The sequence below is a fragment of the Neovison vison genome, chromosome 3 (genome assembly GCF_020171115.1).
Source record: "Neovison vison isolate M4711 chromosome 3, ASM_NN_V1, whole genome shotgun sequence".
In the NCBI taxonomy this organism is placed as follows: domain Eukaryota; kingdom Metazoa; phylum Chordata; class Mammalia; order Carnivora; family Mustelidae; genus Neogale; species Neogale vison.
The window spans coordinates 206,096,427-206,240,605 of NC_058093.1; positions in this window are offsets into that span (position 1 = coordinate 206,096,427).

The window sequence follows — 144,179 nt, forward strand, 5'->3', positions numbered from 1 at the left end:
AATCTGTCGGGTTGTGTCCAAAAAAATGAGCATAATTCCCTTGGAAAGGGCAGACACAGTCCTGAGTTGTGGCTCCAGGGGCCCAGCCTGGAGGGTGTGTGGGCAGGACTGTGGGGACAGAAGTCTGAAAACACAAACTCGGCTTGGGTTTGGGGACGTAGGTAAGGCAGGCCCGATACAGACCTTGAGGAGAATTTTTCGGCTATGATCAATGGGCGAGTGTGAGACGATTTTTCAGGCTTTTGTCTCCGGATTTTGTGACAACCGTGGCCGTGGAATGTCGGGCTGGCCTCGTCGGCCATGGACGAATTTTTCTCTCTGGGGATTTGGCCCGATTCCAAGTGTTTGAGTCATTCTTTAGGTGGTAGGAGTAATTTCTCCATTTTTTTTTTTTTTACCTCATGTGTTTCACCAAAGAGGGATACCAGAGAAGGGCTTGGAATATGGCTGAGTAGACTTCTCAAGCTCTGCTTAAGATTGCGGGAAAAGGGGCATGGCAAGCCCCATATGCAGGCTCTTGGTCCAGCCTGGGAGAGGCTTTTCTTTAGGACAGGGCTCATGCTGAGGGTCCGAAGGTGTGTTTGTGCCTATCGGGGCCCTCAAGCATAGCCGGGGTCTCATGGGCCACGTTTGTTTCTCCTACACTGGTTGTTGGACAACATGCCAACCACAAGGTTTCTGGTCATGGGGAAAGAGGAGTTCTGATTTCTATATCACGTACACTGCTTGGCAGTGGGTGGAGATAATGTCTAAGTTCTGAATCCTGAAAACAGAGGTTGGGAAGAGATGACAACATATGGCCATGGCGTGATCGATGTGCTCAGTGTGCAGCCAGGTGTCTGGGTGTCAGTCGAGAAGTCTGGCCACAGTCTGTGTCAGACAGCGCATGAGTGCCCAGGTTAGATTTTACAATTGGGGTACAGTCAAGTGGCCTGCAGGTTGATCTTCATTTGGCGTTTCTGAGTAGCCATATAGGGCAACATTTTTCTTCTGGAGGGCAGGCAGAGTGCTGCATTGTGTCTCTGGAATGCCAAACTGGAGGGCTTGGGGAACAGGACTATGAGGACAGAAGTCTGAGAACACAAGCTAGGCTTAGGTTTTGAGGCGTGGGCACGGCAGGTACACTCGGCAGAACTGAATCGAAATCACGTGCATCTGAAGTCAGGGCAGGATCAGACGTTGGCTCAGGTTGGAGTTTCTGTCCATAATGACCCATCAATGAAAGTGGGGGGGGGGCATCACGAGGCAATGGAGGTTTTCCCACGATGGGATTGTCTGATGCTGGAAACTGCAAGTATTCCTTCTGTGGGACAGTCGAGACATGTTGGATGGATCTAGGACATCCCATAAGGAACTTCTCATGAGCAGGGTTCTAACCATGGATGCATGGGCAGCCTAACTCGCATTCCAATTGCATCTGAGGGACAAGGCAGGTTCGGTCTGCTGGCTCTGGGGGAGAAACCTAGGGGGATGAGTTGAAATGAACTCTCCTGAGGATTGGTCATAATGTGGTTTTGTGTCCATGGAGACCTTGGAATGGGGCAGTGGCGTCGGTGCCCTGAATGTTTCTCCTTACAGGAGGTATTGACACAGCTGCAAAGAGCAAGTTTCCCATGTGGAGACGAGATTTGTTCTGATTGGTGCCTCAGGAGCCCCATAAGCTGGTATTGGAAACCAGACCTCTGAGGAGAGATGCCTGGAAACCAAAGCAATGGATCCAATTAGGGCCTAGGGGCCTGTCTGCTTCAATTTCTTCTCTGGGAACATCTGTCTATGGTCCTGATTGGTGGGCTTTACTCAGCGTGCGTCAGATCGCCCCTGTTTCTCCCGGCAGGGCTACACTATTTTTATGGTTTCAGGGTCTTTGGAGGTTTCTCCTAATCTGTAGGGTTGTAGCCAATGGAATGGGCAGAATTACCTTGGAGAGGGCAGGCACAGTACTGAGTTGTGGCCCCAGATGTCTGGGTGTTGGTTGGGAAGTCTGGGCTCAGACTGTATCAGACAGTGCATTAGTGCCCAGGGTAGATTATGCAATTGGGGTACAGTCGAGTGGCATGCAGGTTGATCCTCATTTGGGGTTTCTGTGTAGCCCCATAAGGCAACATTTCTCTTCTAGACGGCAGGCAGAGTGCTGTATTGTGGCTCCAGAATTCCAAAACTGGAGGGCTTGTGGCCCTGGAGGGTGAGGAGGGAAGTCTGAGAACACAAGCTAGGCGTAGGTTTTCGAGAAAGGACATGTCAGGCACTCTCTGCTGAACTGAATTGAGATCTCGTGGATGTGAAGTCAGGGCGAGGATCAGAGTGGACCAGGTTGGAGTTTCTGTCCATTTCTCCCCTTCATGAAGGGGCAGGCACATCATGAGGCCATGATGGATTTTCCAAGATGGGAGTAGTGAGATGCTCCAATCCCCAAGGATTCCAAGACAGTCGAGACCTGTCGGATATCACCAGGATGTCCATTACGGAACAACACCAGAACAGGGTTCTAAGGATGGAATCCTAGGCAGCCCGCCTCGCATTCCAATTATTTACTTGCAATAAGCCAGGTTTGATCACTGGTTCTGGAGGAGCAACAGAGGGGGCTGATTTGAAATGGGCTCTCCTGAGGATGGGTCATAATGTGGATTTGTTTCCATGGAGACCTTGGAATGGGTCAGTGGCTCCAGGGACCTGATGGTTTCCAATAACTGGAGGTTTTGACACAGCTCCAAAAAGCACATTTCCCATGTGTAGAAGAGATTTATTCTGAATGGTACCTCCAGAAGAACCCATATGCTGGTATTGGAAAGCAGGCCTCTGAGGAGAGATGCCTGGAAACAAAAGCAATGGATCCGATTAGGGCCTAGGTGCCTGTCCGGTTCAATCTTCTTCTCTGGGGATATCTGTCTACGGGTCTGAGTTGAGATAGTTGCACAGCTTGTGACAGATCACCCCTGTTTGTCCTGGGTGGCCGACACTATTGGGATGGCCTTGGGGAATTTGGAGGTTTTTCCTGATCTGTCAGGTGGTGTCCAAAGGAAGGAGCAAAATTTCCTTGGAGAGTGCAGGCACAGTCCTGAGATGTGGTTCCAGGGGCCCCAGCCTGGAAGGTGTGTGGGCCAGGATGTTGGGGACAGAAGTCTGAAAACACAAACTCTGCTTAGTTTTGGGGATGTAGGTATGGCAAGACTTATCTACAGACCTCGATGAGAATTTATCAGGCTATGATCAAGGGGTGAGTGTGAGGAGATTTTTCAAGCTTTTGTCTCCGGATTTTGCATCAACAGTGGCCGGGGAATGTCGGGCTGGCATTATCGGCCATGGGCGAGTTTTTCTATCAGGGGATTTGGCCTGATTCCAAGTGTTTGGGATCATTCTTTGGATGGTAGGAGTCCTTTTTCTATTTCTTTTTTTACCTCATGTATTGCACAAAAGAGGGATTCCAGAGAAAAGCACTGAGTAGGGGTTACTAGACTTCTCGAGCTCTGGTTAAGATTGGGGGATTAAGGGCATGGCAAGCCCATATGTGGACTTTTGGTCCAGCCCCTGAGAAGATTTACTTGAGGACAGGGCTCATGCTGAGGGTCCCAATGTGTTTTTGTGCCCAATGCGGCCTCAATCATGGGTGGGGACTCATGGCCCACTCTGGTTTCTCCTATACTGAACGTTGGGCAACATGCCACATGTCATGCCAACATGACACAAAGTGTCTGACCATGGGTAAGGGAAAGTTCTGATTTCTGCATCACGTACACTGCTTAGCAGTGAGTAGAGATAAGGGCTAGGTTCTGAAGCCTGAAAACCGGGGTTGGGAAGAGATGACGACCTAAGGCTCTGGCTGGTCCAATGTGCTCAGTGTGCGGTCAGCTGTCTGGGTGTCGGTCAGAAGGTCCTGGCTCAGTCTGTGTCATACAGGGCATTAGTGCCCAGGTTAGACTGTATAATTGGGGTACAGTCAAGTGGCATGCAGGTTGATCCTCATTTGGGGTTTCAGGGTAGCCACATATGGCAATATTACTCTTCTAGAGGCCAGGCAGAGTGCTGCATTGTGGCTTCAGAATTCCTAGCGTGAGGGCTTGTGGTCCAGTAGTTTCAAGACAGAAGTCTGAGAACACAAGTTAGGCTTAGGATTCCCAGTGGTGGCATGGCAAGCACACTCTGCAAAGCTGAATCAAGATCTCCTGCATCTCATGTCAGGCCGAAGATCAGACTTTGTCTTAAATTGGAGTTTCTGTCTATGATTTCCCTGACATGAAGGTGGGGTGGGGCATCAGGAAGCCTTGGATGTTTTCCCACTGTGCGAGTGTGTGATGCTTCAAACCACAAGGATTCCTTCTGCGGGACAGTCCAGACCTGTTGGATGGATCAAGGACGTCAAATAACAAACTTCTCCAGAGCAGGGTTCTAACGATGGATGCCTTGGCAGCCCAATTCGCATTCCAGTTGTCTCCTAGTGACAAGGAAGGTTCCATCTGCTGGCGCTGGGGTAACAACCGAGGAGGCTGAATTGAAATGGACTCTCCTGAGGATCGGTCATAATGTAGGTTTGTGTCCATTGAGTACTTGGAATGAACAGTGGCTCCGGTGCCCTGAAGAATTCTCCTAACCTGAGGTTTTGAGACAGCTCCAAAGAGTGGGTTTCCCATATGGAGAAGAGATTTGTTCTGATCGGTGCCTCAGGAACCCCCATGAGCTGGTATTGGAAACCAAGCATCTGAGGAGAGATGCCTGGAATCCAAAGCAATGGATCCGTTTAGGGCCTAGGGGCCTTTCTGCTTCAATACTCTCCTCTGAGAGCCTCTGTCTACAATTCAGAATGGAGGTCATTGCCCAGCTTGTGTCAGATCGCACCTGTTTGTCCCGGGAGGCCAAAACTATGGGGCTGATCTCGGGGGCTTTGGAGTTTCCTCCTAAGCTGTAGGGTTGTGGCAAATGAAATGGGCAGAATTCCCTTGGAGAGGGCTGGCACAGTAATGAGTTGTGGCCCCAGCTGTCTGGGTGTCAGTCGGGAGGTCCGGGCTCAGGCTGTGTCAGAAAGGGCATTAGTGCCCATGGTAGACTGTATAATTGGAGTACAGTTGAGTGGCGTGCAGATTAATCATCATTTGGCGTTTCTGGGTAGCCCCAGGGGCAACGTTTTTCTTCTGGAGGGCTGGAAGAGTGCTTCACTGTGGCTCTGTTATTCCCAAACTGTTGGGCTTGAGGGCCAGAAGTGTGAGGAAGGAAGTCTGAGAACACAAGCTAGGCTTTGGTTTCACGGCGAGGGCACGGCAGGCACACTCTGCAAAGCTAAACTGAGATCTCGTGCATCTGAAGTCAGGGTGAGGATAAGACGTAGGCTCAGGTTGACGTTTCTGTTCAGGATGGCCCCTTCATGAAGGTGGGGGCATCATGGGGCCATGGTGGCTTTCCCACGATGGGAGTTGTAAGATGCTCCAATCAGCAAGGATTCCTTTTACAGGACAGTCGAGTACGGTCAGATGGCCCCAGGACGTCCCATACGGAAGGACGCCAGAGCAGGGTTCTAAGGATGGATGCCTGAAGAGCCCGTCTCGCATTCCTATTGTCTCCTAGTGACAAGGCAGGTTTGAACTGCTTCATCTGGGGGAGCAGCCGATGGGGCTGTGTTGAAATAGACTATCCTGAGAATGGGTCATAATGTGGGTTTGTGTCCATGGAGACCTTGCAATGGGGCGGTGGCTCCAGGGACCTGAAGTTTTCCCCTAACTGGAGGTTTTGACACAGCTCCAAAAAGCACATTTCCCATGTGAAGATGAGATTTGTTCTGATTGTTACCTCCAGAAGAACCCATAAGCTGGTATTGGAATCCAGGCCTCTGAGGTGAGCTGCCTGAAAACAAAAGCAATGGATCCGATTTGGGCCTAGAAGCCTGTCCGGTTTAAACTTCTCTGGGGATATCTGTCTACGGGTCTGAGTTGAGGTAATTGCTCACCTTGGGATAGATCGCCCCTGTCTGTGTTGGGCGGCCTACACTACTGGGATGACTTCGGGGACTTTGGAGGTTTCTCCTAATCTGTAGAGTTGTGGCCAATGGAGTGGGCAGAATTCCCCTGGAGAGGGCAGGCACAGTCCTGAGGTGTGGCTCAAGGGGCCCCAGCCTGAAGGGTGTGTGGGCTAGTACTGTGTTGACAGAAGTCTGAAAACCCAAACTGGGCTTAGGTTTGTGGACGTAGGTATGACAGGCCAAATCTATAGACCATGAGGAGAATTTTTCAGGCTATGAACAAAGGGCAAGTGTGAGGCGCTTGTCCAGGTTTTTGTCTCTGGATTTTGTGTCAACAGTGGCTATGGAATGTCAGGATGGCCTCATGGGCCATTGACGAGTCTTTCTCTCTGTGGATCTGGCCCAATCCCAAGTGTTTGGGGTAATTCAGTGGATGGGAGGAGTCCTTTCGGTATTTTTTTTTTTTTTTACATCAGATGTCCCACCATATAAGGATTCCAGAGCAGAGCCCTGAGTAGTGGAGACTAGACATCTCAAACTCTGGTTAAGATTGGGGGACTAGGGGCATGGAAAGCCCCATATGCATGCTCTTGTTCTTGCCCCTGAGATGCTTTCCTTGTGGACAGCGCTCACGCTGAGGGTCACAATGTGTGTTTGTACCCATTGCGGCCCTCAAGCATGGGTGGGGCCTCATGGGCCACGCTGGATTCTCCTATACTGAATTTTGGACAACATGCCAACCAAAAGGTTTCTTGCCTTGGGGAAGGAGGAGTTCTGATTTCTGCATCACGTTCACCCCTGGGTAGTGAGTGGAGATAAGTTCTAGGTTCTGAAACCTGAAAACCGAGTTTGGGAAGAGATGACAACCTAAGGCCATGGCGGGTCTGATTTGCTCAGTGTATGGCCAGCTGTCTGGGTGTCGGTCGGGAGTTCTGGGCTCAGGCTGTGTCAGACAGGGCTTTAGTGCCCAGGCTACACTGTATAATTGGGATACAGTCAAGTGGCATGCAGGTTGATCCTCATTTGGCATTTCTCGGTAGCCTCACAGGGCAACGTTTTTCTTCTGGAGGGTATTGTGTCTCCAGAATTCCCAATGGAGGGCTTGTGGGCCAGAGGTGTGAGGACGGATTTCTGAGAACACAAGCTAGGCTTAGGTTTCTGGGCGAGGGCATGGCAGGCATACTCTGCAGAGCTGAATCGAGATCTTGTGCATCTGAAGTCAGGGCGAGGATCAGACGTTGGCTCAGGATGGAGTTTCTTACAATGATTTCCCTGACATGAAGGTGGGGGTGCATCACGAGGTCATGGAGGTTTTCCCAAGTTGGAATTGTGTGATAGTCCAAACTGCAAGGATTCCTTCTGCAGGACAGTCAAGACCTGTTGGATGGATCCAGGATGCCCCATAAGGAAATTTTCCAGAGCAGGGTTCTAACGATGGATGCCTGGGCAGCCCAACTCGCATTTCAATTGTCTCCTAGTGACAAGGCAGGTTCAATCTGCTGGCTCTGGGGGGGGCAACGGAGGGGGCTGAGTTGAAATGGACTCTCCTGAGGATCGGTCATAATGTGGGTGTGTGTCCATGGAGAACTTGGAATGGGGCCGTGGCACTTGCGCCCTGAAAGAATCTCCTAACCGGAGTTTTTCAGACAGCTCCAAAGGCAAGTTTCCCATGTGGAGTTGAGATTTGTTTTGATTCGTTCCTCAGGAACCACTATAAGATGGTATTGGAAGCAAGGCATCTGAGGAGAGATGCTTGGAAACCAAAGAAATTGATCCGATTAGGTCCTAGGCCTGTCCACTTCAATCTTCTTCTCTGGAAACATCTGTCTATGGTCCCGGGTGGCGGTCGTTGCTCAACTGGTTTCAGATCTCCCCGTTTGTCCCGGATGGCCGACACTATTGGGATGGTCTCGGGGTCTTTGGAGGTTTCTCCTAATCTGTAGGGTTGTGGCCAATGGAATGGACAGAATTTTCTTGGAGAGGGCAGGTACAGTCCTGAGGTGTGGCTGCAGCTGTCTTGGTTTCCGTCGGGAGATTTGGGCTCATGCTGTGTCAAACAGGGCATTAGTGCCCAGGCTAGACTATATAATTGGGGTACAGTCAAGTGGCGTTCAGGTTGATCCTCATTTGGAGTTCCTCGGTAGCCCCATAGGGCAACGTTTTTCTACTGGAGGGCAGGCAGAGTGCTGCATCGTGTCTCCGGAATTCCCAAACTGGTGGGCTTGTGGCCCAGGAGTGTGAGGACAGAAGTCTGAGAACACAAGCTAGTCCAGGTTTTCGGGGCAAGAGCATGGCATTTACACTCTGCAGAGCTAAATCGAGATCTCGTGTATCTGAAGTCAGGGCGAGGATCAGGCTTTGGCATAGGTTGGAGTTTCTGTCCATGATGGCCCCTTCATGAAGGGGGGGTGCATCATGTGACCATGGATATTTTCCTTTGACGGGAGTTGTGAGAATTTCCAAATTACAAGGATTCCTTCTGCGGGACAATTGAGACCTGTTGGATGGCTCAAGGACCTCCTATCTGGAATGACTCCGGAGCAGGGTTCTAAGGATGGATGCCTGTGCAGCCCGCCTCGCATTCCAATTGTATCCTCTCGACAAGACAGGTATGATCTGCTGGTTCTGGGGGAGCAACCAAGGGGCAGAGTTGAAATGGACTTCCTGAGGATCGGTCATAATGTGGGTTTTTGTTCATGGAGACCTTGGAATGGGGTGGTGGCATTGGGGCACTGAAGGATTCTCCTAACCAGAGGTTTTGACACATCTCCATTGAGCAAATTTCCCATGTGGTGATGAGATTTGTTATGATTTGTGCCTCAGGAAACCCCCATAACCTGGTATTGGAAAGCAGGACTCTGAGGAGAGATATCTGGAAACAAAACAATTGATCCGATTAGGGCCTAGGGGCATGTCCGGTTGAATATTCTTCTCTGGGGACGTCTGTCTACGGGTCTGAGTGTAGGTAGTTGCGCAGCTGGTGTCATATCACCTATGTTTGTCCCAGGCGGCCCACAGTATTGAAATAACCTCGGAGTCTTTGGAGGGTTCTCTGAATCTGTAGTGTTGGGGCCAATGAAATGGGCAGAATTCCCATGTAGAGGGCAGGAACAGTCCTGAAGTGTGGCTCTAGGGGCACCATTCTGGAGGGTGTGTGGAATAGGGCTGTGGGGACAGAAGTCTGAAAACACAAACTCAGCTTAGATTTGGGGTGTAGGTACGGCAGGCATGATCGACAGATGGTGAGGAAAACTCTTCATGATATGAACAGAGGGCGAATGTGAGGTGCTTCCTCAAGCTTTTGTCTCTGGATTTTTTTTTTCATTGTATAATTTTTTTTCAATTTATTTATTTTCAGAAAATCATTATTCATTATTTTTTCACCACACCCAGTGCTCCATGCAAGCTGTGCCCTCTATAATACCCACCACCTGGTACCCCAACCTCCCACCCCCCTGCCACTTCAAACCCCTCAGATTGTTTTGAGTCTCTCATGGTTCACCTCCCCTTCCAATTTACCCAAATTCCCTACTCCTCTCTAACGCCACTTGTCCTCCATTCTATTTGTTGTGCTCCACAAATAAGTGAAACCATATGATAATTGACTCTCTCTGCTTGACTTATTTCACTCAGCATAATCTCTTCCAGTCCCGTCCATGTTGCTACAAAAGTTGGGTATTCATCCTTTCTGATGGAGGCATAATACTCCATAGTGTATATGGACCACATCTTCCTTATCCATTCATCCGATGAAGGGCATCTTGGTTCTTTCCATAGTTTGGCGACTGTGGCCATTGCTGCTATAAACATTGCAGTACAGATGGCCCTTCTTTTCACGACATCTGTGTCTTTGGGGTAAATACCCAGGAGTGCAATTGCAGGGTCATAGGGAAGCTCTATTTTTAATTTCTTGAGGAATCTCCACACTGTTCTTCAAAGAGGCTGCACCAACTTGCATTCCCACCAACAGTGGAAGAGGGTTCCCCTTTCTCCACATCCTCTCCAACACATGTTGTTTCCTGTTTTGTTAATTTTGGCCATTCTAACTGGTGTAAGATGATATCTCAATGTGGTTTTAATTTGAATCTCCCTGAGGGCTAATGATGATGAGCATTTTTTCATGTGTCTGATAGCCATTTGTATGTCTTGATTGGAGAAGTGTCTGTTCATATCTTCTGCCGATTTTTTGATGTGTTTGCCTGTTTCGTGTGGGTTGAGTTTGAGGAGTTCATTATAGATCCTGGATATCAACCTTTTGTCTGTACTGTCATTTGCAAATATCTTCTCCCATTCCATGGGTTGCCTCTTTGTTTTATTTTGACTGTTTCCTTGGCTGTGCAGAAGCTTTTGATTTTGATGAAGTCCCAGAAGTATATTTTCGCTTTTGTTTCCTTTGCCTTTGGAGACGTATCTTGAAAGAAGTTGCTGTGGCTGATATCAAAGAGATTACTGCCTATGTTCTCCTCTAAGATTCTGATGGATTCCTGTCTCACGTTGAGGTCTTTTATCCATTTTGAGTTGATCTTGTGTACGGTGTAAGAGAATGGTCAAGTTTCATTCTTCTACATATAGTTGTCCAGTTTTCCCAGCACCATTTATTGAAGAGACTGTCTTTTTTACACTGTATATTTTTTCCTGTTTTGTCAAAGATTAATTGACCATAGAGTTGAGGGTCCATATCTGGGCTCTCTACTCTGTTCCACTGGTCTGTGTTTGTTTTTATGCCAGTACCATGCTGTCTTGGTGATCACAGCTTTGTAATAAAGCTTGAAATCAGGTAAGGTGATGCCGCCAGCTTTATTTTAGTTTTTCAACATTTCCTTAGCGATTCGGGGATCTTCTGATTCCATACAAATTTTAGGATTATTAGCTCCAGCTCTTTGAAGAATGCCGGTGGAATTTTGATCGGAATGGCATTAAGAGTATAGATTGCTCTAGGCAGTATAGACATTTTAACAATGTTTATTCTTCCCATCCAAGAGCATGGAATGGTCTTCCATCTATTTGTGTCTTCTTCAATTTCATTCATGAGTGTTCTGCAGTTCCTCAAGTACAGATCCTTTACTCTTTTGTTAGGTTTATTCCCAGGTATCTTATGGTTCTTGGTGCTATAGTAAATGGAATCGGTTCTCTAATTTCCCTTTCTGTATTTTCATTGTTAGTGTATAAGAAACCCGCTGATTTCTGCACATTGACTTTGTATCCTGCCACGTTGCTGAATTGCTGTATGAGTTCTAGTAGTTCGGGGGTGGAGTCTTTTGGGTTTTCCATATAAAGAATCATGTCATCTGCGAAGAGAGAGAGTTTGACTTCTTCATTACCAATTTGGATACGTTTTATTTCTCTTTGTTTTCTGATTGCTGTCGCTAGGACTTCTAATACTATGTTGAACAAGAGTGGTGAAAGTGGGCATCCTTGTCTTGTTCCTGATCTCAATGGGAAGGCTGCAAGCTTTTTCCCATTGAGGATGATATTTGCTGTGGGTCTTTCATAGATAGATTTGATAAGGTTCAGGAATGTTCCCTCTATCCCTATACTTTGAAGCATTTTAATCAGGAACGGATGCTGGATTTTGTCAAATGCTTTTCCTGCATCAATTGAGAGGACCATGTGTTTCTTCTCTCTTCTCATATTAATTTGTTGTATCACATTGATTGATTTGCGAATGTTGAACCATCCTTGTAGCCCAGGGATGAAACACACCTGATCATGATGGATAATCTTTTTAATGTGCTGTTGGATCGGGTTGTCTAGGATCTTGTTGAGAATCTTACCATCCATATTCATCAGTGGTATTGGTCTGAAATTCTCCTTTCTGCTAGGGTCCTTGCCTGGTTTGGGGATCAGGGTAATGCTGGCTTCATAGAAAGAGTCTGGAAGTTTTCCTTCTGCTTCAATTTTTTGAAACAGCTTCAGGAGAATAGGTGTCATTTCTTCTTTGAAGGTTTGGTAGAATTCCCCAGAGAATCTGTCAGGTCCTGGGCTCTTGTTTTTTGGGAGGTTTTTGATCACTGATTCAATCTCGTTATTAGATATCGGTCTATTCAGGTTGTCGATTTCTTCCTGGTTCATTTTTTGTAGTTTATATTTTTCCAGGAATGCATCCATTTCATCTAGGTTGCTAAGCTTATTGGCATATAAGTGTTCGTAATAACTTCTGATGATTGTTTCTACTTCCTTGGTGTTAGTTGTGTTCTGTCCCTTTTCATTCATAATTTTATGAATTTGGGATTTCTCTCTTTTCTTTTGGATTAGTGTAGCCAGTGGCTTATCGATCTTATTGATTCTTTCAAAAAACCAGCTTCTAGTTTCATTGATACATTCTACTGTATCTGTGGTTTCTCCCTCATTGATCTCAGCTCTAATATTGATGATTTCTCTTCTTATGTGTGGAGTTGGTTTGATTTGTTGTTGATCCTCCAGTTCTTTAAGGTGTAGAGACAACTGGTGTTTTCTGGATTTTTCAATTTTTTTGAGCGAGGCTTGGATGGCTATATATTTTCCCCTTAGGACCGCCTTTACTGTATCCCATAGGTTTTGGACCGAAATGTCTTCATTCTCATTGGTTTCCATGAATTGTTTCAGTTCTTCTTTGATCTCCTGGTTGATCCAAGCATTCTTAAGCAAGGTGGTCTTTAGCTTCCAGGTGTTTGAGTTCCTTCGGAACTTTTCCTTGTGATTGAGCTCCAGTTACAAAGCATTGTGATCTGAGAATATGCAGGGAATAATCTCAGTCTTTTGGTATCGGTTGAGTCCTGATTTGTGACCCAGTATGTGGTCTATTCTGGAGAAGGTTCCGTGTGCACTTCAGAAGAATGAGTATTCTATTGTTTTAGGGTGGAATGTTCTGTATATATCTATGAGGTCCATCTGGTCCAATGTGTCATTCAATGCTCTTGTTTCTTTATTGATTTTCTGCTTCGATGATCTGTCTAATTCTGAAAGAGGCATGTTAAGATCTCCTACGATTAGTGTATTCATATCAATGTGACTCTTTATCTTAATTAACAGTTTTCTTAAGTAATTGGCTGCTCCCATATTGGGAGCATAGATATTTACAATTGTTAGATCATCTTGGTGGATAGTCCCTTTAAGGATTATGGAGTGTCCTTCTGTATCTCTGACTCAGTCTTTAGTTTGAAGTCTAATTTATCTGATATGAGAATCGCTACCCCAGCCTTCTTTTGAGTCCCATTGGCATGAAAGATGCTTCTCCACCCCTTCACTTTCAGTCTGCGTGTATCTTTAGGTTCAAAATGGGTCTCTTGTAGACAGCATATGGATGGGTCCTGTCGTTTTATCCAATCTGCAACCCTGTGCCGTTTTATGGGTGCATTTAGGCCATTCACATTGAGAGTGATTATTGATAGATACGTTTTTATTGACATCGAGTTACCTTTGAAATCTTTCTTTCTGTAGACTGTCTCTATATTTCTGTTCAATGCTATTCTTGGGGTTTCTCCCCTTTTCTAGAACCCCCCTTACTATTTCCTGCAGTGTCGGCTTGGTGGTTGCATAGTCTTTTAAGCCTTGCCGGTCTTGGAAACTCTTTATCTCTCCATCCATTTTGAATGTCAGTCTTGCTGGATAAAGTATTCTTGGCTGCATGTTCTTCTCATTTAGTGCCCTGAATATATCTTGCCAGCCTCTTCTGCCTTGTCAGGTCTCTGTGGACAGATCTGACGTTATTCTGATGGGCTTCCCTCTCTAAGTAAGGAGCCGCTTTGCCCTGGTGTCTTTCAAGAGATAATACCTACAATTATAATTCCTCAATTTGACTATCAGGTATCGTCATGTTTTTTTTTGGAATATATAATCTTGGGTGGAGACCGTTCAGCCTCTAGTACATGAACGCTGGTTTCATTCGCGAGATTTGGAAAATTTTCATGAAGGACTTGTTCCATGATATCTTCTAGACTTCTTTCTGTCTCCTCCCCTTCACGGATTCCAAAAATTCTGACGTTGGAATGCTTCATGGCATCATTTATTTCCCTGATTCTGATTTCGTGGGATCTAAGCTGTTCGTTCCAGGCTTCCTCCTGATCCTTTCTCTCTATCTGTTTGTCTTCCAGATCACTAATTCTATCTTCTGTCTCAGTTACCCTAGCTTTGAGAGAGTTTAGATTAGATTGGAACTCATTGAGAGCATTGTGGACCTCCTCCCTGGTAGCTTTAAGCTCCGCCCTAACATTGTGAACATCCTGTCTGGTCGCTTTCAGTTCGGCCCTAATCAATTCTGTTTGGTCATCCATGGCTTTCTCCAACCTAGCTATTGCCTGGATAATTGTTAGCCTGAATTCTCTTTCTGACATATTGTCTATGTTGATAGCCGTTAGCTCTGTTGCAGAAGGTCCATCCTCTGTATTTTTCTTCTGTTGGGCATTCCTCCTCCTAGTCATTTTGGTGGGAGAAGACTGAACAGATGTAGCTGGATGTATCAACTCTGGTGCAGTCAAGGTGCACCCTGGAACACTTCTGAGCTATCAGGATTCCCCACCCAAACGAGAGACAAAAGAAAAGGAAAAGAAAAAAAAGGAAAAGAAGAAAAAGAAAAAAGAAAAAAAAAGAAATAAAAGAGAGAGAGAGAGACAGGAAAGAAAGGGAAGATGAAAGAGAAGGTTCAGCCCAGATTGGCCCCAAGGTAAGATTTATGAAGTAGACAAACAAAAAGAGATAAAAAGACTGATAAAATTCTATGTCAAGAGAAAGAAAAAAATATATATATATATGCAAATAAAGAAAGAACCTCCTCAAAAAGAACCACAAGTGTAAAATTTATATGCTATCAGGACAAACACAAAAAACACAGAAACACTGGTGGAAGAAGATGGGAGAGTTCTTATAAATTCTCACTGTGTGCAAGGAAGGTTGTTTTGATTCTTCCTGGATTTATCATGATATCTTTGTTAAAGGACTCAACTTTCCTATGATAAAGGGGATTAAAAATTGTTTTACCTATAGGGGTAGTATTGATTGGGGAAAGGGGATTACTTTGAAGTTTACTCTATATGAATATTAGAGGATAAAAATAAAAAGGAATATACTAGACTAAACTAAATTAAAATTTAAAAAAAAGGAATTCAAAAAATAAAAATGCAAAAGAAAAACATAGGTGTATGTATCAAAAAGTTCAGGTTAGAAAGGTATTATGGAATTTGATGTACTGTACAGCTCGCTGTGATGGTAAATAGTTTAAAAAAATTACCTATGTGTAAAAAAATATATATATATGAACCGGAATAGTGGAAACGAGTGAACAATACAAGTTTTCCTATGAAGTAGTGGTGTTTCTCTTGTAGTCCTTTTTTTTTCTTTCTTGGTTTGTTTTCTGGGGAAGGAGCCTGCCATGTGGGTTGTCAGTCAATGATGTTTCCTGAGTTGAGTCCCCCCGCCCCCCTCCAGGTGGTGGGCTCTGGCGAAACTGTTTTTTTTCAGGCTTTTGTTCTCTGACGGTTTTTTTGCTTGTTCACTTTTTTCCCCTCTCACCTTGACCGCCTTTGATGGTTTTTGTAGTATTAGAAGAAATCAAACCACACCCTGATCTCTATCTCAGAGAGAAGCCTCAGTCTGGGTGCAGAAGCTGAATAAATTCCCCCGTGGCCGCTGGCAGCGCAGGTTTCAAGTTGCAGACCCTGGGGGCGCAGGATCTTTTGCTCATACCCGAAGCCAAGGCATTGGCGGCTGTCTGGGAGTTCCCGACCGCCAGAGAGGTTCCAACAGTCATCGCACACTGAGATTTTGCCGCCGGCCTGGGCTGGGAGTGCCCGGCTTGCGCGCACCTCTTTTCAGAGGCGGCTGTGGGTCGGGCGCGCGTCTGGGGCACTGAGAACGGGGCGCTGGTCCATAAGCCCCAGGCTGGGCTTTTGCACGCCTCTGTCAGGGGAAGAGTTTCGCGCGCGTGTGGCTTAGGCTTTGAAACAATGGCGCAGGTCAAGGAGCGCCGGCTGGGCCTCAGTAACTCAGAGGAGCTTGAGGGACGTGCACATGTATCTCGAGCTTTGTGGTAGGGCTAGCGCGCGTTCTGCAGACTGGCGGGGCTCCCATCTCCTCACAGGAGCCTGAACCCACGCCCTCTGGGGCGCGCTGGCGTCTTAGGGACCAGGAGCTGGTTTCTCCGCTGCACTCTCTCTGCCTCAGCGCCAGGGAGGCTGTCTGGGACTGGGGACTTAAGCCCCTGTCCCTAGCCACCCCGATTCCCACAATTTCCCCCCGCGATCCTTTGCTCTTTTGGAGTGCTTTCAACCCGTCTCCAAGTTAATGCTGGTCCCCAGACGCAGGGCACTCTCGCTCATATTGGGGTATTACTTTCCCACAGGTCGCCACTGGTGGCTCCCTCCCCCTTTTGTTTATCTTCCGATATCAGTCCGCTGTTCCCATTCCGCTTTACCTGCTCACTGGTGTCTTCTGCCCCTGTAGAGATCCAGACGTGTATAATTCTGATCTCAGGCTGATTTCATGGGTGATCGGAGTTCTTTGGTAGGTAATCAGCTCACTTTGGGGTACCAGCTGAAAAGGTGCCTCTTCCTACTGCCCCGCCATCTTGTCCCCCCTTGTCTCTGGATTTTGCTTCACTGATAGCCGTTGAATGTTAAGGTGGCTTCATCATGCACGGACGAGTATCCCTCTCTGAGGATTTAGACTGATTCCAAGAGTTTGGGGTCATTCTTTGGGATGGGAGGTGTCCTTTCTGTTATTTTACCTCAAGTGTCCCACCAAAAGACTGATTCCAGAGGAGAGCACTGGGGAGGGGCGACTGGACAACCGACCTCTGGTTCAGAATGGGGGCCTAGGGGCATGGCACGCCCCATATGCTGGCTCCTGGTCCAGTCACTGAGAGGCCTTACTTGAGGACAGGGCTCACACTAAGTATAACAATGATAGTTTGTGCCCAACCTGGCCCTCAATCATGGGTGCGGCCTCATGGGCCAAGCTGTTTTCTCCTACACTGGACGTTCTACAACATGCCAACCACATGGTTTCTGCCATGCAGAAGGAGGAGTTTTGATTTATGCATCATTTTCAACCTAGGGCAGTGATTGGAGATAAGGTCTAGATTCTGAAGCCTGAAAACGGAATGTGGGAAGAGATGATGACCTAAGGCCTTGGCGTGTCAGGTGTGCTCAGTGTGCGGCCAGCTGTCTGGGTGTCGGTTGTGGGGTCTGGACTCAGGTTGTGTCACACAGGGCATTAGTGCTCAGCTAGACTGTATAATTGGGGTATAGTCGATTGGCGTGCAGGTTGATCCTCATTTGGGGTTTCCGGTAGCCCCATAGGGCGAAGTTTTTCTTCTGGATTGCAGGCAGAGTGCTGCATTGTGACTCCTGAATTGCCAATCTGGAGGGTTTGTGGGCCAAGAGTGTGAGGACCATAGTCTGAGAACACAAGCAACCTTAGGTTCGAGGCGACGGCATGGCAGTCACACTCTGCAGAGCTGAATAGAGATCTTGTACATCTGAACTCAGGGTGAGCATCTGACTTTGGCTCAGGTTGGAGTTTCTGTCCATGATGGCCCCTTCATGAAGAGGGAGGGTCTCAAGAGGCCATGCAGGTGTTTCCACGTTGGGAGTCGAGAGATGCTCCAAACCACAAGGATTCCTTTTCTAGGATCCTTGAGAACAGTTGGATGGCTTCCAGAGTTCCCATATGGAATGACTCCAGAGCAGGATTCTAAGGATGGATGTGTGGTGTGCCCGCCTCACATTCCAATTATTTCCTAGCGACAAGGCAGGTTCAAACTGCTGGCTCTAGGGGAGCAGCCGAGGGGGCTGAGTTGAAATGGACTCTCCTGAGGATGGGTTATATTGTGCGTTTGTGTCCATGGAGACCTTGGAATGGGGCGTTGGATCTGGGGCCCTGAAGGATTCTTTTAACCGGAGGTTTTGACAGAGCTCCAAAAACTACGTTTCCAATATGGAGTCGAGATTTGTTCTGATGAGTGCCTCAGGAATCCCCCATATGCTAGTATTGGAAACCAGGCTTCTGAGGAGAGATGTCTGAAAACCAAAAACGTATCCGATTAGGGCCTAGGGGCCTGTCCGGTTCAATCTGATTCTCTGGGTACATCAGTCTATGGGTCTTACTGGAGGTGGTTGCTCAGCTTGTGCACATAGCCCCTGTTTGTCCTGGAGGGCCAAAACTATTGGGAAGTCCTCGGGGTCTTTGAAAGTTTCTTCTAATCTATATGGTTGTGGACAATGGAATGGGCAGAATTCCCTTGGAGAGAGCAGGCACAGTCCTGAGGTGTGGCTCCAGGGGTCCCAGCCTGGAGGGTGTGTGGGCCAGGGCTGTGGGGACAGAAGTCTGAAAACAGAAACTTGGCTTAGATTAAGGGATGTAGGCTTGGCAGGCACAGTCTACAGACCTTGAGGAGAACTCTTTGGGAAATGAACAAAGGGCGAGTGTGAGGTGCTTGCTCAGGCTTTTGTCACTGGATTTTGTGTCAATGATGGCCGTGGAATGACGGGGTGGCCTCATGGGCCATGAACGAGATTCCCTCTCAGGGATTTGGCCAGACTCCAAGCGTTTGGGTTCATTGTGTGGGATGGTGGAGTCCTTTCTGTTTTTTTTTTTTTTTTTTTTTTTTTTTTTTTAACCTAAGGTGTCCCACCAAAAGAGGGATTCCAGAGCAGAGCCCTGGGAAGGGGCAAGTGGACAACCCGATCTGGTTAATACTTGGTCTTAAGGGCATGACAATCCCCATATGCGGGCTCTTGTTCCAGCCACTGAGAGGCCTTACTTGAGGACAGGGCACACGCTGAGGGTCACAATGCGTGTTTGAGCCCAACGCAGCCCTCAAACATGGGCGGGGCCACCTGGGCATGCTGGTTTCTCCCACACTGAACATTGGACAACATGCCAACCAGAAGGATTCTGGGCACGGCGAAGGAAGAGTTTTGATTTCTGCATAACGTTCACCACTGGGCAGTGATTGGAGATAACATCTAGGTTCTGAAGGCTAAAAACTGAGGTTGGGAAGAGATGATGCCTTGGCAGACCACCTCGCATTCCAAATGTCTCCTAGCAAAAAGACAGTTTTGATTGCTGGCTCAGGGGGAGCAACTGAGGGGGCTGAGTTGAAATGGACTCTCCTGCAGATGGGTCCCAATGTGGGTTTGTGTCCATGGTGACCTTGGAATTGGGTGGTGGCACCGGAGCCCTGAAGGATTCTCCTAACCTGAGGTTTTGATACAGCTCCAATGAGCAAGTTTCCCATGTAGAGATGACATTTGTTGTGATCGGTGCCTCAGGAAACCCCATATGCTGGTATTGGAAACCAGGGCTCTGGGGAGAGATGACTGGAACCAAAGCAATGGATCTGATTAGGGTCTAGGGGCCTGTCGGGTTCAAGATTTTTCTCTGGGGATATCTGCCTACATGTCTGAGTGGAGGTAGTTGTTCAGTTGGTGGCAGATCGCCCCTGTTTGTCCCGGATGACCTACACCACTGGGATAGCTTTGGGGATTTTGGAGGTTCCTCTAATTTGTACGGTTGTGGTCAATGGAATGGGCAGAATTCCCTTGGAGAGGGCAGGTACAATCCTGGGGTGTGGCTCCAGGGCCCCCACCCTGGAAGGTGTGTGGGCCAGGGCTATGGTGACAGAAGTCTGAAAACACAAACTTGGATTAGGTTTGGGAACAGAGGTATGGCAGGCCCGATCTACAGACCATGAGAAAAATTTTTTGGGCTATTTACAAAAGGCCAGTGTGAGGCGCTTGCTCAGGCTTTTGTCTCTGGATTTTGTGTTAGCCGTGGCCATGGAATGTCGATGTGGCCTCAAGGGCCATGGAAGAGTTTTTCTCTCTGGGGGCTTGCCCCGATCCCAAGTGTTTGGGTCATTCTATGGATGGGAAAAGTCTTTTCAGTATTTTTTTTACCTCAGGTGTCCCACCATAGAGGGATTCCAGAGCAGAACCCTGAGTCGGGTTGACTAGACATCTCGACATCTGGTTAAGATTGGGGGACAAGGGGCATTGCAAGCCCCATATGCGGGCTCTTGTTCCAGCCACTGAGAGGCCTTACTTGAGGACAGGGCACACACTGAGGGTCACAATGCGTGTTTGTTTCCAACGTGGCCCTCAAGCATGGGCGGGTCACCTAGGCATGGTGGTTTCTCCTACACTGACCATTGGACAACAAGCCAACCTCAAGGATTCTGGGCATGTGGAAGGAGGAGTTCTCATTTTTGCATCACATTCACCCCTGGGGAGTGAGTGGAGATAAGGTCTAGGTTCTGAAGCCTGAAAACCGAGGTTGGGAGGAGATGATGACCTAAGGCCATTGCAGGTCCAATGTGCTCTGTGTACGACGAGCTGTCTGGGTGTCGGTAGGGAGGTCTGGGCTCAGGCTGTGTCACACAGGTCTTCAGTGCCCAGGCTAGACTGTATAATTGGGGTACAGCCAAGTGGCATTCAGGTTGATCCTCATTTGGGGTTTCTTGGTAGCCCCATAGGACAACTTTTTTTCTGGCAGGAAGGCAGAGTGCTGCATTGTGTCTCCAGAATTCCCAACTGGAAGGCTTGTGGGCCAGGAGTGTGAGGACGGATCTGAGAACACAAGCTACGCTTAGGTTTCGGGACGAGGGCACGGCAGGCACACTCTGCAGAGCTGAATCGAGGTTTCATGCATCTGAAGTCACAGCGAGGATCAGACGTTGGCTCAGGATGGAGTTTCTATTCATTATGGCCCCTTCATGAAGTTGGGGGTGCATCACGATGACATGGAGGATTTCCCATACTGGGATTGCCTGATGCTCCAAACCTCAAGGATTCCTTCTGCAGGACAGTGGAGACCTGTTGGATGAATCCAGGACGTCTCATAAGGACCTTCTGCAGAGCAGAGTTCTAACGATGGATGCCTGGGCAGCCCAACTCGCATTTCAATTGTCTCCTAGCGACAAGGCAGGTTCAATCTGCTGGCTCTGGGGGAGCAACCGAGGGGGCTGAGTTGAAATGGACTCTCCTGAGGATCGGTCGTAATGTGGGTTTGTGTCCATGGAGACCTTGGAATGGGGCAGTGGCTCCGGGGCCCTGAAGGATTCTCCTAATCAGAGATTTTGAGACCGCTCCAAAGAGCAAGATTCCAATGTGGATATGCGATTTGTCTGATTGGTGCCTCAGGAACCACAATAAGGTGGTATTGGAAAGCAAACATCTGAGGAGAGATACCTGGAAATCAAAGCAATTGATCTAATTAGGTCCTAGGGGTCTAACCAGTTCAATATTCTTCTCTGGGAACATCTGTCTATGGTTCTGAGTGGAGGTTTTTGCTCAGATTGTGCCAGATCGCCCCTGTTTGTCCCGGGCGGCTGAAACCATTGGGATAGTCTAGGGGTCTTTGGAGGTTACTCCTAGTCTGCAGGGCTGTGACCAATGGAAGAGGCAGAATTGCCACGGAGAGGGCAGGCACAGTCCTGAGGTGTGGCCCCAGCTGTCTGGCTGTTGGTCGGGTGGTCTGCACTCAGGCTGTGTCAGACAGGGCATTATTACCCAGACTAGACTGTATAATTGGGGTACAGTTGAGTGGCATGCATTTTGATCCTTATTTGGGTTTTCTGGGTAGCCCCATAGGGCAACGTTTTTCTTCTGGAGGGCAGGCAGAGTGCTGCATTGTGGCTCCGGAATTCCCAAACTGGAGGGTTTGTGGCCCAGGACAGTGAGGACGGAAGTCTCAGAACACAAGCTAGGTCAGTGTTTTGGGGCTTGGTCATGGCAGGCATGCTCTGCAGAGCTGTATCGAGATCTCGTGCATCTGAAGTCAGGTCGAGGATCAGACCTTGGCTCAGTTTGTTGTAACTTTCCATGATCCCCCTTCATGAAGGGGGGTGACATCATGAGGCTATGGAGATTTTCCCACGATGGGAGTTGTGAGATGCTCTAATTGGCAAGGATTACTTCTGCGGACCAGTCAAGACCTGTCAGAAGGCTCCAGGACGCCCCATATGGAATGACGCCAGAGCAGTGTACTAAGGTGGATGCCTGGAGAGCCTGGCTGGCATTCGAATTGTCTCCTGCAACAAGGCTCGTTTGATCTGCTGGTTCTGGGGAAGCAACTGAGTGGGCTGAGTTTAAATGGACTCTCCTGAGGATGGGTCATTGTGTGGGTTTGTGTCCACGGAGACCTTGGAATGAGGCAGGGGATCCGGGGACCTGAAGGTTTCTCTTAACTGGAGGTTTTGACACAGCTCCAAAGAGCAAGTTTCCCATGTGGAGACAAGATTTGTTCTGATTGGTACCTCTGGAAACCCCCATATGCTGGTAATGGAAATCAGGCCTCTGAAGAGAGATGCCTGGAAACAAGAGCAATGGATCCTACTATGGCCTAGTTGCCTGTCTGTTTTAATCTTCTTCTCTGAGGATATCTGTCTGTGGGTCTGAGTGGAAGTAGTTACTCAGCTTGGGACAGATAGCCCCTGTTTTTCCTGGGTGGTGACACTATTGGGATGGACTCGGGGAAATTTGAGGTTTCTCCTAAACTGTAGGGTTGTGGTCAAGGAAATGGGCAGAATTCCCCTAGAGAGGGTAGGCACAGTCCTGATTTGTGGCTCCAAGGGCCCAAGCATGGAGGGTGTGTGGACCAGAGCTATGGGGACAGAAGTCTGAAAACACAATCTTGGCTTAGGTTTGGGGACATAGGTATGGCAGGACCATTCTACAGACTGTGAGGAGAATTTTTCAGGCTATTAACAAAGTGATAGTGTGAGGTACTTGCTCAGGCTTTTGTCTCTATATTTTGTGCCAACGGTGGGCATGGAAATTTGGGGTGGCCTCATGGGCAATGGACGAGTCTTTCTCTCTGGGGATTTGGCCCAATCCCAAGAGTTTGGCCCAATCCCAAGCCACATTATGTTGGATGGGAGGAGTCCTTTCTGTTTTTATACCTCAGTTGTCCCACAAAAAGAGTGATTCCAGAGCAGAGCATGGGGGAGGGGCGATTGGACAACCCGAACTCCGGTTAAGAATGGGGGCCTATGGCCATGAACGCCCCATATGCGGGCTCTTGTTCCCATCACTGAGAGACCTTACTTGAGGACAGGGCACACACTGAGGGTCACAATGCGTGTTTGTGCCCAAACCGGCCGTCAAGCATGGGCGGGGCCTCATGGGCAACGCTGGTTTCTCCTAAACTGAACCTTGGACAACATGCCAACCACAAGGTTTCTGGCCATGGGGAAGGAGTAGTTCTGATTTTTGCATCACATTCACCACTGAGCAGTGACTGGAGATAAGGTCAAGGGTCTGAAACCTGAAAACCGAAGTTGGGAAGATATGACGACCTAAGGCCATAACAGGTCCATTGTGCTCAGTGTGCGGCCAGCTCTCTGTGTGTCGAAAGGGAGGTCCGGGCCCAAGCTGTGTCAGAAAGGGCATTAGTACTCACTGTAGGCTCTATAACGGGGGTACAGTCAAATGGCCTTCAAGTTGATCCTCAATTTGGGTTTCTGGGTAGCCCCATAAAGCAATGTTTTTCTTCTGGAGGGCAGGCAGAGTTCTGCCTTGTATGTCCTAAATCCCCAAACTAGAGGGCTTGTGGGCCAGAAGTGTGAGGACAGAAGTCTGAGAACACAAGCTATGCTTAGGTTTTGGGGCGAGGACTCAGCAGGCACACTCTGCAGAGCTGAATAGAGATCTCATGCATGTGAAGTCAGCGGGAGGATCAGGTATTGGCTCACGTTGGAGTTTCTGTCCCTGATGGCCCCTTCAAGAAGGGGGGGGGCATCATAGGGCCATGGGGGTTTTCCCATTATGAGAGTTGTGAGATGCTCCAAACAGCAAGGATTCTTTCTGCGGGACAGTCGACACATGTTGGATGGTGCTGGAACATCCCATAAAAAATGACTCCAGAGCAAGGTTCTAAGGATGGATGCCTATCAGCCAGCATCGCATTCCAATTGTCTCCTAGCGACAAGGCAGGCAGCATCTGCTGGATCTGGGGGAGCAACTGAGGGGGCTGAGTTGAAACGGACTCTCCTGAAGACAGGTAATAATGTGGGTTTGTGTCCATGGAGACCTTGGAATGGGGCAGTGGCACCGGGGCCCTGAAGGATTGTCCTAATCAAAAGTTTTGATACAGCTCCAAAGAGCAAGTTTCCCATATAGGGACGAGATTTGTTCTGATTGGTGCCTCAGGAAACCCCCATATGGTGGTATTGGAAACCAGACCTCTGGGGAGAGATGCCTGGAAAACAAAGCAATGGATCCAATTAGGACCTAGGGGAATGTCCAGTTAATGTTCTTCTCTGGGGACATCTGTCTCTGGTCTGAGTGGAGGTATTTGCTCAGCTGGTGGCGGACTGCCCCTCTTTGTCCCGGGGTGCCTACACTATTGGGATGGCCAAGGAGACTTTGGAGGATTCTTCTAACCTGTAGGGTTGTGGGCAACTGAATGGGCAGAATCCGCTTGGAGAGGGCAGGCACAGTCCTGAGGTGTGGCTCCAGGGGCCCAAGCATGGAGGTTTTGTGGGCCACAGCTTTGGGGATAGAAATCTAAAAACAAACCTCGGCTTAGGGTAGGGGATGAAGCTATGGCCAGCCCGAAATGCAGACCATGAGAAGAACTCTTCGGGATATGAAGAAAGAGCGAGTGTGAGGCACTATCTCAGGCTTTTGTCTCTGGATTTAGTGTCAAAGAGAACCGTGGAATATTGGGGTGGCCTCATGGGCCATGGACTAGTCTCTGTCTCTGGGGATTTGTCCTGATCCCAGGTGATTGGGCTCATTGTGGGATGGGAGGGATTCTTTCTTTCTTTCTTTTTTTTTTTAACCTAATGTGTCCCAACAAAAGAAGGATTCAAGAGCAGAGCACTGGGGAGGGACAATAGGAAAACTCGACCTCTGGTTAAGATTGGGGGCCTTGTGGCATGGCATGCCCCATATGCGGGCTCTTATTCCAGCCAGTGAGAGGCCTTACTTGAGGACAGGGCTCACTCTCGGGGTCACAATGCGTGTTTGTGTCCAACGCACCCCTCATGCATGGACGGGTCCTCCTGGTCCACTCTGTTTTCTCCTACACTGAACATTGGATAACATGCCAACCACAAGGTTTCTTGTCATAGGAAAGGAAGAGTTCTGATTTCTGCACGACGTTCACCCCTGGACAGTGATTGGAGGTAAGGTCTAGGTTCTGAAGCCTGAAAACCGAGGTTGGGAAGAGATGACGTCCTATGGCCATGGCAGGTGCCATGTGCTCAGTGTGCAGCCAACTGTCTGGGTGTCGGTCCGGAGGTCTGGGCTCAGCCTGTGTCAGACAGGGCATTAGTGACCAGGGAAGGCTGTATAATTGGGTTACAGTCGAGTGGCATGCAGTTTGATAACCTTTTGGGGTATTGGTAACCCCATAGGGCAACATTTTCTTCTGGAGAGGAGGCAGAAAGCTGCATTGTGGCTCCAAAATTCCCAAGCTGGGGGGATTGTTGGCCAGGACGAAAATATGATAACACAAGCTAGTCTTAGGATTTGGGGAAAGGTCAGGGCAGGCACAATCTCCAGAGCTGAATTGAGATCTCGTGCATCTGAAGTCAGGGCGAGGGTCAGACATTGGCTCAGGTTGTAGTTTCAGTTTAGGATGGCCCCTTTATGAAGGGAGGGGCATCAGGAGGCCATCGGTGTTTTCCCATGATGGTAATTGTGAGATTCTTCGAACCTCAAGGATTCCTTCTATGGTACAGTTGAGACCTGGTGGATGGCTCCAGGACGTTCCATAGGAAATGACTACAGAACAGTGTTCTAAGGATGGATGCCAGGGCAGAAAGCCTCACTTTCCAATTGTCTCCTAGCAAAAAGACAGGTTCGATCTGCTGGCTCAGGGGGAGCCACTGAGGGGGCTGAGTTGAAATGGACTCTCTTATGGATGAGTAATAATGTGGGCTTGTGTCCATGGAGATCTTGGAATGGTGCGGTGGTACCGGGTCCCTGAAGGATTGTCCCAATAGGAAGTTTTGGTACAGCTTCAAAGAGCAAGTTTCCCATGTAGGGACAAGGTTTGTTCTGATTGGTCCCTCAGGATACCCCCATATAGTGGTATTGGAAACCAGGCCGCGGGGGAGAGATGCCTCGAAACAAAAGCAATGGATTAGGGCCTGGAGGCCTGTCCAGTTAATGTTATTCTCTGGGGACATCTGTCTCCCGTGTGAGTGGAGGTAGTTGCTCACCTGGTGTCAGATCGCCCCTGTTTGTCCCAGGCGGCCTACACTATTGGGATGACCCCAGGGATTTTGGAGATTTGTCTAAGTTTGTACAGTTGTGGCCACTGGAATGGGCAAAATTCCCTTGGAGAGGGCAGGCACAGTCCTGAGGTGTGGCTCCAGTTGCTCCAACCTGGAGGGTGTGTGGGCCAGGGCTGTGTAGACAGAAGTCTGAAAACACAACTTGGCTTCGGTTTGGGGAGATAGGTTAGGCAGGTCCAATCTATAGACCGTGAGGAGAATTCTTTGGGATATGAACAAAGGGCGAGTGTGAGGCGCTTGCTCAGGCTTTTGTCTCTGGATTTTGTGTCACCGATGGCCGTGCAATGTCGAGGTGGCCTCATGGGTCATGAACGAGTCTCCCTCTCTGGGGATTTGGTTCAATACCAAGAGTTGGGAGTCATTCTGTGGGATGGGAGGAGTCCTTACTGTTTTGATAACTCAGGTTTCCCACCAAAAGAGGGATTCTAGAGCAGAGCCCTGGGGAGGGGCGATTGGACACCCCGAACTCTGATTAAGAATGGGGCCCTAGGGGTATGAATGTCCCATATGTGGGCTCTTATTCCAGCCACTGATAGACCTTACTTGAAGACAGGCCACATGCTGAGTGTCACAATGCATGTTTGTACCCAACGCGGCCGTCAAGCATGTTCGGGTCCTCAAGGGCAAAGCTGGTTTCTCCTACACTGAATGTTGGAGAACATGCCAATCACAAGGTTTCTCGCATTGGGGAAGGAGTTCTGATTTCTGCATCATGTTCACCGCTTGGCAGTGAATGGACATAAAGTCTAGGTTCTGAAGCCAAAAACCGAGGTTGGGAAGAGATGACGACCTAAGGCCATGGTGAGTCTGATGTGCTCAGTATATGGTCAGCTGTATGGGTGTCGACTGGGAGGTCTGGTCTCAGGCTGTGTCAGAGAGGGCATTAGTCCTCAGGGTAGGCTGTATAATGGGGGTATAGTCAAGTGGCATGCAGGTTGATCCTCATTTGGGGTTTCTGGGTAGCCCTAAAGGGCAACGTTTTTCATCTGAAGGGAAGGCAGAGTGGTACATTGTGAGTCCGAATTTCCCAAACTGGAGGGCTTGAGGGACAGGAGTGTGATAATGAAAGTCCGAGATAACATGCTAGTCTTAGGTTTCAGGGCAAGGGCATGGCAGGCACACTCTTTAGAGCTGAATTGAGATCTCGTGCATCTGAAGTTAGCGGGAGGATCAGATGTTGGCTCACATTGGAGTTTCTGTCCATAAAGGCCCCTTCATGAAGTGGGGGGCATCACGGGTCCATGGGGTTTTTCCCATTATGAGATTTGTGAGATGCTCCAAACAGCAAGGATTCCTTCTGCGGGACAGTCAAGACCTGTTGGATGGCTCCAGGACGTCCCATATAAAACGACTGGGGAGCAGGGTTCTAAGGATGGATGCCTGTGCAGCCCGCTCGCATTCCAATTGTCTCCTAGCGAAAAGGCAGGCACCATCTGCTGGATCTGGGGGAGCAACTAAGGGGGATGAGTTGAAATGGACTCTCCTGCGGATAGGTAACAATGTGAGTTTGTGTCCATGGAGACCTTGGAATGGGGTGGTGGCACTGGGGCCCTGAAGGATTGTTCTAATCCGAAGTTTTGATACAGCTCCAAAAAGCAAGTTTCCCATGTAGGGACAAGATTTGTTCTGATTGGTGCCTCAGGAAACCCCCATATGGTGGTATTGGAAACCAGACCTCTGGGGAGAGATGCCTGGAAAACAAAGCAATGCATCCGATTAGGGCTTAGGGTCCTGTCTGGTTAATGTTCTTCTCTGGGGACATCTGTCTCCGGCTCTGAGTGAAGGTAATTTTTGGTGTAGCAGCTGGTGGCAGACTGCCCCTGTTTGTCCCGGGGTGCCTACATTATTGGGATGGCCACGGGGACTTTAGAGGTTGCTCCTAACCTGTAGGGTTGTAGTCAATTGAATGGGCAGAATTCCCTTGGATAGGGCAGACACAGTCTTGATGTGTGTCTCCAGGGACACAAGCATGGGGGGTGTGTGGGCCAGGGCTGTGGGGACAGAAATCTGAAAAACCAAACTTGGCTTAGGGTTGGGGACGAAGGTATGGACAGCCTGAAATAAAGACCAAGAGGAGAACTCTTCAGGATATGAAGAAAAGGCGAGTGTGAGGCACTTGCTCACGCTCTTGTCTCTGGATTTAGTGTCAAAAATAGCCGTGGAAAGTCGGAGTGGCCTCATGGGCCATGGACGAGTCTCCCACTCTGGGGATTTGGCCCAATACCAAGAATTTGCTCATTTTGTTGGAGGGGAATGCTTTCTTTTTTTTTTTTTTTAACCTAAGGTGTCCCACCAAAAGAGGGATTCCAGAGCAGAGCCTTGGGGAGGGGCGACTGGAAAACTCGACCTTTGGTTAAGATTGGGGCCCTTGGGGCATGGCAAGCCCCATATACAGGCTCTTGTTCCTGTCACTGAGTGGCCTTACTTAAGGACAGGGTTCACTCTTAGGGTCACAATGAGTGTTTGTGCCCAATGTGGCCCTCAAGCATGGGTGGGTCCTCATGGTCCACGCTGTTTTCCCCTACACTGAACGTTGGACAATATGCCAACCACAAGGTTTCTTGCCATGGGGAAGCAGGATTTCAGATTTCTACATCATGTTCACTACTGGGCAGTGATCAGAGATAAGGTCTAGGTTCTGAAGCCTGAAAACCAAGGGTGGGAAGAGATGACGACCTAAGACCATGGCGGGTGCCATGTCCTCAGTGTGTGGCCAGATGTCTGGGTGTCGGTCAGGAGTTCCAGGCTCAGACTGCGTCCAACAGGGCATTAGTGCCCAGGGTCAGCTGAATAATTGGGGTACAGTTGAGTGGCCTGCAGGTTGATCCTCATTTGAGGTTTATGGGTAGCACCATAGGGCAACGTTTTTCTTCTGGAGGGCAGGAAGAGTGCTGCATTGTGTCTCCAGAATTCCCAAAGTGGAGGACTTTTTGGCCAGGCGTGTGAGGACAAAAACCTGAGAGCACAAGCTAGTTTTAGGTTTCGGTGCAAAGGCAGGGCAGGCACACTCTGCAGAGCTAAATTGAGATCTCGTGCATCTGAAGTCAGGGAGAGAATCAGATGTTGGCTCACATTGGAGTTTCTGTCCATGATGGCACCTTCATGGGGGAGGGGCATCAGGAGGCCATTGAGGTTTTCCCATGATGGGTATTGTGAGATGCTCCAAACTTCAAGGATTCCTTCTGTTGGATGGCTCCACTACATCCCATGGGAAACAACTCCAGAAGAGTGTTCTAAGATTGGATGCCTGGGCAGAAAGCCTCACATTCCAATTTTCTCCTAGCAAAAAGATATTTTCGATCTGCTGGGTCTGGGGTAGCAACTGAGGGGGCTGAGTCAAAATGGACCTTCCTGCAGATGGGTCATAATGTGGGTTTGTGTCCATGGAGACCTTGGAATGGGACAGTGGCACCGGGGCCCTGAAAGATTCTCCTAACTGGAGGTTTTGACACAGCTCCAAAAAGCACAATTAACATGTGGAGATGACATTTGTTCTGATCCGCGTCTCAAGAAACCCCACATGATGGTATTGGAAACCAGGCCTCTGGGGAGAGATGACTGGAAACCTAAGCAATGGATCTGATTAGGGCCTAGGGGCCTGTCTTGTTCAATCTTCTTCTCTGTGGACATCTGTCTCTGGGTCTGTGTGGAGCTAGCTGCTCAGCTGGTGTCAGATCGCCCCTGTTTGTCCCGGGTGGCCTACACTATTGGGATGGCCCCGGGAACTTTGGCGGTTTCTCCTAATTTGTTCGGTTGTGGCCAATGGAATGGGAAGAATTCCCTTTGAGAGGGCAGGCAGAGTCCTGAGGTGTGGCTCGAGGGGTCCCAGCCTGAAGGGTGCGTGGGCCAGGGCTGTGGGGACAGAAATCTGAAAACAGCAACTCGGCTTAGGTTTGGTGACATAGGTATGGCAGGCCCAATTTAGAGATCATGAGAACTCTTCGGGATATGAACAAAGTGTGAGTGTGAAGCGTTTGCTCAGGTTTTTGTCTGGATTTTGTGTCAACGATGGCCATGGAATATCGGAGTCCATTTCAGCTCAGGGTCCTCGGTTGCTTCCCCAGACCAGCAGATCGAACCTATATTATCGCAAGGAGAAATTCGGAATTCTAGATGGGCAGTCCAGGGATCCATCCTTAGAACCCTGCTCTGGATTCATCCCTATGGGATGTCCTGGAGCCACCCAAAAGGTCTCAATGGTCCCACAGAAGGAATCCTTGAGGATTGGAGAATCTCACAACTCCCATCGTGGGAAAACCTCCATGGCCTTGTTATGCCCCGCCCCCTTCATGAAGGGGCCATCACGGACAGAATCTCCAACCTGAGCGATTGTCTGTTCCTCGCCCTAACTTCAGATGCATGAGATCTCGATTCAGCTCGGCAGATTGTGCCTGCCATGCCCTCGCCCCAAAACCTATGCCTAGCTTGTGTTCTCAGACTTCCGTCCTCACACCCTTGGCCCAAAAGCCCTCAGGACGGCAATTCCAGAGCCACAATGCAGCACTCTGCCTGTGCTCCAGAAGATAAACGTTGCCATATGGGGCTACCCAGAAACCCCAAATGAAGATCAACCTGCACGCAACACTACTGTACCACAATTATACAGTCTACCCTGAGCACTAATGCCCTGTCGGACACAGCCTGAGCCCAGACCTCCCGACCGACACCCAGCCAGCTGACCCACACTGAGCACATCGGACCTGCCATGGCCTTAGGTCGTCATCTCTTCCCAACCTCGTTTTTCAGGCTTCAGAACCTAGACCTTAACTCCAATCAAGGCCCAGTGGTGAACGTGATGCAGAAATCAGAACTTCTCCTTCCCCGTGGCAAGAATCCTAGTGGTTGGCATGTTTTCCAACGTTCAGTGTAGGAGAAACCAGCATGGCCAATGATGCCCCACCCATGTGTGAGAGATGCATTGGGCACAAACACGCATTGTGACCCTCAGCGTGAGTCCTGTCCTCAAGTAAGGCCTGTCAGTCGCTGGACCAAGAGCCTGCATATGGGGCTTGCCATGCCCCTAGGCCCCCATTCTTAATCAGAGGTCGGTTTTTCCATTCACCCCTCCCCAGGGCTATGCTCTGGAATCCCTCTTTTAGTGGGACAGCTGAGGTAGAAAAACAGAATGGACTCCTCCCATCCCACAGAATCACCCCCAAACTCGTGGGATTGGACCAAATCCCCAGAGATGGAGACTCATCCATGGCCCATGAGGCCTCCTCGACATTCCATGGCCATCGGTGACACAAAATCCAGAGACAAAAGGCTGAGCAAGTGCCTCACTCCCGCCCTTTGTTCATATCCCAATGAGTTCTCCTCATGGTCTGTACATTCGGTCTGCCATGCCTACATCCCCAAAGTTAAGCCAAGATTGTGTTATCAGAATTCTGTCCCCATAGCCCTGGCCCACACACCCTCCAGGCTGAGGTCCCTGGAGGGACACTTCAGGACTTTGCATGCCTTCTCCAATGGTATTCTGCCCATTCCACTGGCCACAACCGTATAAATTATGAGAAACCTCCAAAGTGCCTGAGGCTATCCCAATAGTGTTGGCCCTCCAGGACAAACAGGCTTGATCTCACACCAGCTAAGCAACTACCTCCACTCAGAACCGTAGACAGATGTCCCCCATGAAGAAGACTGAACCGGAGAGGCCACTAGGTCCTAATCAGATCCATTGCTTTGGTTTCTAGGTATCTCCATAGAAGAATGGTTTCCAATACCAGCATACCTGGGATTCCTGAGGCACCGATCAGAACACATCTCGTCTCCACATTAGAAACTTGCTAGTTGGGTCTGGGTCAAAACTTCCGGTTAGGAGAATGCTTCAGGGCCCCAGTGCCACCACCCCATTCCAAGGTCTCCATATTATGATCCATCCGCAGGAGAGTCCATTTCAACACATCCCCCTCGTTTGCTCCCCCAGACTCAGCAGATTGAACTTCTCTTGTCCCAAGGAGACAATTGGAATTTGAAGAGGGCTGCCCAGGCATCAAATTTTAGAGCACTGTTCTGGAGTTGTTACGTATGGGACGTCTTTAAGCCATCCAACATGTCTCAATTGTCTTGCAGAAGGAATTTGAGCGGTTTGGAGCATCTCAAAACTCCCATTGAGGGGAAAACTTCATGGCGTCATGTTGCCCCACCCCACTTTCTGAAGGGGCCACCATGGACAGAAACTCCAAACTGAGCCAACGTCTGATCCTCGCCCTGACATTAGGTGTACAAGATCTCGTTTCAGCTCTGTAGAGTGTACTCTGTAGAGTGCCCCCTCCCCGAACCTATGCCTAGCTTGTGTTCTCAGACTTCAGTCCTCACACTCTGGGCCTAAACGGCCTCCAGTTTGGCAATTCTGGAGCCATTATGCAGCACTCTGCCTGTTCTCCAGAAGAAAAACTTTGCCCTTGGGGCTACCCAGAAACGCCATATGAGGATCAACCTGCACGGCATTCGACTGTACCCCAAATATAAAATCTATCCTGGGCACTAATGCCCTGTATAACACAGCCTGAGCCTGAACCTCCCGACCAACACCCAGACAGCTTGCTCCACACTGAGCACATCGGACCCGACATGGCTTTAGGTCGTCATCTCTTCCAACCTTGGTTTACAGGCTTCATAACCTAGACCTTATCTCCAATCACTGCCCAGGGGTGAATGAGATGCAGAAATCCGAACTACTACTTTCCCATGGCAAGAATACTTGTGTTTGGCATGTTGTCCAATGTTCAGTGTAGGAGAAACCAGCGTGCACAATGAGTCCCCGCTCATGCTGTAGCAAAACAAGGGCATAAACATGCATTGTGACCTTCAGCAAGAGCTATGTCCTCAAGGAAAGCGTCTCAGTGGCTGGACCATTAGAAGGCATATTGGGCTTGCCATGCCCCTAGGCCCCATTTTTAACCAGATTTCTGGTTGTCCAGTCGCCCCTCCCCAGGGCTCTGCTTTGGAATCCCTCTTTTGTTGGGATACCTGAGGTAACAAAACTGAAAGGACTCCTCGCATCCCACAGATTGACCCAAAATAATTGAGATCGGGCCAAATCCACACAGGGGAAGACTCATCAATGGCCCATGATTCCTCCCCGACATTCCACGGCCATCGTTGACACTAAATCCAGAGACAAAAGCCTGAGCAAGCGCCTCACAGTCACCCTTTCTTCTTATCCCGAAGAGTTCTTCTCACGGTCAGTAGATCGGGCCTGCCATACCTAGGTCCCAAAACCTAAGCTCAGTTTATGTTTTCAGACATCTGTCCCCACAGTCCTGGCACACACATCCTCTAGGCTGGGACCCCTGGAGTCACACATCAGGTCTGTGCCTGCCAACTCCACGGGAATTCTGCCAATTCCATTGTCCATAATTGTACAAATTGCGAGAAACCTCCAAAGTCCCCAAGGCCATCCCAATAGTGTAGGCCGCCCGGACAAACTGGGGCAGTCTGACAACATCTGAGCAATTACCTCCACTCACACCATAGACAGATGTCACCAAAAAAGACGATTGAACGGGACAGGCCCCGTGTCCCTAATCGGATCCATTGCTATGGATTCGAGGTATCTCTCCTCAGAGGCCTGCTTTCCAATACCAGCATATGGGGGTTTCCTGAGGCACCAGTTAGAACAAATATTGCCTCCACGTGGGAAACTTGCTCTTTGAAGCTGTCTCAAAATCTCTGGTTAGGAGAATCCTTCAGGGCCCCAGTGCCACCACCCCATTCCAAAGTCTCCATGGACACAAACCCACATTAGAACCCAACCACAGGAGATTCCATTTCAATTCAGCCTCCTAGGTGACTCCCCCAGAGCCAGCAGATCGAAGCTGTCTTCTCTCTAGGAGACAATTGGAATGCAAAGCCTGCTGCTCAGGCACCCATCCTTAGAACCCTGCTCGGGAGTTGTTCCGTATGGGACATCCTGTAGCCAACCAACAGGTCTCAATGGTCCTGAAGAATAATCGTTGAAGTTTGGAACATATCACAACTCCCATCGTGGGAAAACCTCCATGGAATTGTGATTCAACCCGCCTTTCATGAACGGCCATGAGGGACAGAAACTCCAACCTAAGTGATCGTCTGATCCTCGCCCTGACTCCAGATGCACGAGATCTTGATTCAGCTCTGCAGAGTGTGCCTGCCATGCCCTTGCCAAGAAACCTAAGCCTAGCTTGTGTTCTTAGACTTCCGTCCTCACACTCCTGACCCACAAGCCCTCTAGTTTGGCAGTTCCAGAACTACAATGCATCATTTTCATGCCCTCCAGAAGAAAAACATTGCCCTATGGAGCTACCCAGAAACCCCAAATGAGGATCAACCCGCACGCCACTTCACTGTACACCAATTATACAGGATGCTTTAGGCACTAATGCCCTCTCTGACACAGCCTGAGCCTGGACCTCCCTACCAACACCCAGCTAGCTGGCCGCAAACTGAGCACATCGGACCCGACATGGCCTTAGTTTGTCATCTCTTCCCAACCTCGGTTTTCAGGCTTCAGAACCTAGACCTTATCTCCAATCACTGCCAAGGGTTGAACATGATGCAGAAATCAGAACTTCTTCACCATGGCAAGAAACCATGTGGTTGACATGTTGTCCAACGTTCAGTGTAGTTGAAACCAGTGTCACCCATGAGGCCCTGCCCATGCTTGAGGGCCACGTTGGTCACAAACACTCATTGTGACCCTCAGTGTGAGTTCTGTCCTCAAGGAAGGCCTCTCAGTGGCTGGACAATTAGAAGGCATATTGGGCTTTCCATGTCCCTAGGCTCCAATTTTTAACCAGATTTCTGGTTTTCTAGTTGCCCCTCCCCAGGGCTATGCTCTGGAATCCCTCTTTTTGTGGGACACCTGAGGTAACAAAACTGAAAGGACTCTTCCCGTCCCAGAGATTGACACAAAACTATTGGGATTGGGCCATATATGCATAGAGGAAGCCTCATCCATGGCCTATTATGCCTCCCCGACATTCCACGGCCATCGCTGACACAAAATCCAGAGACAAAAGCCTGAGCAAGAGCCTCACACTCTCTCTTAATTAATATCCCTAAGAGTTCTCCTCACTGTCTATAGATTGGGCCTGCCATACCTACATCCCCAAACTTAAGCTGAGCTTGTGTTTTCAAACATCTGTCCCCACATTCGTGGCCACACACCCTCCAGGATGGGGAACCTGGATCTACACATCAGGTCTGTGCCTGCCCACCCCATGGGAATCCTGCCCCTTTCATTTTCCATAATCGTACAAATTAGGAGAAACCTCCATTATCCCCGAGGCCATCACAATAGTGTAGGCCGCCCGGACAAACAGGGGAGGTCTGACACCAGCTGAGAAACTACCTCCCCTCATACCATAGACAGATGTTGCCAGAGAAGAAGATTGAACCGGACAGGCCCCTAGGCCCTAATCGGATCCATTGCTGTGGTTTCCAGGTATCACTCCTCAGAGGCCTGCTTTCCAATAGCAGCATAAGGGGGTTTCATGAGGCACCAATTACAAATCTTTGTCTCCACATGGGAAACTTGCTCTTTGGAGCAAAATCTCTGGTTAGGAGAATCCTTCAGGGCCCCGGTGCCACCACCCGATTCCAAAGTCTCCATGGACACAAACTCACATTAGTACCCATCCGCAGGAGATTCCATTTCAACTCAGCCCCCTTGGTTGCTCCCCCAGAGCCAGCAGATCGAAGCGGTCTTGTCACTAGGAGACAATTGGAATGCGAGGCGGGCTGCCCAGGCATTCATCCTTAGAACCCTTCTCTGGTGTCATTCTGTATGGGACATCCTGGAGCCATCCAACTTGTCTCAAATGTCCTGCAACAGGAATCCTTGCATTTTGGAGCATCTCACAACTCCCAACGTGGGAAAACCTAGATGGCTTTGTGATGCCTCCCCCTTTATGAAGGGCAAATCCTGGACAGGAACTCCAACCTGAGCCAAAGTCTGATCCTCGCCCTGACTTCAGATGCACGAGATCTCTAGTAAGCTCTGCAGAGTGTGCCTGCCTTTCCTTCGCCCGGAAACATATGTCTAGCTTGTGTTCTCAGACTTCCATCCTCACACTCCTGTCCCCCAAGCCCTCAAGTTTGGCAATTCCGGACCACAATCCAGCACTCTGCCTGCCCTCCTGAAGAAAAATGTTGCCATATGGAGCTTCCCAGAAGCCCCAAATGAGTATAGACCTACATAGCACTCTACAGTACCCAAATTATACAGTCTAACCTGGGCAATAGTGCAATGTCTGACACAGCCTGAACCCAGACCTCCTGACCAACACCCAGACAGCTGAACGCACACCGAGCACATCAGACCTGCCATGGCCTTAGCTCCTCATCTCTTCCCAACCTAGATTTTCAGGAACCAACCAACAGGTATCAATGGTCCTGTAGAAGAATCTGCATGGTTGGCATGTTGTCCAACGTTCAGTGTAGTTGAAACCAGTGTGGCCCATGAGGCCCTGCCCATGCTTGAGGGCAGCGATGGTCATAAACACGCATTATGACTCTCAGCGTGAGCTCAGTCCTCAAAAAACGCCTCTCAGTGGCTGGACCAAGAGACGGCATATTGGTCTTGACATGCCGCTAGGCCCCAATTTTTAACCATACTTCGAGTTGTCCACTCGCCCCTCCCCAGGGCTCTGCTTTGAAATCCCTCTTTTGGTGGGTCACCTGAAGTAACAAAACTTAAGGACTCCTCCCATCCCACAGATTGACCCAAAACAATTGGGATCGGGCCAAAACCACAGAGAGGAAGACTTGTACATGGCCCATGAGGCCTCTCCGACATTCCATGGACATAAAATCTGGAGACAAAAGCCTGAATAAGCACCTCACACTCACTCTTTCTTCATATCCCAAAGAGTTCTCCTCACGGTCTGTAGATCGGGCGTGCCATACCTAAGTACCCAAACCTAAGCCGAGTTTGTTTTTTAGACTTCTGGCCCACAAACCCTCCAGCCTGGGGCTCCTGGAGCCACACAGTAGTACTGTGCCTGCCCACTCCACGGGAATTCTGCCCATTCCATTGTCCACAATCGTACAAATTAGAAGAAACCTCCAATTTTCCCGAGGCCATTCCAATAGTGTATGTTGCCCGGGACAAACAAGGGCAGTATAACACCAGCTGAGCATCTACCTCCACTCATACAGTAGATGGATGTCCCCCGGGAGAAGAAGATTGAACCAGACAGGCCCCTAGGCCATAATAGGATCCATTGCTTTGGTTTCCAGATATCTCTTCTCAGAGGCCTGTTTCCAATATCAACATAGGGGCGTTTCCTGAGGCACATCAGAACAAATCTTGTCTCCACGTGGAAACTTGTGTGTTGGAGCTGTGTCAAAATCTTAGGAGAATCCTCAGGGTGCCGGTGCCACCGCCCCATTCCAAGGTCCTCATGGACACAAATACACACTATGACCCATCCTCAGGAGAGTCCATTTCAATTCAGCCTCCCCAGTTGCTCCCACAGAGCCATCAGATAGAACCTGTCTTGTATCTAGAAGACAATTGGAATTGGAGGCAGGCTGCCCAGGCATCCATCCTTAGAACGGTGCTCTGGAGTCATTCTATATGGGACGTCTTGGAGCTGTCCAACAGGTCTCAATTTTCCCGCAGAAGGAATCCTTGCAGTTTGGAGCATCCCACAATTCCCAACGTGGGAAAATCTCCACGGCATCAAGATTCCCCCTCCTTCATGAAGGGGCCATCATGGACAGAAACACCAACCTGAGCCAACTTCTGATCCTCGCCCTGACTTCAGATGCACAAGATCTCGATTCAGATCTGCAAAGGGTGCCTGCCATGCCCTTTCCCTGAAACCTAAGTCTAGCTTGTTTTCTCAGACTTCCATCCTCACATTTCTGAACCCCTAGCCCTCAAGTTTGGCAATGTTGGACCCACAATGCAGCACTCTGCCTGCTCTCCAGAAGATAAATGTTGCCCTAATGAGCTTCCCAGACACCTTAAATGAGGATAAACCTACATGGCACTCGACTGTAACCAATTATATAGTCTAACCTGGGCAATAATGCAATGTCTGACACAGCCTGAGCCCGGACCTCCTGACCAACACCCAGACAGCTGACCGCACACTGAGCACATCGGACCTGCCATGGCCTTAGGTCATCATCTATTCCCAACCTCGGTTTTCAGGCTTCAGAACGTAGACCTTATCTCCAATAACTGCCCAGGAGTGAACGTGATGCATTAATCAGAATTCCTCCTTCCCCATGGCAAGAAACCTTGTGGTTGGCATGTTGTTCAAAGTTCAGTGTAGGAGAAACCAGCATGACCCATGAGTCCCCGCCCTTGCTTGAGGCCTCCATTGGGCACAAGCATGCATTGTGACCCCCAGTGTGAGCTCTGTCCCCAAGTAAGACCTCTCAGTGGCTGGACCAAGGTCCCGCATATGGGGCTTGCCATTCCCCTAGGCAACCAATCTTAACCAGAGTTCAGGATGTCCAGTCGCCCCTCCCTACAGCTCATCTCTGGAATCCCTCTTTTAGAGGCACACTTGAGGTAAAAAATCAGAAAGGATCCCTCCCATTCCACAGAATGACCCCAAAATCTCTTGGGATCAGGCAGAATCCCCAGAGAGGGAGACTCGTCCATGGCCCATGAGACCACCCCAACATTCCATGACCATCAGTGACACAAAATCCATAGACAAAAGCCTGAGCACGCGCCTCACACTCACCCTTTGTTCATATCCTGAAAAGTTCTCCTCAAGGTCTGTAGATCGGGCCTCCCATACCTACATCCCCAAACCTAAGCCAAGTTTCTGTTTTCAGACTCCTGTCCCCACAGCTCTGACCCACACATCCTCCACGCTTGGGCCCCTGAAGCCACACCTCAGGACTTTGCCTTCCCTCCCCAAAGGAATTCTGCCCCTTTCATTGGCACAAACTTGCAAATTAGGAGAAACCTCCAAAGTCACTGAGGCCATCCCAATAGTGTAGACTGCCCGGGATGAACAGGGGCAATCTTACACCAGCTGAGTAACTATCACCACTCAGACCCTTAGACATATGAACCAAGAGAAGAATATTAAACCGGACAGGACCCTAGGCCCTAATCGGATCCATTGCTTTGGCTTCCAGGCATCTCTCCTCGGAGTTCTGGTTTCTAATACCAGAATATGGGTGGTTACTGAAGCACCAATGAGAACAAATCTTGTCTCCCTATGGGAAACTTGCTCATTGGAGCTGTGTCAAAACCTCCGGTTAAGAGAATCCTTCAAGTGCCACCACCCTATTCCAAGGTCTCCATGGACACAAACCCACATTATGACCCATCCTTCGGAAAAACCATTTCAACTCAGCCCCTCGGTTGCTACACCAGAGCCAGCAGATCAAACCTTCCCTCTCACTAGGAGAAAATTGGAATTCCATGTGGGCTGCCCAGGCATCCATCCTTAGAACCCTGCTCTGGAGTCGTTCCATATGGGATGTCCTGGAGACATCCAACAGGTTTCAATTGACCCGCAAAAAATCTTTGTGGTTTGGAGCATCTCACTACTCCCATCATGGGAAAACCCCCAAGGCCTCGTGATAACCCCCCTTCAGAAAGGGCCCATCATGGGCAGAAACTTCAACCTGAGCCAACGTCTGAACCTCGCCCTGATATGATGCACGAGATCTTGATTCAGCTCTGCAGAGTGTGCCCGCTGTGCCCTCGCCCCGAAACCAAAGCCAAGCTTATGTTCTCAAACTTACGTCCTCAGACTCCTGGCCCAAAAGCCCTTCAGTTTGGCAATTCCGGCGCCAGAATGCAGCACTTTGCCTGCCCTCCAGAAGAAAAATTTTGCCCTATGTGGCTACTGAGAAATCCCAAATGATTATCTTCTGCACGCCACTCAACTGTACTCCAATTATACAGCATATCTGGGCACTAATGCCCTGTCTGGCACAGCCTGAGCACAGACCTCCTGAACGACACACAGAAAGCTGGCCCCAAACTGAACACATTGGACCTGCCATGGCCTTAGGTCGTCATCTCTTCCCAACCTCGGTTTTCAAGCTTCAGAACCTAGACCTTATCTCCAATCATTGCCCAGAGGTGAACGTGATGCAGAAATCAGAACTCCTCCTTCCCCATGGCAAGAAACCTTGAGGGTGGCATGTCCAAGGTTCAGTGTAGGAGAAACCTGCATGCTCAATGAGGCCCCGCCCAATATTGAGGACCGCCTTGGGCACAAACACGCATTGTGACCCTCAGCGTGAGACCACTATTCAAGTAACGCCTCTCAGTGGCTGGACCAAGAGCCTGCATTTGGGGCTTGACATGTTCATAGGCCCCCAGGCCTAACCAGAGGGCGGGTATTCCAGTTTTCTCTAGTGTTTTGCTCTAGAATCCCTCTATTGGGGGGTCACATGAGGCAGAAAACAGGACTCCTCCTTTCCCACAGAATGACCCCAAACACTTGGGAGCTGGGCAAATCACCAGAGAGGGAAACTCTTCCACGGCCCATGAGGCTACCCCTACATTAAACGACCATCATGAATACAACATCCAGAGACATAAACCTGAATGACCGCCTCTCACTCGCCCTCTTTTCTAATTGTGAAGAGCTCCCCTCACGGACTGTAGATCACTCCTGCCATATCCTTGGCCCCAAACCTCAGCCGAGTTTGTGTTTTTGGACTTCTGTCCCCACAGCCAAAGGCAACACAGCCTCCAGGCTGGGGAATCTGGAGCCTCACCACAGGACTTTCCTACTCTCTCCTAGGAGACTATGCCCATTCCATTTCCCACAACCCCACAGAATAGGAGAAACTTAAGGCCCCAAGACATCCCACTAATGTAAGCCACCCTGGACAAACAGGGGCATCCTAACACAATCTGGGCAACTACCTCCACACCGACACACAGACAGATGTCTGCAGAGACAAAAGATTGAACCGGACAGGCCCCTAGGCCCGAATCTGAACTCTTGCTTTGGTTTCCAGGTGTCACTCCTCAGAGGCCTGCATTCAAAGACCAGCATATGGTGCTTTCCTGAGGCACCAAACAGAACACCTCTCGTCTCCACATGGGAAGCTTCCTTGTAGGAGCTGTGTCAAGTCCTTTGGGTTGGAGAATCCTGCAGAGTCCCTGAGCCACTGCCACATTCCAAGGTCTCCATGGCCACCAACCCACATTATGACTCATCCTCAGGAGAGTCTATTTCAACTCAGCCCTCTGGATAGCTCACCCAAGAGCCTGCAGATTGAGCCTGCCTTGCCCCGAGTAGCCAGTGGGATTGTGAGGTGGCGATTCCAGACATCCATGCTTAGGACCCTGATCTCGAGTCTTTCCATTTGGGGCATCCTGGAACCATCCAGTAAGACTCGACTGTCCTGCAGAAGGAAACCTTGAGGTTTGGAGCAGCTCACAACTCCCAAATAGGGAAACCTCCCTGGCATCATGAGAGCCCCACCCCGTTCAGGAAGAGGTCATCATGGACACAAACTCCAGCTTGAGGCAGCGTCTGATACTCACCCTGACCTCAGGTGCAGGAGATCTTGATTCAGCCTCTACAGAGTGGGCCTGCTGTGCCACTCAGCCACAAACCTAATGCTAGCTTGTGTTTTCAGACTTCCTTCCTCACACTCCTGGCAGACAAGTCCTCCAGACTGGGAATTCTGGAACCACAACACAGCCCTCTGCCTGCTCACCAGAAGAAAAACCTTTCCCCATGGGGCTCTCCTGAAACCACAAATGAGGATCAACCTGCTCGGGCCTCAACCGCACCCCAATTGGATAGGCTGTCTTGGGTGCTAATGCTCTGTCTGACACAGCCTAAGGCCAGACATCCCAACAGACAAGGAGACAGCTGGCCTCACACACAGCACATTGGACACGCAATGGCCTTAGGCTGTCATCTCTTCCCAGCCTGGGTTTTCAGACATCTGAACCTAGACATTATATCAAATCCCAGCACACGTGGGTACCTGAAGCACAAATCATAACTCCTCCTTCCCACATGGTTGTAAAGCTTGTTGTTGGCATGGAGTAACACCTTCAGGGTAGGAGAAATCTTCATGGCCCCCGAAGCCAAGCCCAAACTTGAGTGCCGCCTTGGGCACAAACTCGCATTGTGACCATCAGCGTAAGCCCCATGTCGAAGTAAGTCCTCTCAGGGCCTGGACCAAGCGCCCGTATATGGGGCTTGCCATGACCCTATGCTCCCAATCCTCACCAGAGTTCGAGTTTTCCAGTCGCTCGTACCCAGGGCTGTGATCTGGAGTCCCTCTCCAGGAGGAACACCTGAGCCAGACAACAGGACTCCACCCTTCCCACAAAATGACCCCAAAATCATGGCAGGTGGCCCAACTCCTCAGAGAGGGAGACTCTTCCATAGCCCCTGAGGCCACAGCTACATTCCATGGCTATGGGGACACAACATCCAGAGGCAAAAGCTTCTGCGATGGCCTCCCATTCGCCCTTCTTTCATAAGCTGAGGAGCTCCCCTCACGGTGTGTGGAACTGGCCTGCCATACCCTTGGCACCTCACCTAAGCCGAGATTGTGTTTTCAGACTTCTGTGCCCACAGCCCGGACCCACACACACTCCAGGCTAGGGCCTATGGAGACACACTGAAGGACTGTGCTTGTCCTCTCCAAGAAAACTGTGCCCAATCCATTGGCCACAACACTACAGATTAGGAGAAACCTCCAAGGCCTCCAAAGCCATGCCAATAGTGTAGGCTGCCCTGGACTAAGAGGGACACTCTGACACCAGTTGAGCAACTATCTCCTCTTAGACACTCAGACATTGTCCCCAGAGACACTGAGGGTTTGGCACAGGTCAAAGGGCACGGTTTCCTTCTGGGGACAGGAGATGTTCTGTTGTGTGGCTCAGGGACCACATGCTGTATCCTAAGTTGGTATTCCAGAATAGGACCCTGAGGACAGATGCCTAAAACCTAATCCAGGGTTCCGAAGAGGTCCTAGGGGCATGTCAGGTTCAATCTTCTGACCCAGGAACATTGACTTGGCTGTCTGCTTGGATGTAGGTGATCAGGGAGTTTCAGACTGGCATTTGCATCCAGCGCTGCTGACAATATTGGGGTGGGCTTAGGGTCCTTGCTTGTTTCTCCTAATCTGGAAGGTTTGGGCAGCTTTGACGGACACAGTTTCCTTGGGGATGGCAGGCACAGTCCTATGGTGTGGATCCAGAGACCCTACACTGAAGGGCATATGAGCTATGGTTTTGGGAGAGAAGTATGCATTGTGTATATCAGAGTTGCCCAAACCTTCCAGATTAGGAGAAACCTATAAGGCCCCTGAGCTCACCTCAATATTGCCAGCTACTCTGGACCTACATCCAGGGAGACAGCCAAGTCAATGACCGTGAGTTAGAAGATTGAACTTGAAATGCCCCTAGGCCCTCAATGGAACCCCATTAGGTTTTCAGGCATCTGTCCTCAGGGGCCCGTTCTGGAATAACAACTTAGGATACAACACGTGGTCCCTGAACCAAACAACAGAACATCTCCTGTCCCCAGAAGGAAACCATACACTTCGACCTGTGCCAAACCCTCAGAGTCGGAGCGTCCTGCACATAACCTTAGACACCAGCACATACGCTAGTTTGTGTGTTGCTCCAAACCACAAGGTTTCCATCTGCAGGACAGTCGAGTCCTGTTGGATGGCTTCAGGACGTCCCATACGGAAGGACTGGAGAGCAGGGTTCGTCGGATGGATGCCTGTACACCATACCTCGCATTCCCATTGGCTATTAGTGACAAGACATGTTTGAGTGGCTTGCTCTGCGGCAAGCTGCCCGGGGACTGAGTTGAAATGGACTCTCCAGAGGATGGGTCGTAAAGTGGGTTTGTGTCCATGGAGACCTTGGAATGTGCTGGTGGCTCAGGGGCCTTGCAGAATTCTTCTAACCGATGGGTTTGATATGGCTGCAATAAACAAGCTCTCCATGTGGAGATGAGAGAGGTTCTGTTTGGTGCCTCAGAAAAGCCCCAGATGTTGGTCTTCAAACCAGTTTCCTGAGGAGAGACACCTGGAAAACAAACCCAGGTTTAAGATTAGTGCCTAGGGGCCTGTCCGTTTCAATCTTCTGTCTCTGGGGACACTGTCTGGGTGTCTACATGGAGATAGTTGTTCAGCTGGTGTCAGAATGTCCCTCTTAGTCCAGGGCAGCATACACTATTGGCGTGTCCTCGGTGGCCTTGGAGGTTTCTCCTAATCTGTAGGGTTGTGGACAATGGATTGGGCACAGTTTTCTTGGAGAGGATGGGCACAGTCCTTCAGTGTGTCTCCATAGGCCCTAGCCTGGAGTGTGTGTGGGTCCGGGCTGTGGGCATAGAAGTCTGAAAACACAAACTTGGCTTAGGTGTGGTGGCGAGGGTATGGCAGGCCGGATCCACATACCGTGAGGGGAGCTCCTCGGCTTATGAAAGAAGGGCGAATGGGAGGCAGTCACACAAGTTTTTGTCTCGGGATATTGTGTCCCCCAAGACGTGGAATGTAGGGTGGCCACAGGGGCTATGGTAGAGTCTCCCTCTCTGAGGAGTTGTTCAGGCTCCCAAGATTTTGAGGTCATTTTGTGGGAAGGGTGGAGTTCTGTTGTCTGGATCAGGACTTTCTCCAGGAGAGGGACTCCAGATCACAGCCCTGGGTACGAGCGACTGGAAAACTCGAACTCTGGTGAGGATTGGGAGCATAGGAGCTTGGCAAGCCCCATATGCAGGTTCTTGGTCCAGGCCCTGAGAGGCCTTACTTCGACATGGGGCTCACGCTGAGGGTCACAATGCAAGTGTGTGCGCAAGGTGGCACTCAAGTTTGGGCTTGGCCTCAGGGGCCATGAAGGTTTCTCCTACCCTGAAAGTGTGAATCCATGCTAACAGCAAGCTTTACAGCCATGAGGAAGGAAGAGTTCTCATTTGTGTTTCAGGTACCCATCTGTGCAGAGATTTTATATAATATCTAGGTTCAGATGTCTGAAAACCCAGGTTGGAAAGAGATGACAGCCTAAGGCCATGGCGTGTCCAATGTGTTGGTTGTGAGGCCAGCTGTCTCCTTGTCTGTCGGGACATCTGGCCTCAGGCTGTGTCAGACAGAGCATTAGTGCCCAGGGCAGCCTATCCAATTGGTTTTCAGTTGAGGCCCGAGCAGATTGATCCTCCTTTGGGGTTTCTGGAGAGCCCCATAGGGCAACGTTTTTCTTCTGGTTTACAGGCAGAGGCCTGCATTGTGGTTCCAGAATTCCCAGTCTGGAGGGCTTGTTTGCCAGGAATGTGAGGAAGGAAGTCTGAAAACACAAGTTAGCATTAGGTTTGGGGCCGAGGGCAAGGGAGGCCCACTCCATAGAGGCTGAATCGAGATCTCCTGGATCTGAGGTGAGGGCGAGTATCAGACTTTGCCTCAGGCTGGAGTATGTGTCCATGATGGACCCTTCCTGAAGGCGGTGGGGGCTTCATGGGGCCAAGGAGTTTTCCCTATGCTGAAAGTAGTGAGCTGCTCCAAACCTCAAGGTTTCCTTCTGCAGGACAGTAGAGTCCTATTGGATGGTTCCAGGAACCCCCATACAGAAAGACTCAAGAGCAGGAGTCTAAGCATGGATGCCTCGAAACACCACCTCACATTACCACTGGCTGCTCGGGGCAAGGCAGGCTCAATCTGCACACTCTTGGGCAAGCTACCCAGAGTGCTGAGTTGAAATGAACTCTCCTGAGGATGAGTCATAATGTGGGTTGGTGGCCATGGAGACCTTAGAATGTGGTGGTGGCTCAGGGATTCTGCAAGATTCTCCAATATGAAGTGTTTGACAGGGCTCCAACAAGGAAGCTTCCCATGTGGAGACGAGAGGTGTTCTGTTTGGTGCCTCAGGAAAGCCCCATATGCTGGTCTTCCAACCCAGGCCTCTGAGGAGTGACACCTGGAAACCAAAGCAAGAGTTCAGATTAGGGCCTAGGGGCCTGTCCGGTTCAGTTTTCTGTCTCTGTGGATATCTGTCTGCATGTCTGTGTGGAGGTAGTTGCTCATCTTGTGTCAGAATGCTCCTGTTTGTCCAGGGCGGCTTACAGTAGTGGGATGTCCTCAGGGGCCTTGAGGTTTCTCCTATTCTGTGGGGTTGTGTTCAATGGAATGGGCACAGTCTCCTAGGAGAGAGCTGGACAGTCCTATGGTGTGGCTCCAGAGGCCCCAGCCTGGAGGCTGTGTGAGCCAAGGCTGTGGGGATAGACTTCCAAAAACACAAACTCGGCTGAGGTATGGGGCTGAAGTTATGGCAGGAGCGGTCTACAGTTCATGAGTGGAGCTCCTCATGATTCGAAAGGAGGGTGAGTAGGAGGCGGTCGTTCAGGTTTATGTCCCTGGATGTTGTATTCACGATGGTCATTTAATGTAAGCGTGGCCTCATAGGCCATGGAAGAGTCTCCCTCTCTGGCGATTTGCCCAGCTCCCAAGAGTTTGTGGTCATTCTGTGGGAAGGGAGGAGTCCTGTTTTCTACCTCATGTATCCCCCCAATAGAGGGATTCTAGAGCAGAACACTGGGTACAGACAACTGGAATACCCGCCCTCTGGTTAGGCCTGGGGGGCTATGGGCATGGCAAGCCCCATATGCCGGCTCTTGGTCCAGCCACTGAGAAGCTTTACTTGAATAGGGGACTCACGCTGAGTGTCACAATGCACGTTCATGCCCAAGGAGGCCCTCGATCATGGGCTGGGCCTCATTGAGCATGCAGGTTTCTCCTACACTGAACCTTGGACATATGAGGATTGAGGCCTTGAACCTCTGGGCTGAGATTGAAGATAAGGTCTAGTTTCTAAAGCCTGAAAACCGAGGTTGGGAATATATGACCACCTAAGGCCATGGCAGGTCTGATATGTTCAGTTTGGGGCTAGCTTTCTAGGTGTCGTTCAGGAGGTCTGCACTCAGGCTGTGCCAGACAGGGCATTACTGCCCAGATAGGCTGTATAATTGGGGTACAGTCACGTGGCATGCAGAAGATAATCATTTGGGGTTCCTTGGTAGCCCCATAGGGCAATGTTTTTCTTGTGGAGGGCAGGCAGAGTGCTGCATTCTGGCTCCGGAATTGCCAAACTGGAGGGCTTTTGGGCCAGGAGTGTGAGGACGTAAGTCTGAGAACACCAGCTTGGCTTTGGTTTCGGGGCGAGGGCAGGGCAGGCACACTCTGCAGAGCTTAATCGATATTTCCTGAATCTGAAGGCAGGGCAAGGTTCAGATGTTGGCTCAGGATGGAGTTTCTGTCCATGATGGCCCCTTCATGAAGGGGGGTCATCCCCGAGGCCATGGGGGTTTTCCCATGATGGGAGTAGTGTGATGCTCCAAGCCACAAGGATTTTCTGAGGGTCAATTGAAACCTGTTGGATGGCTCCAGGACACCATATGGAACGATTCCAGAGCAGGGTTCTAATGATGGGTGCCTGGGCAACCAGCCTCACATTCCAATCGTCTCCTAGCTACAGGGCACATTTGATATGCTTTCTCTGGTGTAACAATCGATGGGGCAGAGTTGAAATGGATTCTCCTGAGGATGGGTCATAATGTGGGTTTGTGTCCATGGAGACCTTGGAATGGGGCAGTGGCACCGAGGCCCTGAAGGATTGTCCTAACCGGAGGTTCTGAGACAGCTCCAAAGAGCAAGTTGCCCATGCGAAGACAAAATTTGTTCTCATTGGTGCTTCAGTAACCCCCCCCCCCATATGCTAGTATTGGAAACCAGAACTCTGAGGAGAGATGCCTGGAAACCAAAGCAATGGATCTGATTAGCGCTTAGGGTCCTGTCCAGTTTAATCTTCTCTCGGGTCATCTGTCTACGGGTCTGAGTGGAGGTAGTTCCTCAGCTGGTGTCAAATCGCCCCTGTTCCTCCTGGGCAGTCTAAACTATCGGGATGGCCTCTGTGACTTTGAAGTTTTCTCCTAATTTGCAAGTTTGTGGCCAATGAAATGGGCAGAATTCCTTTGGGGAGGGAAGGCACAGTCCTGAGCTGTGGCTCCAGGGGCCCAAGCATGGAGGGTGTGTGGGCCAGAGATGTGGGGACAGAAGTCTGAAAACAGAAACTTGGCTTATGTTTGGGGACATAAGTATGGCAGGTCCAATCTACAGACCTTGAGGAGAACTCTTCAGGATATGAAGAAAAGGCGAGTGTGAGGCACTGGCTCAGGCTTTTGTCTCTAGATTTTTGTGTCACTGTTGGCTGTGGAAGATCGGGGTGGCCTCATGGGCCATGGACGAGTCTCCCTCTCTGGGGATTTGGCCCGATCCCAAGAGTTTGGGGTCATTCTGTGAAATGGGAGGACTATGTTCTGATTTTTTACCTCAGGTGTGCCACTAAAAGAGGGGTTCCAGAGCAGAGCCCTGGGGAGGGGCGACTGGACAACCAAAACGCTGGATAAGATTGAGGGCCTAGGGGCATGGCAAACCCCATATGCGGGACCTTGGTCCAGCCACTGAGAGGTCTTACTTGAGGACAGGGCTCACACTGAGGTTCACAAAGTATGTTTGTGCCCAACGGAGCCGTCAAGCATGACGAGCCTCATGGACCACGCTGGTACCTCCTACACTGAACTTTGAACAACATGCCAACCACAAGGTTTCTTGCCATGGGGAAGGAGGAATTCTGATTTCTGCATCACGTTCACCCCTGGGCTTTGATTGGAGATAAGATCTATGTTCTGAAGTCTGAAAACCGAGGTTGGGGAGAGATGATGACCTAAGGCCATGGCAGGTCCGATGTGCTCAGTGTGCAGCCAGCTGGCTGGGTGTTGGTCAGGAGGTCCAGGCTCAGGCTGTGCCAGACAGTGCATTAGTGCCCGGTTAGACTATATAATTTGGGTACAGTTGAGTGCTATGTAGGTTTATCCTTATTTAAGGTGTCTGGGAAGCTCATTAGGGCAACATTTTTCTTCTGGAGGGAAGGCAGAGTGCTGCATTGTGTTTACGGAATTGCCAAACTTGAGGGCTTCATGCCAGGAGTGTGAGGATGGATCTGAGAAAACAAGCTAGACTTAGGTTTCAGAGCGAGGGCACGGCAGGCACCCTCTGCAGATCTGAATTGAGATCTCGTGCATCTGAAGTCAGGGCGAGGTTCACGCTTTGGCTCAGGTTGGAGTTCTTGTCCATGATGGCTCCTTCATTAAAAGGCAGAATCTCGAGGCAATGGAGGTTTTCCCACCTTGGGAGTTCTGGGATGCTCCAAACTGCAAGGATTCCTTCTTTGGGTCAATTGAGACCTGTTGGATGGCTCCAGGACGTCCCATATGAATGACTCCAGAGCAGTGTTCTAAGGATGGATGCCTGGGCAGACTGTCTTGCATTCCAATTGTCTCATAGCAACAAGACAGGTTCGATCTGTGTCTCTGCGGGAGCAACCGGGGGGGGGGGCTGAGTTGAAATGAACTCTCCTGAGAATGGGTCCTAATGTGTGTTTGTGTCCATGAGGACGTTGGAGTGGGTGGTGGCCCCGGGTCCCTGAAGGATCCTCCTAAGCTTTTGACACAGCTCCAATGCACAAGTTTCCATGTGGAGATGAGATTTGCTCTGATCGTGCCTCAGGAAACCACCCTATGCTGGTATTGGAAATCAGGCCTCTGTGGAGACATGCCTGGAAACCAAAGCAATGGAACGGATTATTACCTAGGGGCCTGTCTGGTTCAATCTTCTTCTCTGGGGACATCTGTCTATGGGTCTGATGGAGGTAGTTGCTCAGCTGGTGTCAGATCGCCCCTGTTTGTCCTGGGCGGTACACACTATTGGAATGGCTTCGGGGACTTTGGAGGTTTCTTTTATTTGTACAGTTATGGCCAATGGAATGGACAGAATTCCCTTGGAGAGGGCATGCACAGTCCTGAGATGTGGCTCCAGTGGCCCCAGTTTGTAGGGTGCATAGGCCAGTGCTATGGGGAAAGTTGTCTGAAAACACAAACTCGTCTTAGGTTTTGGGATGAAGCTATGGCAGACCTGATCTACAGACAATGAGGAAAACTCTTCAGGATATAAACAAAGGGCCAGTGTGAGGCGCATGCTTAGGCTTTGTCTCTGGGTTTTGTGTCACCAATGGCCATGAATGTCCGGGTGTCCTCAGGTGCCATGGATGAGTCTCCCTCTCTGGGGATTTGGCCCCATCCCAAGAATTTGGGGTCCTTCTGAGGGATGGGAGAAGACCTTTCTGTTTTTATACCTCGGGTATGCCACGAAAAGAGGGATTCCAGAGCAAAGCAATGGGGAAGGGCAACTAGAAAACCATAACTCTGGTTAAGATTGGGGGCCTAGCGACATGGCAAGCCTCATATTCGGATCTTGGTGCAGCCACTAAGAGGCCTTACTTGTAGACATGGCTCACACTGAGGGTCACAATGCGAGTTTGTGCCCAACACAGCCCTCAAGCATGGGCAGGGCCTCATGGGCCATGCTGGTTCCTCCTACGATGAACATTGGACAACATGCCAACCACAAGATTTCTTGCCATGTGGAAGGGAGTTTCTGATTTCTGCATCATATTCATCCCTGGGCAGTAATTGGAAATAAGGTCTAAGTTCTGAAGCCTGAAAACTAAGGTTGGGAAGAGATGATGACCTAAGGCCATGGTGGGTCCGATGTGCTCAGTGTGCAGTCAGCTGTCCGGGTGTTGGTTAGGAGGTCTGGGCTCAGGCTGTGTCAGACAGTGTATTAGTGCCCAGGTTAGACTATATAATATGGGTACAGTCGAGTGCCATGTAGGTTTATCCTCATTTAAGGTGTCTGGGAAGCTCCATAGGGCAACATTTTTCTTCCGGAGGGTAGGCAGAGTGCTGCATTGTGGCTCAGAATTGCCAAACATGAGAGCTTGGGGAACAGGAGTGTGAGGACGGAAGTCTGAGAACACAAGCTACACTTAGTTTTCAGGGCGAGGGCAAGGCAGGGACATTCTGCAGAGCTGTATCGAGATCTCGAGCGTCTGGAGTCTGAGCGAGGATCAGACGTAGACTCTGCTTGGAGTTTCTATCCATGATGGTCCCTTCATGAAGGTGGGGGGCATCACAAAGCCATCGAGATTTTCCAATGTTGGGAGTTGTGAGACGCTCCAAAACATAGGGATTCCTTCTGCAGGACTCTTGAGACCTGTTGGATGGCTCCAGGACGTCCCATACAGAAGGACGCCAGAGAAGGCTGCCCATTTCACATTCCAATTGACTCCTAATGACAAGACAGTTTCGATGTGCTGGCTCTGGAGGAGCAACCGAGGGGGCTGAGTTGAAATGGAATCTCCTGAAGAAGGATCCTAATGTGGGTTTGTGTCCATGGAGACCTTGGAATGGGGAAGTGGCACCGATCCCTGAAGGATTTTCCTAACCAGAGATTTTGAGACAGTTCCAAAGAGCAAGGTTCCCATGTGGAGACAAGATTTGTTCTAATTGGTGCCTCAGGAAACCCACATATGCTGGTTTTGGAAACCAGGCGTCTGAGGAGAGATACCTGGAATCCACAGCAATGGATCCGATTCGGGCCTAGGGGCCTGTCCGGTTCAATCTTCTTCTCTGGCGAAATCTGTCTATGATATGAGTGGAGGTAGTTGCTCAGCTGGTGTCAGACCGCCCCTGTTTGTCCAGGCAGTCTACACTATTGGGATGGCATCGGGGAATTTGGAGATTTCTCCTAATTTGTACGATTATGGACGATGAAAGTTGCAGAATTCCCGTGGAGTGGGCAGGTCCAGACCTGCTGTGTGGCTCCTGGTGTGTGGCTCCAGGGGCCCCAGCATGGACGGTGTGTGGGCCAGGACTGTGGGGACAGATGTCTGAAAACACAAACTCAACTTAGGTTTGGGGATGTAGATATGGCAGGCCCGGTCTACAGACCATGAGGAGAACTCTTCAGGATATGAAGAAAGAGCGAGTGTGAGGTGCGTGCTCAGGCTTTTGACTCTGGATTTTGTGTCAACGATGGCCGTGGAATGTCGGGGAGGCCTCATGGGCCATGGACGAGTCTTCCTCTCTGTGGATTTTGCCCGATCCCAATGTTTTGGGTCAATCTGTGGGATGGGAGGAGTCCTTTCAGTTTTGATACCTCATGTGTCCCACCAAAAGAGGGATTCCAAAGCAGAGCCCTGGGGAGGGGCGAATGGGCAACCCAAACTATGGTTAAAAATTGGGGCCTAGGGGCATGGCAAGCCCAATATGCCATCTCTTGGTCCAGCCACTGAGAGGCCTTACTTGAGGACTGGGCTCACGCCGAGGGTCACAATGCGTGTTTGTGACCAACGCGGAACTCAAGCATGGGCAGTGCCTCATGGACCACACTGGTTTCAACTACACTGAAAGTTGGACAACATGCCAAACACAAGGTTTCTTGCCATGGTGAAGGACTTCTGATTTCTGCATCGTGTTCAACCGTGAGCAGTGATGGGAGATAAGGTCTAGGTTCTTGAGGTCGGAAGAGATGATGAGCTAAGCCCATGGCGGGTCCGATGTGCTCAGTGTGCAGCCAGCTGGCTGGGTGTGGGTTGGGAGTTCCAGGCTCAGGCTGTGTCAAAAGGGTATTAATGCCCAGGGCAGCCTGTATAATTGGGGTACAGTCAAGTGGCGTGCAGATTGATCCTCATTTGGGGTTTCTGGGGAGCCACAGAGGGCAATGTTTTTCTTCTGGAGGGCAGGCAGAGTGCTGCATTGTAGTTCTGGTATTGCCAAACTGGAGGGCTTGTGGTCCAGGAGTGTGAAGACGGAAGTCTGAGAACAAAAGCTAGGCTTAGGTTTCTGGGCGAGGGCATGGTAGGCACACTCTGCAGAGCTGAATTTAGATCTCGTGTATCTGACGTCAGGGCAAGGATCAGACGATTGCTCCACTTGGAGTTTCTGTCCCTGATGGCCCCTTCATGAAGGGGGGCGGATCATGAGACCATGGAGGTTTTCCCACCATGGGAATTGTGAGATGCTCCAAACCGCAAAGATTCTTCTGCAGGACCATTGAGACCAGTTGATTGCCTCCATGACTTCCCATACAGAATGATTCCAAGCAGGGTTCTAAGGATGGATGGCTGGGCAGCCCACCTCTTATTCCAATTATGTCCAAGCGACAAGACAGGTTAGATCTGCTGGATCTGGGGGATCAACCGAGGGGGATGAGTTGAAATGGACTCTCCTGCGAATGGGTCCTAATGTGGTTTTGTATCCATGGAGACCTTGGAATGAGGTGGTGGCACCGGGGCCCTGAAGAGTTCTCCTAACCAGAGGCTTTGACACAGCTCCAACATGCAAGTTTCCCATCTGGAGAAGAGATTTGTTCTGATGGGTACCTCAAGAAACAATCCAGGCCTCTGAGGATAGATGCCTGGAAACCTAAGCAATGGATCCTATTAGCGCCTATGTTCCTGTTTGTTCCAACTTGCCTCTGGGGACATCTGTCTATGGGTCTGAGTGCAGGTAGGTGCTCAGATGGGCTCAGATTGCCCCTCTTTGTCCTGGGCAGCCAACACTATTGGGATGTCCTCAGGGATTTTGGAGACTTATCCTATTTGTAGGGTTGTGGCCAATGGAATGGGCAGAATTCCCTTGGTTAGGGCAGGTACAGTCCTCAGGTTTGGCTCCAGGGGCCTGAGCCTGTAGGGTGTGTGGGCCAGTGCTGTGGGGACATTTGTCTGAAAACACCAACTCGGCTTAGGTTTCGGGTTGTAGGTATGGCAAGACTGATCTACAGACCGTGAGGGGTATTCTTCAGGATATGAACAAAGGACGAGTGTGAGGCACATGCTCAGGGTTTTGTCTCTGGATATTGTGTCACTGATGGCTGTGGAATGTCCGGGTGACCTCATAGGCAATGGAAGAGTCTTTCTCTCTTTGGATTTGGCCTGATAGCAAGAGTTTGGGGTCATTCTGTGGGAAGGGCGGAGTCCGTTTTGTTTTCTTTCCTCAGGTGTCCCACCAAACGAGGGATTCCAGAGCAGAGCCCTGGGGAGGGGCGACTGGACAACCACAAATCTGGTTAAAAATTGGGGCCTAGGTGCATGGCAAGCCCATTATGACGTCTAATGGTCCAGTAACTGAGAGGACTTACTAGAGGACAGGACTCACGCTGAGGGTCACAATGCGTGTTTATGCCCTCGCAGCACTCAAGCATGGGCGGGGCCTCATGGTGAACACTGGTTTCTCCTACACTGAACATTGGACAATATGCCAACCTAAATAGGTCCTAAATAGCTAGGTTGGGAAGAGATGACGAGCTAAGGCCATGGCAGGTCCAATGTGCTCAGTGTGCGGTCAGTTGTCTGGGTGTTGTACAGGAGGTCTGGGCTCAGGCTTAGTCAGACAGTGTATTAATGCCCAGGTAAGACTATATAATTTGGGTACAGTAGAGTTCTGTGTAGGTCAGTCCTTATTTGGGGTGTGTGGGAATCTCCATAGGCAACATTTTTCTTCTGGAGGGCAGGCAGAGTGCTGCATTGTGGGTCTGGAATTGCCAAAGTTGACGGCTTGGGGGCCAGGAGTGTGAGGACAGAAGTCTGAGAACACAAGCTAGATATAGGTTTCAGAGCGAGTTCAAGGACGGCAATCACTGCAGAGCTGAATCAAGATCTCGTGCATCTGAAGTCAGGGCGAGGATCAGACGATTGCTAGGTTGGAGTTCCTGTCCATGATTTCCCCTTCATAAAGGGAGGGGGGGGCATCATAAAGCTATCGATGTTTCCCCAAGCTGGGAGATGTGAGATGCTCCAAAACGCAAGGAATCTTTCTGCAGGACATTTGAGACCTGTTGGTTGGCTTCTGGAAATCTCATACGGAACAATGCCAGAGCAGGGTTCTAAGGATGGAAGCCTGGGAAGCCCGACTTGCATTTCAGTTGTCTCCTAGCGACAAGACAGGTTCGATCTGCAGGATCTGATGGAGCAACCAAGGGGGCGGAGTTGAAATGGAATCTCCTGCGGATGGGTTCTAACGTGGGTTTGTGTTTATGGAGGCCTTGGAATGGGGCGGTTACACCGGGGCTCTGAAGGATTCTCCTAACCGGAGATTTTGAGACAGCTCCAATGGTAAGTTTCCCATGTGGAGGCAAGATTTGTTCTAATTGCTGCCTCAGGAGACTCCTATATACTGGTATTGGAAACCAGGCCTTTGAGGAGAGATACCTGGAAACCAAAGAAATAGATCCAATTAGGGCCTAGGAGCCTGTCCAGTTCAATCTTCTTCTCTGGAGACATCTGTCTATGGTATGAGTGGAGGTAGTTGCTCAGCTGGTGTCAGACCACCCCTGTTTGTCCGGGCAGGCCTACAATATTGGGATGGCATTGGGGAATTTGGAGATTTCTCCTAATTTGTACGATTATGGACAATGAAAGGTGCAGAATTTCCGTGGAGTGGCAGGCACAGACATGTGCGGCTCCAGGGACCCCAGCATGGAGGGTGTGTGGGCCAGGACTGTGGGGACAGATGTCTGTAAACAGAAACTCAGCTTAGGTTTGGGGACGTAGTTATGGCAGGCCCAATCTACAGACCGTGAGGAGAACTCTTCGGGATTTGAAGAAAGAGTGAGTGTGAGGCACTTATCAGGCTTTTGTCTCTGGATTTTGTGTCCATGATGGCCGTAGAATGTCGGAGAGGCCTCAGGGGCCATGGAGGAGTCTTCCTCTCTGTGGATTTGGACAGATCCCTATTGTTTTGGGTCAATCTGTGGGATGGGATGAGTCCTTTCAGTTTTGTTACCTTAGGTGTCCCACCAAAAGAGGGATTCCAGAGCAGAGCCCTGGGGAGGGGCAACTGGAAATCAGAAATCTGGTTAAAAATTGGGGCCTATGGGCATGGCAAGTCTAATATGATATCTAATGGTCACGCCACTGAGAGGACTTACTACAGGACAGGCCTCATGCTGAGGGTCACAGTGTGTGTTTATGGCCTCGAAGCACTCATGCATGGGCGGGCCCTCATGGTGAATGCTGCTTTCTCCCACATTGAACGTTGGTCAACATGCCAACCACATGTATTCTTGCCATGGGGAAATAGTAGTTCTAATGTCTGCATCTCATTCACTGCTGGGCAGTGATAGGAGTTAAGGTCTAGGGTGTGAAGTCTGAAAACCGAAGTTGGGAAGAGATGATGATCTAAGGCCATGTTGGGTCCGATGTCTCAGATTGGAGCCAGCTGTCTGGGTGTTGGTCAGGAGTTTCAGTCTCAAGCTGTGTCAGACAGGCATTAGTGCCCAGGGTAGATTGTATAATTGGGGTACAGTCCAGTGCCGTGCAGGTTGATCCTCATTTGGCGTTTCTGGGTAACCCCAAGGGCAAAGATTTTCTTCTGGAGGGCAGGAAGACTGCTGCACTGTGGCTCTGGAATTCCCAAACTGGATGCCTTTTGGGCGAGGAGTGTGACGACGGAAATCTGAGAACACATGTTAGGCATAAGTTTCGGGGTGAGGACACGGCAGGCACCCTCTGCAGATCTGAATCGATTTCATGCATCTGAAGTCAGGGCGATGTTCAGACCTAGGCTCAGGTTGGAGATTCTGTCCATTATGGCCCCTTTCATGAAGGGGGCAGCATCTCAAGGCCATGGAGGTTTACCCACGATGGGAGTTGTGAGATGCTCCAACCTGCAAGGATTCCTTCTGATCGACAATTGAGACCTGTTGGATTGCTCCAGGACGTCCCATACAGAACGACGCCAGAGCAGGGATCTAAGATGGATGCCTGGGCAGCCCACCTCACATTCCATTAGTCTCCTAGCGAATAGACAGGTTTAATATGCAGGCTCTGGGGGAGCAACCGAGGGGCTGAGTTGAAATGGAATCTCCTGCGAATGGGTCCTAATGTGGACTTGTGTACATGGAGACCATGGAATGGGGCAGTGGCACACGGGCCCTGTAGAATTCACCTAACTGGAGGTTTTGAGACATCGCCAAAGGACAAGTTTCCCATGTGGAGATGAGATTTATTCTGATTGGTGCCTCAGGAAACCCCCATATGGTGATATTGGAAACCAGACCTCTGTGGAGAGATACCAGGAAACCAAAACAATGGATCCGATTAGGCCCTAGGGGCCTGTCTGGTTCAATCTTCTTCTCTGGGGATATTCATCTATGGTATGAGTGGAGGTAGATGCTCAGCTAATATAAGACAGCCCTTGTTTGTCTCAGGTGACCTACACTATTGTGATGATCTCAGGGAATTTGGAGGTGTCTCCTAAATTGTATGATTATGGACAATGGAATGGGCAGAATTCCCGTGTAGTAGGCTGACACAGTCTTGATGTGTGGCTCCAGGGGCCCCAGCCTGGAGGGTGTGTGGGCCAGGACTGTGGGGACAGAAGTCTGAAAACACAATGTCGGCTTAGTTTGGGGACGTAGGTATGGCAGGCCCGATCTACAGATCGTGAGAACTCTTTAGGATTTGAAGAAAGAACGAGTGTGAGGTGCTTATTCAGGCTCTTGTCTCTGGATTTTGTGTCAACGGTGGCCGCGGAAAATCAGGGAGTCCTCATGGGACATGGACAAGTCTTCCTCTCTGTGGATTTGGCCCGATCCCAATTGTTTTGGGTCAATCTGTGGGAAGGGAGGAGTCCTTTCAGTTTTGATACCTCAGGTTCCCACCAAAAGAGGGATTCCAAAGCATAGCCCTGGGGATGGGCGAATGGAAAACCCAAAATATGGTTAAAAAATTGGGACCTAGTGGCATGGTAAACCCAATATGCCGTCTCTTGGTCCAGCCACTGAGAGGCCTTACTTGAGGACTGGCCTCATGCTGAGGGTCACAATGTGTGTTTGTGAGCAACGCGGAACTCAAGCATGCGCGGGGCCTCATAGGCTACACTTTTCAACTACACTGAAAGTTGGACAACATGCCAAACACAAGGTTTCTTGCCATGGGGAAGGAGTTGTGATTTCTTCATCATGTTCAACCCTGGACAGTGATTGGTGATAAGGTCTAGGTTCTGAAGCCTGAAAACCGAGGTTGGGAAGAGATGACGACCTAAGGCCATGGCGGGTCTGATGTGCTCAGTGTATGGCCAGCTGGCTGGGTGTGGCTTGGGAGGTCCAGGCTCGGGCTGTGTCAAAAAGGGCATTAGTGCCCTGGGCAGCCTGTATAATTGGGGTACAGTCAAGTGGCGTGCAGATTGATCCTCATTTGGAGTGTCTGAGTAGGCCCAGAGGGCAATATTTTTCTTCTGGAGGGCACGCAGAGTGCTGCATTGTAGTTCTGGAATTGCCAAACTGGAAGGCTTGTGGACCAGAAGTGTGAAGAAGGAATTCTGAAAACACAAGCTAGGCTTAGGTTCTGGGCGAGGGCACGGCAGGCACACTCTGCAGAGCTGTATCGAGATCTTGTGCATCTGATGTCAGGAGGAAGATCAGATGATCACTCTGGTTGTAGTTTCTGTCCCTGATGGCCTTTTCACGAAGTGGGGTGGGGGGAATCACGAGGCCATTGAGGTTTTCCCATGATGGGAGTTGTGAGATGCTCCAAACCACAAAGATTCTTCTGCGGGATTATTGAGACGTGTTGGTTGGCTCCAGGACTTCCCATAAAGAACGATTCCGAGCAGGGTTCTAAGGATGGATTGCTGGGCAGCCTGCCTCTCATTCCAATTGTCTTCTATTAACAAGACAGGTTAGATCTGCTGGATCAGGCGGAGCAACTGAGGGGGCTGAGTTGAAATGGACTCTCCTGAGGATGGTTCCTAATGTGGGTTTGTGTCCATGGAGACCTTGGATTGAGGCGGTGGCACCGTGGCCATGAAGGGTTCTCCTAACCAGAGGCTTTGAAACAGCTCCAACATACAAATTCCCCATGTGGAGATGAGATTTGTTCTGATGGGTGCCTTAAGAAACAGCCATATGCTAGTTTTGGAATCTAGGCCTCTGAGGAGAGATGCCTGGAAACCAAAGCAATGGATCCGATTAGGGCCTAGGGGTCTGTTCTTTGAATTAACTTCTGGGGACATCTGTCTATGGGTCTGAGTGCAGGTAGATGCTCAGATGGGCTCAGATTGCTCCGCTTTGTCCTGGGCAGCCAACACTATTGGGATGGTCTCAGGGACTTTAGAGGTTTATCCTATTTGTAGGTTTGTGGCCAATGGAATGGGCAGAATTCCCTTGGTGAGGGCAGGTAGAGTCCTAAGGTTTGGCTCCATGGGCCTGAGCCTGGATGGTGTGTGGGCCAGTGCTGTGGGGACATTTGTCTGAAAACACCAACTCGGCTTAGGTTTCGGGTTGTAGGTATGGCAGGACTGATCTACAACCGTGAGGAGAACTCTTTGGGATTTGAAAAAAGGGCGAGTGTGAGGTGCTGGCTCAGGCTTTTGTCTCTGGTTATTGTGTAACCGATGGCCGTGGAATGTCCGGGTGGCCTCATGGGCAATCGACGAGTCTTCCTTTATGGGAATTTGGCCCGATCCCAAGGGTTTGGGGTCATTCTGTGGGATGGGAAGAGTCCGTTTTGTCTTTTTACCTCAAGTGTCCAACGAAAAGAGGGTTCTCAGAGCAGATCCCTGGAGAGGGTTGACTGGACAACCCGAAATCTGGTTAAAAATTGGGGCCTAGAGGCATGGCAAGCCCAATTTACCTTCTAATGGTCCAGCCACTGAGAGGCCTTCCCTGAGGGCAGAACTCATGCTGAAGGTCACAATGCGTGTTTATGCCCTCGTGGCACTCAAGCATGGACAGGGACTCATGTGCACTCTGGTTTCTTCCACACTGAACGTTGGACAACATGCAAACCACATGTATTCTTGCCATGGGTAAGTAGTAGTTCTGATTTCTGCATCTCATTCATCTCTGGGCAGTGATTGGAGTTAAGGTCTAGTGTGTGAAGTCTGAAAACCTAAGTTGGGGTGAGATGACGACCTAAGGCCATGTCGGGTCCTATGTGCTCAGTGTGCTCAACGATGGCCGTGGATTTTCGAGGAGGCCTTATGGTCCATGGACGAGGCTCCCTCTCTTTGGATTTGGCCCATTCTCAAGTGTTTTGGGACAATCTGTGGGATGGGATGCGTCATTTCTCTTTCATTACCTGAGGTGTCCCACCAAAAGAGGGATTCCAGAGCAGAGACCTGGTGAGGTGCAACTTGAACACCCGACCTCTGGTTAAAGATTGGGGTTTAGGGGGATGGCAAGTCAAATATGCCATCTCTTGGTCATGCAACTGAAAGGCCTTACTTGAGGACAGGCCTCATGCTGAGGGTCCCAATGCATTTTGTGCCCTCGCAGCACTCAAGCATGGGCTGGAATCCATGGGCCACGCTGGTTTCTCCTATACTGAATGGTGGACAACATGCCATTCACAAGGTTTCTTGCCATGGGGAAGAATGAGTTATGATTTCTGTATCACGTTCACCCCTGGGCCTTGACGGGAGTTGAGGTCTAGGTTCTGAAGCCTGAAGGCTTGGTTAGGAAGAGATGACAACCTAAGGCCTTGGTGGGTCCAGTGTGCTCAGTGTGCGGCCATCTGTCTTGGTGTCAGTCGGGAGTGTCGGGCTAAGGCTGTGTCAGACAGGGCACTAGTGCCCAACATAGGCTGTATAAATGGCGTACAGTCGAGTGGCGTGCAGGTTAATAATCATTTGGGGTTTCTGGGTAGCCCTTAGGGCAACGTTTTTCTTCTGGAGGGCAGGCAGAGTGCTGCACTGTGGCTCTGGAATTCCCAAACTGGAGGGCTTGTGGGCCAGGAGTGTGAGGATGGAAGTCTGAGAACACAAGGGAGGCTTAGGTTTCGGGGTGAAGGCACGGTAGGCACACTCCTCAGAGCTGAATCGAGATCTCGTAAATTTGAAGTCAGGGCGAGGATCAGACGTTGGCTCAGTTTGGTGTTTCTGCCCATGATGGCCCTTTTATGAAGGGGACGGGGCAACACGAGGTCATGGAGTTTTTCCCTCAATGGGAGTTTTGAGATGCTCCAAACCGCAAGTTTCCTTTTGCCAGATAATTGAAACTTGTTGGAGGGCTCCAGGACGCCCCATAGGAATGACTCTAGAGCTAGGGTCTAAGGATGTATGCCGGGGCAGCCCGCCTCACATTTCAGTTGTCTCCTAGTGACTAGACAGGTTCGAATGGTTGGGTCTTGTAGAGAAATCAAGGGGGTTGAGTTGAAATGGACTCTCCTGAAAATGGGTCTTAATGTCAGTTTGTGTCCATGCAGACCTTGGAATGGCGTGATGGCACCAAGGCCCTGAAGGATTCTCCTAACCGGAAGTTTTGACACAGCTCCAATGCAGAAGTTTCCCATGTGGAGACGAGATTTGCTCTGATGGTGCCTCAGGAATCCCCCATATGCTGGTATTGGAAAACAGGCCTCTGAGGAAAGATGTCTGGAAAAGAAAGCAATGGATCCGATTAGGGCCTAGGGGCATGTCCGGTTCAATCTTCTTCTCTGTGGACATCTGTCTATGGTTCTGAGTGGAGGATGTTGCTCAGCTGGTGTCAGATCACCCCTGTTTGTCCTGGGCGGCATATACTATTGGGATGGCCTCGGGCATGGAGGGTGTTTGGTCAGGGCTGTGGAAACAGAAGTATGAAAACACAAACTTGGCTTAGGTTTTGAGGATGTAGGTAAGACAGGCTCAATCTACAGATGGTGAGGAGACATCTTCAGGATATGAACAAAGGGCGAGTGTGAGGCGCATGCTCAGGATTTGTCTCTGGATTCTGTGTCACTGATGGCCGTGGAATTATGTGGTGGCCTCATGGGATATGGACGGGTCTCCAAACTGTGGGGATTTGGCCCGATCCCAAGAGTTAGGGGTCATTCTTGGGATGGTAGGAGTCCTTTCTGTTTCCTAACCAGGTCCAACCAAAAGAGGAATTCTTGAGCAGAGCCCTGGGGAGAGGCGACTGGACATCCCAACCTTTGGTTAAGATTGGGGGCCTAGGGGCGTCACAAGCCCCATATGCAGGCTCTCGCTCCAGCCACTGAGAGGCCTTATTTTAGGATGGGGCTCACGCTGAGGGTCACAATTCGTGACGTGCTCAACGCTGCCCTCAAGCATGGGCGAGGCCTCATGGGCCACAAGTTTTCTCCTACCCTAAATGTGGGACAACATGCCAACCACAATATTTCTTGCCAGGGGGAAGGATGGGTTCTGATTCCTGCATCACGCTCAACACTAGGCAGTGATTGGAGATAAGATCTAGGTTCTGAAGCCTGAAAACCGTGGCTGGGAAGAGATGACGACTTAAGGCCATGGCAGATCCGATGTGCTCAGTGTGCGGCCAGCTGTCTGGGTGTCGGTCGGGAGTTCCGGGCTCAGGCTGTGTCAGACAGGGCATAGTACCCAGGGATAGACTGTATAATTGGGCTAGAGTCTAGTGGCATGCAGGTTGATAGTCACTTGGCGTTTCTGGGTAGCCCCAGAGGGTAACGTTTTTTTCTTCTGGAGGGCAGGCAGAGTGCTGCATTGTGGCTCCAGTACTGCCAAACTGTAACGCATGAGGGCCAGGAGTGTGAGAACGGAAGTCTGAGAACACAAGCTAGGCTTAGGTTTCAGGGTGAGGGCATGAAAGCACCCTCTGCAAAGTTGAATCGAGATCTCATGCATCTGAAGTCAGGGCAAAAATCAGACGTTGGCTCAGTTTGGTATTTCTGTCCATGATGGTCCCTTCATGAAGGGGGGTGAGCATCACGAGGACATGGAATTTTTCCCACGATGGGACCTGTGAGATGCTCCAAACTGCAAGGATTCCTTCTGATTGACATTTGAAACCTGTTGGAATGCTCCAGGACATCCCATATGGAAGGACTCCGAGCACAGTTATAAGGATGGATGCCTGGGCAGCCCGCCTTGCATTCCAACTTTCTCCTAGTGAAAAAACACTTTCGATCTGCTGGCTCAGTGGGAGCAACAGAGTGGGCGGAGTTGTAATGGACTCTCCCGCGGATGAGTCCTAATGTAGGTTTGGGTCCATGGAGACATTGGAACGGGGAGAATTTCCTTCTAGGGACAGGAGATGTTCTGTTGTGTGACTCAGGGAACAGATGTTGTATCATAAGTTGGTTTTAGAGAACAGCCATCTGAGGACATATGCCTGAAAACCTCTTCTTGGGTTCCAATGATGTCTTAGGGGCATGTTGGGTTCAATTTTCTGACTCAGGATCATTGACTTTGATGTCAGCCTGGGTGTAGGTGATCAGGCTGTTTCAGACTGTGCATTTGAATCCAGAGCCACTTCTAATATTGCAGTGGGATCAGGGGCCTTGGAGGTTTCTCCTAATCTGCAGGGTTTGGGAAAATGTGATGGGCAAAGTTTCCTTGGCGATGGCAGGCACAGTCCTGTGGTGTGGCTCCAGAGACCCTATCCTGGAGGACATGTGAGGCATGATTTTGGGAGAGAAATCTGCAAACGAAAACTAGGTTTAAGCTTAGGTGCATGGTGATAGCAGCCCAAAGCATCGAACTGGAGGGTGCTCATCAGGAACTGTAACTAGGGTGACTCAATGACGGTAGCACAGCCTTTTCTATCAGCATTGTGTGTCCAGGATAACCTCAGAATGGAGGTGTCTTCTCATGGTTCCATGGCAGATTTTTCCTCTCTAAGGATCCTGGTGGCTCCCAATTGTTTGGTGGCTTTTTCAAGGAAGGGAAGAGTGCTGTTTTCCTTATTGGGGTGCCACAAAGCAGGGATTCCAGAGACGGGCTCTGGGTTTGGGCACCAAGAAATTCCCACCAAGGGATAGGATTTGGGCCTAGGGGCGAACCGGGCATGTAATGTGTGATCCTGGTGGTGCAATAGAGAGGGCTTGTTTGAAAGCATGCTCAGGATGAGTGTCACAATGCCTGTTTGTTTTTAGGGCATCCCTCAGGTGTGGGCATGGTCTCATTGCCCATGCAACTGGCTCCGTCTATGAGGGTTGGACAACTATCCCAACAGCTAGGTTTCCGGCCATAGGGAAGGGGCAGTTCTCTCTTGGGCTTCAGGTTCCCCCATTGGCAGGGATTCCATCAAAGGTCTGGAGACAGATGCCCGAATACCACGGATGCAGAGAGAGGATGGTTCGGGTCATGACCAGTCTCACATGCTGCATATGGGCCCCGCTTTCTGGGTGGCTGACATGAGGTTGGGTGTCAGGCTCTATCAGACACAGCACTAGTGGCCAGTGCTGCCTATAAATCGGGGATCCTTGAGGGACGAGCAGAAGATCCTCATGAGATGTTTTTGGGCAGTCTCACCAGGCACTTCTTTCTATGGGGAAGGCAGAATGCTGCGGTGAGGCTCCAGAATTCCCTATCAAGAGGGCTTGGGGATGAGTAAAGTGAGGATGGAATTGTAAACACCAGTTACGGTTAAATTCAGTGCCAAGCAGAAGGTAGTTTCAATGTGCTGCAGCTTATTGGAGGTATCCAGCACCTGAGTAAGGGCAGATGTCAGATGTTTGCTCACATTGGAGTTTGTGTCTATGATGGCTGACAAATGGAGGGGTGGTTTCAAGAGGCCATGGAGGATTACCCATGCTTAGGATTGTGAAATGCTCCAAACAACAGGATTTCCTTCTACTGGACGGATGGAGTCTGTTTGTTTGCTCCGGGGTCCCCCATGTGGAAAGTTTGGGTAGCAGAGCTCTCCCGCATGGATGCCTGTAAAACACATATCCAATGAACATTGCAGCTGATGAACATGACAGGTTAGTTCTGGTAGCTCTGGGCCAAGTGCCAAGGCCTTGAGTTTACATGGAATCTCTTACAGATGGGTCCCAATGTTGGTTTGTTACCATGGAGATCTTAGAATGTGCTGGTGGCTAAGGTACCATTCAGGATACTCCTATCCTAAGGGTTTGGAACAGGTTGAAGAGCACAGTTTCCTTCTTGGGACAGGAGATGTTCTGTTGTGTGGGTCAGGGTCCACATGTTGTATCCTTACCTGGTATTTTAGAATAGGCCTCTGAGGACAGACGCCTGAAGCCTAATCTAGGGTTCCAAGTATTTACTAGGGGCCTGTCAGGTTCAATTTTCTGACTCAGGACCATTGACTTGGGTGTCTGCCTGGTTGTATGTGATCAGGGTGTTTCCACTTTGTGTTTGGATTCAGAGCGGCTTCCTATATTGGGGTGGGATCAGGGGCTTTTGAGGTTTCTCCTAATCTGGAGTGTTTGGGCAAATGTGATGGACAAAGTTTTCTTGGGGATGGCAGGCACAGTCCTGTGGTGTTGCTCCAGAGACCCCATCCTGGAGGACATGTTTTTGGGAAAGAAGTCTGCAAACAAAAACTAGGTTTAGGCTTAGTGGTGCGGTCATCATAGTCCAATGAGTCAAACTGGAGGGCAGCTCGTCAGGAACTGTAATTAGGGTGACTCAATGGCGGTAGCATAGCCTTTTCTATCGGCATTGTGTATCTAGGATGGCCTTGGAATGCAGGTGTGGTCTCATGGGTCCATGGGAGATTTTTCCTCTCTAAGGATCCTGGTGATTCCCCATAGTTTGGTGGGTATTTCGGGGAAGGGAAGAGTGCTGTTTTCCATGTTAGGGGTGCCCAATAACAGGGATGCCAGAGACGGGCTCTGGGTCTGGGCACCAAGAAATTCCCACCAAGGGATAGGATTTGGGCCTAGGGACCTACAAGGCCTGCAGTGAAGGATCCTGGTGGCGCAACTGAGAGGGCTTGTTTGAAAGCATGATCAGGCTGAGGGTCACAATGCCTGTTTGTTCCCAGGACACCTTTCAGGAGTAGGAATGGTCTCATTTCCCATGCAGCTGGCTCCCTCTCTGGGGGTTGGGTACACTTCCTAACAGCTAGGTTTCCTGCCATGGGGAAGGAGCAGTTCTCTCTTGGGCTTCAGGTTCCCCCATTGGAAGGGATTCCAGCAAAGGTCTGGAGACAGATGCCCTAATAACAAGGATGGGTAGTGAGGATGGACTGGGCCATGGCCAGTCTCACATGCTGGATAGGGGTCCTGCTCTCTGGGTGGATGACATGATGTCGGGTTCAGGCTCTGTCAGACACAGCACTAGTGGCCAAGGCAGCCTACAAATTGGGGATCCACGAGCGCTAAACAGATGATACTCATGTGGGTTTTTTGGGCAGTCTTACCAAGCACAACTTCTTTCTATGGGGAGGGAAGAATGCTGGGTTGTGGCTCCAGAATTTGCTATCCAGAGGGCTTCGGGACCAGTAGAGTGAGGATGGAATTGTAAACACAAGCTAGGGTTAAATTCAGTTCAAAGCAGAAGGCAGTTCCTATGTGCAGCAACTCATTCAAGATGTCCATCACCTGAGTAAGGGCGGATGAAAGGTGTTTGCTCACACTGGAATTTATGTCTATGATGACCGACAAATGGAGAGGTGGCGTCAAGAGGCCATGGTGGATTACCCATGCTGAGGCTTGTGAGATGCTCCAAATAGCAAGATTTTCTTCTACTGGACAGGTGGAGTCTGGTTTGTTTGCTCTGGGGTCCCCCATGTGGAAATTTTTGGTAGCAGAGCCCTTGCACATGGATGCCTGGAAAGCACAAGTCCAATGATCATTGCAGCTGATGAACATGACAGGTTTGTAATGGTGGGTCTGGGGTCAAGTACCAAGGACTTGAGTTGACATGGAATCTCTTGCAGTTGGGTCCCAAAGCTGGTTTGTTACCTGGTAGGTCTTAGAATGTGCTGGGTGTTAAGGGGCCATGAAGGATTCTCCTACCCTGAGGGTTTGGCACAGGTAGAAGAGCACAGTTTCCTTCTTGGGACAGGAGATGTTCTATTGTGTGGCTCAGAGTCCACATGTTGTAACCTATCTTGGTATTCCAGAACAGGCCTCTGAGGACAGATGCCTGAAACCTAATCTAGGGTTCCAAGTATGTCCAAGGGGCATGTCAGTTTCAATTTTCTGTCTATGGATCATTGACTTGGGTGTCTGCCTGGATGTAGGTGATCCAGGGTGTTTCAGACTGTGCATTTTTGTCCAGAGCGGCTTCCAGTATTGGGGTGGGCTCAGGGGCCTTGGAGGTTTCTCCTAATCTGGAGGGTTTGGGCAACTGTGATGGGCAAAGTTTCCTTGGGGATGGCAGGCACAGTTCTGTGATGTGACTCCAGAGACCCCATCCTAGAGGGCATGTGAGTCATAGTTTTGGGAGAGAACTCTGCAAACGAAATCTCGGGTTAGGCTTAGCGGTGGGGTGATCGCAGGCCCAATGCATCGACCTGGAGGGCAGCTCATCAGGAACTGTAATTAGGGTGACTCGATGGCGGTAGCACAGGCTTTTCTATCTGGATTGAGTGTCCAGGATGGCGTCAGAATGCAGCTGTGGTCTCATGGGTCCCTGGGAGTTTTTTCCTCTCTGAGGATCCTGGAGGCTCCCAATAGTTTGGTGGCTTTTTTCCATCTTGTGGTGCCACAAAACAGGGATTTCAGAGATGGGATATTGTATTGATCATCAAGAAATTCCCACCAAGTGTTAGGATTTGGGCCTAGGGGCGTACCGGGCCTGCAATGTGGGATCCTGGTGGTGCAATAGAGCGAGTTTGTTTGAAAGCATGCTCAGGCTGAGGGTCACAATGCCTGTTTGTTCTTAGGGCGCCCCTCAGGAGAGAGCATGGTCTCATTGCCCATGCAGCTTGCTCCCTCTATGAGGGTTGGACAACCATCCCAACAGTTAGGTTTCCTGTCTTGGGGAAGGAGCATTTCTTTATTGGACTTCAGGTTCCCCCATTGGAAGGGATTCCAGCAAAGGTCTAAAGACAGATGCCCGAATACCAAGGATGGATAGAGGTGATGGAGTAGGGCCATGGCCGGTCCCACATGCTAGAGATGGGTCCCGCTCTCTGGGTGGCTGACACTAGGTCGGGACTCAGGCTCTGTCAGACACAGCACTAGTGGGAAGTCTGCAAACAAAAAAATCGGGTTACTGTTAGTTGCAAGGTGGTCGCAGGCCCAATACATAGACGTTTAGGGAAGCTTGTCAGGAACTGTAATTAGGGTCACTGGAAGTCGGTAACACAGGCTTTTCTATCTGGATTGTGTGTCCAGGATGGGTTCGGAATTTAGGTGTGTTCTCATGTGTCCATAGGAGTCCTTTCCTCACTAAGGATCCTGGTGGCTCCCCATAGTTTGGTGACTTTTTCGGGGAACTGAAGAATGCTGTTTTCCATCTTAGGGGTGCTCAAAACTGGGATTCCAGGGATGGGCTGTGAGTCTGAGTGCCTGGAAAATCCCACCAAAGGTTAGGATTTGGGCCTAGGGTCATACCAGGCCTGCAACGTGGGATCCTGGTGGTGCCACTGAGAGGGCTTGTTTGAAAGCATGCTCAACCTGAGGGTCACAAAGCCTGTTTGTACCCAGGGCGGCCCCTAGGCGAGGGCATTGGCTCATTTTCCATGGAACTGGCTCCCACTTTGAGAGTTGGACACCCATCCCAACAGCCAGGTTTCCTGCCACGGGAAGGAGGAGTTCTCTATTGTGCTTCAGGTTTCCCCAATGGCAGGGGTTCCAGCAAAGGTCTGGGGACAGGTACCTGAATACCAAGGATTTGTAGAGATGATGGAGTAGGGCCATGGTTGACCCCACCTGCTAGATATATGTCCTGCTCTCTGGGTGGCTGACACTAGGTCGGAACTCAGCCTCTGTCAGACACCGCACTAGTGGCTAGGACAGCCTATAAATCGGGGTTCCCTCGAGGGCCGAGCAGACTGATCTTCATGTGGGTTTTCTGAAGATTTCTGGGCAGACTCACCAGGCACTTCTTATTTCTATGGGGAAGGCAGAATGCTGCGTTTAGGCTTTAGAATTCCTTATCAAGAGACCTTGGAGACCATTAGGGTGAGGATGGAATTTTAAACACTACCTAGGGTTCAGTTCAGTGCCAAGCAAAAGGAAGTTCCAGTGTGAAGTGGCTGATTCAAATATCCAGCACCTGAGGAAGGGCGGATGTCTGATATTGGCTCACACTGGAGTTTCTGTCTATTATGACCGACAAATGGAGGTGTGGTGTCAAAAGCCCATGGAGAATTTCACTCGCTGGGGCTTGGAAGATGCTCCAAACAGTAAGGTTTCATTCTACTGGATGGGTGAAGTCTGGTTTCTTCACTCCAGTGTCCTCCATGTGGAAAGTCTGGGTAGCAGAGCACTTCCGCAAGGATGTGTGGAAAGCACACTTCCAATGACCATTGCAGCTGAGGAACATGGCAGGTTCGTTCTGGTAGCTATGGCTCGAAGTATCAAGGCCTTGAGTTGACATGGAATCTCTTGCGATCGATCTCAATGCTAATTTGTTACCAGGGAGATCTTAGAATGTGCTGGTCGCTAAGGGGCCATGCAGGATTCTACCACCCTGAGTGTTTGACACAGTTCCAAGAGCATGGTTTCCTTCTGGGGACAGGAGATGTTCTGTTGTTTGGCTCAGAGAACACATGTTGTATTATAAGTTGGTTTTCCAGAACAGGCCTCTGAGGACAGATGCCTGAAAACCTAATCTAGGGTTCCAATGAGGTCCTAGGGGCATTTTAGTTTCAATCTTCTGACTCAGGACCATTGATTTGTGTGTCTGCCTGAATGGAGGTGATCAGAGTGCTTCAGACTGGTCTCTTGAATCCAGAGCTCCCTCCATATTGAGGTGAGCTCAGGGGCCCTTCAGGTTTATTCTAATCTAGAGAATTTGGGCAACTGTGATGGGAACAGCTTCCTTGGGGATGGCAGGCACAGTCCTTTGCTGTGGCTCCAGAGACCCCATTCTTGAGGACATGTGAGCCATGGTTTTGGGAGAGACGTCTGTAAACCCAAATCGGGTTATAGTCAGTGGCGAGGTGATCGCAAGCCCAATGCCTAAACCTGAAGGGCAGCTCATCAGGAAATGTAATTATGGTGACTGGAAGGCCGTAGTACAGACTTTTCTATCAGGATTGTGTGTCTAGGATGGCCTCGGAATGCATGTGTGGTCTCATGGGTCCATGGGAGATTTTTTCCTCTCTAAGGTTCCTGGTGGCTCCCCATAGTTTCGTGGATTTTTCAGGGAAGGGAAGAGTGCTGTTTTCCAACATAGGTGTGCCCCAAAACTTCCATTCAAGAGCCAGACTCCATTCCAGGGTCTGGGCGCCTGGAAAATACCATGAAGTGTTATGATTTGGGCCTAGGGGAATATCAGGCCTGCAATGCGGGATCCTGGTGGTGCAACTGAGAGGGCTTGTTTGAAAGCATGTTCATGCTGAGGGTCACAATGCCTGTTTGTGCCCAGGGCTTCCCTCAGGATTGGGTGTTGTCTCATTGGCCATGCAGCTGGCTCCCACTCTGAGCGTTGGACACCAATCTCAATGGACAGGTTCCTGCCATCTGGAAGAATGAGTTCTTTATGTTGCCTAAGACTCCCCTGTAAGGGTCTGTTTGGCCAGAGGGAGTCATTTTGTGTTTATGTAGTGAACTTAGATTGACCCTATGCAGTAAACTTAGATTGACTCTGCCTTTCCCAGAGGAACTTACTTGCAAAGCCTAGATACAAGGGCGGTTCAGGCCAGGTGAAGACATCCAATCAGAAGGGCATGCATATATCTACAAGGGTAAATGGAAATACAACTGGGCACCCGTGTGTTACCTAGCATTTTTTTTTTGTGTGTGGTGATTTCCCATGACTGTGCAGTGTTCTCTGTGTATTGCAATCTCATTGGCCACGTGTGTATAGCCAGGCTGAATACCTCTATAAAAGTTAGTCTGTGAGGCTGAGAAGGGTCGTCTCTTTGCAATAGACGGCCCTGACCAGTCAATTTGACTCTCAATGCTAGCGCGAAATAAAGCTTTGCTTGACCTTCATTTTGTAACAGTCTCGCTCCTTTGGTTATGGATCCTAACATTGGAGGGGGCACCCGGATTCGAATGACGAGAACTGAACCAGCATCGGAATTTTTGGGAAAAGCCTCCAGAAGTAAGATCACGGGATCCTATCTGTCTGTCTGGTTAGAGCTCCAGGGTATGGCCCACCAGGGGGAACATGGATGCAGCCATGACCACCAGGGCTGGAGTGGATGCGGGGATGCCCCATTCCTCTGCTGGTAGATCGACGGGGGGGGATCGAGAGCCCGGGAGTTCAGGGTTTTCAAGTCCCCCTAAGCTGTCGCCGGGGTTTTCGAGTCCCCCAGTCAGTCAGGGGCCTCCCGGGGAGCTCGAGTTCCCCTAGGCGGTTGGGGGGTTCAAGTCCCCCTAGACATCCAGGGGTATGAGTCCCCCTATATGGCCAGGGGGTTCATGTCTCCCTAGACGGTCAAGGGGTTTGAGTCCCCGTGGGCATTCGGGGATTTTGAGTCTCCCTAGAGAGTCGGGGGTTTGAGTCCCCCTGGGCGGTAGGGGTTTCGAGTCCCCCTGGGTGGTAGGGGTTCGAATCCCCCTGGGCAGTTGAGGGGTTCGAGTCCCCCAGGTGGTCGGGGGATAAAGCCCCCACCAGTGGCAGGTTATGGGGCAAGTTTACTGCATTGGGCCTGCGGTTGTCTTTGCCTGGTCGTTTTGTTTTCTGTTGTGTTGTTTGTTATGATTGAAGGAATGGGGCAAGAAGAGATTAAGGGGACTCTGACTTCATCTCTCCGTTCTTCACACTCACTCATTTTGTGTGTTAAGGGCTAAGGCTGGAGTCAGCTGGGGTTAGTCTCATACTGGGTTAAGGTGCCCAGTGCTGGCTCATTGGAGCCGGGCATGGAATACAGTGCCTAGTGGGCTACTTTTGGTAAGCAGAACTGGCACTGCGGGATGAACCGACCTCGAAACAGAGACTTTAAGGAATATTCCCAAGCAGCTGCAGAAACTCCCTTTGTTTTGAGGAATTCCTTACCTTATCTGGCATAACGTGGACTGCATAGCCCCTCCCCCTTGCTGGCAGAAGAGCATGGCATCTGAGGTGCAGATGGTTATTTGTCTGTCTCAGCGTTTTAATGGGTAATTGTTAAAGTGGCTTCCGAAGTCTTTGGTAACCTGAAACTCTGAAGGGTTGCTTAAATGACAAATATAATTAAATTAGTTGGACATGTAGGTCTTAACCCAATGGGACAAAATGCTAGAGCGTTGGCTGCTGGAGCTGGGTTTGTGCTTTACAAATCTGCTGGTGAACACGTTCTGTGCTTAACTGATTGATAAATTTGCCATCTAAAGAATTCTGTTATAATAACTCACAATTGGTTTATATTTAGTCTTCAGTAGAGTTTTGTACTTCTAAGAGTACAAAATTCTGTTAAGTGTAATTAAGAGTGATGGAAATAAGAAAAGCAACTCTGCATGTAAAAAGTAGGATATATTTAAAAGTTTGAATCTGAAAAGTGCCTGACTGTGTGAATGTGTCTGTGTGGCTCCACTTCCCCTACGGAGTCTGAGTGGGCTTCACCCTGAGTCTCGCAGGGCGTCATATGGCATAATGGTCAACTACACCATGGAGTGTCCTGGTCTGGTGTTCCTACGGACAGACCTTAGCTAAGACGCTCCTAAGTTGCTGCGAGGGACGCGAGCAGGACAGCATCTGAAAGATCCGTCTCCCTTTGTCAGCCACATCATTCACGATAGGAGGGGAAACCTAGTAAACTCATTATCTGCTTACTTAAAAAAAAGACACTGGTATAGAAAAGCTGGTTTACTCTCTGTTTAAAGACGAAGTTTTCTTAAGGTAATTGGTCTCTTATGGTTTTCTCTTTCCCTGCCCAGAAAATTCAGTTTCTATGTTTTGTTTTATCAGGTGTTTAACATCCCTAATTATATTTAGTCATGTGTTTTAAAACTTTCTAAGGTTTCAGCAATTGTTGACAGGATTTAAAACAGTGATAAACCTTGGGTTACATTTCAGAAAATGTCATGCATTTCCTAAAGTTTTAATATGTTGATAGATCACCACTTGATATTGTGATTATGGAAATTTTACATGTCACAGAAGTAACCTGATTTCCTTGCCAGTTACATTGTAAATCCTCATCTTACCAGCTCTTTACCATATCTGTTCTGAGTTTTTGTCATCTGTAATTGTTTTAGTTCTCTTGGAAGATAAATTCCATCTCAAAGAAAATTCATATTGGAGACGTTCAGGACAAATGCAGGTCTTTGATATGTTGAAATTCTGGAACTGAAATGGGTAAGAATTTACAGAAGTAAAAACTGCATTCAGACTAAACCAGAATTATTAACAAGGGACAACGTGAACTGAAAGACTGTAATGTTGTATCTCTTGATGTTTTGTCTTATGTTTGCTCTTCCAGACTAGGGAAACTTTTTCGTAAGTTATCTGTAACTTACAGAGATAAAATGTAGTCCTTTGTAACCAAATCAAGGTATTCAACTCTTTCTCTCTATCTGAAACCTCTGAAATCAAAAGGCCTCAGCAAGTATTCTTTCTTCCATGGCAATCAGTCATTTGCATAAGTTCAATAAGAATCTGTTCTTCTCATAACAGGATACCATTGGAAAAATTGGTTATTTTATTCTACCATGGCTTTGACTGGAATGACATATTAGGAAAGACTCAGATATCACTAGACAGCTTAAAGGAACTAAGGTTGACTTTATAAAACCTGGAGCCATAAAAACTTTGGAACTGTTGTCCTGGTACCTCGCTTACAGAGTTCCCAGCAGCCTCACCAGGTGAGTAAAGGATGTTACTGCCTGGCAGGTGCAGGAACCTCAGGATTCTTTGGGGGCCTCAGGAATAGCAATTCACCCAAATTGACAGGTATTGCAGGCATGTCTGATGGCAAGTATGTAGTTTTCCATCTGTCCTGGAGAGACTATCATAAGTTCAAACTAGAGATTCCTTACAAGAAGTTCCAGCATAGCATATTCTAAAAGATTTATATGATCCCCACTGTTCTTGGTGAGCTTATGTAAATAATTAGGCCAAGCTTGTTAAAACTGGACTTGCTTTTAAAATAACTTAGTCCTGATTTGGCTATCTCTGAAAACGAGGGTTATATTTTAGAGAGAATAATTATGTTTTAATAACACACATATATGGATGTTAAATTCTAGATTTTATTGTCTTTAAATGATTGTTTACTTAAGCTAGACAACTTGAGGTAAACTTCAGGGAAGTTGCAGGATAGCTCACTTAGACGATCTTGCTTTGTCAGTCAGCCCCAGATATAGGAAACTTCAGAAAATTGAAGGATTTAAAGCAAATAATCTGAGTTAGTGGGAAGAGCAGAAAAGGTGTTTAACAACAGGGATGCACAAGACGGTGAAAAACAGAAAACAAAAACAACAACAAAAAAAAACTTGTTAAGGTTTTGGCAATACATGAGACAGAGAGGAGATGGGTAAGGGATAGTAAATGGAAGGAAAAGCATAAGCACAGAGAAGCAGGCGGGAAGACTTAGATTCAGATCAGTGTGCTTACTGTAAGGAAAAAGGACATTGGGCCAGGGAGTGCCCCAAAAGGAAGACAACAATGCTTGCCACCAGAGATTGAAGGGGTTATGGTTTGGAGCCCTTCCCTGTACCTCGGGTAAAAATTGAAGTGGAGGGGAAATCAGTTTATTTTTTGCTGGACATGGGAGCCCAATTTTCATCATTACTTAAACCTATTGGACCACTAATTGGAGAGGAATTCTGGGTACAAGGAATAAATGGCACAGAGAGACATAAATGGGCAACAGAAAGGACTTTAAATTTGGCCTCAGGAATAGTTAAACATTAATTTTTGGTCCTTCCTAATGCCCCAAATAACTTGATGGGAAGCAATCTCCTCCACAAGTTCAGAGCTGGCATTCAGTTCTCAGAAGGAGGCATGAGTGTAACCTTGAGACAACCCACTGTACAAGTGCTTATGGCACCAGTAGATGAATACCTCCTTTACGAGCCAGTCTCAAAACCAGAGGAAACAAAGTTGGGGGAGCCTTCTCCAAATCCTACAGGAGGAGTTTCCCGAGGTTTGGGCAGAAGGGAAGCCCCCTGGCTTGGCCAAGGAACAACCTCCAGTGGTGGTACAATTAAAGGCGACAGTTATGGTTGTTCACCTTCGCCAGCACCCACCTTCCCCAGGAAGCAAAGGAAGGGATCAGAAAACACATTAACTACCTCCAAGGAGAGGGTATCCTAGTTCCTTACAAATCTCCATGGAACACACCTTTGCCCCCTGTCAAAAAGTCCGAGACTGGGGAGTACCGACCCGTCCAGGACTTGCGGGAAGTTAATAAATGGGTTGAAGATATCCACCCAATGGTGCCTATCCCCAATATCCTACTCTCCATCCTAGGCCCCAAAATAACTGTGTATACCGTCTTAGAGCTCAAGGATGCATTTTTTTCTGCATGTCTTTAGCAAAGGAATTCTCAGCATTTTTTGCTTTTGAGTGGTGGCCCACAGGAAGGATTCCAAGGACAGCTCACCTGGACAGAACCCTTCCCTAAGGGTTCAAGAATACACCTACTATCTTTGACGAGGCCCTACATGAAGATTTGCGTGAGTACAGAACCTCCGAACCAGGACTCATTCTGTTACAGTACGTTGATGACTTGCTAGTAGCCACTGAGGACTATGAGACATGTTTGCGGGGGACAAGAGCTCTGTAACTGACTCTGCAGGAAAAAGGGAATCGGGTGTCAGTGAAGAAAGCACAGCACTGTCAGAGCCATGTCACTTAAAGGCTTTGATCTCCACGAGGATGTGCGTTCACTATCTGATTCCAGGAAACAGGTGATCACCCGACACCCCCGCCCCAACACCTCCTGACAAATGAGGAAGTTTCCTGGGACAGTGTGCTACTATAGGCTATTGATACCACCTTTTGTGGCGATTTCCTGACCTCTCTATGAACTGGCCAAAGGAGGGTTCACTGATAGAGTGCACAGCTGAGGCAGAAGGAGGATTTCAGGAATTACAAACAGCCTTACTGAGTGCCCCAGCATTGGCCATCCCAGATGTTACCAAGCCCTTCCACATTGCCAGGGACACCAAAAGGGGACTGATCTGATTTCAAAAGGAAACCGCTTAGTATATCAAGCTGCAACAACAGGGATGCACAGGAGGATGAAAAACAGACCAAAAAAAAAAAAAAACTGGGTAGGAGGAGTCAAGATGGCGGAGAAGTAGTAGGCTGAGACTACTTCAGCCAACAGGAGATCACCTAGAGAGCTTATCTAAAGATTGCAAACACCTGCAAATACATCGGCAGATCGAGGAGAAGAACAACAGCAATTCTGGAAACAGAAGAACAACCACTTTCTGAAAGGTAGGACTGGCGGAGAAGTGAATCCAAAGCGACGGGAAGATAGACCCCAGGGGGAAGGGCCGGCTCCCGGCAAGCGGCGGAGCAACGGAGCACAAAATCAGGACTTTTAAAAGTCTGTTCCACTGAGGGACATCGCTCCGGAGGTTAAACCGGGGCGAAGCCCACGCGGGGTCGGCGTGACCTCAGGTCCCGCAGGGTCACAGAAGGATCGGGGGTGTCTGAGTGTTGCAGAGCTTCCGGATATTAGAACGGGAAAGCCGGCGGCAGAGACAGAGCCAACAGTAAGCTTGCAGCTCGGAGTTGCCTTGAACTGGTCGCAGGCTCGGTGAGCTCGGAGTGCGGCCAGAGGTTAGGCAGACGCGAGTAACTAGGAGCTGTTCGCTGAGGGCGCACTGGGGAGCGGGGCCCTGGGCTCTCGGCTCCTGCGGGCCGGAGACCAGGAGGCCGCCATTTGTATTCCCATCCTCCGGAACTCTATGGAAAGCGCTCAGGGAACAAAAGCTCCTGAAAGCAAAGCCGAGCTGATCACTCAGCCCGGCCCCTGGTAAGGGCGTTGTAATTCCGCCTGGGGCAAAGACACTTGAGAATCACTACAACAGGCCCTCCTCCAGAAGATCAACAAGAAACCCAGGCAAGACCAAGTTCACCAACCAAGGAATGCAGTTTCAATACCAAGGAGAGCAGCAGAATTCCAGAGGAGGAGAAAGCAATGCACGGAACTCATGGCTTTCTCCCTGTGATTATTTAGTCTTGCAGTTAATTTAATTTTTTTCTTTTTCATTTTTTTTCTCTTCTTCTGCTAAAATTTTTTTAACTTTTACCCTTTTCTTTTTTAACGTTTTTTAACTAGTTTATCTAATATATATATATTTCTTTTTTATACTTTTCTTTATTCATTTTCTTTTTTTAATTCTTTTTTTTTCTTTATTTTTGAACCTCTTTTTATCCCCAAATCAGAAGAGATCCCAATCAGAGGAGATCCCAATCAGAGGAGATCCCTCACCCAGTCGTGAGGGGGGAGAAATCCCCCCTCATGATTTGGGAACTCTCCTGATTTGGTTAAAGCATATTTTCCTGGGATTGTTGCCACGCTTTTGATATATTACTTGCTCCTTCTATACTCTTAGCTGGACAAAATGACAAGGCGGAAAAATTCACAACAAAGAAAAGAACAAGAGGCAGTACCGAAGGCTAGGGACCTAATCAATACAGACATTGGTAATATGTCAGATCTAGAGTTCAAAATGACAATTCTCAAGGTTCTAGCCGGGCTTGAAAAAGGCATGGAAGATATTAGAGAAACCCTCTCCAGAAATATAAAAGCCCTTTCTGGAGAAATAAAAGAACTAAAATCTAACCAAGTTGAAATAAAAAAAAGCTATTAATGAGGTTCAATCAAAAATGGAGGCTCTCACTGCTAGGATAAATGAGGCAGAAGAAAGAATTAGCGATCTAGAAGACCAAATGACAGAGAATAAAGAAGCTGACCAAAAGAGGGACAAACAGCTGCTGGACCATGAGGGGAGAATTCGAGAGATAAGTGACACCATAAGACGCAACAACATTAGAATAATTGGGATTCCAGAAGAAGAAGAAAGAGAGAGGGGAGCAGAAGATGTACTGGAGAGAATTATTGGAGAGAATTTCCACAATATGGCAAAGGGAACGAGCATCAAAATTCAGGAGGTTCAGAGAACGCCCCTCAAAATCAATAAGAATAGGCCCACACAACGTCACCTAATAGTAAAATTTACAAGCCATAGTGACAAAGAGGAAATGCTGAAAGCAGCCCGGGAAAAGAAGTCTGTAACATACAATGGTAAAAGTATTAGATTGGCAGCTGACTTATCCACAGAGACCTGGCAGTCCAGAAAGAGCTGGCATGATATTTTCAGAGCACTAAACGAGAAAAACATGCAGCCAAGAATACTATATCCAGCTAGGCTATCACTGAAAATAGAAGGAGAGATTAAAAGCTTCCAGGACAAACAAAAACTGAAAGAATTTGCAAACACCAAACCAGCCCTACAGGAAATACTGAAAGGGGTCCTCTAAGCAAAGAGAGAGCCTACAAGTGGTAGATCAGAAAGGAACAGAGACAATATACAGTAACAGTCACCTTACAGGCAATACAATGGCACTAAAATCATATCTCTCAATAGTTACCCTGAATGTTAATGGGCTAAATGCCCCAATCAAAAGACACAGGGTATCAGAATGGATAAAAAAACAAAACCCATCTATATGTTGCCTCCAAGAATCTCATATTAAACCCGAAGACAACTCCAGGCTTAACGTGAGGGGGTGGAAAAGAAGTTACCATGCTAATGGACATCAGAAAAAAGCAGGAGTGGCAATCCTTATATCGGATCACTTAGATTTTAAGCCAAAGACTATAATAAGAGATGAGGAAGGACACTATATCATACTCAAAGTGTCTGTCCAACAAGAAGATCCAACAATTTTAAATATCTATGCCCCCAACGTGGGACCAGCCAACTATATAAACCAATTAATAACAAAAATCAAAGAAAAACATCAACAATAATACAATAATAGTAGGGGACTTTAACACTCCCCTCACTGAAATGGACAGATCATCCAAGCAAAAGATCAACAGGGAAATAAAGACCTTAAATGATACACTGGATGAGATGGACATCACAGATATATTCAGAACATTTCATCCCAAAGCAACAGAATACACATTCTTCTCTAGTGCACATGGAACATTCTCCAGAATAGATCACATCCTCGGTCCTAAATCAGGACTCAACCAGTATCAAAAGATTGGGATCATTCCCTGCATATTTTCAGACCACAATGCTCTGAAGCTAGAACTCAACCACAAGAGGAAGTTTGGAAAGAACCCAAGTACATGGAGACAAAACAGCATCCTTCTAAAGAATGAATGGGTCAACTGGGAAATTAAAGAAGAATTGAAAAAAATCATGGAAACAAATGATAATGAAAATACAACGGTTCAAAATCTGTGGGACACAACAAAGGCAGTCCTGAGAGGAAAATATATAGCGGTACAAGGTTTTCTCAAGAAACAAGAAAGGTCTCAGGTCCACAACCTAACCCTACACCTGAAGGGGCTGGAGAACGAACAAGAAAGAAACCCTAATCCCAGCAGGAGACGAGAAATCATAAAGATCGGAGCAGAAATCAATGAAATAGAAACCAAAAAAGCAATAGAACAAATGAACCAAACTAGGAGCTGTTTCTTTGAAAGAATTAATAAAATTGATAAACCCCTGGCCAGACTTATCAAAAAGAAAAGAGAAAGGACCCAAATAAATAAAATCATGAATGAAAAAGGAGAGATCACAACTAACACCAAAGAAATACAAACTATTGTAAGAACATACTATGAGCAACTCTACGCCAACAAATTTGACAATCTGGAAGAAATGGACGCATTCCTAGAAACATATAAACTACCAAAATTGAACCAGGAAGAAATGGAAAGCCTGAACAGACCCATAACCAGTAAGGAGATTGAAACAGTCATCCCGCATCGGGCTCTCTGCTCAGCAGGGAGCCTGCTTCCCTCTCTCTCTCTGCCTGCCTCTCCATCTACTTGTGATTTCTCTCTGTCAAATAAATAAATAAAATCTTTAAAAAAATCTTTAAAAATCTCCAAACAAACAAAAGCCCAGGGCCAGACGGCTTCCCGGGGGATTTCGACCAAACATTTAAAGAAGAAATTATTCCTATTCTCCTGAAACTGTTCCGAAAAATAGAAATGAAAGGAAAACTCCCAAACTCATTTTATGAGGCCAGCATCACCTTGATCCCAAAACCAGACAAGGATCCCATCAAAAAAGAGAGCTATAGACCAATATCCTTGATGAACACAGACGCAAAAATTCTCACCAAAATACTAGCCAATAGGATTCAACAGTACATTAAAAGGATTATTCACCACGACCAAGTGGGATTTATCCCAGGGCTGCAAGGTTGGTTCAACATCCGCAAATCAGTCAATGTGATACAACACATCAATAAAAGAAAGAACAAGAACCATATAATACTCTCAATAGATGCTGAAAAAGTATTTGACAAAGTACAGCATCCCTTCCTGATCAAAACCCTTCAAAGTGTAGGGATAAAGGGCACATAACTCAATATCATCAAAGCCATCCTTGAAAAACTCACTACAAATATCATTCTCAATGGAGAAAAACTGAAAGCTTTTCCACTAAGGTCAGGAACACGGCAGGGATGTCCCTTATCACCACTGCTATTCAACATAGTACTAGAAGTCCTAGCCTCAGCAATCAGACAACAAAAGGAAAGTAAAGGCATCCAAATCGGCAAAGAAGAAGTCAAATTATCACTCTTCGCAGATGATATGATACTCTATGTGGAAAACGCAAAATACTCCACTCCAAAACTGCTAGAACTTGTACAGGAATTCAGTAAAGTGTCAGGATATAATATCAATGCACAGAAATCAGTTGCATTTCTCTACACCAACAACAAGATAGAAGAAAGAGAAATTAAGGAGTCAATCCCATTTACAACTGCACCCCAAACCATAAGATACCTAGGAATAAACCTTACCAAAGAGGCTAAGAATCTATACTCAGAAAACTATAAAGTACTCATGAAAGAAATTGAGGAAGACACAAAGAAATGGAAAAATGTTCCATGCTCCTGGATTGGAAGAATAAATATTGTGAAAATGTCTATGCTACCTAAAGCAATCTACACATTTAATGCAATTCCTATCAAAGTACCATCCATCTTTTTCAAAGAAATGGGACAAATAATTTTAAAATTTATATGGAACCAGAAAAGACCTCGAATAGCCAAAGGGATATTGAAAAAGAAAGCCAAAGTTGGGGGCATCACAATTCCGGACTTCAAGCTTTATTATAATGCTGTCATCATCAAGACAGCACGGTACTGGCACAAAAACAGACACATATATCAATGGAACAGAATAGAAAGCCCAGAAATAGACCCTCAACTCTATGGTCAACTAATCTTTGACAAAGCAGGAAAGAATGTCCAATGGAAAAAAGAGAGCTTCTTTAATAAATGGTGTTGGGAAAATTGGACAGCCACGTGCAGAAAAATGAAATTGGACCATTTCCTTACACCACACACAAAAATAGACTCAAAATGGATGAAGGACCTCAATGTGAGAAAGGAATCCAACAAAATCCTTGAGGAGAACACAGGCAGCAACCTCTTCGACCTCAGCCACAGCAACATCTTCCTAGGAAGGCAAGGGAGGCAAGCACAAAAATTAACTGTTGGGATATCATCAAAATCAAAAGCTTTTGCATAGCAAAGGAAACAGTTAACAAAACCAAAAGACAACTGACAGAATGGGAGAAGATATTTGCAAACGACATGTCAGATAAAGGACTAGTGTCCAAAATCTATAAAGAACTTAACAAACGCAACACCCAAAGAACAAATAATCCAATCAAGAAATGGGCAGAGGACATGAACAGACGTTTCTGCAAAGAAGACATCCAGATGGCCAACAGACACATGAAAAAGTGCTCCATATCACTCGGCATCAGGGAAATACAAATCAAAACCACAATGAGATATCACCTCACACCAGTCAGAATGGCTAAAATCAACAAGTCAGGAAATGACCGATGCTGGCGAGGATGCGGAGAAAGGGGAACCCTCCTACACTGTGGTGGGAATGCAAGCTGGTGCAACCACTCTGGAAAACAGCATGGAGGTTCCTCAAAATGTTGAAAATAGAAATGCCCTATGACCCAGCAATTGCACTACTGGGAATTTACCCTAAAGATACAAACGTAGTGATCCAAAGGGGCATGTGCACCCGAATATTTATAGCAGCAATGTCCTCAATAGCCAAACTATGGAAAGAACCTAGATGTCCATCAACAGATGAATGGATCAAGAAGATGTGGTATATATACACAATGGAATACTATGCAGCCATCAAAAGAAACGAAATCTTGCCATTTGCGACAACATGGATGGATCTAGAGCGTATCATGCTTAGCGAAATAAGTCAAGCGGAGAAAGACAACTATCATATGATCTCCCTGATATGAGGAAGTGGTGATGCAACATGGGGGCTTAAGTGGGTAGGAGAAGAATCCATGAAACAAGATGGAATAGGGAGGGAGACAAACCATAAGTGACTCTTAATCTCACAAAACAAACTGTGGGGTGTTCGGGGAAGGGGGATGGGGAGAAGGAGGGTAGGGTTATGGACATTGGGGAGGGTATGTGCTTTTGGGTAAATTGTAAGGGGAGATGAACCATGAGAGACTATGGACTCTGAAAAACAATCTGAGGGGTTTGAAGTGGCGGGGGGTGTGGTATGTTGGGGTACCAGGTGGTGAGTATTCTAGAGGGCACAGCTTGCATGGAGCACTGGGTGTGGTGAAAAAATAATGAATACTGTTTTTCTGAAAATAAATAAATTGGAAAAAAAGAAAAAAAAAAAAAACGTTGCCCTATGAGGCTACCGAGAAAGCCAAATGAGGATCAACCTGTATGCCACTTGACTGTAACCCAATTATACAGTGTAGCCTGGGCACTAAAGCCCTGTCTGATACAGCCTGAGCCCAGAACTCCCGACTGACACCCAGATAGCTGGCTGTACACTGAGCACATCGGACCCACCATGGCCTTAGGTTGTCAACTCTTCCCAAACTCGGTTTTCAGGCTTCAGAACCTAGAACTTACCTCCCCTCACTACCCAGGGGTGAACGTGATGCAGAAATCAGAACTCCTCCTTCCCCAAGGCAAGAAAACTTGTTGTTGGCATGTTGTCCAAAATTCAGTGTAGGAGAATCCAGCATAGTACATGAGGCCCCGCCCATGCTTGAGGGCCTCAATGGGTAAAAACACACATTGTGACCATTAGTGTTAGCCCTGTCCTCAAGGAAAGCATCTCAGGGGCAAGACCAAGAGCATGCATATGGGGCTTGCCATGCCCCTAGTCCCCCAATCTTAACCAGAGGTTGAGATGTTTAGTCACTACTACTCAGGGCTCTGCTCTGGAATCCTTCTATGGTGGGACACCTGAGGTAAAAAAAAATACCAAAAGGACTCCACCCATCCACCAAATGACCCCAAACACTTGGGATCTGGCCAAATCCACGTAGAGAAAGACTCGTCAATGGCCCGTGAGGCCATCCCGACATTCCACAACCACTGTTGACACAAAATCCAGAGTCAATAGCCTGGGCAAGAGCCTCACACTTGCCCTTTGTTCATAGCCCGAAAAATTCTCCTCACGGTCCACAGATTGGGCCTGTCATACATACGTTCCCATACCTAAGACGAGTTTGGGTTTTCAGACTTCTGTCCCCACTTTACTAGCCCACACACCCTCCAGGCTGGGGCCCCTGGAGCCACACCTCATGACTGTGCCTGCCCTCTCCAGGGGAATTCTGCCCACTCCATTGGCCACAACTGTATAGATTAGGAGAAACCTCCAAAGTCCCTGAGGCCATCCACATAGTGTAGGCCTCCCAGGACAAACGGGTGATCTATCCCAAGCTGACCAACTACCTCAACTCAGGCCTGTAGACAGATATCCCCAGAGAAGAAGATTGAACCGGACAGGCACCTAGGCCCTAATAGGACTCATTGTTTGGTTTCCAGGCATCTCTCCTCAGAGGCCTGGTTTCCAGTACCAGCACATGGGTTCTTCCGGAGGTCCAATCAGAACAAATCTCATCTACACATGGGAAACGTGCTTTTTGGAGATGTGTCAAAACCTCCAGTTAGGGGAAACCTTGAGGTCCCTGGATCCACCGCCCCATTGCAAGGTCTCCATGGACACAAACCCACATTATGACCCATTCTCAGGAGAGTGCATTTCAACACAGCCCCATCAGTTGCTTCCCCAGAGGAAGCAGATCGAACCTGCCTTGTCTCTAGGAGACAATAGGAACCCACGGCAGGCTTTCTAGGCATCAATCCTTAGAACTCTGCTCTGGCTTCGTTCCTTACGGGACATCCTGGAGACATCTGACTGTCTCAACTGTCCTGTAAAAGGAATCCTTGCCTATTGGAACATCTAACAACTCCCATTGTGGAAAGCCTACATGGCTCCATGATGCACCCCCCCCTTCATGAAGGGGAAATCCTGAACAGAAACTCCAACCTGAGCCTACGTCTGATCCTTGTCATGACTTCAGATGCACGAGAACTCGATTTAGCTCTGCAGAGTGTGCCTGCCGTGCCTTCACCCCAAAACCAAAGCCTAGCTTGTGTTCTCAGACTTCCTTCCTCACACTTCTGGCCCATAAGCTCTCCAGTTTGGGAATAACAGAGCCACAATGCAGCACTCTTCCAGCCCTCCAGAAGAAAAACGTTGCCCCTGGGGCTACCCAGAAATGCCAAATGAGGATCAGTCTGCACGCCACTCAACTGTACTCCAATTATAAAATCTAACCTGGGCACTAATGCCCTTTCTGACACAGCCTGAGCCTGGACCTCCCGACCGACACCCAGACAGCTGGGGCCACACCTCAGGACTGTGCCTGCCCTCTACAAGGGAATTATGCCCATTTCATTTGCCTCATTCCTACAGATTTGGAGAAACCTCTAAAGTCCGCGAGACCAGCCCAATAGTGTTGACCTCCCGGGTCAAACAGGTGCGATCTGACACAAGCTGGGCGATGACCTCCATTCTGAATCATAGACAGAGGCTCTCAGAGGAGAATATTGAAGGAGAAAGGCCCCTAGGCCTAATTGGATCCATTGATTTGGATTCCAGGCATCTCTCCTTAGATGCTTGGTTTCAAATACCAGCTCATGGGGGTTCCTGAGGCACCGATCAGAACAAATCTCGTCTCCACATGGGAAACTTGCTCTTTGGAACTGTCACAAAACCTCAGGTTAGGAGAATTCTTCAGGGCACCGGAGCCACTGCCTCTTTCCAAGGTCTCCATGGACACAAACCCATTATGACCGATCCTCAGGAGAGTCCATTTCAATTCAGCCCCCTCGGTTCCCCCAGCGCCAGCAGATCAAAACTGCCTTGTCACTAGGAGACAACTGGAATGCAAATTGGGCTGCCCTGGAATCCTTCATTAGAACCCTGCTTATGAGAAGTTCCTTATGGGACATCCTTGATCCATCCAGGTCTCGACTATCCCGCAGAAGGAATCCTTGTGATTTGGAGCATCACACACTCGCACAGTGGGAAAACTTCCAAGGCTTCCTGATGCCCCCCCCACCTTAATGTCGGGGAAATCATGGACAGAAACTCCAACCTAAGCCAATGTCTGATCCTCTCCCTGACTTCAGATTCATGGGATGTCGATTCAGCTTTGCAGAGTGTGCCTGTCGTGCCACCAATGGGAAACCTAAGCCGAACTTGTGTTCTCAGAAATCCATCCTCAAACTCCTGGCCCACAAGCCCTCAAGTTGGGAATTCTGGAGCCGCAATGTATAACTCTGCCTGCCCTCCAGAAGAGAAACATTGCCCTAGGGGGCTACCCAAAAACCCCAAATGTGGATCAACCTGCACACCACTCAAATGTCCCCCAATTATACAGTCTAGCCTGGGCACTAATGCCCTGTCTGACACAGCCTGAGCTCGGACCTTCCGACCAAAACCCAGACAGCTGCCCGCACACTGAGCACATTGAACCAGCCAGAGCCTTAGGTCGTCATCTCTTCCCAACCTCAGTTTTCAGGCTTCAGAACCTAGAAATTATCTCCACCCACTGCCAAGCAGTGTACGTGATGCAGAAATCAGAACTACTCCTTTCCCATGGCCAGAAACTTTGTGGTTGGCATGTGGTCCAATGTTCAGTATAGGAGAAACCAGAGTGGCCCATGAGGCCCCGCCCATGCTTGAGGCCGCATTGGGCACAAACACACATTCGGACCCACAGCGTGAGCCCTATCCTTAAGGAAAGCCTCTCAGGGGCTGGACCAAAAGCCCGCATATGGGCTTGCCATGTCCCTATTCCCCCAATCTTAACCAGAGCTCGAGAAGTCTAGTCACCCCTACTCAGTGCTCATCTCTGGATTCCCTCTTTGGTGGGACACATGAGGTAAAAAAAAAAAATAGAGAAAGGATACCTACCATCCAAAGAATGACCCCAAACACTTGGATTCAGGCCAAATCCCCAGAGAGAAAAACTTGTCCCTGGCCAATGATGGCAGCCCGACATTCCCAGGCTATTGTTGGTGCAAAATCTGGAGACAAAAGCCTGAAAAAGTGCCTCGCGCTCGCCCCTAAGTCCTAGCCCGATAAATTCTCATAGAGGTCTATAAATCGGTCCTGCTATACTTACGTCCACAAACCTAGCCGAGTTTGTATTTTCAGACTTCTGTCCCCACAGTCATGGCCACATACCCTCCAGGCTGGGGCCCCTGGGGCCACAACTCAAGACTGTGTCTGCCCTCTCCAGGGGAATTCTGCCCATTCTATCGGCCACAACCCTACCGTTTAGGAGAAACCTAAAAAGTTCTCAAAGCTATCCCAATAGTATAGGCCTCCCAGGACAAACAGGGGTGATCTCTCAAAAGCTGAGCATGACCTCCACACAGACCAATAGAAGATATCTATCCCCAGAGAAGAAGATTAAACCGTACAGGCACCTAGGTCCAAATCGGATCCATTGCTTTTGCTTCCAGGCATCTCTCCTCAGAGGCCTGTTTTCCAATACCAGCATATGGGGGTTTCCAGAGGTACTAATCCCAACAAATCTCGTATCCACATGGGAAACGTGCTCTTTGGAGCTGTGTCAAAACCTCCAGTTAAGGAAAACCTTCAGGTCCCCGGAGCCACTGCCCAATTCCAATGGACACAATCCCACATTATGACCCATCCTCAAGAGAGTCCATTTCAACTCACCCCCCTCGGTTGCTCCCCCAAAGCCATCAGATCGAACCTGCCTTGTCGCTAGGAGACAACTGCAATGCGAGTTGGGCTGCCCAGCCATCCATCGTTAGAACCCCACTCTGGAGAAGTTCCTTATGGGGCGTCCTTAATGCAACCAACAGGTCTCGATTATACTGCAGAAGGAATCCTTGTGGTTTGCAGTATTACACACTCGCACCGTGGGCAAACCTCCATGGCCTTGTGATGCCCCCACCATCATGTAGCAGACATCATGGACAGAAACTCAAACCTGAGGCAATGTCTGATCCTCGCCCTGACTTCAGATGCACGAGATCTCGATTCAGATCTGCAGAGTGTGCCTGCCGTTCCCTCGCCCTGAAACCTAAGCCTACCTTGTGTTCTCAGACTTTGTCCTCACACTCCTGGCTCACAAGCTCTCCAGTTTCGGAATTCTGGAGACACAATGCAGCTCTCTGCCTGCCCTCCAGAAGAAAAACGTTGCCCTATGGGCCTACCCAGAAACCCCAAATGAGAATCAACCTGCACGCCACTTGTCTGTACCCCAATTATACAGTCCAGCCTGGGCATTAATGCCCAGTGTGACACAGCCTGAGCCCAGACCTCGTGACCGACACCCCGACAACTTATCGCACACTAAGCATATCGGCACGCCATGGCCTTAGGTCGTCATCTCTTCCCAACCTCGGTTTTCAGGCTTCAGAACCTAGACCTTATCTCCACTCACTGCCAAGCGGTGTACATGATGCAGAAATCAGAACTTCTCCTTCCCCATGGCCAGTAACCTTGTGGTTGGCATGTTGTCCAACGTTCAGTGTAGGAGAAGCCACTGGCCCATGAGGCCCTGCCCATGCTTGAGGGCCGCGATGGATACAAACACATATTGGGACCCTCAGCGTGAGCCCTGTCCTCATGTAAAACCTCTCACATGCTGGACCAAGAGCCCACATATGGGACTTGCCATGCCCCTAGTTCCCCAATCTTAACCAGAGCTTGAGATGTCTAGTCACCCCTACTCAGAGCTCTTCTCTAGATTCCCTCTTTGGTGGGACACAAAAGGTTAAAAAAAAAAATAGAGAAAGGTCTCCCGCCATCCAAAGAATGACCCCAAACACTTGGAATCGGGCCAAATCCCCAGAGAGGAAAAACTCGTCCCTGGCCGATGAGGCTAGCCTGACATTCCACGGCCACTGTTGACACAAAATCCGGAGACAAAAGCCTGTAAAAGCACCTCATACTCGCCCTTTGTTCATAGCCCGAAAATTTCTCCTCACGGTCTGTAGATTGGGCCTGCCATACCTATGTCCCTAAACCTAAGCCGAGTTTTTATTTTCAGGTTTTTGTCTCCACTATCCTAGCCCACACACCCTCAATTCTGGGGCCGCTATAGCCACATATCAGGACTATTCCTGGCCTCCCCAAAAGAATTCTGATCATTCCTTTGGACACAACCCTACAGATTAGGAGAAACCTCCAATGTTCCCGAGGCCATCCCAACAGTGTAGGACGTCTAGGACAAACAGGGGCGATCTGACACAAGCTGAGCCACTACCTCCACTGAGACCCAAAGACAGATATGCCCAGAGAAGAAGACTGAACCGGACAAGCACCTAGACCCTAATCGGATCCATTGCTTTTTTTTTTTTTTTTTTTCCAGGCATCTCTCCTCAGTGGCTTGGATTCCAATACCAGCATATCAGGGTTTCCGGAGGTACCAATCAAAACAAATCTCATCTCCACATGGAAATTTTGCTCTGTGTCAAACCTCCCATTAGGATAAAACTTCAGGTCACCAGAGCCACCACCCCATTCCAATGTCTCCATGGACACAATCCCACATTATGACCCATCCTCAGGAGAGTCCATTTTAACTCAACCCCCTCGGTTGTTCCCCCAGAGCCAGCAGATCGAACTGGCCTTGTCTCTAGGAGACAATTGAAATGTGAGGTGGGCGCTTCAGGCATCCATCCTTAGAACCCTGCTCTGAGGTCGTTCCTAATGAGACATACTGGAGCCATCCAACTGGTCTCAACTGTCCCACAGAAGTAATCCTTGTGCATGGAGCATCTCACAACTCCCATCATGTGAAAACTTTCCAGGCCACATGATGCCCCCAATCTTCATGAAGGCCGATCATGGGGAAAAACCCCAACCTGAGCAAACGGCTGATCCTCGCCTTGACTTCAGAACCACGAGATCTCGATTCAGCTTTTCAGAGTGTGCCTGCCGTGTCCTCACAACGAAACATAAGCCTAGCTTGTGTTCTCAGACTTCCGTCCTCACACTCCTGGCCTACATGCCCTCCAGTTTGGGAATTCTGGAGCCACAATGCAGCATTGTGCCTGTCCTCCAGAAAAAAAAAAAGTTACCTAATGGGGCTACACAGAAATCCCAAATGAGGATCAACCTGCCCGCCACTCGACTGTTCCCCAATAATACAGTCTACCTTGGGCACTAATGCCCTGTCTGACACAGCCTGAGTCCGCACGTCCTGAGTGACACCCAGGCAGCTGGCCACACAATGAGCACTCGGATCCACCAGGGACTTAAGTCATCATCTCTTCCCAACTTCGGTTTTCAGGCTTCAGAACCTAGACCTTATCTCCAATCACTGCCTAGCTGGAATGTGATGTAGAAATCAGAACTCCTCCTTTCCCATGCCCAGAAACCTTTGGTTCGCATGCTGTCCAACGTTCAGTGTAGGAGAAATCAGCATGGCCCATAAGGCCCTGGCCATGTTGAGGGCCGCTTTGGACACAAACACGCTTTGTGACCCTCAGCGATTTGACAAAAGCTGAGGATCTACCTGCACTTAGACCATAGACAGATGTCCCCAGAGGAGCAGATTGAACCAGAAAGGACCCTAGGCCTTAGGCTGTCATCTCTTCCCAACCTGGGTTTTCAGGCATCTGAACCTAGACATTATATCAAATACCCGCACAGGTGGGTACCTGAAGCACAAGTCAGAACTCCTCCTTCCCCATGGCTGGAAAGCTTGCTGTTGGCATGGAGTCACACCTTCAGGGTAGGAGAAATCTTCATAGGCCCTGAGGCCACGTCCAAACTTAGTGCTGACTTGGGCACAAAGTCGCATTGTAACCCTCAGCGTGAGCCTTATGTTGAAGTAAGGCCTCTCAGGGCCTGGACCAAGATCCCGCATATGGGGCTTGCCAAGCCCCTATGTTCCCAATCCTTGCCAGAGTTCGAGTTTTCCAGTCACCCCTATCTGGGGCTCTGCTCTGGAATCCCTCTCTTGGAGAGAGACCTGAGCCAGACAACTGGACTCCACCCTTCCCACAAAATGACCTTAAACTCTTGGGAGCTGGGGTCAGCTCAGCCCCAATTTCATAGGCTACCCTAAGCACTAATGTTCTGTCTTACATACCCTGAACCCAGACCTTCCGACAGACACCAAGACAGCAGGCCACACACTCTGCACATCTGACCCGCCAAAGCCTTAGTCCATCATCCCTTCCCAATCTGGGTTTTCAGGCATCAAAACCTAGACTTTATCTCCAATCCCTGCACAGGGGAGAACCTAATGCACAAGTCAGAAATCCTCCTTCCCTATGGCAAAAAACCTTCTGTTGGCAGGGAGTCAAACCTTCAGTGTAGGAGAAACCTGCATGGCCCATGAGGCCATGCACATGCTTGAGGGCCACCTTGTGCAAACACACCCATTGTGACCCTGAGCGTGAGCCCCGTAATTAAGTAACGCCTCTCCGTGGATGGACCAACAGGTAGCATATGGGGTTTACCTTGCCTATAGGCCCCAAGCCTAACCAGAGGGCAGGTATTCCAGTTGTCACTACCCACTGCTCTGCTCTAGAATCCTTCTACTGGGGGGGACACCTGAGGCAGAAAACAGGACTCCTCCCTTCCCACAGAATGACCCCAAACTCTAGGGAGCTGGGCATATCAAGAGAGAGGGAATACTCTTGCTCCGCCCACGGGGCCACACCTACATTAAACTGCCATCATAGACACAACATCGGGACAAAAGCCTGAGTGACCACTTCCCACTCGCCCTCCTTTTATATCCTGAGGTGATCCCTTCACGGACTGTAGATCAGGCCTTCCATTACCTTGGTCCCAAACCTGAGCCAAGTTTGTGTTTTCAGACGTCTGTCCCCACAGCCATGGCAAACACAGCCTCCAGGCTGGGGCCTCTGGAGCCATACCACAGGACTGTGCCTGCTCTCTCCTAGGAAACTGTACCCATTCCATTGGCCACAACCTTACAGAATAGGAGAAACCTCAAGGCCCCCGAGGACATCCCGCTACTGTAAGCCACCCTGGACGAACTGGGGCATTCTGACAGAAGCTGAGCAACTACCTCCATGCAGGCATGCAGACAGATGTCCACAGAGACAGAAGATTGAACCAGACAGGCCCCTAGTCCCTAATCTGAACTCTTGCTTTGGTTTCCAGGTGTCACTCCTCAGAGGTCTGGGTTCGAAGACCAGCATATGGGGCTCTCCTGAGGCACTGAACGGAACACCTCTTGTCTCCACATGGGAAGTTGCCTTGTTGGAGCTGTGTCAAACCCTTCAGGTTGGAGAATATTGCAGAGTCCCTGAGCCACCGCCACATTCCAAGGTCTCCATGGCCATCAAGCCACATTATGACCCATTCTCAGGAGAGTCCATTTCAACTCAGTCCTTTGGGTAGCTCTCCCTAGAGCCCACAGATTGAGCCTGCCTTCTCCTGACCAAACAGTGGGAATGTGAGGTGGCGTTTCCAGGCATCCATGCTTAGACCTCTGCTCTAGAGTCTTTTCGTATGGGGCATCCTGGAACCATCGAACAGGACTTGACTGTCCTGCAGAAGGAAAACTTAAGGTTGGAGTAGCTCACAACTCCCATCGTAGGGAAACTTCCCTGGCCTCATGAAGCCCCCACGCACTTCAGGAAGGGGCCATCATGGACACAAACTCTAGCCTGAGGCAACGTCTCATACCATGACCTCAGATGCAGGAGATCTCGATTCAGCCTCTGCAGAGTGGGCCTGCCGTTCCCTCAGCCCCAAACCTAATGCTAGTTTGTGTTTTCAGACTTCCTTCCTCACACTCCTGGCAAACAAGCCCTCCAGACTGGGAATTCTGGAAGCACAATGCAGCCCTATGCCTGTCCACCAGAAGAAAAACGTTGCCCTATGGTGCTCTCCAGAAACCCCAAATGAAGATCAACCTGCTCGGGCCTCCACCGCACCTCAATTGGATAGGCTCTTCTGGGCACTAGTGTACTGTCTAACACAGCCTGAGGCCAGACTTACCGACAGACAAGGAGACAGATGGCCACACACCCAGCACATCAGACACACCATGGCCTTAGGCTGTCATCTCTTGCCAACCTGGGTTTTCAGACATTTGAACCTAGACATTATATCAAATCCCCACACAGTTGGGTACCTGAAGCACAAGTCAGAGCTCCTATTTCCCCATGGCTGTAAAGCTTGCTGTTGGCATGGAGTCACACCTTCAGGGAAGGAGAAACCTTCATGGCCACTGAGGCCACACCCAAACTTGAGTGCCGACTTGGGCACAAACTCGCATTGTGACCCTCAGCGTGAGCCCCATGTCGAAGTAAGGCCTCTCAAGGCCTGGACCAAGAGCCTGCATATGGGACTTGCCAAGCCCCTATGCTCTCAATCCTCACCAGAGTTCAAGTTTTCCAGTGGCCGGTACCTGGGGCTCTTTTCTGGTATCCCTCTTTTGGAAAGACCTGAGGCAGACAACAGGACTCCACCCTTCCCATAAAATGACCCCAAACTCTTGGGCGATGGGCCAAATCCCCAGAGAGGAAGACTCGTCCATAGTCCCTGAGGCCACCCCTACAATCCACAGCTATCCTGGACACAACATCCAGAGACAAAAGCCTGAGGGAATGCCTTCCACACGCCCTTCTTTCATTAGCCAGGGAGCTCCCCACTCTGTCTGTAGATCCAGCCTGCCATACCCTCAGTGCCACACCTAAGCCAAGTTTGTGTTTTCAGACTTCTGTGCCCACATCCTGGACCCACACAACCTCCAGGCTAGGACCTATGGAGCCACACCAAAATACTGTGCCTGTCCACTCCAAGGAAACTGTGCCCAATTCATTGACCACAGCCCTACAGGTTAGGAAGAACCTCCAAGGCCCCTGAGGCCATCCCGATAGCATAGACTGCACTGGACTAAGAGGGGCACTCTGACACCAGCTGAGCAACTATCTCCACTTAGACACTCAGACAGTGTCCCCAGAGACAGAAGATTGAAACAGACAGGCCCCTAGGCCCTAATCTGAACCCTAGATTTGGTTTCCATGTGTCCCTCCTCAGAGGACTGGTTTTGAAGACCAGCTTATGGGGCTTTTCTGAGGCACCAAACAGAACCTCTCTCGTCTCCACATGGGGAGCTTTCTTATTGGAGCTGTATCAAACCCTTCAGGTAGGCGAATTCTGCAGGGCCCCTGAACCACCATCACATTCCAAGGTCTCCATGGACACAAAGCCACATTATGATCCATCCTCAGGAGACTCCGTGTCAAGTCAGCCCTCTGGGTAGTTCACCCCAGAGCCAGCTTTTCAAACATGTCTTTTCGCTAATAGCCAAGAAGTATGCGAGGTATGCTGTACAGGCATCCATCCTTCGAACCCTGCTCTCCAGTCCTTCTGTATGGGACGTCCTGGAGCCATCCAACAGGACTCGACTATCCCGCAGAAGAAAACCTTGTTGTTTGGAGCAACCTCCAAGCTCAGCATGAGAAAACTTCCTTGGCCTCATGAGGCCCCCACTTCATGAAGGTGACATCATGGACACAAACTCCAGTCTCAGCCAAAGTCTGATTCTCACCCTGACTTCAGATGCAGGAGATTTCAATTCAGCCTCTGCAGAGTTGGCCTGCCATACCCTTGGCCCCAAACCTCACCCTAGCTTGTGTTTTCAGTCTTCCGTCCTCACACTCCTGGTGCATAGGATGTGCCTCCCGATTCCTGATTCCCTCCCGATTGGGAATTTTGGGGACACAACAAAGCACTCTGCCTGTCCCCCAGAAGAAAAACATTGTCTATGGCATTGCTCAGAAACCCCAAATGAAAATCAACCTGCTCGGCCCTCGGCAACACCCCAATTGCATAGGCTACCCTAAGCACTAATGCTCTGTCTTACATAGCCTGAGCCAAGACCTTCTGACAGACACTGAGACAGCTGGATGCACACCCAGCACATCAGTCCTGCCATAGTGTTAGGCCATTCATCCCTTCCCATTGATCTGTGTGTCTTCCTGGAGGTATGTTCTGAGGCTGTGTCAGACTGTGCATTTTTTCCAGAGTGGCCTATAAAATTGGGGTGGGCTTAGGGGCCTTGCAGGTTTCTCCTAATCTGGTGGGTTTGGGAAACTGAGACGGGCTGAGATTCCTCGGGAGAGCAGGCCCAGTGATGTGCTGTGGTCCTGGAGGCCCCATCCTGGAGGGCATATGGGTCAGGACTTTGGGTCCAAAGTCTTCAGACACAAACTCGGATAAAAGTTAGGGTCTAGGTAATGGCAGACCCAAGCTGCAGACCTTGAGGGCAGCTCCTCGGTATTTGAAATTCAGACGGCTGGGAAGCAGGAGCACAAGCTTTTCTGTCTGGATTGTTTGTTTAAGATGGCCATGAAATGGAGGGGTGGCCTAGTGTGTCCATGTGAGATTCTATCTCTTTGGGAATTCTTCCTGGCAACCCAAGAGTTTGGTGTCTTTCTGGGAGATGGGGGGAGCACGGTTTTCTGTGTAAGGGGTCCCGTCCAAACAGGCATTCCAGAGATGGACTCAGGGTCCAGTAGCCTGGATCACCCCAACAAGGCTTAGGATTTGGGCCTAGGGGCATTACAGGCCCGCTCTATGTTATCCTGGTATAGCTACCGAGGGGGCTTTTTGGAATTGGGTCTCAGGCTGAGGGTCACAATGCCTGCTTGTGCCCAGATGCCCATGCTGAGTGGGCATGGTCTCACGGGTCATGCACTTGGCTATCACTCTGAGGGTTGGACAGCCATCTCAACATTCAGTTTTCTTGCCATGGGGAAGGAGGTGTACTTTTTGTGCTTCAGGGTCCCCCATCGGCAGGAATTTGAGCTAAGTTCTGGGACAAGTACCTGAATACCCAGGTTGCTTTGATATGACGTCCTTGGGCCAAGGCAGGCCCACCTGCAGGAAATGGGACCAACTTTCTGGGTGGCTGACAAGAGGTCGGGCTCGAGCTGTCTCAGACAGAGAATTCGTGCAGATGGCGGCCTATGATATTGGGGTGCCGTTGAGAGCTGTGCAACTGGATCCTCATGTGGGGCTTCTGCACAGACCCTTAGGGCACTTCTTCTTTCTGGTGAGCAGGGAGATGGCTGCATTATGGCTCTAGTATACCCAAGATGTAGAGCTTGCAGGCAAGGAGTGTGAGGACAGAAATCTGAAAACACAAGCTACAATTAAGCTCAGTGCTGAGCACATGTCCGTTCCAATGTGCAGCAGTTGTTTCAATATCTCCAGCACCTGGACGAGGGTCATATGTCTGCTCACGCTGGAGTTTGTATCCATGATGGCCAATGAATGGTGGGGTGACCTCAAGGATTCTTGGAAGTTTTTCCTTGCTGGAGCTTGTGAGCTGCTCCAAACATCAAGATGTCCTACTGCGGGACAGGAGAATTCCGCTTACAGGGCCCCACGGTCCCCATATGGAAAATTGGATAGCAGAGCTCTCTGAATGGAGGCCTGGAATACCCATCTCATGTTACCATTGCAGCTGAGGAACAGGGCAGGCTTGATCCAATGACACTGATTCCAAGTTCCAAGTGATCTGCGTTGATGGAAGTTCTCAGTCTAATGGGTCCCAATGCTGCTTGGTGTCCAGGGGGACCTTAGAATGTGGTGGTGGCTCTAGGGACATGCAGGATTCTCTATCCTGAGTATTAGACCCAGTACCCAGGAGCCAGGTTTCCTTCTCGGGACAGGAGGTGTTCTCTTGTATGGCTCACGGAACACAGGTTGGACCATATGTTGAATTTCCAGAAGAGGCCTCTGGGGAAAGAGGACTCAAAACCTAATCTAGGGTTCTGATGAGGTTGTAGGGGCATGGCAGGTTCAATCTTCGGACTCAGTGCCATTGACCAGCGTGTCATCCTGGAGGTACGTGCTGAGGCTGTGTCAGGCTGTGCATTTTTTCCTGAGTGGCCTATGAAATTGGGGTGGACTCAGGGGCCTTGCAGTTTTCTCCTAATCTGGATGTTTTGGGAAACTGAGACAGGTAGAGTTTCCTTGGGAAAGCAGGCCCAGTGATGTCATGTGGCTCTCGAGGCCCCATCCTGGAGGGCATGTGGGTCAGGACTTTGGGCCAAAAACTTCAGACACAAACTCGGGTAAGATTGAGGAGCAAGTTGATGGCAGTCCCGATCTGCAGACCCTGAGGGAAGCTCCTCGGGATTTGAAATTCAGGTGGCTTGGAGGGAGGAGCACAGGCTTTTCTGTCTGGATTGTTTATCTAGGATGGCCACAAAATGGAGGGGTGACCTCATGGGTCCATAAGATATTCTTCCACTCTGGGGATTCTGCTTGGCACCCAAGAGTTTGATGTCTTTCTGGGGAAAAGGAAAACGCTGCTTTCCATCTCAGGGGTCCTATTCAAACAGGGATTCCAGAGATGGGTTCTGTGTCCAGGCACCTGGAAATCCCAACAAAGGCTTCGGTTTGGGGCCTAGGGGCATGACAGGCCCACTCTCAGGGTGAGGGTCACAATGCCTGTTTGTGCCCAGCTCCCCATCCTGAGCCAGCGTTGTCTCTTGTTCCATGCACCTGGATCCCAATATGAGGGTTGGACCACCATCTCAACATTATTTTTCCTGCCATGGGGAAGAAGGAGTACTCTTTTCTGCTTCAGGTTCCCCCCTGAACAGGTATTTGAGCTAGGTTCTGGGACAGGTACATGAATACCCAGGTTGGTTCGAGATGAAGGATTCAGGTCAAGGCAGAACACACCTGCCAGATATGGGGCCCACTATCTGGGTGGCTGCCAAGAGGTCGGTGCTCGGGCTGTGTCAGACAGAACATTAGTGCACAGGGTGGCCTATGATATTGGGGTGCCATAGAGGGCTGTGCAGGTGGATCCTCATGTGGGGTTTCATGCAGACCCATAGCACACCTCTTTCTGGTGGGCAGGCAGAAGGCTGCATTGTGGCTCCAAAATTCCCAGTATGGAGGGCTTGAAGGCCAGGAGTGTGAGAACAGAAGGCTGAAAACACAAGCTACTGTTAAGCTCAGTGCCGAGCACATGGCCGTTCCAATGCGCAGAGGTTGTTTTGAGATCTCCAGCAACTAAGTACAGGCGAGGGTCAGATGTCTGCTCATGATGGAGTTTGTATCTATGATGGCCAACAAACAAAATATCCAGCAACTGAGTAAGGGTGGATGTCAGATATTTGCTCGCACAGGAGTTTGTGTCTATGATGACTGAGAAATGGAGGAGTGGCATCAAGATGCCATGGAAGATTTCTCATGCTGATGCATGTGAGATGCTCCAAACAGCAAGGTTGCTTTTTCTACTGGGCAGGTGGAGTCTGGTTTGTTTGCTCCAGGGTCACCCATGTAAAAAGTATGTAGCAGAGCTCTTCCAAATGGATGCCTGGAAAGCACACCTCCATTGACCAATGCAGCTGAGGAACATGGCAGGTTCTTTAGGGTGGCTCTGGGGCGAAGTACCAAGGCCCTGAGTTGACATGGAATCTCTTGCAGATGGGTCACAATGCTGGTTTGTTACCAGGTAGATCTTAGAATGTGTTGGTGGCTAAGGTGCCATGCAGGATTCTCCTACTGTGAGGGTTTAACACAGGTCGAAGAGCACGGTTTCCTTCTGAGGACAGGAGATGTAGTGTTATGTGGCTCAGGGAGCACATGTTGTATCATAAGTTCGTATTCAAGAACAGGCCTCTGTAGACAGATGCCTGACAACCTAATCTAGGGTTCCAATGAGTTCCCAGGGGCATGAGAGGTTCAATCTTCTACTCAGTATAGTTGACTTGGGTGTCTGCCTGGATGTAGGTGATAAGAGTGTTTGAGAATGGGCACTTGTGTCCAGAGTAGACTCCAATATTGGGGTGGCCTCAGGGCCCTTGCATGTTTCAACCTACTCTGGAGGGTTTGGGTAACTGTGACAGGTGCAATTTCCATGGGGATGGCAGGCACATTCCTGTGGGGTGGCTCCAGAGACCCCCATCCTGGAGGGCATGTGAGCCATGGTTTTGGGAGAGAAGTCTGCCAACACAAACTCAGGTTAGGGTTAGTGGCGAGGTTATCACAGGGCAATGCATAGACCTGGAGTGCTACTAGTCAGGAACAGTAATTTGAGTGACTTGAAGGTGGAAGCACAGGCTTTTATATCTAGACTGTGTGTCCAGGATGGCCTTGGAATGCAGCTGTGGTCTCATGGATGCATGGGAAATTTTTCCTCTCTAAGGATACTGGCAGCTCCCAATAGTTTGATGGCTTTTCGGGATGGGAAGAGTGCTTTTTTCGATCATAGGGGTGCCCCAAAACAGGGATTCCAGAGACGGGCTCTGGGTCTGGGCACCTGGGTAATCCCACCAAGGGTTAGAATTTGGGCCTCTGGGCATACCAGGCCTGCAATGCGGGATCCTGGTGGTGCAATTGAGAGGGCTTGTTTGAAAGCACGTTCAGGCTGAGCATCACAATGCTTGTTTGTATCCAGGGCGGTCCTCAGGAGTGGGCGTGGTCCAATTGCCCATGTGCTGGCTCCCACCCTGAGGGATGGACACCCATTCCAAAAGCGAGGTTTCCAGCCATGGGGAAGGAGGAATTCTCTATTGTGCTTAAGGTTCCCCCTTTGGCAGGGATTCCAGCAAAGGTCTGGGGACAGATGCCTGAATACCAAGGATGTGTAAAGGTGACAGATTTGGGCCATGTCCAATCTCACATGCTGGATAAGGGCCCCGCTCTGGGTGGCAGACATGAGGTCTGGGTTCAGGCTCTGTCAGACACAGCACTAGTGGCCAGAGAAGCCTATAAATCGGGATTCTTTCGAGGGCCGAGCAGATTGATCCTCATGTGGGGTTTCTGGCCAGACTCACGAAGCACTTCTTTCTATGAGAAAGGCAGAATGCTGCATTGTGGCTCCAGAAATTTCTATCCAGAGGGCTTGGGGACAAGTAAGGTGAGAATGCAATTGTAAACACCAGCTATGCTTAAATTGAGTGCCAAGCAGAAGTCAGTTCCAATGTGCAGCATCTTATATGAGATATCCAGTACCTGAGTAAGGTCAGATGTCAGATGTTTGCTCACACTGGAGTTTGTGTCTATGATGATTGACAAATGGAGGGGTGGCTTCAAGAGGCCATGGAGGATTACCCACGCTTAGGATTGTGAGATGCTCCAAAAAACAAGGTTTCCCTCGAATGGACAGTAGGAGTCTGGTTTGTTTCCTCGAGGGTCCCCCATGTGGAAAGTTTGGGTAGCAGAGCCCTCCTGCATGGATGACTGCAAAGCACATGTCCAATGACCATTGCAGCTGAGGAACATGACCCGTTCATTTTGGTGGTTCTGGGGCCAAGTACCAAGGCCTTGAGCTGACTTGGAATATCTTGCAGAGGTGTCCCAATACTGGTTTGTTACAAGGGAGGTCTTAGAATGTGCTAGTGGCTAAGGGGCCAGGAAGTATTCTCATACCCTGAGAGTTTGGCACAGGTCAATGTGCACAGTTTCCTTCTTGGGAGAGGAGATGTTCTGTTTTGTGGCTCAGGGTACATATGTTGTATCCTAACTTGGTATTAAAGAACAGGCCTCTGAGTACAGATGCTTGAAACCTAATCTTGGGTTCCAATGATGTCCTAAGTGCATGTCAGGTTCAATTTTCTGACTAAGGACCATTGACATGGGTGTCTGTATAGATGTAGGTGATTAGGGTGTTTCAGACTGTGCATTTGCATCCAGAGCCACTTCCACTATTGGAGTGGGCTCAGGGGACTTGCAGGTTTCTCCTAATTTGGAGGCTTTGGGCAACTGTGATGGGCACAGTTTCCTTGGGGATGGCTGGCCCAGTCCTGTGGTAAGGCTCCAGAGACCCCATCCTGGAGGGCATGAGAGCCATGGTTTTGGGAGGGAAGTCTGCCAACACAAATTTGGGTTAGGGATAGTCGCAAGGTGATCACAGGTCCAATGCATAGACCTAGAAGGCAGCATGTCAGGAACTGTAATTAGGGTGACTGGAAGCTGGTAGCACAGGCTTTTCTATCTGGATTGTGTGTCCAGGATGGGCTTGGAATGTAGGTGTGGTCTCATGGTTCAATGGGATACTTTTCCTCTTTAAGGATCCTGGTGGATCTCCATAGATTGGTGGCTTTTTCAGAGAAGAAAAAAGTGCTCTTTTCCATCTCCGGGGTGCCCCAAAACAGGGAAGAGTGCTGTTTTCCAACTTAGGGGTACCCCAAACAGGGATTCCAGAGATGGGCTCTGGGTCTGGGCACCTGGAAAATCCCACCACGTGTTAGGATTTGGGCCTAGGGGCGTTCCAGGCCTGTAATGCAGGATCCTAGTGGTGTAACTGAGAGGGCTTGTTTGAAAGCATGCTCAGGCTGAGCGTCACCATGCCTGTTTGTGCCCAGGGGGGGCCTCAGGATAAAGCATGGTTCAGTGACCATACAGCTGGCTTCCACTTTGAGGGTTGGACACCCATCGCAATAGCCAGGCTTCCTGCCATGGAAAAAGGAGTTCTCTATTGTGCTTCAGGTAACCCCATTGGCAGGGTTTCCACCAAAGTTGTGGGGAAAGGTGCCTGAATACCAAGGATGTGTAGAGATTACGGACTTGGGGCATGGCCAGTCTCACATGCTGGTAATGGGGCCCGCTCTCTTGGTGGCTGACACTATGTCGGGGCTCATGCTCTGTCAGACACAGCACTACTGGCCAGGAAAGTCTATAAATCAGTGTTCCCTTGAGGGCCAAGCATATTTATTCTCATGTGGGGTTTCTGGGCAAACTCACCAGGCACCTCTTCTTTCTATGGGAAAGTCAGAATGCTGTGTTGTGGCTCCAGAACTCCCTATCATGAGGGCTTGGGGACTAGTAGGTGGACGATAGATTTATAAACACAACATATGGTTCAATTCAGTCCCAAGTAGAAAGCAGTTCCAATGTGCAGTGGCTTATTCGAGATATCCAGCAGCCGAGTAAAGGCAGATATCAGATCTTTGCTCACACTGAATTTGTGTCTAAGATGACCGACAAATGGAGGGTGGCACCAAGAGGCCATGGAGAAGTTCCCACGCCAAAGCTTGTTAGATGCTCCGAACAGCAAGGTTTCCTTCTACTGGAAAGTTGGAGTCTGGTTTGTTTGCTCTAGGGTCCCCCATGTGGAAAGTATGGGTAGCAGAGCCCTCCAACTTGGATGCCTGGAAAGCACAACTCCATTGACATTTGCAGCTTAGGAACATGACAGGTTCGTTCTGGTGACTCTGGGATGAAGTACCCAGGCCTTGATTTGACAGGAATCTCTTGAAGTTTGGTCACAATGCTGGTTTGTTTTGAGGGAGATCTTAGAATGTGCTGGTGGCTAATGTGCCATGCAGGATTCTCGTACATGAAGGGTTTGGCACGGGTCAAAGAGCACAGTTTCCTTCTTGGGACAAGAGGTGTTCAGTTCTGTGGCCCAGGGACAAGGTGATGTATCCTAACTTGGAATTCCAGAACAGGCCCCTAATCACAGATGCCTAAAATCCTAATCTAGGATTCCAATACAGTCTTAGGGGCATGTCAGGTTCAATCTTCTGACTTAGGACCATTGACTTGGCTGTGTGCCTGGATGTAGGTGATCAGGTTGCTTCAGTCTGTGCATTTGCATCCAGAGTAGGTGCCAATATTGGGGTTGGCTCAGGGACCTTGCAGGTTTCTCCTAATCTGGAAGGTTTGGGTAACTGTGACAGGCACAGTTTCCTTTCTGATAGAAGCACAGTGCTGTAGTGTGGCTCCAGAAACCCCATCCTGTTGGTAATGTGATCCATGGTTTTAGGATAGAAATCTGCAAACACAAATTCAGGTTAGGGTTAGTGGCATGGTGGTCGCAGGCCTAATGCGTAGACCTGGAGGGCAGCTCGTCAGGAACTGTAATTGGGGTGACGGGAAGGTGGTAGCACAGACTTTTCTATCAATTGTGGGTCCAGGATGACCTCGGAATGCAGGTGTGTACTCATGGGCCCATGGGGCACTTTTCCTCTCTAAGGATCCTGGCGGCTCCCCATAGTTTGATGGCATTTTCGGGGAAAGGAATAATGCACTTTTCCATCTTAGGGGTGTCCCAATACAGGGATTCCAGAGATGGGCTTTGGGTTGGGGCACCTGGAAAAGCCCGCCAAGTGTTAGGATTTGGGCCTAGGGCTATAACGGAACTGCAATGCAGGATCCTGTTGGTGTAACTGAGAGGGCTTGTTTGAAAGCATGAAGAAGGGCCTGGTGAGTCTGCCCAGGAACACCCCATGAATATCAATCTACTCGGCCCTCGAGGGAACCCGGATTTATACTTTGCCCTGGCTAGTAGCGCTATGTCTGACAGTGCCTGAGCCCTGACTTTGTGTCAGTGACCCAGAGTGCGGGATCCATATCCAGCATGTGAGACCAGCCATGGCCCAGGGCCGTATCTCTACCCATCCATGGTATTCATGCAACTGTCCCAGACCTTTGTTGAAATCCCTACCAATGGGGGAACCTGAACCACAATAGAGAACTCCTCGTTCCATATGGCAGGAATCCTGACTGTTGGGATAGGTGTCAGACTCTCAGAATGGGAACCAGCTGCATGGCCAAGGAGACCATGTCCACTCCTGAGGGCCTCCCTGAACACAGGCAGGCATTGTGACCCTCAGTCTGAGCATGCTTTCAAAAAAACGCTCTCAGTTGCAACTCGAGGATCCAGCATTGCATGACTGGTATGCACCTAGGCCCAAATCCTATCTCTTGGTGGGATTTTCCATGTGCACATTCCCAGAGTCTGTCAGTGGAATCCCTGTTTTGGGGTACCCCTAAGGTGGAAAAGAGCACTTTTTGCTACCCTTAGAAAGCAACCAAACTATTGGGAGCTGCCGGGATCCTTTAGAGAAAAAATCTCCCATGGACCCATGAGACAACACCTGCATACCGAGGCCATCGTGCATACAAAATCCAGATACAATAGCCTGTGCTACTGCCTTCAAGTCACCTGATTTACAGTTCCTGACGTGTTGCCCTCCAGGTCTATGCATTGGGCCTGCGATCACCTCACCACTAACCCTAACCCAAGTTTTTGTTTGCAGACTTCTCTCCCAAAACCATGGCTCACATGCCTTTCAGAATGGGGTCTCTGGAGTCACACCACAGGACTGTGCCTTCCATCCCCAAGGAAACTGTGCCCATCACAGTTGCCCAAACCTTCCATATTAGGATAAACCTGCAAGGCCCCTGAGCCCACCCCAATATTGGAGGCTGCTCTGGACACAAATGCACAGTCTGAAACATCCTGATCACCTCCATCCAGGCAGACATCAAGTAAATGGTCCTTAGTCAGATGATTGTACCTGACATGCACCTAGGACATCATTGGAAGCCTAGATTAGCTTTTCAGGCATCTGTCCTAAGAGGCCTTTTCTGGAATACCAACTTATGATACAACATATGGTCGCTGAGCCCCACAACACAACATCTCCTGCCCCCAGATGAAAGCTGCGGTCAGGACCTTGTGCAAACCCTGAGGGTAGTTGAGTCCTGCACAGCCCCTTAGCCACCAGAACATTCTAAGGTCTCCCTGGTAACAAACCAGCATTGTGACACATCTTCATGAGACTCCATGTCAACTCATGGCCTTGGTACTTCGACCCAGAGCCACAAGAACAATCCTGCCATTCTCCTCAGATGCAATGGTCAATGCAGGAGTGCTTTCCAGGCATCCATGCTGAAAAGTTCTGCAATCCAGACTTTCCACATGGGGGAACGTCGAGCAAACAAAGCAGAGTCCACCTGTCCAGTAGAAGGACACCTTACTGTTTGGAGCATCTCACAAACCTCATCGAGGGAAATCTTCCAAGGCCTAGTGACACCATCCCTCCATTTGTCGGTCATCATAGACACAAACCCCGGCATGTGCAAACATCTGACATCCACCCTTACTCAGGTGCTGGATATCTCGAATAAGGCACTGCACATTGGAACTGCCTTCCGCTTGGCCCTGAATTGAACCGTAGCTTGTGTTTAAAATGCCATCCTTACCCTACTGGTCCGCAAGCCCTCTTGATAGGGAATTCTGGAGCCACAATGCAACATTCTGCCATGCGCATAGAAAGAAGAAGGGTCTGGTGCATCTGCCCAGAAACTCTGCATGAGGATAGATCTGCTCAGCCCTCGAGGGAAGCCCTATTTATACGCTGCCTTGGTCATTAGTGCTGTGTGACAGAGCCTGAGCCCTGACCTCGTGTCAGCCACCCAGGGGGCGGGGCCCATATCCAGCATGTGAGACCGGCCATGGACCAGGGCCATCATCTCTACCAATCCTTGGTATTCAGGCATCTGTCCCCAGACCTTTCGTGAAATCCCTACCAATGGGGGAACCTAAAGCACAATAGAGAACTCCTCCTTCCCCAAGGCAGGATTCCTGGAAGTTGGGATGGGTGTCCAACCTCAGAATGGGAGCCAGCTGCATGTCCAATGAGACCAAGCCCACCCCGAGGGCTGCCCTGGGCACAAGTAGGCATTGTGACTCTCCGCCTGAGCATGTTTTATTTATTTTTTTTTTCTGAGGATGCTTTCAAACAAATGCTCTCAGTTGCACCTCCAGGACCTGCATTGCAGGCCTGGTAGGTCCCTAAGCCCAAAACTTAAATCTTTGTGGGATTTTCCAGGTGCCCAGACCAAGAACCCATCTCCGGAATTCCTGTTTTTTGGAAACCCCTATGATGGAAAACAGCACGCTTCCCTTTTTCGGTTAAGGCACCAAATTATTGGGATCCGCCAGGATCATTAGAGAAGAATAATCTACCATGGACCCATGAGACCACACTTGCATTCCGAAGCCATCCTGGACACATTATACAGACTCAAAAGCCTGTGCTTCTACCTTCGAATCATCCGATTTACAGTTCCAGACGAACTGCCCTCCAGGTCTACACAATGGGCCTGTGATCACCTTCCCAATAACCCTAACCTGAATTTGTGTTTGAAGACTTCTCTCCCAAAACCATGGCTCACATGCCCTCCAGGATGGGGTCTCTGGAGCCACACCACAGGAGAGTGCCTGCCATTCCCAAGGAAAAAGTGTCCATCACAATTGCCCAATAATCTCCAGATTAGAAGAAACCTGCATGGTCTCTGAGCCCAGCCCAATATTGGAGGCCACTCTGGATGCAAATGCACAGTCTGAAACACCCTGTTCACCTGCTTCCAGGCAGACGCTGAGTCAATGGTCCTGAGTCAGAAGATTTAAACTGGTATGACCCTAGGACCTCAATGGAACCCTAGATTAGTTTTTCAGGCATCTGGCCTGAGAGGCCTGTTCTGGAATACCAATATAATACAACATATGGTCCCTGAGCCCCACAATAAAACATCTCCTGACCCCAGACGGAATAGGTATTCTTGGACCTGTGTCAAACCCTCAAGCTAGATGAATCCTGCACGGCCCCTTAGCCACCGGTGTTTCTAAGAACTCGCTGGTAACAAACCAGCATTGTTACCCATGTTCATGAGATTCCATGTCAAGATAAGTCCTTTGTACTTTGCCCCAGAGCCACCAGAATGAACCTGCCATTTTCCTAAGCTGAAATGGTCAGTGGAGGTGTGGTTTTTAGGCATTCATACGGGAGTGCTCTGCTACACAAACTTTCCACATGGGGGACCCTGGAGACAACAAACCAGAATGTCCCTGTCCTGGAGAAGGAAACCTTCTGTTTGGAGCATATCACAAGCCCCAGCATGGGAAATCCTCCATGGTCTCTTGACGCCACCCCTCCATTTTTCGGTCATCATAGACAGAAACTCCAGCATGAACAAACATCTGACATCTGCCCTTACTCAGGTGCTGGATTTTTGGTTCAATCGCTGCACACTGGAACTGCCTTTCACTTGACTGAATTTAACCATAGCTTAGGTTTACAATTCTATCTTCAATCTCCTGGTCAGCAAGCCCTCTTGAGAGGGAATTCTGGAGCCACAATGGAACATTCTGCCTTCCCCATAGAAAGAAGAAGGGCCTGGTGAGTCTGCCCAGAAACTCCACATGAGGATCAATCTGCGCGGCGCTCGAGGGAACCCCGATTTATAGGTTGCCCTGGGCACTAGTGCTGTGTCTTACAGAGCCTGAGCCAAGACCTAGTGTCAGCCACTAAAAGATCAGGGCCCATATCCAGCATGTAAGACCGGCTATGGCCCAAGTCCGTCATCTCTTCCTATCCCTGGTATTCAGGCATGTGTCCCCAGACCTTTGCTGGAATCCCTGCCAATGGGGGAACCTGACGCACAATAAAGAACTCCTCCTTCCCCTTGGCAGGAATCCTGGCTGTTGGGATGGGTGTTCAACCCTCAGCGTGGGAGCCAGTTGCATGGCCAGGGAGACTACATCCACTCATGAGGGCCGCCCTGCACACAAGCAGGCATTGTGACCCTCAGCCTGAACATGCTTTCAAACAAACGCTTTCAGTTGCACCACCAGGATCCCACATTGCAGGCCTGGTACACACCTAGGCCCAAATCATAACCCTGGGTGGGATTTTGCAGGCGCCCAGACACTGGGCCTGTCTCTGGAATCCCTATTTTGGGGCACACTTAAGATGGAAAACAGCACTCTTCCCTTCCCTGAGAACGCCACCAAACTATTGGTAGCCACCAGCATCCTTGAGAGGAAAAATCTGCCATGGACCCATGAGACCACACCTGCATTTCGAGCCCATCCTGGACATAAAACCCAGATACAAATTGTGTGCTACCACCTTCGAGTCATCCGATTTACGGTTCCTTATGAGCTGCCTTCCAGGTCTATGTATTGGGCCTGAAATCACCTCGCCACTAACCCTAACCTGAGTTTGTGTTTGCAGATTTCCTGCCAAAACCATGGCTCATATGACCTCCAGGTTCTGGTATCTGAAGCCACACCACAGGACTGTGCCTGTGATCCTCATGGAAACAGTGCCCATCACTTTTGCCCAATACCACTAGATTAAAAGAAACCTGCAAGGCCTCTGAGCCCAGCCCAATAATGGAGGCCGCTCCAGATGCAAATGCACAGTCTGAAACACCCTGATTACCTTCCATCCAGGCAGACACCCAAGTCAATGGCCCTGAGTCAGAAGATTGAACCTGACATGCCCCAAGGACTTCATTGGCACAGTAGATTAGGTTTTCAGGTATCTGTCCTCAGAGGCCTGTTCTGGAATACCAACTTATGATACAACATATGGTCCCTGAGCCACAGAACAGAACATCTCCCCGAGAAGGAATCCGTGCTCTTGAACCTGTGTCAAACCCACAGGGTAGTTGAATCCTGCATGGCTCCTTAGCAACCAGCACATTCTATGATCTCCCTGCTAAGAAACCAGCATTGTGACCCATCTTCTTGAGGCTCCATGTCAACTCAAGGCCTCGATACATCACTTACGAGCCTCCAGAATGAACCTGCCATTTTCCTCAGCTGCAATGGTCAATGGAGAGGTGCTTTCCAGGCATCTATGCGGGGTGCTCTGCTACACAAACTTTCCTAATGGAGAAACCAGAGAAAACAAACCAGACTCCCCCTGTCTGGTAGAAAGAAACTTTGCTATTTGGAGCATCTCACAAGCCCCAGCTTGGAAAATCTTCCATGGTCTCTTGACGCCACCCTCCATTTGTGGGTCATCATAGACATGAACTCCAGTGTGAGAAAACATCTGACATCTGCCCTTACTCAGGTGCTGGATATTTGAAACAGCAGCTACACCCTGGAACTGCCTTTTGCTTCACACTGAATTTAACCATAGCTTTGTATTGCTATTCCATCCTCACCCTACTGGTCCGCAATATATATTGATAGGGAATTCTGGAGACACAACACAGCATTCTGCCTTCCACATAGAAAGAATAAGGAAATGGTGACTCTGCCCAGAAACTGTACATGAGGATAAATCCACTCAGCCCACGAGGCATTCCCGATTAATAGTTTTCCCTGGCCACTAGTGCTGTGCCTGAAAGAGCCTGAACCCTGATCTCGTGTCTGCCACCCAGAGGTCGGAGCCCATATTCAGCATGAGAGATTGGCCATGGCCCCGGGACGTCATCTCTACCCATCCTTAGTATCCAGGCATCTGTCCCCCGACCTTTGCTGGAATCCCAACCAATGGGGGAAACTGAAGTCCAATAGAGAACTCCCCCTTAACCATGGCAGGAATACTGGCTGTGGGATGTTTGTCCAACCCTCAGCGTGGGAGCCAGCTGCATGGCCAATGAGACTACGCCCACTCCTGAGGGCTGACCTGGGCACAAGCAGGCATGGCAATCCTCAGCCTGAGCATGCTTTCAAACAAACACTCTCAGTTGCTCCTACAGTACCCGCATTGCAGGTCTGGTCTGCCCCTAGGCCCAAATAATAACCCTTGGTGGGATTTTCCAGGTGCCCAGACCCAGAGCCCATCTCGGAATCCCTGTTTGGGGCACCCTAAAAATGGAAAACAGCACTCGTCCCTTCCCCAAGAAAGGCACCAAACTATTGGGAGACGCCAGGATCGTTAGAGAGGAAAAACCTCCCATGGACCCATGAGAACAACCTGCATTCCGAGGCCATCCTGGACACACAATCCAGAGAGAAAAGCTTGTGCTACCGCCTTTGAGTCACCCTATTTACAGTTCTTGATGAGCTGCCCTCCATGTCTATGCATTGGGCCTGCGATCATCTCGCCACTAATCATAACCCCAGTTTGTGTTTGCAGACTTCACTCCCAAAACCATGGCTCACATTCCCAACAGGATGTGGTCTCTGGAAAGACACCACAGGAAAGTGTCTGCCATCCCCAAGAAAACTGTGCCCATCACATTTGCCCAAAACCTCCAGAATAGGAGAAACCTGACAGGCCCCTGAACCCACCCCAATATTGGAGGCCGCTCTGGACATAAACGTGCAGTCTGAAACACCCTGAGCACCTCCATCCAGGCAGACAGCCAAGTCAATGGTTCTGAGTCAGATGATTGAACCTGACATGCCCCTAGGACTTCACTGGAACCCTAGATTGGGTCTTCACACATCTGTTCTCAGAGTCCTGTTCTGGAATACTGTTAGGGTCCGTGATCAAAGGAACGAGACTCATACAAAGCGAAGGTTAAGCAAAACTTTATTTCACACCAAGCATCAAGAATCAAACTGACCGATCAGGGCTATTTCTTACGAAAAGGCGATGACGATGATCCCGACAAGGTCACTCCCAAGAAGGCCACTCCAGATGAGGCTGCTCTAGATGAGGCTGCTTCACAGATGAGGCCGCTCCATGATCGGAGCCGCTCCCAAGAAGAGGCCACTCCCAAGACAAGTCCGCTGCTCGATGAGGTTGCTCCCCAGACAAGGCCACTCCCAAGAAGAGGCCATCCTGGACAAGACCATTTCCCAGACGAGGCCGCTCCCGACGACAAAGAGGCAACGATGACAGCGACGATGACAAGGAGGACAACCCGATGACAAAGACTCTGCTCCCCACGATGCCACTCCGACAAGGCTGCCACCCAGAGGAAGCCACTGCCACGGACAAGGCCGCTCGTGGCTCGGGGTGGCAAGGCATTTTGCGGTGAGGCTGCTGGCGGCTAGGGGCCATTGGCATCTCAGGGCCGCTGGTGTCTTTGGACCACTGGCATCCCAGGGCTGAAGGCGTTGGGACCACTGACCGCTGGCATCTCAGGACGACTGGCATCTAGGGGTTGCAGGCGTGGGGACTGCTGACCGCTGGTGTCTCGGCAGCTCGGGGCTGCAGGCTGCAGGCGGCGGCTCAGGGCTGCCAGTGGCGGGACCGCCGGAGGCTTGAAGCTGCAGGCAGCGGCTCGGGGCCGCAGGCGACTGGAAGCTGCAGGTGGTGGCTCGGGGGCACCGGAGGCGGGACCGCCAGAGGCGGTTATAGCTCTTACAAGAGCTGTTACAACTCCTCCACTCCGCCGACTCTTCCGCTTCCACTCACACCGACTCTTCCTTCTGCTCCGGTCACCGCTCTTCTCTCCTCCCCCACTGCCGGCCTCTCACAGCAACCGTTATGTGGTTGGTTGAGCCCCACCCCTATACAGGTAAACAATCGGGTCTCAATACACCCTAATGGATATACACATGCCGCACCGATTGGACATCTCCACCTGACCTGCCCCACCCCTAAATCCGGGGTCCATGAGCAAGTTCCTCTGAGAGGGGAAGGCCCTTACCATACCAAGCTATGATCCAACATGTGGTCCCTGATCCCCACAAAAGTACATCTCCTGTCTCCAGAAGGAAACGGTGCTTTTGGGCCTGTGTCCAACTTTCAGGGTAGATGCCTGCATGGCCCATTAGCCTCAGCACATTCTATGATCTCCCTGGTAACAAACCAGCATTGTGACCCATCTTCATGAGACTCCATGGTAACTCAAGGTGTTGGTACTTTGCCCAAGAGCCATGAAACAAACCTGCCATGTTCTTCAGCTACAATGGTCAATGGATGTGTGCTTTCAAGGCATCCATGAAGTAGTTCTCTGATACCCAAAAATTCCACATGGGGCACCATAGAGCAAATAAACCAGACTGCCACTGTCAGGTAGAAGGAAACTTTGCTGTTTGGAGCATCTTACAAGCCCCAGCGTGGGAAGTACTCCATATTCTCTTGACGCCACCCCTCCATTTGTTGGTCATCATAGACACAAATTCCAGCATGAGCAAACATCTGACTTCTGCCCTTACTCAGGTGCTGGATATTCGAATCAGTTGCTGCACACTGGAAATGCCTTTCACTTGACACTGTATTCATGCGTAGTTTGGGTTTACAATTCCATCCTCAACCTACTGGTCCACAAGCCCTCTTGAGAGGGAATTCGGGAGACAAAACACAACATTCTGCCTTCCGCATAGAAAGAAGGCCCTGATGAGTCTGCCCAGAAACTCCACATGAAGATCAACCTACTCGGCCCTCGAGGGAACCCCGATTTATACTTTGCCCTGGCCACTAGCACTGTGTCTGACAGAGCCTGAGCCCCAACCTCATGTCAGCCACGCAGAGTTTGGGGCCCTTATCCAGCATGTGAGACCGGCGATGGCCCATGTCCGTGATCTCTACCCATCCTTGGTATTCAGGCAACTATCCTAGACCTTTTCTGGAATCCCTACCAATGAGGAAACCTGAAGCACAATTGAGAACTCCTCATTTCCCATGGCAGAAAGCATGGCTGTTGCAATGGGTGTCCAACCCTCAGAATGGGAACCAGCTGCATGGCCAATGAGACAACGCTCACTCTTGAGGGCCGCCCTGGGCAAAAGAAGGCATTGTGTCCCTCAACTTTAGCATGTTTTTTTTTTTTCAGTAATAACAATTTTATTTTTTCCCAATTTATTTATTTTCAGAAAAACAGTATTCATTATTTTTTCACCACACCCAGTGCTCCATGCAAGCTGTGCCCTCTATTATACCCACCACCTGGTACCCCAACATCCCACCCCCCCGCCAATTCAAACCCCTCAGATTGTTTTTCAGAGTCCATAGTCTCTCATGGTTCATCTCCCCTTCCAATTTACCCAAAAGCACATACCCTCCCCAATGTCCATAACCCTACCTCCCTTCTCCCAACCCCCCTCCCCCCAGCAACCCACAGTTTGTTTCGTGAGATTAAGAGTCACTTATGGTTTGTCTCCCTCCCTATCCCATCTTGTTTCATGGATTCTTCTCCTACCCACTTAAGCCCCCATGTTGCATCACCACTTCCTCATATCAGGGAGATCATATGATATTTGTCTTTCTCCGCTTGACTTATTTCGCTAAGCATGATACGCTCTAGTTCCATCCATGTTGTCGCAAATGGCAAGATTTCGTTTCTTTTGATGGCTGCATAGTATTCCATTGTGTATATATACCACATCTACTTGATCCATTCATCTGTTGATGGACATCTAGGTTCTTTCCATAGTTTGGCTATTGTGGACATTGCTGCTATAAACATTCGGGTGCACGTGCCCCTTTGGATCACTACGTTTGTATTTTTAGGGTAAATTCCCAGTAGTGCAATTGCTGGGTCATAGGGCAGTTCTATTTTCAACATTTTGAGGAACCTCCATGCTGTTTTCCAGAGTGGTTGCACCAGCTTGCATTCCCACCACAGTGTAGGAGGGTTCCCCTTTCTCTGCATCCTCGCCAGCATCGGTCATTTCCTGACTTGTTGATTTTAGCCATTCTGACTGGTGTGAGGTGATATCTCATTGTGGTTTTGATTTGTATTTCCCTGATGCCGAGTGATATGGAGCACTTTTTCATGTGTCTGTTGGCCATCTGGATGTCTTCTTTGCAGAAACGTCTGTTCATGTCCTCTGCCCATTTCTTGATTGGATTATTTGTTCTTTGGGTTTTGAGTTTGTTAAGTTCTTTATAGATTTTGGACACTAGTCCTTTATCTCATATGTCGTTTGCAAATATCTTCTCCCATTCTGTCAGTTGTCTTTTGGTTTTGTTAACTGTTTCCTTTGCTGTGCAAAAGCTTTTGATTTTGATGAAATCCCAATAGTTCATTTTTGCCTTTGCTTCCCTTGCCTTTGGCGATGTTCCTAGGAAGATGTTGCTGTGGCTGAGGTCGAAGAGGTTGCTGCCTGTGTTCTCCTCAAGGATTTTGAAGGATTCCTTTCTCACATTGAGCTCCTTAATCCATTTTGAATCTATTTTTGTGTGTGGTGTAAGGAAATGGTCCAATTTCATTTTTCTGCACGTGGCTGTCCAATTTTCCCAACACCATTTATTGAAGAGGCTGTCTTTTTTCCATTGGACATTCTTTCCTGCTTTGTCGAAGATTAGCTGACCATAGAGTTGAGGGTCTATTTCTGGGCTCTCTATTCTGTTCCATTGGTCTATGTGTCTGTTTTTGTGCCAGTACCATGCTGTCTTGATGATGACAGCTTTGTAATAAAGCTTGAAGTCCGGAATTGTGATGCCACCAACTTTGGCTTTGTTTTTCAATATCCCTTTGGCTATTCGAGGTCTTTTCTGGTTCCATATAAATTTTAAAATTATTTGTCCCATTTCTTTGAAAAAGATGGATGGTACTTTGATAGGAATTGCATTAAATGTGTAGATTGCTTTAGGTAGCATAGACATTTTCACAATATTTATTCTTCCAATCCAGGAGCATGGAACATTTTTCCATTTCTTTGTGTCTTCCTCAATTTCTTTCATGAGTACTTTATAGTTTTCTGAGTATAGATTCTTAGCCTCTTTGGTAAGGTTTATTCCTAGGTATCTTATGGTTTGGGGTGCAATTGTAAATGGGATTGACTCCTTAATTTCTCTTTCTTCTGTCTTGTTGTTGGTGTAGAGAAATGCAACTGATTTCTGTGCATTGACCTTATATCCTGACACTTTACTAATTCCTGTATAAGTTCTAGCAGTTTTGGAGTGGAGTCTTTTGGGTTTTCCCCATAGAGTATCATATCATCTGTGAACAGTGATAATTGACTTCTTCTTTGCCGATTTGGATGCCTTTAATTTCCTTTTGATGTCTGATTGCTGAGGCTAGTACTTCTAGTACTATGTTGAATATCAGTGGTGATAATGGACATCCCTGACATGTTCCTGACCTTAGTGGAAAAGCTTTCAGTTTTTCTCCATTGAGAATGATATTTGCAGTGGGTTTTTCATAGATGGATTTGATGATATTGAGGTATGTGCCCTCTATCCCTACACTTTGAAGGGTTTTGATCAGGAAGGGATGCTGTACTTTGTCAAAAGTTTTTTCAGCATCTATTGAGAGTATCATATGGTTCTTGTTCTTTCTTTTATTGATGTGTTGTATCACATTGACTGATTTGCGGATGTTGAACCAACCTTGCAGCCCTGGGATAAATCCCACTTGGTCGTGGTGAATAATCCTTTTAATGTACTGTTGAATCCTATTGGCTAGTATTTTGGTGAGAATGTTTGCATCTGTGTTCATCAAGGATATTGGTCTATAGCTCTCGTTTTTGATGGGATCCTTGTCTGGTTTTGGAATCAAGGTGATGCTGGCCTCATGAGTTTGGGAGTTTTCCTTCCATTTCTATTTTTTTGGAACAGTTTCAGGAGAATAGGAATTAGTTCTTCTTTAAATGTTTGGGAGAATTCCCCCAGGAAGCCATCTGGCCCTGGGCTTTTGTTTGTTTGGAGATTGTTAATGACTGTTTCAATCTCCTTACTGGTTATGGGTCTGTTCAGGCTTTCTATTTCTTCCTGGTTCAATTTTGGTAGTTTATATGTTTCTAGGAATGCATCCATTTCTTCCAGATTGTCAAATTTGTTGGCGTAGAGTTGCTCATAGTATGTTCTTGTAATAGTTTGTATTTCTTTGGTGTTTTGATCTCTCCTCTTTCATTCATGATTTTATTTATTTGGGTCCTTTCTTTTTTCTTTTTGATAAGTCTGGCCAAGGGTTTATCAATTTTATTAATTCTTTCAAAGAACCAGCTCCTAGTTTGGTTCATTTGTTCTATTGTTTTTTTGGTTTCTATTTCATTGATTTCTGCTCTGACCTTTATGATTTCTCTTCTCCTGCTGGGCTTAGGGTTTCTTTCTTGTTCTTTCTCCAGCTCCGTTAGGTGTAGGGTTAGGTTGTGTACCTGAGACCTTTCTTGTTTCTTGAGAAAAGCTTGTACCACTATATATTTTCCTCTCAGGACTGCCTTTGTTGTGTCCCACAGATTTTGAACCATTGTATTTTCATTATCATTTGTTTCCATGATTTTTTTCAATTCTTCTTTAATTTCCCGGTTGACCCATTCATTCTTTAGAAGGATGCTGTTTAGTCTCCATGTATTTGTGTTCTTTCCAAACTTCCTCTTGTGGTTGAGTTCTAGCTTCAGAGCATTGTGGTTTGAAAATATGCAGGGAATGATCCCAATATTTTGATACTGGTTGAGTCCTGATTTAGGACCGAGGATGTGATCTATTCTGGAGAATGTTCCATGTGCACTAGAGAAGAATGTGTATTCTGTTGCTTTGGGATGAAATGTTCTGAATATATCTGTGATGTCCATCTCATCCAGTGTATCATTTAAGGCCTTTATTTCCCTGTTGATCTTTTGCTTGGATGATCTGTCCATTTCAGTGAGGGGAGTGTTAACGTCCCCTACTATTATTGTATTATTGTTGATGTGTTTCTTTGATTTTGTTATTAATTGGTTTATATAGTTTGCTGCGCCCACGTTGGGGCATACATATTTAAAATTGTTAGATCTTCTTGTTGGACAGACCCTTTGAGTATGATATAGTGTCCTTCCTCATCTCTTATTATAGTCTTTGGCTTAAAATCTAATTGATCTGATATAAGGATTGCCACTCCTGCTTTTTTCTGATGTCCATTAGCTTGGTAAATACTTTTCCACCCCCTCACTTTAAGTCTGGAGGTGTCTTCGGGTTTAAAATGAGTTTCTTGGAGGCAACATATAGATGGGTTTTGTTTTTTTATCCATTCTGATACCCTGTGTCTTTTGATTGGGGCATTTAGCCCATTAACATTCAGGGTAACTATTGAGAGATATGATTTTAGTGTCACTGTATTGCCTGTAAGGTGACTGTTACTGTATATTGTCTCTGTTTCTTTCTGATCTACCACTTGTAGGCTCTCTCTTTGCTTAGAGGACCCCTTTCAGTATTTCCTGTAGAGCTGGTTTGGTGTTTGCAAATTCTTTCAGTTTTTGTTTGTCCTGGAAGGTTTTAATCTCTCCTTCTATTTTCAATGATAGCCTAGCTGGATATAGTATTCTTGGCTGCATGTTTTTCTCGTTTATTACTCTGAAAATATCATGCCAGCTCTTTCTAGACTGCCAGGTCTCTGTGGATAAGTCAGCTGCCAATCTAATACTTTTACCATTGTATGTTACAGACTTCTTTTCCCGGGCTGTTTTCAGGATTTTCTCTTGTCACTAAGGCTTGTAAATTTAACTATTAGGTGACGGGGTGTGGGCCTATTCTTATTGATTTTGAGGGGCGTTCTCTGAACCTCCTGAATTTTGATGCTTGTTCCCTTTGCCATATTGGGGAAATTCTCCCCAATAATTCTCTCCAGTATACCTTCTGCTCCCCTCTCTCTTTCTTCTTCTTCTGGAATCCCAATTATTCTAATTTTGTTGCGTCTTATGGTGTCACTTATCTCTCGAATTCTCTCCTCATGGTCCAGTAGCTGTTTGTCCCTCTTTTGCTCAGCTTCTTTATTCTCTGTCATTTGGTCTTCTATATCGCTAATTCTTTCTTCTGCCTCCTTTTTATCCTAGCAGTGAGAGCCTCCATTTTTGATTGAACTTCATTAATAGCTTTTTTGATTTCAACTTGGTTAGATTTTAGTTCTTTTATTTCTCCAGAAAGGGCTTTTATATCTCTGGAGAGGATTTCTCTAATATCTTCCATTCCTTTTTCAAGCCTGGCTAGAACCTTGAGAATTGTCATTTTGAACTCTAGATCTGACATATTACCAATGTCTGTATTGATTAGGTCCCTAGCCTTCGGTACTGCCTCTTGTTCTTTTTTTTGTTGTGAATTTTTCCACCTTGTCGTTTTGTCCAGCTAAGAGTATATGAAGGAGCAAGTAAAATACTAAAAGGGTGGCAACAATCCCAGGAAAATATGCTTTAACCAAATCAGAACAGATCCCAAGTCGGGAGGGGGAGAAATCCCCCCTCACGATTGGTTGAGTGATCTCCTCTGATTGGGATCTCCTTTGATTGGGATCTCCCAATCTCTTCTGATTGGGATCTCTTCTGATTTGGGGATAAAAAGAGGTTCAAAAAGAAGGAAAGAAAAAAAAAGAAAAAAAAGTATTAAAAAAAAGATTGAATTAAAAATTCAATCAAGAATTTAAAAAAGAATTAAGAAAAAAAAATTGAAGAGATTAGGATCTCTTCTGATTTGGGGATAAAAAGAGGTTCAAAAACGAAGAAAGAAAAAAAAGAAAAAAAAAGAATTAAAAAAAAGAAAATGAATAGAGTAAAGTATAAAAAAGAAAAATATATATATATTAGATAATCTAGTTAAAAAACGTTAAAAAAGAAAAGGGTAAAAGTTATAAAAAATTTTAGCAGAAGAAGAGAAAAAAAATGAAAAAGAAAAAAATTAAATTAACTGCAAGAGTAAAAAATCACAGGCAGAAAGCCATGAGTTCCGTGGTTTGTTTTCTCCTCCTCTGGAATTCTGCTGCTCTCTCCTTGGTATTGAAACTGCACTCCTTGGTAGGTGAACTTGGTCTTGCCTGGATTTCTTGTTGATCTTCTGGGGGAGGGGCCTGGTGTAGTGATTCTCAAGTGTCTTTGCCCCAGGTGGAATTACACCGCCCTTACCAGGGGCCGGGCTGAGTGATCTGCTCGGCTTTGCTTTCAGGAGCTTTTGTTCCATGAGCGCTTTCCGTAGAGTTCCGGAGGATGGGAATACAAATGGTGGCCTCCTGGTCTCCGGCCCGCAGGAGCCGAGAGCCCGGGGCTCCGCTCCCCAGTGCGCCCTCAGTGAACAGCTCCTAGTAATTTGCATCTGCCTAACCTTGGCCGCGCTCTGAGCTCACCGAGCTTGCGACCGTTTCAAGGCAACTCCGAGCTGCGAGCTTACTGTCGGCTCTGTCTCTGCAGCCGGCTTTCCCGTACCAATATCCGCAAGCTCTGCGACACTCAGACACCCCCGATCCTTCTGTGACCCCACGGGACCTGAGGTCACGCCGACCCCGCGTGGGCTTCGCCCCGGTTTAGCCTCCAGAGCGATGTCCCTCAGCGGAACAGACTTTTAAAAGTCCTGATTTTGTGCTTCGTTGCTCCGCTGCTTGCCGGGAGCCGGCCCCTTCCCCCGGGGTCTATCTTCCCGTCGCTTTGGATTCACTTCTCCGCCAGTCCTACCTTTCAAAAGGTGGTTGTTTTTCTGTTTCTAGAATTGCTGTTCTTCTTCTCTTCGATCTGCCGATGGATTTGCAGGTGTTTGCAATCTTTAGATAAGCTCTCTAGCTGATCTCCTGCTAGCTGAGGTAGTCTCAGCCTGCTACTTCTCCGCCATCTTGACTCCTCAACTTTAGCATGTTTAAAAAAAAAAAAAAACGCTCTCAGTTGCATCTCCAGGATACCCCATTGCAGACCTGTTACTCCACTAGGTCCAAATCCTAATACTTGGTGGGATTTTCCATGCCACCATACCCAGAGACCGTCTCTGGAATCTCTGTTTTGGAGCACTCCTATGATGGAAAACAGCACTCTTCCCTTCCTTGAGAAAAGTTCCAAATTATAGGGAGCCACCAGAATGCTTAGAGAGGAAAAATATCCCATGGATCCATGAGAACACACCTGCATTCCGAGGTCATCCTGTACACACAATCCAGATACAAAAGCCTGTGCTACCGCCTTTGAGTCACCTGATTTACAGTTCCAGATGAGCTGCCCTACAGACCTATGCATTGGGCCTGTGATCACCTCACCATTAACCCTAACCCAAGATTGTGTTTGAAGACTTCTCTCCCAAAACCGTGGCTCACATTCCCTCCAGGATTGGGTCTCTGGAGCCACATCAAAGGAAAGTTCCTGCCATCCCCAAGGAAACTGTGTCCATCACAGTTGCCCAAACCCTACAGGTTAGGAGAAACCTGCAAGTCCCCTGAGCCCAGTCCAATATTGGAGGCCGCTCTGGATGCAAATGTGCAGTCTGAAGCACCCTGATCACCTCCATCCACGCAGACACCCATGTCAATGGTCCTGAGTCAGATGATTGAACGATACATGCCCCTAGGACCTCACAGGAAGCCTAGATTAGCTTTTCAGGCATTTCGCCTCAGAGACCTATTCTGTAATACCAATATGATACAACAAATGGTCCCTGAGTCCCACATAGAATATCTCCAGTCCCCAGACGGAATCTGTGCTCTTTGACCTGTGTCAACCCTCAGGGTATATAAATTCTGCACATCCCCTTAGCCATCAGCACATTCTAAGATCTCCCTGGTAACAAACCAGCATTGTGACCCACCTTCATGAGATTCCATGTCCCATCAAGTCCTTGGTAATTTGCCCCAGAGCCACCAGAATGAACCTAAATGAACCTACCATTTTAGGAAGCTGCAATGGCCCGTGGAGGTGTGCTTTCCAGGCATCCATGTGGGAGTGCTCTGATACCCAGTGATTCCACATGGGGGAACCTGGAGCAAACAATCCAGACTGCCACTGACCGGTAGAAGGGAAACTTCTGTTTGGACCATCTCAGAAGCACCAGCGTGAGAAATCCTCCATGGCCTCTTGAAACAACACCTCCATTTGTTGTTTATCATAGACACAAACTCCAGCATGAGCAAACATCTGACATCTGCTTTTATTTAGGTTCTGGATTTTCATTTCCACCTCTGCACACTGGAACTGCATTTTGCTTGACACTGAATTTAACCATAGCTTGGGTTTAGGATTCCATCCTCAGCCTCCCGGTCTGCAAGCCCTCTTGAGAGGGAATTCAGGAGACACCACGAAGCATTCTGCCTTCCCCATAGAAACAAGAAGGGCTTGGTGAGTCTGCCTAGAAACCCTACATGAGGATTTATCTGCTAAGCACTCGAGGGAACCCCGATTTATAGGTGCCCTGGGCACTAGTACTGTGTCTGACAGAGCCTTAGCCAAGCCACAGTGTCAGCCACCCAGAGATCAGGGCCCATATCCACAATTTAAGACTGGCCATGACCCATATCCGTCATCTCTACCCATCCTTGGTATTCAGGCATCTGTCCCCAGACCTTTGCTGGATTCCCTGCTAATGGGGGAACCTGAAGCACAATAGAGAACTCCTCTTTCTCCATGGTAATAAACTTGGCTGTTGGGATGAGTGTCCAACCCTCAATGTGGGAGCCAGCTTCATGGCCAAGGAGACCATGCCTGGTCATAAGGGCCACCCTGGTTACAAGTAGGCATTGTGACCCTCAGCCTGAGCATGATTTAAAACAAGACCTCTCAGTTGCACCTCCAGGATCCTGCATGCAGTCCTGGTAAGCCACTAGGCCCAAATCCGAACAGTTGGTGGGATTTTCCAGGGGACCAGACCCAGAGCCCATGTCTGGAATCCCTATTTTGGGGCACCCATATCATGGTTAACAGCACTCTTCCCTTCCCCGAGAAAGCCACCAACTATTGGGAGCTGCCAGGGTCCTTAGAGAGGAAAAATCTCCCATGGACCCATGAGGCCACACCTGCATTCTGAGGTCCTGACGTGATGCCCTCCATGTCTATGCATTGGGCCTGTGATCATCTTGCCATTAGCCCTAACCCACATTTGTGTTTGCAGACTTCCCTCCCAAAACCATGGCTCACGTGCCCTCCAGGTTGTGGTATTTGGAGCCAAACCACGAGAGTGTACCTGTCTTCCCCAAGGAAAATGTGCCTGTCACTTTTGCAAAACCCTCTAGATTAGGAGAAACCTGCAAGGCCCCTGAGCCCACCCCAATTTTGGAAGCAGCTCTGGATGAAAATGCATAGTCTGACACACCCTATCACCTATATCCAGGCTGATAGCCATGTAATTGGTCCTGAGACAGATGATTGAACCCGGCATGCCCCTAGGACTTCATTGGCACACTAGATTATGTTTTCAGGTATCTCTACTCAGAGGGCTGTTCTGAATATCAACTTATGATACAACATGGTCCCTGAGGCAAACAACAGAATATCTCCTGTCCCCAGAAGGAAGCCGTGCTCTTGGACCTGTCTCAAACACTCTGGGTAGGTGAATCCTGCAAGGCCCTCTGACAACAAGCACATTCTATGATCTCCCTGACAACAAAGCAACATTGTGACCCATCTTCATGACACTCTATGACAACTCAAGGCCTTGGTACTTCGCCCCAGGGCCACCAGAAAGAAACTGCCATGTTCCTCAGCTGCCATGGTCAATGTAGGTGTACTTTCCAGGCATCCAGTGGCAGTGCTCTGATACCACCTTTCCACATGGGGAACCCTGGAGAAAACAAACCAGACTCTGCTGTACAGTAAAATGAAACCTTGCTGTTTGGAGTATCTACAAGGCCGAGTGTGGGTAATCCTCCCTGGACACTTGAGGCCACCCATCCATTTGTTGGTCATCATAGACACAAACTCCAGCATGAGCAATCAACTGACATCCATGCTTACTCAAGTGCTGGATATTTGAATTAACTGCAACACACTGGGATTGCCTTTTGCTTGGCACTGAATTTAATAGTAGCTTGGGTTTACAATTCCATCCTCACCCTAGTGTTCAGTAAGTCCTCTTGATGGGGAATTCTGGAGCCACAACGCAGAATTCTTCTTTCCCCATAGTAAGAAAAAGGGCCTGGTGAGACTGCCAGACACTACAAGAGGATTAATCTACCCGACCCTTGAGGGAACCCCGATTTATGGGTTGCCCTGGCCACTATTGCTTTGTCTGACAGAACCTCATCCCAGACCTGGTGTCAGCACCCAGAGGGCGGGTCCCATCTCCAGAATGTGAGACCAGCCATGGCCCAGGGCTGTCATCTCTACCCATTCTTATTTCAGGCATCTGTCCCCAGACCTTTGCTGGAATACCTGCCAATGGGGGAACCTGAAGCACAATAAATAAATCCTCCATGCCCATGGCAGGAATCCTGGCTGTTGGGATGGGTGTCCAAACCTTAGAGTGGTAGCAAGCTGAATGGCCATGGAGACCACACCCACTCATGAGGGTCGCCCTGGACACAAGCAGGAATTGTGATCTCCAACCTGAGCATGCTTTCAAACAAACGCTCTCAGTTGCATCTCCAGGATCCCGCATTGCAGGCCTGGTATGACCTTAAGCCCAAATCCTAACCCCTCTTGGGATTTTTCAGGCACCCAGAACCACAGCCCATCTCTGGAATCCCTGTTTTGGGGCACCCCAACATGGAAAATGGCACTCTTCCCTTCACCGAGAAAGCCACCATAGTATAGGGAGCCTCCAGGATCCTTGAGAGGAAAAATCTCCCATGGACCCATGAGACCACACCTGCATTCCAAGGGCATCCTGGACACACAAGCCAGATACAAAAGCCTGTGCTACCGCCTTCGAGGCACCTGATTTATAGTTCCTGACGATCAGCCCTCCAGGTCTATGCATAGGGCTTGTGATCACCGCGCCACTAACCTTAACCCGAGTTTGTGTTTGCAAACTTCTCTCCCAAAACCATGGCTCATATGTCCTCCAGGATGGGGTCTCTGGAGCCACACCACAGGACTGTGCCTGACATCCCCAAGGAAAATGTGTCCATCACAGTTTCCCAAACCCTCGAGATAAGGAAAAACCCGCAAGGCCCCTGAGCCCACCCCAATATTGGAGGCCGCTCTGGACACAAATGTACAGTCTAAAACACCCTGGTCACCTGAATCCAGGCAGACACCCAAGTCAATGGTCCTGAGTCAGAAGATTGAACCTGACATGCCCCTATGACCTCATTGTAATATATTAGGTTTTCAGGCATCTATCCTCAGAGATCTGTTCTGGAGAACCAACTTATGATACAACATATGGTCCCTGAGCCCCACAACAGTACATCTCCTTTCCCCAGATGGAAGCCGTGCTCTTAGACCTGTGTCAAACACTCCGGGTAGATAAATCCTACTTGGCCCGTAACCACCAGCAGATTCTAAGATCTCACTGGTAACAAGCCAGCATTGTGACCCATCTTCATGAGATTCCATGTCAACTCAAGGCCTTGGTACTTCGCCCCAGAGCCACCAGAACGAACCTGCCATGTTCCTCAGCTGCCAAGGTCAGTGGAGGTGTGCTTTCCAGACATCCACGTGGGAGTGCTATGCTACCCAAACTTTTCACATGGGGGAACCTGGCATAAATAAACCAAACTCCCCCTCTCCGGTAGAAGGAAACCTTGGTGTCTGGAGCATCTCACAAGCCCCAGGGTGTGAAATACTCCATGGACTCTTGAACTCACTCCTCCATTTGTCAGTCATCATAGACACAAACACTAGTGAGAGCAAACAACTGACATCCACCGTTATTCTTGTACGGGATGTCTTGAATAAATCGCTGCACAATGGAACTGCCTTCTGCTTGGCACTGAATTGAATGTAGCTTCTGTTTACAATTCAATCCTAACCCGAATGGTCCACAAGCCCTCTTGATAGGGAAATCTGGAGCCCCAATGCAGCATTCTGCCTTCCCCATCAAAGAGGAAGTGCCTGGTGAGTCTGGCCAGAAACCCCACATGAGGATCAAACTCCTCGGCCCTCTAGTCAATGCTGATTTATAGGCTGCCAGGACCACAAGTGCTCTGTCTTACAGAGCCTGAGCCCCGACCGAGTTTCAGCCACCAGAGAGCGGGCCCCATATCTAGCATTTGGGATGGTCAAAGCCCAAGTACGTCATCTCTACACATCCTTGGTATTCAGGCACCTGTCCCCGGACCTTGGCTGGAATCCCTGCCAATGGGGGAACCTGAAGCACAATAGAGAACTCCACTTTACCCATGGCAATAAACCTGGCTGTTGGGATTGGTGTCCAACCCTCAGAGGGGGAACCAGTTACAAGACCATTGGGACCAAGCCCACTCCTGAGGGCCGCCCTGGGCACAAACAGGCATTGCGACTCTCAGCCTGAGCATGCTTTGAAACAATCCCTCTCAGTTGCAACACCATGAACCCGCATTGCAGGCCTGGTATGCCTCTAGGCCCAAATCCTAAAACTTGGTGGGATTTTCCAGGTGCCCAGACCCAGAGCCCGTCTCTGGAGTCCCTGTTTTGGGGCAACACTAAGATGGAATACAGCACTCTTCCCTTCCCCGAAAAAGCCACCAAACTATGGGGAACCACGATGATCCAGAGAGGAAAAATCTCCCATTGACCCATGAGAATACACCTGTATTCCGAGGCCATCCTGGACATACATCTAGAGAGAGAAGCCTGTGCTACTGCCTTCCATTCACACTAATTACCGTTCAAGATGAGGTGCCCTCCCGGTCTATGCACTGGGCCTGCGATAACCACGTCACTTAGCCTAATCCGAATTTGTGTTTTCAGACTTCTCTACCAAAACCTGGCACACATGCCCTCCAGGATTGGGTCTCTGAATCCATACCACAGGACTGTCCCTGACATCCAAAAGGAAACTGTGCCCGTCACAGTTGCCCAAACATTCTAGATTAGGAGAAACCTGCAAGTCTCCTAAGCCCATCCCAACATTGGTGGATGCTCTGAATGCAAATGCGCAGTCTGAAACACCCAGATCACCTACATCCAGGCAGAGAGCAAAATCAGTGGTCCTGAGTCAGAATAGTGAAACTAACATGCCCCAGGACATCCTTGGAAACCCTGATTCAGTTTTCAGAAATCTGTCCTCAGAGACCTGTTCTGGAATGCGAATTTATGATACAACAAGTGGTCCCTTGGCCACACAACAGAACATCTCTTGTACCCAGGAGGAAACCATGCCCTTCCATCTGTGACAAAGCCCTGGGTAGTAGAAAACTGCACAGCACCTTAGCCACCAGCACATTCTAAGATCTCCCTGGTAGCAAAGCAGCAGTGTGGCCCATCTGCAAGAGATTCCATGTCAAGTCAAGGACTTGGTACTTCTCTCCAGAGACACCAGAAGGAACCTGCCATGTTCCTCAGCTGCAATGGTCAATGGAGTTGAGCTTTCCAGGCATCCATGCGCTAGAGCTCTGCTACCCAAAATTTCCACATGGGGGACCCTGGAGCAAATAAACCAGTCTCCACCTGTCCAGTAGAACAAATCCTTGCTGTTTGGAGCAGGTCATAAACCTCAATGAAAAACCCTCCACAGCCTCTTGACACCACCACTCCATTTGACAGTCATCATAGACACAAACTCCAGTGTGAGCAAATATCTGACATCGGCCCTTACTCAGGTGCTGGATATCTCGAATAAGCCCCTGCACTTAGGAACTGCCTTCTGCTTGGCACTTAATTGAACCATAGCTTGTGTTTTCAATTCCATCCTCACCCGACTGGTCCCCAAGCCTCCTTGATAGGGAATTCTGGAGCCACAACACAGCATTCTGCCTTCCCTCTAGAAAGAAGTGCCTGATGATTCTGGCCATAAACCCCTCATGAGGATCAATTTGCTGGGCCCTCGAGGGAACCCTGATTTATAGGTTTCCCTGGCCACTAGTGCTGTGTCTGACAGAGCCTGAGCCCCGACCTAGTGTCAGTCACCAGAGAATGGGCGCCACATCTAGCATTTGGGATTGCCATGGCCCAAGTACGTCATCTCTACCCATCCTTGGTATTCAGGCACCTGTCCCCAGATATTTTCTGGAATCTCTGCCAATGGGGGAACATGAGCACAATAGAAAACTCCACCCTCATGGCAGGTCATTTGGCTGTTGGGGTGGGTGTCCAACCCTCAATGGGGTAGCCAGTTTCAAGACCAATGAGACCATGCCCACTCCTGAGAGCCGCCCTGGGTGCAAACAGCCATTGTGACCCTCAGCCTGATCATGCTTTCAAACAATCCCTCAGTTGCACCATCATGATCCCGCTTTGCAGGCCTCGTATGCCACTAGGCCCAAATCCTCACGCTTGGTGGGATGTCCCAGGTGCCCAGAACCAGAGCCCGTCTCTGGAATCCCTGTTTTGGGGCACCCATAAGATGGAAAAGAGCACTCTTCCCTTCCCCGAAAAAGCCATCAAACTATGGAGAGTTGCCAGGTTCCATAGAGAGGAAAAGTTGCCCATGGACCCATGAGACCACACCTACATTCCAAGGCCATCCTGGACATACAATCCATTGAGAAAAGCCTGTGGAAGTGCAATCCAGTCACCCTAAATAATGTTCCTGACGAGCTGCCCTCCCGGATTACGCATTCGAACTGCAATCACATTGCCACAAAATTGTTAACCTGAATTTGCGTTTTCAGACTTCTCTCCCAAACCATGGCTCACATGCCCTCCAGAATGGGATATCTGGAGCCACACCACAGAACTCTGGCTGCCATACCCAAGGACACTGTGCATATCAGAGTTGCCAGAACTTCCAAATAAGGAGAAACCTGAAAGGTCCCTGAGCCCACCGGAAAATTGCCAGCCACTCTGGATGCAAATGACAGTCTGAAACACCCTGATCACCTACATACAGGGAGACAGCCAAGTCAATGATCGTGAGTTAGAAGATTGAAACTGAAATGCCCCTAGGCCTCAAATGGAACCCCATTTGTTTTTCAGGCATCTGTGCTCCGGGGCCTGTTCTGGAATACCAATTTATGACACATCACATGGTCCCTGAGCTACACAACAGATCATCTCTTGTCCCCAGAAGGAAACCGTGCTTTTCGAACTTTTCAAAACCCTCACGGTAGGAGAATCCTGCATGGCACCTTAGAAACTAGCACATTCTAAGATCTCCTTGGTAACAAAGCAGCATTGTGGTCCATCTGCAAGAGATTCCATGTCAAATCAAGGCCTTGGTACTTCGCCCCAGACCCACCAGAACGAACCTGCCATGTTCCTCAGCTGCAATGGTCAATGGAGGTGTGCTTTCCAGGCATCCATGCCGTAGAACTCTCCTTCACAAACTTTCCACATTGGGAAACCTAGAGCAAACAAACCAGACTTCACCTGCCCAGTAGAAAGAAACCTTAATGATTGGAGAATCTCACAGGCTTCAGCGTAAGAACTCCACCATGGCTTTTGACGCCACCCCTCCATTGGTTTGTCATCATAGAAACAAACTCCAGTGTGAGCAAATATCTGACATGCACAATTATTCCAGTGCTGGATGTCTCAAATAAACTGCTGCACATTGGAACTGCCTTCCGCTTGGCACTGAATTGAACCGTGGCTTCTGTTTACAATTCCATCCTCACCTGACTGGTCCCCAAGCCCTCTTGATAGGGAAATCTGGAGCCACAATGCAACATTCTGCCTTCCCCGTCATATAGAGAAGTGCCTGGTGAGTCTGGCCAGAAACCCCACCTGAGGATCAATCTGCTCGGCCCTAGAGGGAACCCCAATTTATTGGTTTCCCTGGCCACTAGTGCTGTGTCTGACAGAGCCTGAGCCCCGACCTAGTGTCAGTCACCATGAGAGAGCGCCATATGGGATCTAGCATATGGGATTGCCATGGCCCAAGTACGTCATCTCTACCCATCCTTGGTATTCAGGCACCTGTCCCCAGACTTTTGCTGGAATCCCTGCCAATGGGGGAACCTGAAGCACAATAGATAACTCCTCCTTCTCCATGGCATGAATCCTGGTTCTTGAGATGGGTGTCCAAACCTCAAAGTTGGAGCCAGCTACATGGCCAAGGAGATCACATCCACTCATGAGTGCCGCCCTGAGCACAAGCAGGCACTGTGACCCCCAGCTTGAGCATGCTTTCAAAGAAACACTCTCAGTTGCACCTCGAGGATCCCGCATTGCAGGCCTGGTACTCCCCTAGGCCCAAATCCTAACCCTTTGTGGGATTTTCTATGTGCCCATACCCAGAGCCCGTCACTGGAATCCCTGTTTTGGGGCACCCCTAAGATGGAAAACACCATTCTTCTCTTAATGAGAAAGCCACCAAACTATTGGGAGCCCCCAGGAACCTTGAGAGGAAAAATCTCCCATGGACCCATGAGTCCACACTTGCATTCCGAGGCCATTGTGGATACACAATCCAGATACAAGAGCCTGTGCTACTGCCTTCGAGTCACCTGATTTTCAGTTCCTGACGTGCTACACTCCAGGTCTATTCATTGGGCCTGCGAACACCTCGGCACTAACCCTATCCCAAGTTTGTGTTTGGAGATTTTCTCCTAAAACCGTGGCTCACATGCCCTCCAGGTTGGGGCCCCTAAAGTCACACCACAGGACTGTGCCTGCCATCCCCAAAGAAACTGGGCCCATCACAGTTGCCCAAACCATCCTGATTAAGAGAAACCTGCAAAGGCTCCTGAGCCCACGCCAATTAGGAGGCCACTCTGGACTCAAATGTGCAATCTGAAACACCCTGTTCACCTCCATCCAGGCAGACACCCAAGTCAATGGTCCTGAGTCAGATGATTGAAACTGACATGGCCCTAGGAAGCCTAGATTAGCTTTTCAGGCATCTGTCCTCAGAAAGGAAAAAAAAACAAAAAACAAAAAACAAAACAAAACAAAAAAAAAAACCTAAATCCTCCAAACCTAAGCCTAGCTTGTGTTCTCAGACTTCCGTCCTCACACTTCCAGCCCACAAGCCCTCAAGTTTGGCATTCCACAGACACAATGCAGCACTCTGCCGCCCTCCAGTAGAAAAATGTTGCCCTATATGACTAAACAGAAACACCAAATGAAGATCAACCTGCAGGCCACTTGGCTGTACCCCAATTATAGAGTCTAGCCTGGGCACTAAAGCCCTGTCTGACACAGTTTGAGCCTGGACCTCCCTACCGACACCCAGACAGCTGGCCACACACTGAGCACATCGGACACGCCATGGCCTTAGGTCATCATCTCTTCCCAAACTTGAATATCAGTCTTCGGAAACTAGACCTTATCTCCCATCTCTGCCCAGGGATGAATGTGATGCTGAAATCAGAACTCCTCCTTCCCCATGGCCAGAAACCTCGTGGTTGGCATGTAGTCCAACGTTCAGTGTAGGAGAAACCAGCATGGCAAATGAGGCCCGGCCATGCTTGAGGGGTGCCATAGTCACAAACAAACATTGGGACTTTCAGCGTGAGCCCTGTCCTCAAGTAAAGCCTCTCAGTGACTGGACCAACAACTCTCTTATGGGGCTTGCCATGCCCCTAGTCCCCAATTTAAACAGTGGTCAAGATGTCTAATAACCCCTATTTAGAGCTCTGCTCTGGAATCTCTCTTTGGTGGGACACCTGAGGTAAATAAATACAGAAAGTCTCCTCCCATCCACAGAATGACCCCAAACACTTGGGATCGGCCAAATACACAGAGAGAAAGACTTGTCCATGGCCCATGAGGCCACCTCAACATTCCATGGCCACTGTTGATGCAAAATCCAGAGACAAAAGCCTGAGAAAATGTCTCACACTAGCTTTTTGTTCATAGCCCGAAAAATTCTCTGTCTGCAGATCTTGTGTCATACATATGTCCCCATGTAAGCCGAGTTTGTGTTTTCAGACTTCTGTCCCCACAGTCCTGGCCACACACCCTCCAGGTTGGGGCTCCTGGAGCCATAGCTCAGTACTATGCCTGCACTCTTCAGGGAAATTCTGCCTATTCCATAGGTCACAACCCTACAGATTAGGATAAACCTAAAAAGTCCCTGAGGCCATCCCAGTAGTGTAGGCCACCCAGGACAAATGGGAGATCTGTCACAAGCTAAGAAATGACCTCCACTCAGACCCATAGATATCCGCAGAGAAGAAGATTGAACCGGACAGGCACCTAAGCCCTAGTTTGATGCATTGCTTTTGTTTCCAGGCATCTCTTCACAGAGGCCTGGGTTCCAATAGCAACGTATGGGGGTTTCCAGAGGTACCAATCAGAACAAATCTCATCTCCACATGTGAAAATTGCTCTTTGGAGCTGTCTCAAAACCTCTAGTTAGGAGAAACCTTCAAGTCCCTAGAGCCACCGCCCCATTCCAGGGTCTCCATGGACACAAAACCACATTATGACCCCTCCTCAGGAGAGTCCATTTCAACTCAGCCCCCTCGGTTACTCCCCCAGAGCTAGCAGATCAAACATGCCTTGTCGCTAGCAGAAAATTGGAATGCGAGTTGGGCTGCCGAGAGTTCCATCGTTGGAACCCCGCTCTGGAGAAGTTCCTTATGAGCTGTATTTGATCCTTTCGACAGGTCTCAACTGTCCTGCAGAAGGAATTATGGTTGGCAGCATCACACACTTGCACGGTGGGAAAACCTCCATGGCTTCGTGATGCCACCACCCTCATGTAAGGGACATCATGGACAGGAACTCCAACCTGAGGCAATGTCTGATCCTCACCCTGACTTCAGATGCACGAGATCTCGATTCAGCTCTGCAGAGTGTGCCTGCCATGCCCTCGCCCCGAAACCTCAGCCTAACTTGTGTTTTCCGACTTACATCCTCACACTCCTGGCTCAAAATCCCTCCAGTTTGGGAATTCTGGAGGCATAATGCAGCACTCTGCCTGCCCTCCAGAAGAAATACGCTGCCCTATGGGGCTACCCAGAAACCCCAAATGAGGATCAACCTGCATGCCACTCGACTTTACCCCAATTATACAGTCTAGCCTGGGCAGCAATGCCCAGTCTGACACAGACTGAGCCCGGACCTCATGACTGATACCCAGACAGCTGGCTACACACTGAGCACATCAGACACACCATGGCCTTAGGTCATCATCTCTTCCCAACCTTGGTGTTCAGGCTTCAGAACCTAGACCTTATCTCCACTAACTGTCAAGCAGTGTACGTGATGCAGAAATCAGTACTCCTCCTTTCCCATGACCAGAAACCTTGTGGTTGGCATGTTGTCCAAGGTTAAGTGTAGGAGAAACCAGCGTGGCCCATGAGGACTCACCCATGCTTGATGACCTTGATGGGCACAAACACACTTTGGGACGCTCAGCATGAGCCCTGTCCTCAAGTAAAGCCTCTCACGGGCTGGACTAAGAGCCCGCATATGGGGCTTGCCATGCCCCTCGTTCCTCAATCTTAACCAGAGCTCGAGAAGTCTGGTCACCCCTACTCAGAGCTATTCTCTGGAATCCCTCTTTTGTGGGACACATGAGGTAAAAAAAAAAAAAAATAGAAGAAGGACTTCTACCATCCAAAGAATGACCACAAACACTTGGAATCAGGCCCAATCCACAGAGAGAAAAACTCGTCCATGGCCGATGAGGCCAGCTGGTCATTCCATGGCCACCATTGACACAAAATCCAGAGACAAAAGCCTGAAAAAGCACCTCACACTCACCCTTTTTTCATAGCCCGAAAAATTCTCCTCACACTCTCTAGATCGGGCCTGCCATACCTATGTGCCCACACTTAAGCCGAGTTTGTGTTTTCAGACTTCTGCAACCATTTTCCTGGCCCACACACCCTCAAAGCTGGGGTCCATGGAGCCACACTTCAGGACTCTGCCTGTGCTTTCCAAGGGCATTCTGCTCATTACTTTCGACACAACCCTACAGATTAGGAGTAACCTCCAATGTTCCCGAGGACATCCCAATAGTGTAGGGCATCCACGTCAAACAAGGGTGATATGACACAAGCTGAGGAACTACCTCCGCTCAGACCCATAGACAGATATTCCCAGAGAAGAAGATTGAACCAGACAAGCACCTAGGCCCTAATCGGATCCATTGCTTTTGTTTCCAGGCATCTCTACTCAGAGACCTGGATTCCAATACCAGCAAAAGGTCATTTCCGGAGGTACCAATCAGAACAAATCTCATCTCCACATGGGAATCTTGCTCTATGGAGCTGTGTCAAAACCTCCAGATAGGGGGCGCCTGGGTGGCTCAGTGGGTTAAAGCCTCTGCCTTCGGCTCAGGTCATGATCCCAGAATCCTGGGATCGAGCCCCACATCGGGGTCTCTGCTCAGCAGGAAGCCTGCTTCCTCCTCTCTCTCTGCCTGCCTCTCTGCCTACTTGTGATCTCCGTCTGTCAAATAAATAAATAAAATCTTTTAAAAAAAAAAAGCCTCCAGATAGGAGTAAACTAACTGGACAGAAATGGACAGAAACTCCAACCTGAGCCAAAGTCTAATCCTCACCCTGACTTCATATCCATGAGATCTCGATTCAGCTCAGCAGAGTGTGTCTGCTGTGCCCTCACTCTGAAACCAGACATCTCCCCTCAGAGGCCTGGTTTCCAATACCAACTTATGGGGTTTCCTGAGGCCACATCAGAACAAATCTCATCTCCACATGGGAAACTTGCTCTTTGGAGCTGTGTCAATACCTCCAGTTAGGAGAATCCTTCAGGGCAGAGCCACCGCCCCATTCCAAGGTCTCTATGGACACAAACCCACATTAGGACTGATCCTCAGGAGAGTCCATTTCAACTCAGCCCCTCGGTTGCTCCTCCAGAGCCAGTAGACCAAACTTGCCTTGTTGCTAGGAGACAATAGGAATGCGAGTTGGTGTGCCCAGGCATTCATCAATAGAACCCTGCTCTTGAGAAGTTCCTTATGGTACATCCTGGATCCAACCAACAGGTTTCGACTGTCCCACAGAAGGAATCCTTGCGGTTTGGAGCATCAGACAATCCCACCGTGGTAAATCTAACATTGAATCTTGATGTTCCCCTCACTTTCACTAAGGGGCCATCATGGACTGAAACTCCGACCTGAGCCAAAGTCAGATCCTGCTCTGACTTCAGATGCACGAGATCTCGATTCAGCTCTGCAGAGTGTGTCTGCTGTGCCCTCGCTCAGAAACCTAAGCCTAGCTTGTGTTCTCAGACTTCTGGCCCACAAGCCATCCAGTTTGGCATTCCAGAGACACAATGCAGCACTCTGCCTGCCCTCCAGAATAAAAATGTCCAATGGTGCTACCCAGAAACCACAAATGAGGGTCAACCTACACGCCACTCGACTATACCCCAGTAATACAGTCTAGTCTGGGTATTAACGCCCTGTATGACACAGCCTGAGCCTGGAATTCGCGACCTACACCCAGACAGCTGGCTGCACACTGTGCACATCGGACCTGCCATGGCCTTATGTCGTCATTTCTTCCCAAACTCGGTTCCTAGGCATCAGAACCTAAACCTTATCTCCAATCACTGCCCAGAGTTGAACGTGATGCAGAAATCCGAACTCCTCCTTCCCCATGGCCAGAAACCTTGTGGTTGGCATGCTGTCCAATGTTCAATGTAGGAGAAAACAGCGTGGCCCATGAGCACCCGCCCATGCTTGAGGGCTGCCATGGGCACAAACACACATTTTGACCCTCAGCATCAGCTCTAACCTCAATTAAAGCCTCTCAGTGACTGGACCAAGAGATCGTATATGTGGCTTGCCATGCCCCTAGTCCCCCTATTTTAACCAGAGCTCAAAATGTGTAGTCAACCCTACTCAGGGCTCTGCTCTGGAATCCCTCTTTGGTGGGACACCTGAGGTTAAAAAAAAAAAAAAAAAAAAAAAAAAAAAAAAACAGAAAGGACTCCTCCCATCCACAGATTGAGCCCAAATACTTGGGATCGGGCCAAATTCCCAGAAAGAAAGACTCACCCATGGCCCATGAGGCCCGCTGACATTTCATGGCCACCGCTGACACAAAATCCAGAGACAAAAGCCTGAGCAAGCGCCTCACACTCGCCCTTTGTTCATAGCCCGAAAAATTCTCCTCTCGGGCTGTAGATCAGGCCTGTCATACATAGTCCCCAAACCTAAAGCGAGGTTGTCTTTTCAAACTTCTGAGCCCGCCATCTTAGCCGACATACCCTCCAGGCTGGTGCCCCTGGAGCCACACCTCAGGACTGTGCCTGCCCTCTCCAGAGGAATTCTGCCCATTCCATTAGCCACAACCCCACAGATTAGGAGAAACCTAAAATGTCCCCGAAGCCATCCCAATTGTGTAGCCCGCCCATGACAAACCCCGGGACGATCTGTCAGAAGCTGGGCAACTACACACATTCAGACATGTAGACAAATATCCCCAGAGAAGAAGATTGAACTGGACAGGCACCTATGCCCTAATCAGATTCATTGCTTTGGTTTCCAGGCATCTCTCCTCAGAGCCCTGGTTTCCAATACCAGCATATAGGTTCTTCCAGAGGTTCCAATCAGAACAAATCTCATCTCCACACGGGAAACTTGCTCTTTTATCTGTGTCAAAACCTCCAGTTAAGAGAAATCTTCAGGTCCCTGGTGACACTGTCCCATTCCAAGTTCTCCATGGACACAAACCCACATTATGACCATCCTCAGAAGAATCCATTTCAACACAGCCTCCTCGGTTGCTCCCCCAGAGCCAGCAGATCGAACCTGCCTTGATGCAAGGAGACAATAGGAATGTGAGGTGGTATCTCCAAGCATCCATCCTTAAAACCCTGCTCTGGCGTCGTTCCGTATGGGACGTCCTGGAGCCATCTGACAGGTCTCGACTGTCCCACAGAAGGAATACTTGCTGATTGGAGCATCTCACAACTCCCATTGTGGGAAAACCTCCATGCCCCCATGATGCCCCCCACCTTCATGAAGGGGCCATCCTGAACAGAAAATTTACCCTGAGCCAAAGCTTGATCCTCGCCCTTACTTCAGATGCATGAGATCTCGATTAGCTCTGTACAGTGTGTCTGCCATGCCCTTGCCCAGAAAACTAAGCCTAGATTGTGTTCTCAGACTTCCTTCCTCACACTTCTGGCCCACAAGCCCTCCAGTTTGGGAATTCCGGAGCCACAATGCAGCACTATTCCTGCCCTCCAGAAGAGAAACGTTACCCTATGGGGCTACCCAGAAACGCCAAATGAGGATCAAGCTGCATGCCACTCAACTGTACTCCGATTATACAGTCTAACCTGGGCACTAATGCCCTGTCTGACACAGCCTGAGCCCGGACTTCCTGACCAGCAGCCAGACAGCTGGGGCCACACCTCAGGACAGTGCCTGCCCTCTCCAAGAGAATTCTTCCCATTTTATTTGCCACAACCCTACAGATTAGGATAAACCTCCAAAGACCCTGAGACCGCCCAAATAGTGTTGGCCTTCTGGAACAAACAGGGGCGATCTGACACAAGCTGAGCAATGACCTCCACTCTGAACTGAAGACAGATCTTCTCAGAGGAGAATATTGAAGCAGACAGGACCCTAGGCCCTATTTGGATCCATTGGTTTGCATTACAGGCATCCATCACTCCTCAGATGCATGGTTTCCAATACCAGTTTATGGGAGTTCCTGCAGCACCAGTCAGAACAAATCTCGTCTCCACATGGAAAACTTGCTCTTTGGAGCTGTCTCAAAACCTCAGGTTAGGAGAATCCTTCAGGGCACTGGAGCCACTGCCCCATTCCAAGGTCTCCATGGACACAAACCCTCATTATAGAGTCCATTTCAATTCAGCCCCCTCAGTTGTTCCCCAAAGCCAGCAGATTGAACCTGCCTTTTTGCTTGGAGACAATTGGAATGCGAGTTGGGCTGTCCAGGCATCCATCGTTAGGACCCTGCTCTTGAGTAGTTCCTAATGGGACTTTCTGGATCCATCCAACAGGTCTCCACTGTACCAAGAAGGAAACCTTGTGGTGTGGAGCATCAGACAATCCCACCTCGGGAAACCTGCATGGGCTCGTGATGCACCCCCCCACATTCATGTCGGGAACATCGTGGACAGAAACTCCAACCTAAGTCAACTTCTTATCCTCACCCTGACTTCAGATAGACGAGATCTCGATTCAGCTCTGCAGAGTGTGCCGGCCGTGCCCTTGCTCCGAAACCAAGCCTAACTTGTGTTCTCAGAATTCTGTCCTCAAACTCCTGGCCCACAAGCCCTCAAGTTGGGAATTCTGGAGCCACAATGCAGCACTCTGCCTTCCCTCCAGAAGAAAAACTTTTCCATATGGGGCTAAGCTGAAATGCCAAATGAGGATCAACATGCACGCCAATCATCTGTACCCCAATTATACAGTCCAGCCTGGGTACTAATGCCCAGTCTGACACAGCATGAGCCCGGACCTCCCAACCCACACCCAGACAGCTGGCCGCACACTGAACACATCGAACACGCCATGGTCTTATGTGGTCATCTCTTCCCAACCTCGGTTTTCAGGCTTCAGAACCTAGACCTTATCTCCACTGACTGCCCAGGTGTGAACGTAATGCAGAAATCAGATCTTTTCCTTCCCCATGGCCAGAAATTTTGTGGTTGGCATATTGTCCAACGTTCAGTGTAGAAGAAACCAGCATGGCCCATGAGGCCCCGGTCATGCTTGATGATCGTGATGGGTACAAACACACATTGTGACTCTCAGCGTGAGCCCTATCCTCAAGTATAGTTTCTCAGTGACTCGACCAAGAGCTCACATACGGGGCTTGCCAAGCCTCTAGACACCCAATCTTAACCAGAGGTTAAGATGTCTAGTCACCCCTACTCAGGGACTGCTCTGGAATCCCTCTTTGGTGGGACAACTGCGGTAAAAAAAAATACAGAAAGACTCCTCCCATACACAGAATGTTCCAAACACTTGGCGTCGGGCCAAATCTACAGACAGAAAGACTTGTACATGGCCCATGAGGCCGCCTCAACTTTCCACAGCCACCGTTGACACAAAATCCAGAGACAAAAGCCTGAGCAAGTGCCTTACACTCGCCCTTTGTTTATAGCCCGAAAAATTCTCCTCATTGTCTGCATATGGGGTCTGTCATACATACGGCCCCACCTAAGCCGAATTTGTCTTTTCAGACTTCTGTCCCCACAGTCCCGTTCCACACACCCTCCAGGCTGGGGCCCCTGGAGCCATACCTCAGGACTGTGCCTGCCCTCTCCAGGGGAATTCTTCCCACTCCATTGGCCACAACCCTATAGATTAGAAGAAACCTAAAAAGTCCCCAAGGCCATCCCAATAGTGTAGGCCGCCCAGGACAAACAGGGGTAATCTCTCAAAAGCTGAGCACGACCTCCACTTAGACCCGTAGACAGATATCCCCAGAGAAGAAGATTGAACCGGACAGGCACCTAGGCCCTAATCGGATCCATTGCTTTTGCTTCCAGGCATCTCTCCTCAGAGGCCTAGTTTCCAATACCAGCATGTTGGGGTTTCCAGAGGTACCAATCAGAACAAATCTCGTCTCCACATGGGAAACTTGCTCTTTGAGGTGTCTTGAAACCTCGAGTAGGAGAAACCTTCAGGTCCCTGGAGTCACCGGCCCATTCCAAGGTCTCCATGGACACAAAACAACATTATGACCACTCCTCAGGAGAGTCCATTTTAACTCAGCCCCCTCGGTTGCTCCCCAGAGCCATCAGATCGAACCTGCCTTGTCGCTAGGAGACAATTAGAATGAGAGTTGGGATGCCCAGGCAGCCATTGTTAGAACCCCGCTCTGAAGAAGTTCCTTATGTGGTGTCCTTGATCCTTTTGACAGGTCTCAACTGTTTCGCACAAGGAATCCTTGTGGTTTGGAGCATCACGCACTTGCACAGTGGGCAAAACTCCATGGCCTTGTGATGCCCCCAATTTCATGTACGGGACATCATGGACAGGAACTCCAACCTGAGGCAATGTCTGATCCTCACCCTGACTTCAGATGCACGAGATCTCGATTCAGCTCTGTAGAGTGTGCCTGTCGTGCCCTTGCACGAAACCTCAGCCTAACTTGTGTTTTCCGACTTACGTCCTCACACTCCTGGCTCAAAATCCCTCCAGTTTGGGAATTCTGGAGGCACAATGAAGCACTCTGCATGCCCTCCAGAAGAAATACGTTGCCCTATGTATGGGGCTATCCAGAAACCCCAAATGAGGATCAACCTGCATGCCACTCGACTTTACCCCAATTATACAGTCTAGCCTGGGCAGCAATGCCCAGTCTGACACAGACTGAGCCCAGACATCGTGACTGATACCCAGACAGCTGGCTACACACTGAGCACATCAGACACACCACGGCCTTAGGTCATCATCTCTTCCCAACCTTAGTGTTCAGGCTTCAGAACCTAGACCTTATCTCCACTAACTGTCAAGCAGTGTATGTGATGCAGAAATCAGTACTCCTCCTTTCCCATGACCAGAAACCTTGTGGTTGGCATGTTGTCCAAGGTTAAGTGTAGGAGAAACCAGCGTGGCCCATGAGGACCCACCCATGCTTGACGGCCGTGATGGGGACAAACACACATTGAGACCCTCAGCATGAGCACTGTCCTCAGGTAAAGTCTCTCAGGGGCTGGACCAAAAGCCCGCATATGGGGCTTGCCATGCCCCTCGTTCCTCAATCTTAACCAGAGCTCGAGAAGTCTGGTCACCCCTACTCAGAACTCTTCTCTGCAATGCCTCTTTTGTGGGACACATGAGGTAAAAGAAAAATAGAGAAAGGACTTCCACCACCCAAAGAATGACCCCAAACACTTGGAATTGGGCCAAATTCCTAGAAAGAAAAACTCGTCCATGGCCGATGAGGCCAGTCCGACATTCCACAGCCAACATTGATGCAAAATCCAGAGACAAATGCCTGATAAAACTCCTCACACTAGCTTGTTGATCATAACCCGAAGAATTCCCCTCACAGTCTGTAGATCAAGCCTACCACACCTATGTCCCTATACCTAAGTCGAGTTTGTGTTTTCAGACTTCTGTACCCACAGTCCTGGCCCACACATCCTCTAGGCTGGGTCCCCTGGAGCCACACCTCAAGCCTGTACCTGCCCTCTCCAAGTGAATTCTGCTCATTCCTTTGGACACAAGCACACAGATTAGGATAAACCTCCAAGGACCCCGAGGCCATCCCAATAGTGTCAGTCGCCCAGGACCAACAGGGGTGATCTGTCACAAGCTGCACAACTACCCCCACTCAGACCCGTAGACAGATATGCCCAGAGAAGAAGATTGAACCGGACAGGCTCCTAGGCCCTAACTGGAATAATTGCTTTTGATTCCAGGCATCTCTCCTCATAGGCCTGGTTTCCAATACCAGCATACCACTGCCCCATTCCAAGGTCTTCATGGACACAAACCCACATTATGACCCATCCTCAAGAGAGTCCATTTCAATTCAGGCCCCTTGGTTGCTCCCCCAGAGCCAGCTATCAAACCTGCCTTATTGCAAGTAGATAATTGGAATGTGAGGCAGGCTGCTCAGGATTCCATCCTTAGAACCCTGCTCTGGCGTCATTCCATAATGGACATCCTGGAGCCATCTGACAGGTCTCGACTGTCTGTTAGAAGGAATCCTTGGGGATTGGAGCATCTCACTACTCCCATCTTGGGAAAAACACCATGGCCTCATAATGTGCCCGCCCCTTCATGAAGGGGGAAATGGACAGAAACTCCACCCTAAGCCAAAGTCTGATCCTCACCCTGACTTCATATCCACGAGATCTCAATTCAGCTCAGCAGAGTGTGCCTGCTGTGCCCTCGCTCTGAAACTTATGCCTAACTTTTTTTCTCAGACTTCCTTCCTCACACTCCTGGGCCACAAGCCCTCCAGTTTGGGAATTCTGGAGCCACAATGCAGCAATATTCCTGACCTCCAGAAGAAAAACCTTGCCCTATGGGACTACCCAGAAACCCCAAATGAGTATCAACCTGCACCCCACTCGACTGTACCCCAATTTTACAGTGTACTCTGTGCAATCATGCGCTGTCTGACACAGCCTGAACCCAGACCTCCCGACCAACACCGGACAGCTGGGTACACACCTCAGGACTGTGCCAACCCTATCCAAGGGAATTCTGCCCATTCCATTGCCCACAACCCTACAGATTACGGGAAACCTCCAAAGACCCTGAGACCATGCCAATAGTGCAGGCCTCCCGAGAGAAACAGTGGCGATTAGATGCAAGCTGAGAAACAACCTCCACTCAGAACCATAGACAGATGTTCCCAGAGAAGAAGATTGAAGCAGACAGGCCCCTAGGCCCTAACTGAATCCATTGCTTTGGTACCCAGGCATCTCTCCTCAGAGGCCTGGTTTCCAATACCGGCTTTTGGGGTTTCCTGAGGCAACAATCAGAACAAATCTCATCTCCACATGAGAAACTTGCTCTTTGGATCTGTGTCAATACCTCCGGTTAGGAGAATCCTTCAGAGCACCGATGCCACTGTCCCATTCCATGGTCTCCATGGACACAAACCCACATTATGACCCATCCTCGGGAGACTCTTTTTCAACTCATCCCCCTACGTTGCTCCCCCAGAGCCAGCAGAGCGAACCTGCATTGTCGCTAGGAGATTAGAATATGAGTTGGGCTGCCCAGGCATCCATCGTTAGAACCCTGCTCTAGAGAAAGTTTTTATGAGACGTCCTTGATCCATCCAACAGGTCTTGACTGTCCTGCAGAAGGAATCCTTGTGGTTTTCAGCATCACACAATCCCACCATGGGAAAAATTCTATGACCTTGTGATGCCCCCACCTTCATGTATGGATCATCATGGACAGATACTCCAACCAGATGCAATGTCTGACCCTCGCGCTGACTTCAGATGCACGAGATCTCAATTCAGCTCAACAGAGTGTGCCTGCCATGCCCTCGCCCCAAAACCTAAGCCTAGGTTGTGTTCTCAGACTTCTGTACTCACACTCATGGCTCACTAGTCCTCCAGTTTGGGAATTCTGGAGACACAATGCAGCTCTCTGCCTGCTCTCCAGAAGAAAAACGTTGACCTATGGGGCTACCCAGAAACCCCAAATGAGGATCAACCTGCATGCCTCTAGACTGTACCCCAATTAAACAGTCCAGCCTGGGCAGTAATTCCCTGTCTCATACAGCCTGAGCCCAGACCTCGTGACCAACAACCAGACAGCTGGCCGCAGACTGAGCGATGGATACAAACACACATTGGGACACTCAGCGTGAGCCCTGTCCTCAAGTAAAGCCTCTCAGGGGCTGGACCAAAAGCCCGCATATGAGGCTTGCCATGCCCCTAGTCCCCCAAACTTAGCCAGAGCTCGAGAAGTCTAGTGAACCCTATTCAGACCTCTTTTCTGGAATCCCTCTTTGGTGGAACACATGAGGTAAAAAACAAAAATAGAGAAAGGACTCCTACCATCCAAAGAATCAAAACACTTGGAATCGGGCCAAATCCACAGAGAGAAAAACTCGTCCATGGCCGATGGGGCCAGCCCGACATTCCAGGGCCACCATTGACACAAAATCTGGAGATAAAAGCCTGAAAAAGTGTCTCACACTCGACCTTTGTTCATAGCCCAAAAAATTCTCCTCACAGTCTGTAGATCAGGCCTGTCATACCTATGTCCCCAAACCTAAGCTGAGTTTGGGTTTTTAGATTTCTGTCTTCATTGTCCTGGCCCACACACCCTCAAGGGTGGGGCCCCTGGAACCACACCTCTGGACTGTGCCTGGCCTCTCCAAGGGAATTCTGCTCATTCCTTTGGACACAACCCCACAGATAAGGAGAAACCTACAATGTTCCCAAGGACATCCCAATAGTGTAGGACATCGAGGACAAACAAGGGCGATCTGACACAAGCTGAGCCACTACCTCAACTCAGACCCGTAGACAGATATGCCCAGAGAAGAAGATTGAACTGGACAAGCACCTAGGCCTCAATCTGATCCATTGCTTTTGTTTCCAGGCATCTCTCCTGAGAGGCCTGGATTCCAATACCAGCATATGGGGTTTTCCAGAGGTACCTATCAGAATAAATCTTGTCTCCACACGGCAATCATGCTCTATGGAGCTGTGTCAAAACCTCCAGTTAGGAGGTTTTGGTCACCTGAGGTGACTTCAGGTCACTGGAGCCACCGCCCTATTCCAATGTCTCCATGGACACAATCCCACATTATGACCCATCCTTAGGAGAGTCCATTTCAACTAAACCCCCTCGGTTGCTCCCCCAGAGCCAGCAGATCGAACTGGCCTTATTGCTAGGAAACAATTGAAATGCGAGGTGGGCTCTTCAGGCATCCATCCTTGGAACCCTGCTCTTGCATCGTTCCTTATGGGACATCCTGGAGCCATCCAACATGTCTCGATTGTCCCGCAGAAGGAGTCCTTGTGCATGGACCATCTCACAACTCCCATCATGGGGAAACTTCCAAGGCCACATGATGCCCCCAATCTTCATGAAGGCGGATAATGGACAGAAACACCAACCTGAGCTAATGGTTGATCCTCGGCTTGACTTCAGATACACAAAATATCAATTCAGCTCTTCAGAGTGTGCCTGTCGTTCCCTCGCCCTGAAACCTAAGCATAGCTTGTGTTCTCAGACATCCGTCCTCACTCTTCTGGAACACACACTCTCCAGTTTGGGAATTCCAGAGCACAATGCAGCACTCTACCTGCCCTCTGGAAGAAAAATCTTGCCCTAATAGGGCTACCTAGAAACCTCAAATGAGGATCAACCTGCAGGCCATTCGACTGTATTCCAATTATACTGTCTACCCTGGGCACTAATGCCCTGTCTGACACAGCCTGAGCCCGGACCTCCCGACCGACACCCTGATAGCTGGGGCCTCATATCAGGACTGTGCCTGTGCTCTCTAAGGGAATTCTGCCTATTCCATTAGCCACAGCCCAACAGATTAGGAAAAACCTCCAAGGTCCCTGAGACCATCCCAGTAGTGTAGGCCGCCAGGGACAAACAGGGTCAGTCTGTCACAAGCTAAGCAATGACCTCCACTCAGAACCATAGACAGATGTGTCCAGAGCAGATTGAAGCAGACAGGCCCCTAGGCACGAATCGGATCAATACTTTGGATTCCAGGCATCTCTCCTCAGATTCCTGGTTGCTAATACAGGTATGGGGGTTCGTGAGGCAACAATCATGGTTAGGAGAATCCTTCAGATCCCAGGGTCACCACCCCATTCCAAAGTCTCCATGGACACAAACCCAATTATGACCCATCCTTAGGAGAGTCCATTTCAACTCAGGCCCCTTGGTTACTCACCCAGTTCCAGCAGACCAAACCTGCCTTGTCGCTAGGAGCAATTGGAATGCAAGTTCGCTGCCCAGGCATCCATCATTAGAAACCTGCTCCGGAAAAGTTCCTTATGGGACGTCCTTGATCCATCCAACAGGTCTCAACTCTACAGCAGAAGGAATCCTTGTGGTTTGCAGCATCACCCATTTGCACCGTGGGCAAACTGTCATGGCCTAGTGAGCCCCCACCTTCATGTAGGAGATATCGTGGACAGAAACTCAAACCTGAGCCAACATCTGATCCTCGCCCTGACTTCAGATGAACGAGATCTCGATTCAGCTCTGCAGAGTGTGCCTTCCATACCCTCGCCCCCAAAGCTAACCCTAGCTTGTGTTCTCAGACTTCTGCCCTCACACTCTTGGGCCACAAGCCCTCCGGCTGGGAATTCTGGAGACACAATGCAGCACTCTGCCTGCCCTACAGAAGAGAAACGTTGCCCTATGGGGCTACCCAGAAACCCCAAAAGAGGATCAACCTGCATGCCACTCAACTGTACCCCAATTATACAGTCTAGCCTGGGCACTAATGCCCTATCTGACACAGCCTGAGGCCTGACTTCCTGACCGACACCCAGACAGCTGGCTGTACACTGAGAACATCTGAACCGACATGGCCTTAGGTCGTCATCTCTTCGCAACCTCGGTTGCTTCCCACGGGTGAACTTGATGCAGAAATTAGAACTCCTCCTTCCCCCTCTCCAGAACCTTGTGGTTGGAATGTTGTCCAACGTTTAGTGTAGGAGAAACCAGCGGGCCCATGAATACCAGCCCATGCTTGAGGGCCGCGATGGGCACAAACACACATTGGGACCCTCTGCGTGAGCCATGTCCTAAAGTAAAGCCTCTCAGGGGCTGCACCAAAAGCCCACATATGGGGCTTGCCATGTCCCAAGTCTCCCAATCTTAACCAGAGGTTGAGATATCTAGTCACCCCTACTCAGGGCTCTGTTCTGAAATCCCTCTTTGGTGGGACACCTGAGGTAAATAAATACAGAAAGGACTCCTCCCATCAACATAATGACCCCAACCACTTGGGGTCGGGCCAAATTCCCAGAAAGAAAGACTAGTTCATGGACCATGAGCCAACCCCGACATTCCACGGCCACCGTGGACACAAAATTCAGAGACATAAGCCTGAGCAAGCGCCTCAGACTTGCCCTTTTCTCATACCCTGAATACTTCTCTGCATGGTCTGTAGATTGGGCCTGCCATACCTACGTCCACAAACATAAGGCGAGTTTTTGTTTCAGACTTCTATACACACAGTCCTGGCCAACACACCCTCCAGGCTGGGGCCCCTGGAGCCAAACCTCAGGACTGTGCCTGCTTCTCCAAGGGAATCTTGCCCATTCCACTGGAGACAACCCTAGATATTAGGGGAAAACTCCAAAGTACCTGACACCGTCCCAATAGTGTAGGCCTCCCAGGTCAAACAGGTGCAATCTCTCCCAAGATGAGCAACTACCTCAACTCAGACCCATACATAGATATCCCCCAGATAAGAAGATTGAAACGGACA